This window comes from Notolepis coatsorum (assembly GCF_963971535.1).
Source record: "Notolepis coatsorum genome assembly, chromosome: 5".
NCBI lineage: Eukaryota > Metazoa > Chordata > Actinopteri > Aulopiformes > Paralepididae > Notolepis > Notolepis coatsorum.
The window spans coordinates 68,823,289-68,967,467 of record NC_140169.1 but is presented as its reverse complement, the minus strand read 5'-3'; the positions used below and the strand labels follow the sequence as shown (position 1 = coordinate 68,967,467).

The 144,179-nt window shown below is 44.0% G+C and overlaps 3 protein-coding genes across 4 annotated transcripts in view; 1 reads left to right on the top strand and 2 right to left on the bottom strand.

Annotated features, from left to right (window-relative positions):
• Positions 1–21,325, top strand: part of rmp64 (ribonuclease MRP subunit p64) — an 86,983-nt gene extending 65,658 nt beyond the window's left edge. Inside the window, exons 6-9 of the mRNA XM_084315291.1 lie at positions 10,868–11,238; positions 13,865–13,926; positions 19,137–19,441; positions 20,965–21,325. Of these exons, the coding sequence (XP_084171417.1) occupies positions 10,868–11,238; positions 13,865–13,926; positions 19,137–19,441; positions 20,965–21,271 (1,045 nt within the window). The 3' untranslated portion in view covers positions 21,272–21,325. The remainder of the gene's footprint in view (positions 1–10,867; positions 11,239–13,864; positions 13,927–19,136; positions 19,442–20,964) is intronic.
• A 3,159-nt stretch (positions 21,326–24,484) lies between these two features.
• Positions 24,485–41,221, bottom strand: slc10a2 (solute carrier family 10 member 2; the record flags this gene model as incomplete). Its single annotated transcript, XM_084314138.1, has 6 exons — positions 24,485–24,675; positions 27,636–27,793; positions 30,432–30,607; positions 35,231–35,319; positions 37,639–37,757; positions 40,836–41,221. The coding sequence occupies 6 exons, from the start codon at positions 41,219–41,221 to the stop codon at positions 24,485–24,487; spliced, it is 1,119 nt and encodes a 372-aa protein (XP_084170264.1).
• Positions 41,222–47,766: 6,545 nt separating this feature from the next.
• Positions 47,767–103,533, bottom strand: gtpbp8 (GTP binding protein 8). 2 transcript variants are annotated; one of them, XM_084313795.1, is made up of 8 exons: positions 103,450–103,533; positions 102,307–102,518; positions 101,429–101,570; positions 87,172–87,270; positions 75,928–76,058; positions 68,902–69,001; positions 51,275–51,390; positions 47,767–48,045 (listed from the first exon to the last, which is right to left on the bottom strand). In XM_084313795.1, the coding sequence occupies exons 2-8, from the start codon at positions 102,474–102,476 to the stop codon at positions 47,955–47,957; spliced, it is 849 nt and encodes a 282-aa protein (XP_084169921.1). In that variant the 5' UTR covers positions 102,477–102,518; positions 103,450–103,533; the 3' UTR covers positions 47,767–47,954. The 2 variants fall into 2 exon arrangements, with proteins under 2 accessions (XP_084169921.1, XP_084169922.1); XM_084313796.1 differs by lacking the exon at positions 103,450–103,533 and adding an exon at positions 103,281–103,401.
• Positions 103,534–144,179: the final 40,646 nt, after the last annotated feature.

Genomic DNA, 144,179 nt, shown 5'->3' with positions numbered 1-144,179 from the left:
CATCTAACCTCCTCTACTCCGTGTCTCTCATGGTCTTCATCATCTAACCTCCTCTACTCTGTGTCTCTCATGGTCTTCATCATCTAACCTCTACTCTGTCTCTCATGCTCTTCATCATCTAACCTCTACTCTGTGTCTCTCATGGTCTTCATCATCTAACCTCCTCTACTCTGTGTCTCTCATGGTCTTCATCATCTAACCTCCTCTACTCTGTGTCTCTCATGGTCTTCATCATCTAACCTCCTCTACTCTGTGTCTCTCATGGTCTTCATCATCTAACCTCTACTCTGTGTCTCTCATGGTCTTCATCATCTAACCTCTACTCTGTGTCTCTCATGGTCTTCATCATCTAACCTCCTCTACTCTGTCTCTCATGGTCTTCATCATCTAACATCCTCTACTCTGTGTCTCTCATGGTCTTCATCATCTAACCTCCTCTACTCTGTCTCTCATGGTCTTCATCATCTAACCTCCTCTACTCTGTGTCTCTCATGGTCTTCATCATCTAACCTCTACTCTGTCTCTCATGCTCTTCATCATCTAACCTCTACTCTGTGTCTCTCATGGTCTTCATCATCTAACCTCCTCTACTCTGTGTCTCTCATGGTCTTCATCATCTAACCTCCTCTACTCTGTGTCTCTCATGGTCTTCATCATCTAACCTCCTCTACTCTGTGTCTCATGGTCTTCATCATCTAACCTCCTCTACTCTGTGTCTCTCATGGTCTTCATCATCTAACCTCCTCTACTCTGTGTCTCTCATGGTCTTCATCATCTAACCTCTACTCTGTGTCTCTCATGGTCTTCATCATCTAACCTCCTCTACTCTGTGTCTCTCATGGTCTTCATCATCTAACCTCTACTCTGTGTCTCATGGTCTTCATCATCTAACCTCTACTCTGTCTCTCATGCTCTTCATCATCTAACCTCTACTCTGTCTCTCATGGTCTTCATCATCTAACCTCTATTCTGTGTCTCTCATGGTCTTCATCATCTAACCTCCTCTACTCTGTGTCTCTCATGGTCTTCATCATCTAACCTCCTCTACTCTGTGTCTCTCATGGTCTTCATCATCTAACCTCTACTCTGTGTCTCTCATGGTCTTCATCATCTAACATCCTCTACTCTGTGTCTCTCATGGTCTTCATCATCTAACCTCTACTCTGTGTCTCCCATGGTCTTCATCATCTAACCTCCTCTACTCCGTGTCTCTCATGGTCTTCATCATCTAACCTCCTCTACTCTGTGTCTCTCATGGTCTTCATCATCTAACCTCTACTCTGTCTCTCATGCTCTTCATCATCTAACCTCCTCTACTCTGTGTCTCTCATGCTCTTCATCATCTAACCTCCTCTACTCTGTGTCTCTCATGGTCTTCATCATCTAACCTCCTCTACTCTGTCTCATGGTCTTCATCATCTAACCTCCTCTACTCTGTGTCTCTCATGGTCTTCATCATCTAACCTCCTCTACTCTGTGTCTCTCATGGTCTTCATCATCTAACCTCTACTCTGTGTCTCTCATGGTCTTCATCATCTAACCTCCTCTACTCTGTGTCTCTCATGGTCTTCATCATCTAACCTCTACTCTGTGTCTCTCATGGTCTTCATCATCTAACCTCTACTCTGTCTCTCAGGGTCTTCATCATCTAACCTCTACTCTGTGTCTCTCATGGTCTTCATCATCTAACCTCTACTCTGTGTCTCTCATGGTCTTCATCATCTAACCTCTACTCTGTGTCTCTCATGGTCTTCATCATCTAACCTCTACTCTGTGTCTCTCATGGTCTTCATCATCTAACCTCTACTCTGTGTCTCCCATGGTCTTCATCATCTAACCTCTACTCTGTGTCTCTCATGGTCTTCATCATCTAACCTCTACTCTGTGTCTCCCATGGTCTTCATCATCTAACCTCTACTCTGTGTCTCTCATGGTCTTCATCATCTAACCTCCTCTACTCTGTGTCTCTCATGGTCTTCATCATCTAACCTCTACTCTGTGTCTCTCATGGTCTTCATCATCTAACCTCTACTCTGTGTCTCTCATGCTCTTCATCATCTAACCTCTACTCTGTGTCTCTCATGGTCTTCATCATCTAACCTCTATTCTGTGTCTCTCATGGTCTTCATCATCTAACCTCCTCTACTCTGTGTCTCTCATGGTCTTCATCATCTAACCTCCTCTACTCTGTGTCTCTCATGGTCTTCATCATCTAACCTCTACTCTGTGTCTCTCATGGTCTTCATCATCTAACATCCTCTACTCTGTGTCTCTCATGGTCTTCATCATCTAACCTCCTCTACTCCGTGTCTCTCATGGTCTTCATCATCTAACCTCCTCTACTCTGTGTCTCTCATGGTCTTCATCATCTAACCTCTACTCTGTCTCTCATGGTCTTCATCATCTAACCTCTATTCTGTGTCTCTCATGGTCTTCATCATCTAACCTCCTCTACTCTGTGTCTCTCATGGTCTTCATCATCTAACCTCCTCTACTCTGTGTCTCTCATGGTCTTCATCATCTAACCTCTACTCTGTGTCTCTCATGGTCTTCATCATCTAACATCCTCTACTCTGTGTCTCTCATGGTCTTCATCATCTAACCTCTACTCTGTGTCTCCCATGGTCTTCATCATCTAACCTCCTCTACTCCGTGTCTCTCATGGTCTTCATCATCTAACCTCCTCTACTCTGTGTCTCTCATGGTCTTCATCATCTAACCTCTACTCTGTCTCTCATGCTCTTCATCATCTAACCTCCTCTACTCTGTGTCTCTCATGCTCTTCATCATCTAACCTCCTCTACTCTGTGTCTCTCATGGTCTTCATCATCTAACCTCCTCTACTCTGTCTCATGGTCTTCATCATCTAACCTCCTCTACTCTGTGTCTCTCATGGTCTTCATCATCTAACCTCCTCTACTCTGTGTCTCTCATGGTCTTCATCATCTAACCTCTACTCTGTGTCTCTCATGGTCTTCATCATCTAACCTCCTCTACTCTGTGTCTCTCATGGTCTTCATCATCTAACCTCTACTCTGTGTCTCTCATGGTCTTCATCATCTAACCTCTACTCTGTCTCTCAGGGTCTTCATCATCTAACCTCTACTCTGTGTCTCTCATGGTCTTCATCATCTAACCTCTACTCTGTGTCTCTCATGGTCTTCATCATCTAACCTCTACTCTGTGTCTCTCATGGTCTTCATCATCTAACCTCTACTCTGTGTCTCTCATGGTCTTCATCATCTAACCTCTACTCTGTGTCTCCCATGGTCTTCATCATCTAACCTCTACTCTGTGTCTCTCATGGTCTTCATCATCTAACCTCTACTCTGTGTCTCCCATGGTCTTCATCATCTAACCTCTACTCTGTGTCTCTCATGGTCTTCATCATCTAACCTCCTCTACTCTGTGTCTCTCATGGTCTTCATCATCTAACCTCTACTCTGTGTCTCTCATGGTCTTCATCATCTAACCTCTACTCTGTGTCTCTCATGCTCTTCATCATCTAACCTCTACTCTGTGTCTCTCATGGTCTTCATCATCTAACCTCTATTCTGTGTCTCTCATGGTCTTCATCATCTAACCTCCTCTACTCTGTGTCTCTCATGGTCTTCATCATCTAACCTCCTCTACTCTGTGTCTCTCATGGTCTTCATCATCTAACCTCTACTCTGTGTCTCTCATGGTCTTCATCATCTAACATCCTCTACTCTGTGTCTCTCATGGTCTTCATCATCTAACCTCCTCTACTCCGTGTCTCTCATGGTCTTCATCATCTAACCTCCTCTACTCTGTGTCTCTCATGGTCTTCATCATCTAACCTCTACTCTGTCTCTCATGCTCTTCATCATCTAACCTCTACTCTGTGTCTCTCATGGTCTTCATCATCTAACCTCCTCTACTCTGTGTCTCTCATGGTCTTCATCATCTAACCTCCTCTACTCTGTGTCTCTCATGGTCTTCATCATCTAACCTCCTCTACTCTGTGTCTCTCATGGTCTTCATCATCTAACCTCTACTCTGTGTCTCTCATGGTCTTCATCATCTAACCTCTACTCTGTGTCTCTCATGGTCTTCATCATCTAACCTCCTCTACTCTGTGTCTCTCATGGTCTTCATCATCTAACCTCCTCTACTCTGTGTCTCTCATGGTCTTCATCATCTAACCTCTACTCTGTCTCCCATGGTCTTCATCATCTAACCTCTACTCTGTGTCTCTCATGGTCTTCATCATCTAACCTCCTCTACTCTGTGTCTCTCATGGTCTTCATCATCTAACCTCTACTCTGTGTCTCATGGTCTTCATCATCTAACCTCTACTCTGTCTCTCATGCTCTTCATCATCTAACCTCTACTCTGTCTCTCATGGTCTTCATCATCTAACCTCTATTCTGTGTCTCTCATGGTCTTCATCATCTAACCTCCTCTACTCTGTGTCTCTCATGGTCTTCATCATCTAACCTCTACTCTGTGTCTCTCATGGTCTTCATCATCTAACATCCTCTACTCTGTGTCTCTCATGGTCTTCATCATCTAACCTCCTCTACTCCGTGTCTCTCATGGTCTTCATCATCTAACCTCCTCTACTCTGTGTCTCTCATGGTCTTCATCATCTAACCTCTACTCTGTCTCTCATGCTCTTCATCATCTAACCTCCTCTACTCTGTGTCTCTCATGCTCTTCATCATCTAACCTCCTCTACTCTGTGTCTCTCATGGTCTTCATCATCTAACCTCCTCTACTCTGTCTCATGGTCTTCATCATCTAACCTCCTCTACTCTGTGTCTCTCATGGTCTTCATCATCTAACCTCCTCTACTCTGTGTCTCTCATGGTCTTCATCATCTAACCTCTACTCTGTGTCTCTCATGGTCTTCATCATCTAACCTCCTCTACTCTGTGTCTCTCAGGGTCTTCATCATCTAGCCTCTACTCTGTGTCTCTCATGGTCTTCATCATCTAACCTCTACTCTGTCTCTCAGGGTCTTCATCATCTAACCTCTACTCTGTGTCTCTCATGGTCTTCATCATCTAACCTCTACTCTGTGTCTCTCATGGTCTTCATCATCTAACCTCCTCTACTCTGTGTCTCTCATGGTCTTCATCATCTAACCTCTACTCTGTGTCTCTCATGGTCTTCATCATCTAACCTCCTCTACTCTGTGTCTCTCATGGTCTTCATCATCTAACCTCTACTCTGTGTCTCCCATGGTCTTCATCATCTAACCTCTACTCTGTCTCTCATGGTCTTCATCATCTAACCTCCTCTACTCTGTGTCTCTCATGGTCTTCATCATCTAACCTCTACTCTGTGTCTCTCATGGTCTTCATCATCTAACCTCTACTCTGTGTCTCTCATGCTCTTCATCATCTAACCTCTACTCTGTGTCTCTCATGGTCTTCATCATCTAACCTCTATTCTGTGTCTCTCATGGTCTTCATCATCTAACCTCCTCTACTCTGTGTCTCTCATGGTCTTCATCATCTAACCTCCTCTACTCTGTGTCTCTCATGGTCTTCATCATCTAACCTCTACTCTGTGTCTCTCATGGTCTTCATCATCTAACATCCTCTACTCTGTGTCTCTCATGGTCTTCATCATCTAACCTCCTCTACTCCGTGTCTCTCATGGTCTTCATCATCTAACCTCCTCTACTCTGTGTCTCTCATGGTCTTCATCATCTAACCTCTACTCTGTCTCTCATGCTCTTCATCATCTAACCTCTACTCTGTGTCTCTCATGGTCTTCATCATCTAACCTCCTCTACTCTGTGTCTCTCATGGTCTTCATCATCTAACCTCCTCTACTCTGTGTCTCTCATGGTCTTCATCATCTAACCTCCTCTACTCTGTGTCTCTCATGGTCTTCATCATCTAACCTCTACTCTGTGTCTCTCATGGTCTTCATCATCTAACCTCTACTCTGTGTCTCTCATGGTCTTCATCATCTAACCTCCTCTACTCTGTCTCTCATGGTCTTCATCATCTAACATCCTCTACTCTGTGTCTCTCATGGTCTTCATCATCTAACCTCCTCTACTCTGTCTCTCATGGTCTTCATCATCTAACCTCCTCTACTCTGTGTCTCTCATGGTCTTCATCATCTAACCTCTACTCTGTCTCTCATGCTCTTCATCATCTAACCTCTACTCTGTGTCTCTCATGGTCTTCATCATCTAACCTCCTCTACTCTGTGTCTCTCATGGTCTTCATCATCTAACCTCCTCTACTCTGTGTCTCTCATGGTCTTCATCATCTAACCTCCTCTACTCTGTGTCTCATGGTCTTCATCATCTAACCTCCTCTACTCTGTGTCTCTCATGGTCTTCATCATCTAACCTCCTCTACTCTGTGTCTCTCATGGTCTTCATCATCTAACCTCTACTCTGTGTCTCTCATGGTCTTCATCATCTAACCTCTACTCTGTCTCTCATGCTCTTCATCATCTAACCTCTACTCTGTGTCTCTCATGGTCTTCATCATCTAACCTCTACTCTGTCTCTCATGGTCTTCATCATCTAACCTCCTCTACTCTGTCTCTCATGGTCTTCATCATCTAACCTCTACTCTGTGTCTCTCATGGTCTTCATCATCTAACCTCCTCTACTCTGTGTCTCTCATGGTCTTCATCATCTAACCTCTACTCTGTGTCTCTCATGGTCTTCATCATCTAACCTCTACTCTGTGTCTCTCATGGTCTTCATCATCTAACCTCCTCTACTCTGTGTCTCTCATGGTCTTCATCATCTAACCTCTACTCTGTGTCTCTCATGGTCTTCATCATCTAACCTCCTCTACTCTGTGTCTCTCATGGTCTTCATCATCTAACCTCCTCTACTCTGTGTCTCTCATGGTCTTCATCATCTAACCTCTACTCTGTGTCTCTCATGCTCTTCATCATCTAACCTCTACTCTGTGTCTCTCATGGTCTTCATCATCTAACCTCTACTCTGTGTCTCTCATGGTCTTCATCATCTAACCTCCTCTACTCTGTGTCTCTCATGGTCTCCATCATCTAACCTCCTCTACTCTGTGTCTCTCATGGTCTTCATCATCTAACCTCCTCTACTCTGTCTCTCATGGTCTTCATCATCTAACCTCTACTCTGTGTCTCTCATGGTCTTCATCATCTAACCTCTACTCTGTCTCTCATGCTCTTCATCATCTAACCTCTACTCTGTGTCTCTCATGGTCTTCATCATCTAACCTCCTCTACTCTGTGTCTCTCATGGTCTTCATCATCTAACCTCCTCTACTCCGTGTCTCTCATGGTCTTCATCATCTAACCTCCTCTACTCTGTGTCTCTCATGGTCTTCATCATCTAACCTCCTCTACTCTGTGTCTCATGGTCTTCATCATCTAACCTCTACTCTGTGTCTCTCATGGTCTTCATCATCTAACCTCTACTCTGTGTCTCATGGTCTTCATCATCTAACCTCTACTCTGTGTCTCATGGTCTTCATCATCTAACCTCTACTCTGTGTCTCTCATGGTCTTCATCATCTAACCTCTACTCTGTGTCTCTCATGGTCTTCATCATCGAACCTCTACTCTGTGTCTCTCATGGTCTTCATCATCTAACCTCTACTCTGTGTCTCTCAGGGTCTTCATCATCTAACCTCCTCTACTCTGTGTCTCTCATGGTCTTCATCATCTAACCTCCTCTACTCTGTGTCTCTCATGGTCTTCATCATCTAACCTCCTCTACTCTGTGTCTCTCATGGTCTTCATCATCTAACCTCTACTCTGTCTCTCATGGTCTTCATCATTTAACCTCCTCTACTCTGTGTCTCTCATGGTCTTCATCATCTAACCTCCTCTACTCTGTGTCTCTCATGGTCTTCATCATCTAACCTCTACTCTGTGTCTCTCATGGTCTTCATCATCTAACCTCCTCTACTCTGTGTCTCTCATGGTCTTCATCATCTAACCTCTACTCTGTGTCTCTCATGGTCTTCATCATCTAACCTCTACTCTGTGTCTCTCATGGTCTTCATCATCTAACTTCTACTCTGTCTCATGGTCTTCATCATCTAACCTCCTCTACTCTGTGTCTCTCATGGTCTTCATCATCTAACCTCTACTCTGTGTCTCTCATGGTCTTCATCATCTAACCTCTACTCTATGTCTCTCATGGTCTTCATCATCTAACCTCCTCTACTCTGTGTCTCTCATGGTCTTCATCATCTAACCTCTACTCTGTGTCTCTCATGGTCTTCATCATCTAACCTCCTCTACTCTGTGTCTCTCATGGTCTTCATCATCTAACCTCCTCTACTCTGTGTCTCTCATGGTCTTCATCATCTAACCTCCTCTACTCTGTCTCTCATGGTCTTCATCATCTAACCTCCTCTACTCTGTGTCTCTCATGGTCTTCATCATCTAACCTCTACTCTGTGTCTCTCATGGTCTTCATCATCTAACCTCTACTCTGTCTCTCATGGTCTTCATCATCTAACCTCTACTCTGTGTCTCATGGTCTTCATCATCTAACCTCTACTCTGTGTCTCTCATGGTCTTCATCATCTAACCTCTACTCTGTGTCTCTCATGGTCTTCATCATCTAACCTCCTCTACTCTGTGTCTCTCATGGTCTTCATCATCTAACCTCCTCTACTCTGTCTCTCATGGTCTTCATCATCTAACCTCCTCTACTCTGTGTCTCTCATGGTCTTCATCATCTAACCTCTACTCTGTGTCTCTCATGGTCTTCATCATCTAACCTCTACTCTGTGTCTCTCATGGTCTTCATCATCTAACCTCTACTCTGTGTCTCTCATGGTCTTCATCATCTAACCTCCTCTACTCTGTGTCTCTCATGGTCTTCATCATCTAACCTCCTCTACTCTGTGTCTCTCATGGTCTTCATCATCTAACCTCCTCTACTCTGTGTCTCTCATGGTCTTCATCATCTAACCTCTACTCTGTGTCTCTCATGGTCTTCATCATCTAACCTCTACTCTGTGTCTCATGGTCTTCATCATCTAACCTCTACTCTGTCTCTCATGGTCTTCATCATCTAACCTCCTCTACTCTGTCTCTCATGGTCTTCATCATCTAACCTCTACTCTGTGTCTCTCATGCTCTTCATCATCTAACCTCCTCTACTCTGTCTCTCATGGTCTTCATCATCTAACCTCTACTCTGTCTCTCATGCTCTTCATCATCTAACCTCCTCTACTCTGTGTCTCTCATGCTCTTCATCATCTAACCTCTACTCTGTGTCTCTCATGGTCTTCATCATCTAACCTCTACTCTGTCTCTCATGGTCTTCATCATCTAACCTCTACTCTGTCTCTCAAGGTCTTCATCATCTAACCTCCTCTACTCTGTGTCTCTCATGGTCTTCATCATCTAACCTCCTCTACTCTGTCTCTCATGGTCTTCATCATCTAACCTCCTCTACTCTGTGTCTCTTATGGTCTTCATCATCTAACCTCTACTCTGTGTCTCTCATGGTCTTCATCATCTAACCTCTACTCTGTGTCTCTCATGGTCTTCATCATCTAACCTCTACTCTGTGTCTCTCATGGTCTTCATCATCTAACCTCCTCTACTCTGTGTCTCTCATGGTCTTCATCATCTAACCTCCTCTACTCTGTGTCTCTCATGGTCTTCATCATCTAACCTCCTCTACTCTGTGTCTCTCATGGTCTTCATCATCTAACCTCTACTCTGTGTCTCTCATGGTCTTCATCATCTAACCTCTACTCTGTGTCTCTCATGGTCTTCATCATCTAACCTCTACTCTGTCTCTCATGGTCTTCATCATCTAACCTCTACTCTGTGTCTCTCATGGTCTTCATCATCTAACCTCCTCTACTCTGTGTCTCTCATGGTCTTCATCATCTAACCTCCTCTACTCTGTCTCTCATGGTCTTCATCATCTAACCTCTACTCTGTGTCTCTCATGGTCTTCATCATCTAACCTCCTCTACTCTGTGTCTCTCATGCTCTTCATCATCTAACCTCTACTCTGTGTCTCTCATGGTCTTCATCATCTAACCTCTACTCTGTCTCTCATGGTCTTCATCATCTAACCTCTACTCTGTGTCTCTCAAGGTCTTCATCATCTAACCTCCTCTACTCTGTGTCTCTCATGGTCTTCATCATCTAACCTCCTCTACTCTGTCTCTCATGGTCTTCATCATCTAACCTCCTCTACTCTGTCTCTCATGGTCTTCATCATCTAACCTCTACTCTGTGTCTCTCATGGTCTTCATCATCTAACCTCTACTCTGTGTCTCTCATGGTCTTCATCATCTAACCTCTACTCTGTGTCTCTCATGGTCTTCATCATCTAACCTCTACTCTGTCTCTCATGGTCTTCATCATCTAACCTCCTCTACTCTGTGTCTCTCATGGTCTTCATCATCTAACCTCCTCTACTCTGTGTCTCTCATGGTCTTCATCATCTAACCTCCTCTACTCTGTGTCTCTCATGGTCTTCATCATCTAACCTCCTCTACTCTGTGTCTCTCATGGTCTTCATCATCTAACCTCTACTCTGTCTCTCATGCTCTTCATCATCTAACCTCTACTCTGTGTCTCTCATGGTCTTCATCATCTAACCTCCTCTACTCTGTCTCTCATGATCTTCATCATCTAACCTCTACTCTGTGTCTCTCATGGTCTTCATCATCTAACCTCCTCTACTCTGTGTCTCTCATGGTCTTCATCATCTAACCTCCTCTACTCTGTGTCTCTCATGGTCTTCATCATCTAACCTCTACTCTGTGTCTCTCATGGTCTTCATCATCTAACCTCCTCTACTCTGTGTCTCTCATGGTCTTCATCATCTAACCTCCTCTACTCTGTGTCTCTCATGGTCTTCATCATCTAACCTCCTCTACTCCGTGTCTCTCAGGGTGTTCTTCCGTGGCCTCCTGGTGCAGCTGGCTCCTCTGTACCAGGCCATGTTGACGCTCCTCAGGGAGGTGGCCCGGGTGCGGCCCATGCCCTACCTCACGCGCTTCTCCCTGCCAGCGGACGTGGCTCGCTTCCTGGGGCCCTCGGGCGCCTCTTTCCTCTCCGCCACGGAGCCGCCCAGAGCCCCGGGCGGCGCGAGAGCCGCGGAGGAAGAGAGGAGGGACACTACGAAGAGGAAACCTTCCAAGAAGAAATCGGTCACGGACAAAGCCGCGAAGAAAGCCATGAAAACTGTGACGAAGAGAGTTGGCCCCACGCAGGAGGAGAGGAGGCATCGGAGAGAGGAGTTGGGCCATGTTGTCAAAAGAGGTGTTTCTCTCTTTTCCTTTCTGTTCTCATAGGCCTATGACTCATGTCCTCTTGAGTCACATGTTTATATCACATGACCTGCATTATCACTGCTGGGGTGTTGAGCTCATGTAAAACCAGGGGTGTAAAAAGTACCCAGAAATTATACTTAAGTGAAAGTATGGGTACCATCTGAAAATCGTACTCAAGTAAAAGTCAGAGTATGTAGAGTGTGTGAAAGTACAAGTATACAAATCTAATAATACTCGCGTAAAGTACAAATCCCCCAAAACAGTACTTAAGTATTGTAACGAAGTACAATTACTCAAGTACTTTACACCCCTGTGTAAAACACACACTTAAATGTTGAGCTACGCCAGCGGTTTCCAAAACATTTTCAATCGGACCCCACTTGGTTAGTTGGAAATATTGTCGAGCCCCAGCTAACCTGGTCCCCATGCACCTAGTTGTAGGCTACAATACATTTTAGGCTACAAACGCATGCCATTTCATCTACTAATAACAAGACAAGATAAACATAACAAGACAAAGACACAATTATAGTTTTATTTGAAAATTAACCAAAGCTTGGAAAATGATCCTGTGCCACTGTGAAATAAGTAGGCCCAATTAAAAATGTTGTTGTAGGCTACTTCCATGAGTAGGAGATTTATTTTCATTCAAATAATAATAATTAGCCCTGAGTAGGCTAGTAGATTTCTTTACATTCAAATAATAATTGCTGTGATTGCATTACATTTAAATAATAGTAACTTAAATAATATATTAATCAAAATTAGGCCTACTATTAACTACTGCAGGTTGCAAATATATCACTTTTCATATTACCATTCTAGCCTACATTCAGTGACTTGTGTGTGCTTGCTTTCCCTTGCAAATCTTCTCAAAGCGCGGTAGTCGTTTTGGGATTGCCACTCTGTTTATTCTCAATGTTCAACTTCAATCTGTATTTTGATTTGACGGAGGCCGCTGCAGAAAAGCCGACCTCACACAGGTAGGATGTTGCAAAAAGCAGCTCTGTCCAATGATTTTGTTTTGATTTTGTAGCTGGAGTTTAGCTGTTACCAGAAACTTTTTTTTTTTTATTCCTCTCACAAATTGCTCTCATGCAGGCTAGCGTAACGTTATGTCTCACTCTCTCTCCGATTCCCATTCATTTACTCATTCGATTGGACAATAGCTAGCTAGCTTGCCCTGAAACACAAACTTTAACAATAACATGGACAATAGCACCTTCTGTGGCTAAACATATTTAGGCTTCTGAATGGGCTCTGTATAAACAATAACCCATGACACTCGGTTCATTTTAGTTGACATTGGCGTTGTATCAGTTTTGGTAGGCTAAATTAATATGTAGTAAGTAGTAGTAATAGTCGTTTTATTCAGTCGTCATCTCACACAATTTGATTTGACAGTGACTGAAAAGGTACAGACTGAAGCATAATGCTTATACATGCCTGTCCTATATTCTTAACACAATTAAGACTCAAACAGTATTCTAAAAGAAATGAACAAACAAATAAAGTATTATTCACATTTGTAGTTTTAAAAAATAGCTTTACAAACCATTTTCTTAAAAACCAAAAGCGAATGGCTCATTCTTAACTTTATATCAGCATTGTTCCACAACTTAACCCCAATAATAGAAATACACCTCCTTTTAATCCCCTTCTTAGCTTTTTGAACAGTAAATTTACAAATATCTTTCAAGTCATATTTTCTTTCGTGTATTGAAAACCTTTGCACCCCGTCCGGGAGTAACTTTGCTTTAGCTCTGTACATTATTTGCATAATTTTATAATAAACCAAATCATTAAATTTCATAACATTGATTGATTGATTGATTTTTATTTGTCTCGAACATAGAAACATAAAACAAGTTTAAAAAACAAAAAGGTAAATAGTCAAAGACTATTTCCATACAATAAGTGTTCGAGAAGGAACAGTAAAACAACTTATCAAGCCCTGCCCCTTCCTTACAATATTTGACATTATAATTTAATAAAAATAAAAATATAACAAATAATAAAAAATATAATAAAAGTACAGTTTTTTTTATATATCCAAATATCCAAATGAGAAAAAATAATGGGCAGTCACATTACTGCTCAAGCTCCTCTCTCTTATGTGTCCATAAATGCTTGTTTATAGCTACCTTTAAATTTATTGATATTTTTGCTTAATTTTATACTCGCATCCAGACCATTCCAGAGTGATACCCCACAAACTGCAATGCACATACTTTTAAGAGTTGTAGGTTGCTTTAAAGCTGATGTCCCTCTAAAATTATAAACATGAGACTTTATAAACAATAGATTTGTGTGGTCATAGTAACCAGCCTTAAAAAGGTTCAGAATGGCCCGCTTTTGCAGTAAGACTATCGGATTTACAGTCTTTTTAAATGTCAACCCCCATACTTCCACACAGTAAGATATGTAAGGAAGTATAAGTATTATATTAATATTATTCTTTTCTTTTTCGTGCCCCACCTGCAGTACCTTGCGCCCGACACTGAGTTACGCACATGCATAGTACAATATATCAATGTAGTCGTTTATTTTCAGCGGACTATACTATTATATATGTGGAATTAACTATATTGAATCGAATATGTTCTCCTTTGCAGCTAAAGCCTCTACCATCGTTGATATGAAGTCGTTGCTCAAGGTCTTCAGTGATTCCACAAAGGTATGTCAGCTGAATTACTGAGATATACTGTGTACATATATTTTTTTTATTTAATAAATAAAAAAAATCCCATCCCCCAATTTAGTCGTTGTGCCAATTCCCTCCTGGTTGTTGTGCTACCGTACTGTCGGTCTGGGAGGGTGTAGACTACCACATGCCTCCTCTGTCGGTCTGGGGAGGGTGTAGACTACCACATGCCTCCTCTGTCGGTCTGGGGAGGGTGTAGACTACCACATGCTGCCCTACTGTCAGTCTGGGGAGGGTGTAGACTACCACATGCCTCCACTGTCGGTCTGGGGAGTCAAGTCAAGTCAAGAGTTTTAATTGTCACGGCATACAGGTATACAATGAAATGCGGGTGGTCTTGCCCGCAACGATGTGCAATACAGTGGTACAACATATAATAGAATCAAAAATGAAAAAACAACATTGTGCAGTAAACAGGTAACATGGAGTGACATCTCGGTATCTGTACATAGTTATTTACAGAGCATATGGGACATGCTAGTTAGCTTTGGTAGTGCAATACACTGTTCCTGTTATTCTAATTTAAAGTGTCCTTTCCTTTGGCCATAAGTGTGCGTGTGTGCGACATGAGTGTGTGCCCGCTCATGTTAAAGTGTTAAGTGGCTGCTCGTGTGTGAGCGTGCACAGCGTGCGTGTCGTGTGTGTGTTCCTGTGTGTGGATAGTTCAATGTTCTGAGCACTCAATGTTCATTGTTCATGGCTCTGATGGCCTGGGGGAAGAAGCTGAGCCTCAGCCGTTCTGTCCTAGTAGCTGGGGTTCGCAGGCGTCTGCCTGACCTCAGCAGCTGAAACAGGCTGTTATTGGGGTGGTGAGGGTCTTTCATTATCCTGCAGGCTCTGGATTTGCACCTCTTGTTGTATAGAACCTGCAGGGGGGGTAGTGCAATACCCGTGGTACTCTCTGTAGGGCCTTCTTGTCCTGTGCCGTGCTGTTTCCATACCAGGCAGTGATGTTTCCGGTCAGGATGCTCTCTACAGCTCCTGAGTAGAAGGACTGGAGTATCTTCCCCGATACTCTGAACTTCCTTAACTGTCTCAGGTGGTAGAGGCGCTGTTTCGCCTTCTTTACTACTGTGTCTATGTGTGTTGACCATGTCAGGTCCTCTGAGATGTGGACCCCCAGGTACTTAAAGCTGCTCACCCTGTCCACGGTGGCCCCGTTAATCATCAGTGGTGTGTGCGTCTCCTGCTGTCCTCTCCTATAATCCACGATCAGCTCCTTGGTTTTACCAATGTTCAGGAGCAGGCTGTTGTCCTGGCACCAGCGTTCCAGTACCTCAACCTCCTCCCGGTAGGCCTTCTCGTCGTTGTCCGAGATCAGCCCCACCACCACCGTGTCGTCTGCGAACTTCACTATGGAGTTAGAGCTGAACTTGGCCACACAGTCGTGTGTGTAGAGTGAGTACAGCAGGGGGCTCAGAACACAGCCCTGGGGGTACCCGATGCTCAGGGTGATGGTGTTGGAGGTCTGACCCCCCACCCTGACCGCCTGGGGTCTTTCGCTCAGAAAGTCCAGTACCCAGGCGCTCAGGGCGGAGCTCAGACCTAGCTCGATCAGCTTGTCCACCAGTCTGGTGGGGACTATTGTGTTGAACGCTGAGCTGTAGTCAATGAACAACAGTCTCACATAGCCCCCCTTCTGACGGTCAAGGTGCGAGAGGGTGCTGTGCAGTACCTGGGAGACCGCGTCGTCGGTGGACCTGTTTGTCCTGTATGCAAATTGCATAGGGTCCATATCACTGGGGAGGGAGGCACAAATGTGGTCCTTGACCAGCCTCTCGAAACATTTCATGACCACAGAGGTGAGTGCCACCGGTCTGTAGTCATTTGGACATGTTGGGGAGGGTTTCTTCGGTACAGGGATGATGGTAGACATCTTGAAGCAGGCAGGGACCACTGACTCCGCCAGGGATTGATTAAATATGGCGGTCTGGGGAGGGTGTAGACTACCACATGCTGCCCTACTGTCGGTCTGGGGAGGGTGTAGACTACCACATGCTGCCCTACTGTCGGTCTGGGGAGGGTGTAGACTACCACATGCTGCCCTACTGTCGGTCTGGGGAGGGTGTAGACTACCACATGCCTCCTCTGTCGGTCTGGGGAGGGTGTAGACTACCACATGCTGCCCTACTGTTGGTCTGGGGAGGGTGTAGACTACCACATGCCTCCTCTGTCAGTATGGGGAGGGTGTAGACTACCACATGCTGCCCTACTGTCAGTCTGGGGAGGGTGTAGACTACCACATGCTGCCCTACTGTCGGTCTGGGGAGGGTATAGACTACCACATGCTGCCCTACTGTCAGTCCGGGGAGGGTGTAGACTACCACATGCTGCCATACTGTCAGTCTGGAGAGGGTGTAGACTACCACATGTAGAGTATGTGTGAAAGTACAAGTATACAAACCTAATAATACTCGCGTAAAGTACAAATCCCCCAAAACAGTACTTAAGTATTGTAACAAAGTACAATTACTCAAGTACTTTACACCCCTGTGTAAAACACACACTTAAATGTTGAGCTACGCCAGCGGTTTCCAAAACTTTTTCAATCAGGCCCCACTTGGTTAGTTGGAAATATTGTCGAGCCCCAGCTAACCTGGTCCCCACCTAGTTGTAGGCTAGAATACATTTTAGGCTACAAACACATGCCATTTCATCTACTAATAACAAGACAAGATTAACATAACAAGACAAAGACACAATTATAGTTTTATTTGAAAATTAACAAAAGCTTGGCAAATTATCCTGTGCCACTGTGAAATAAGTAGGCCCAATTAAAAATGTTGTTGTAGGCTACTTCCATGAGTAGGAGATTTATTTTCATTCAAATAATAATAATTAGCCATGAGTAGGCTAGTAGATTTCTTTACATTCAAATAATAATTGCAGTGATTGCATTACATTTAAATAATAGTAACTTAAATAATATATTAATAAAAATTAGGCCTACTATTAACTACTGCAGGTTGCAAATATATCACTTTTCATATTACCATTCTAGCCTATATTCAGTGACTTGTGTGTGCTTGCTTTCCTTTGCAAATCTTCTCAAAGCGGGGTAGTCGTTTTGGGATTGCCACTCTCAGTTTATTCTTAATGTTCCACTGTCGGTCTGGGGAGGCTGTAGACTACCACATGCCTCCTCTGTCGGTCTGGGGAGGGTGTAGACTACCACATGTCTCCTCTGTCAGTCTGGAGAGGGTGTAGACTACCACATTTCATACAGAGGACAAACGTTTTTCTCTGGTCTGCATCCCCGTAACAATAGACCTATCTCAAACCCTGCCCTCTTTTCTTGATCCTCCAATCACAACTGTCGCTTGCCGATAGGTCCATTGTGTGTATTGCGCCGTACTGTATTGTACCCATTCTGCAATCTGTTAAATAAAGTTTTCATTCATTCATTCATGAACAGCAGATCAGCTGTTGCAGATCACCGCGGCGGGTGATGAACAGATCAGAATGCATGAAAACACGACTCCATACCTTGTTTGTTGTTAAGTCCTCCAAAATCCCTGCTAATGTTTGAAACATGTCAAATATCCACTCGCCGCCCTCCAATTCCAGATTGGCGTTGAATGCAGCTACTTTATCTGCCAACTTGAACACAGTTGTCATCATTGCCTCGTCGTTGTTGTTGTTGTTGTTGTTGTTGTTGTCGCCACATATTATGCAGAGAGGACGTCGGCTCGGCACGCAAGAATCACAGACCTGTTGCGATAAACCCGTATTTTAAGTATGGCTCCTGTTTATTAAAAGAAGCGTTATATTTCCTCGTTGCAAAGAAGCTATCCAAAGATGTTTGTTTTGTTTTTCTTAACACATTTTGTTACTCGCTCGCATTTCGAACGCGGAAGTGAAAGTGCGTTAGGGAAATATACACGCGGCCCGGTGGACTATTCCATTGGTTCTCCCAGTCCACGTGACCATTTCTAGCATTTCAATTGGCTATAGTGACAGACATGCTTTTGATGACTACCGGTAGATAGATACAGCTTCACAATAAGATACCCTGGTGTCCCGAGTGAATATTTCCTGCGCGTAAAATAAATATCATTCTCAAAATAATCTGACGGGCCAGAAATGATTGCTGACGGGCCAATGTCGGCCCGCGGGCCGCCTATTGCCGACCCCTGGTGTAGACTATCACATGCCTCCTCAGTCGGTCTGGGGAGGGTGTAGACTACCACATGTCTCCTCTGTTGGTCTAGGGAGGGTGTAGACTACCACATGTCTCCTCTGTCGGTCTAGGGAGGGTGTAGACTACCACATGTCTCCTCTGTCGGTCTAGGGAGGGTGTAGACTACCACATGTCTCCTCTGTCGGTCTAGGGAGGGTGTAGACTACCACATGTCTCCTCTGTCGGTCTAGGGAGGGTGTAGACTACCACATGTCTCCTCTGTCGGTCTGGGGAGGGTGTAGACTACCACATGTCTCCTCTGTCGGTCTAGGGAGGGTGTAGACTACCACATGTCTCCTCTGTCGGTCTAGGGAGGGTGTAGACTACCACATGTCTCCTCTGTCGGTCTAGGGAGGGTGTAGACTACCACATGTCTCCTCTGTCGGTCTAGGGAGGGTGTAGACTACCACATGTCTCCTCTGTCGGTCTAGGGAGGGTGTAGACTACCACATGTCTCCTCTGTCGGTCTAGGGAGGGTGTAGACTACCACATGTCTCCTCTGTCGGTCTAGGGAGGGTGTAGACTACCACATGTCTCCTCTGTCGGTCTGGGGAGGGTGTAGACTACCACATGTCTCCTCTGTCGGTCTAGGGAGGGTGTAGACTACCACATGTCTCCTCTGTCGGTCTAGGGAGGGTGTAGACTACCACATGTCTCCTCTGTCGGTCTAGGGAGGGTGTAGACTACCACATGTCTCCTCTGTCGGTCTAGGGAGGGTGTAGACTACCACATGTCTCCTCTGTCGGTCTAGGGAGGGTGTAGACTACCACATGTCTCCTCTGTCGGTCTAGGGAGGGTGTTGACTACCACATGTCTCCTCTGTCAGTCTGGGGAGGGTGTAGACTACCACATGTCTCCTCTGTCAGCCTAGGGAGGGTGTTGACTACCACATGTCTCCTCTGTCGGTCTAGGGAGGGTGTTGACTACCACATGCCTCCTCTATTCTAACGCCCCTAGCAGCCACTGCCTTGACTGTCTTAACAGTTATATTGTCTTCATACAGGCATCCACTGAAGAGAGGTCTTCCTCACAGCGTCCCGCTGAAGAGAGGTCTTCCTCACAGCGTCCCGCTGAAGAGAGGTCTTCCTCACAGCGTCCCGCTGAAGAGAGGTCTTCCTCACAGCCTGACCAGAAGACGAGGTTCAGGAACAGCGTGAGAGCCGCCGCCTCCTTCTCTGACGTGTCCTCCCACCTCCAGGAGATGATCCCCTGGTGCGAGTCACACCACTTCCACCAGGAGAAGCGCTGCCTGGAGTTCCTGCGCCTCAAGTGCCAGAAGATGAAGGGCTTAGAATCAGCCGGTTACAAGTAAGATGACGAGTATCTACATAGTACTACACAGAATCTACCAAGTATTTGTACTCAACCTCTACTGTCTTTAACTATGAATGAACACAACACTCTAACTTAGCATCTTTAGATAATAAAGTACTCAACCTATACTGTCTTTCCGTGCCATGGGTCCGGTGCCCCGGAACCCCGTTGCGTGCCACCACCCACTTCAATGATGGAGCTCTCATATTTGCGAACGCATAAACTATATCTTAAATTATGGCTATGTGTATAATATTACTTACTTACTTACTTACTTACTTAGGCCTTTTTATTCCTTTCGGAACATAGGCCATTGATGAAAAGTTTCCACCCCCGTCTGTCTTGCGCCATCCTCTCCAGCTGTTTCCACGTCAGTCCCCTTGTCTTGAGTTCCTGCTCAGTGTCTCTTCTCCAGGTGTTTTTGGGTCTTCCTCTGCCTCGCTTGCCTTGTGGGTTCCAGGTTAATGCCTGTTTGGTTATTGCGGTTTTGTGTCTTCGAAGTGAAGTGTATAATATGGCCGTAGCTTATCAATGACTTGTTTGCAGTCAACATTGTCGAAACGGATTGTTTTTTAATCGGTTCTTTTCCGTTTTATACCATTTTGAAAAACGCTTGTTTTATGAAAGTTCCAGAACATTTCAGAAGATTCTGTGATAATCGCCCTTTTACTGGAATACACTGGAATACACAAAAAACATTGTCATTTTTCGGCCTATTTATGAATCGTTTTCAAATAAACGCTAGATTATCGATAGTATATGTGTACTTATGCACGCTATAGAAGCGGACTGAAAAATCTATTATCCATTTCCTGATCAGCACACACGCACATACACACATAGGGCCCACGTTGATATCTCTGTGAAAAAAGCTCTGATTATCCCAAGACTGGTAAAAATAGATTCCTTACCTCTCCAAAAAGATTATTCCAATTCCTGATCGCCATTCCAAATATCGATCGCGTTTATTGATCCAACGCTGGGTGGTCGAGACACCGATTCCACACTGTTCTGAGGCTCCACAATGAATCCGATCGGCTCGAGTTACATGCCTGAGAAGTAAAATGTGGAAGCAGGGTTTCCCCCCCCCCCCCCATGCGTTTCATTCAATCCAATCCAAAGGGGTGCAGTACCACAGGGAGAGACAGTAGGGGGCGGTATTTTCCCAATGGAGCTCAGAGTTTTCAGTGGTAACGGGAGGCTAGATTGATGAAATATGAATGGAAATCGCTAATAAAAAAATAAAAACGAGATATCTCGTCGGCTGGCACTCAACGGTTGGCATGAACTAACGAGAAATCTTGTCGCTGGCACTCAAAGTGTTAACTATGATGGAACACAACAGTCTAACTTACCATCTTTAGATAATAAAGTTTGAAAACATTGTTCCTCCACAAAAATGTAAACAGAATTACGTGGTTCTCCGTCTGTGGTACTCATTTATATATAAGTACAGAAGTGTTTCTGTGAAAGCTCAGATCTCTTCCTGCATTAATTATGACCATATCTGTCCCCAGTGTCCAGAGGAAGCTGAGCAGCTTGAAGCAGGAGGTGTGCTGGGCCTCGTCTCCCAGAGGACCCGCCCCCAGAACCTGCCTGTCCGTCACAGCGCTGTGGAGAAGCACTCGCCACAGAACCCGCCTCCAGTCGCTCAGGGCCCGGTGTAGGCAGACGTCACGGAGACCGATGAAGAGGACCGTATCGTCGTTGGCATGTGAAGAAGAAGAAGAAGAAGAGCAGGGGAGCACAGAGGTTACAGCTCCGACGGCGTCTGCCTGCCGGAGCGAAGACGAGATCGAGGACATCTTTGGGCTTCTGCTTTGAATCTGCTAGTTTGATGACTAAGACATCCTTATCCTTTTGACTTTATTTAACCCTTTCACCACCACACTACAGAAGGTGAACCCTTTACTATCACACTACAGACGGTTAGTAAAGGGTTCACCTTCTGTAGTGTGGTAGTGAAAGGGTTAACCCTTTGTCGTATGGCAGTGAAAGGGTTCTGTATTGAAAAGTTTAACCATTTGGTAGTGCAGTAGTGAAAGGGTTAACACTTTCACTGCCCAAGTGTAATTTCTTATTAGTCCCTTGAATGCCCACATCCACTCCAATGTTAATATCGCCTAATCTATGTTTTAAATTATGGCTATGTGTCTAATCTGCCCGTCGCTTATCAAAGACTCATTTTCCAGTCAACATTGTCATGGCAGATCGTTTTATCGCTTCATTTCCGTTTTCTAGCATTTTGAAAATCACTCGTTTTCGCGGAAAAAACAACACATTCTATGATAATCGCCTTTTACTGGAATATTCTAGAACGTTGTCATTTTTCGGCCTATTTATGAATCGTTTTCAAATAAACGCTAGATGATCGATAGTATATGTGTACGCATGCACGCTCGTGCCGCCAGTTGAAAATCGATTCTCCTATTTCCTGACCGCGAGCGGAGTCAAACAGCCTATGTATAAATAAAGATGGTTGCCTGCTATTTTGACAGAAATGCATTCCTGAAGGTACTGGGGAGGGAGGTGATGGTACTGGGAGGTGATGGTACTGTACTGGGAGGTGATGGTACTGTACTGGGAGGGAGGTGGAGACACTTAAGGACCAACATTCACCTTCTGCCTAACCTGGAATCCGTCTCCACCATGGCCTTGCTCATATTTAATCTGAGGTTTAAATGATGGAGGTGGTTCTCTGCTCTACTGCATGTTGAACACTGCATTGATCTGCTGAGCTTAGACCTTCATCACAGAACACAGACACAAAACACCACAGGTGAACCCTGTCACTTCAGGTTGTTCAATCAGGGGAATTTAATTGAAGACTTAACTTAATTATCCACTAAAGACTTTTGCTAAGCAGGGTAATTTAGGGAGATGAGACGGTAGTTATTTAAATCATCCACCTTTATGCAACGGGATCACATGGGTAGATAAATCTTCCCATTGAGATAGAAAGATAAAGAATATTATGTGTCAATTGCGCTGTAATTAAATGAGCAGCCAGTTTAAAATGTAAAACTAATCACTGTGGTTTGATTGTACACCTCAATGAGTTAATTTTAGTGCATAATAAAATCATCGGTTGCTGAAAGATTGATTTGGTCTATATCACGATGAGTATTGGATGCACTGTATATTGAGTCAAGAGTTGTCATTTGTAGGTTCTGATGTAGGTTTATTTATGAAGTAGAAAAAATAAATAATAAAGATTAGTCAATTAAAAAGGAAAGTGAATAGTTTATTTAGTTGGTTCACACAAGTTCTCATATTCACAGCAAAATATTAGTTTACAAAAAAAGGTACAAAAGGTTTAAGATCTTCAGTGATCTTTTTATCACCCACAATAAAACACATTTACTAATGTGAGTTAAAGAGCTTCTAAAATGTATAATTTCAGTTTTCTGGAATTATACATTTGTTATACACTTCAGTTTTCATTCATGGACAACCTCCATTTCTTACATCATTTGTATAAGGCTGCATATTTTGCATATAATCTACGGCCATTATAACAATGTCATCTGCATAACAGAATGCTTACCATTCCTTCCCCACACTGTAAACCACAATGCAGTGACTTAATTGAATGTGCCAAATAATTGACTGCAAATAAGGTGGGAGACAAAGCGTCTCCTTGTTTCACCCCCAAAGGTGTTTATTCTAAGACACTACAGGGGCACTATAGACATACTATAGATTTATAAAACCTCCCATTCACTCAGTATTCAAACCGTCTGTAGGAGGTCTCTATTATAAATAGCATAAATATGTAGCAAAAATAGATAAATGAATAGCAAATATTAATTAAATGAATAGATAAATGAATATTCATATATTCATCTTGTCCATTGAGACCACAAACATACCGTGTTCGAGCCAATCAGCAATACCAACTGAGTCACGTGACTAGGTTACCCCAGACCTGCGCGAGCTGCTGCGCCAAAAGAAGTACCATGGGGCTCTATGGAGAAACCATGGCACTCTCCTGACTAAAAGTTGTTTCAAACGAAAACGGCTGGATGTCATTTAGCCAAATCAGCATGGCTGTGAGTGTGAATCTTTCACCCTTTACATATCTAGCTTTGGCATTGATTGATTGTTTAGATCACTAGCATGGCTAACAAATGCAAATATATTGTAGTCTGCCCCATTGTTCTGACCAGGATTGCGTTGCTTTCTGCTTCGGGTCTGCGTGCACATATTTGTCATGATGTCTATACGCAGACAATAATGGCCTTGTTGCCTTACTGAAGAAGGGGGATATTATGAGAGAGGGTACATATATCTACTATATCTCTCATCTCTCCTGAACTGGTGTAAAGAAAGTTCCTGCAAGATGAATGTAAGTAAAACGAAGGAACTTGTCATATATAACAGCACCTCAGTGCAGCCTCTCATGATCAACGGACAAACGACGGAGAAAGTGGATCATCTTAAATATCTTGGCAGGTACATCGATAGCGATCTTAACTTCAATAAGAATAGCGGCCACATATTTAAATCATGCAATCAACGCCTCCACCTTTTACATAAACTCAACAACCTTAGACCCGGTCCTTGTTGATGTATATATATATATATATAGTATTCCTACATCTCTGCACTTTTCCATTACAGATGTATGTATAATGTATGTATGTCATTGTCATTGTTGTTTTATTTGTTTGTTCAATGGTGGTGAGACCAAAGACACATTTCCACACTGTGGTCAATAAAGTGAAACTAAACTATCTCAGATTGTGTTAAGTCGGCCCCTCTCCCTTCTCCAGATCTTTTCACCACTTAATTCACTACTGTAAAAAATATATATAAATATGACGTGCTGTTAGGGCACAGAACTCACAACCTACGGCAGGCTCCTACTTCTTCCCATTTCTTTCTGACAAAGGAGCAGCTTCAGGGAATCTGTACCGCGCACCTCCGGTCTGCAGAGTTCAGTGTGTGTGTATCTGTAGATTTGAGTTTTGAAGACGCAGCTCATCGGCGTAGACTGACTGCCCTCCATTGCCTCGTGGGTCAGTGGGTGGCTCTTCACAGCTGGGTTTGTGTTCTCTTAGCCTTCTCTTCCGTGTTCCCGTTCTCGTCGCGCTCGAAGCCGACATTGTCCAGGGCGAAGGCCGGCTTCTCTTTGACCACGTCGAGTTCCCCTTCCGCCGACGACGCCGACTCGCTGTCCCCCTCGGACGAGCCTCCACCGCTGCACTTTTTGTATAACTGGTAACCTGGAGTAGGGACGGAAAAGGGGCTTCGTTAATCCCGTTGATCTACACATATATACAGGGGTGTAAAGTACTTGAGTAATTGTACTTTGTTACAATACTTAAGTACTGTTTTGGGGGATTTGTACTTTACTCGAGTATTATTAGGTTTGTATACTTTGTACTTTTACTCCATTACATTTCAGAGAAAAAGGTGTGCATATTTTGTAATACAATATAAATATATATCGAATTGAAGGCTTATTTGTTGCGTGTTGATAGCCCTTTTAGGTGGCAAAATCCGTTCAGCGGTTCTCGAGTTACATGCCGGTATTTGAGGCTTGTGCAAAGTACACTGTATTGCGCAAAATACCACTCCCGACTCTTGGGGCTCTAGTTCCGTCAATCATTTGGCGATCTCGAAAATGATTGTGGAGGGTTGTAGCCAATGAGTGTGGCTTTCCAATGATACCCCACCTGGGGATGTATGAATCAGGCATCTAGGTCAGTGGTTCTCAAACTGTGGTACGCGTACGAAACACTGGTGATTTTAATTTTTTTTTTGCAGTCAGGCCACTGAACTTAGAAACAGGCCAGGCCAGTGTTTCTGGTTGCGGCAGCGCGATAGTTAGATAACCTAAGTGGGGAACAACCAGGAGATCACTGACAGAGAGTAATGCAGTCTAAACAGTCATACATCTTTAATTCAACTTCAGTCCTGATCGTAACCATTTTTTTCTTTTTTTTTTGTAATGTCATAAAAAATGAAATACTCCCACTTTTCTGAAAAGAGTTGGTTAAATCTGACATTACAAAAAATCCACCAAAATCTGTGTTGTTGCTAATCATTGACACATGCCTAGCCTGTAATAATCCCCCCCAGAAAAATGTACTTTAAAATATTGAAAATATTTTACTTTGTGTGTTTTTTTTAACAATAATTTGTGATGCCATCACACAAACTGGCATTTAAAGGGTAAAATTCAAAAATGTATTGAATGTGTTTTATTTTCTTTTTTACAATAATTTGTGATGCCCATCACAAACACTGGCATTTAAAGGGTAACATTTCAAAAATTCCTGCACCAGAATGCAGGAAATTTTGTTTTTGTAACAAAATAATTGTGTGTGTGTGTGTGTGTGTGTGTGTGTGTGTGTGTGTGTGTGTGTGTGTGTGTGTGTGTGTGTGTGTGTGTGTGTGTGTGTGTGTGTGTGTGTGTGAGAGAGAGAATGAAGGACAATTGCTTGCTGTGTGAGAGAGAGAGAGAGAGAGAGAGAGAGAATTAAGTACATTTGCTGAAATACAGTTGTTCTTAATTTTCTCACTTGCTATGTGAGAATGTTAGTTATTATGTTCGCAATGCCCCTTGCATTGTATGAGTTGTGTGGAAGAGTTTGCTAGTTCTAGTACTACCCCTTTGTACATTGTGGCTGTGTCTGACAAAAGTTAACAATAAATAATGGTATTAGGAATACATTTGCCTCCTGCGTGAACTGTGCATAGCTGAATAGACTATTTTAACGCCGGTCATATGGTGGTACTTGGAGAGCCAGCTACGTTCTCAGGTGGTACTTGGTGTAAAAAGTTTGAGAACCACTGATCTAGGTGAAACACTAACGAGCGAAAACAGGAAGAGAAAAACAGCCGAATGAATTGAAGTCTATGAGAAAACTGAGTTTTTCTTTTGTACACAGTTTACCAAAATCACTCCCAATCACTCATTTCTGAATGGATCTTTATGAAATTTGGACATGTACTACATAAGGCTCCAGGCTATGGGGAAATACTACGTCTGGACTACTAACTACTACAGAAAAACTTGACTAACACGTTTTTCTACAACTCAAGTTCAGACCTATGTTACTCTATTTCATTAGCACTAAAAGTGAATTTTCTTTCTGGAATCAGAAACCTCAGAATGTCATATTTCAAAAGAGACCAGGCTCATGCATGTGCTATAAGGATAAAGTATGTTGTTTTGGTTTGCAAGAAAAGTATGCAACCACTTTTGGGGGCGCAGTTTAAGAGGTTAACACCCCCCTTCCCCCATCCTGGACCCTCATTCTAGTCCTTTTGAACTACGCGGGAGACTCCGCCTTGAGCCATCTAGTGTTTATATATCTTTATTACATGGCGTTTTCACATTCGCCGAAATGCTTGCTTGTGATTGGTCAATAGCGCTCGTCAGAGGTCCGTTATTACTCGATAACAGACCTCTGCCGAACAATAATGGCCGCTGTGCGCAGCTGTTCGCAATCAAGGCCACTGACACACTGCATCAGTGCAGCCAATCAGACACACCTGCTGGCTGCACTGACAGCGGAGTGTGTGTGACGATGACAGCGGAGCCAGAACAGAACTGCGTCTGCATTTGATCTCGTCTTGTCGATGTAAAATAAATTAGGTATATTGTTAGTAAGTTAGCCATGTAATAAGCGGGATAATGTATAGCTATACTCGATCATTGTCGCAAAATAATTGACCTTCACTGACGCTTAGAACACCTCGGCGCGGCGCCTCGGTATTTTAAACTCCGTGTCGGTCAATTATTTTGCGACAATGACCTCGTAGCTATACATTATCCCTTACATATATCAATGCCCCTCACCACCTCCCTGTACTCCCCTACTTCCTGTACCACCTGGTCAATCCCTTCCCCCGCCCCGAGAATGTCAAGTCCTTCTACCAAACTCATAAACTAATTTGTATTCCATTGATTTACCATGTTTTTTAACAAATACATTTATTTGTACATCAACCAAGACGATTTGACCACACGCATTCCTTAACCCTTTCACCGCTGCACTACCAAAACGGTTAACCCTTTCACCGCGACGACACACAGAAGGTTAACCCTTTCACTGCCGCACGACAGCCGCTTAACCCTTTTCACTGCCACACGACAGAAGGTTAACCCTTTACTATCACACAACCGACGGTCGCCGTCGGTTAAACTCTCTCCGGTTTCCATGAGCGCGCTCACCTCCCACGGCGATGACAGCCGCCGCCAGCTGGAAGATGCTGTAGATGAGGGGGAAGGCGAACATGACCTCCAGCTCGGCGGCGGAGAAGGACAGCTGCACGATGGTGCTGCACAGCTGGGCGTTCTGGAAGCCCGTCTCCAGGGCGATGGTGCGACACCTGGACACACCAGACACAACAAACTATTAAAGCAGTGGGTCAGTGGGTTTATTTAGGGTGTGTGCTTAAAGATGATGTAAACACTTTTAGAGAAGACATTTTCTGGTATCCCGTTCCCCACTTTATCCAATCAGGAGAGAGAACTCTAGATATCTTTGACTTATTTCAAGACATCTTGCCAAGTCAAATTTGCTTACCGCACTGGCAGATTATTTTACACATTTGCCTAAAACACAGTTCTCTCTCCTGAATGGATGAAGTGGGAACAGGATACAAGAACATTTATTTTGTGTTTACTGCAGAGTGGAGGGACTGGGAGACTCATGTTACTGACCAAACACTTGTCGGAGTATAGAGCTATTATTTTAACATACAAACCACTTATTTTACAATAAGTGGTCTACATGTTATAAACTCCAGCTAGGATGTTGGTCAAAAATACTTGTTTTCTAATCAGCTAGGCTAGCTTGCAGCTGGGTAGCTTTCTACTGAACGCACAGAGAGGAAATTGGTATCTAATCTTCTTGTCTGACTCTGGAGATAATGTTGGCGTGTTCCTGTAAAATGGCTGCCATTGAATGTCAGCTAATAACATGATGGGGTTGCAGGATACTCTGAAGGTTCACGTGTAACAATGGAGGAACATTCCAGCGCTCTGAGTCTCCCCCGTCGACACAAAGAGCCAACGCTCCTTCCTTTCTCCTTCCACCTTGAAGTTCCACCACTGTATGGTTATTTGTATTCTAATTAGTGTATATACTTGACCACATCGTCCACAATCGTACAGCCCTTTATAATTATATTTTATTCTATTGTGCTTCTAATTTAATTTAGTTTATATTCCATTTGATTTGATTCTACTTTTTTTTTTTTTATTCTACCGCAATTGTCTGTTTGTTAATGTCGCACCAAAACCGACCAAATCGAATTCCTTGTATGTGTAAACCACTTGGCAAAGAAGATTCTGATGCTGATTCTCAAGCCACGCTGTCAGTACCGACGGAAATGACCACGATGTACACCTGCACTGACAAGTTATTTCAGCATTGGGAAACAATTTACAATACAATAAAAACTTTATTATCCACTTAAAATGGACATTTAGATTAGGATTACGATTGTTTTACTGTAAACTTACACAAGGCAATTAAAATCTCAAGACCTTTTGCATATCCCTCCTATAGTTACCTCCTCGTACATTGTAATAATTGTATTTATATTCTTTATGTTCATCTTTCATGCTTGCACAATGTGGGGAGGGTTGAAGAAGAAACATCGCACTGCCATTGCACTTGTATAATGTCAGAGTTCCTGCAGGTTAAAGTTTAATACTTCATAAGACCTTTGTAAGACCACTGTGAATATAATTTAATAACCATTTCAGAAGCCATACTGGCAAGAATATTAAGGAAAATAACTATGAAAGAAGTAATTTGAATTGGGGGGGGGGGGGGGACACACCCTTGAGACCTTATAGCGATTGCAAGCAGCCGTTTTAAAAACGGTCCCATTTTATGGTTGTTTTGTATGTTAACATATACATATTTGCATTTTGTTGCATTTTGTACTTTAGTTATTTTATCTGTATGGTCTTCATGATTCACACTGGGAGGGCAACCTGACAAGCCCCCCAAGTATTAAAAAAGAACTTATAAAAAATCTGATCCATTAACACATTCTGTGCCACGCAGTTTGCCCATCTTATACCACTCTCTGCCAGTGCTGTAAGCCTATGGAGTCGCTCACCTTCTTTGCAGGGCTATACGTTTTTAAATATTATAGCTATATCGACATTACTATGGCCCATTCAACATCGGGTATCTATCGTTCCGGATGTGGGAACGTTATATTTTTCCATTCATACATTGTCGTGTTAGTACCGTCGTGAATATAAGTATGTTTTTGGACTGTAGAGCAGTAATTCCTAGAACGCGAGTTATAGGCCCTGACGCATATTATACATTATCGATTGGCGTTTCGTTCTTATACACGCTATATTAAAAAATTCAAATGCATATGCTCTGTATACATTATGCTCCATCATGCGTGAAGGAAAGGGGGGGGGGGGGGGGCGTTTATGATTGTCAGTAACGGCTTTCTTTAGTACGACATCATACGTTGATCAGATGGATTGCAATGAAATAAATGGACAATCGAGCTGGAATTAACGTTAGATTCCTCTTACCTGTGGCGGATGAGTCTGGAGAAGAAAGATTCCAATTATTTGATTTCAATCTGCTAGATCCATTTTACGTTTGTATGACGCAATAAACGCCGAAAGCATATTGATTCTTGCGTCTCGAAAGCGATCCAATGCACTCAAGTGTTTGTCTGGATCACCATAACAAGATAGCTCGCCGGAACATTTTCCCCGATGCACAGAGCGCCACATCCGGTTTAGAGTGGAGTGCAACTTGCCCGAAATCCACCAGGCGGCAGTATTGAGGCGTTGAAATATGAGACAGGGTCCAGCTGGCTCCCGGAGCCTTTCTGGAGGAATTATGAATGCCAATAGTGAATAAAGGAAATAACGATCATAAAAACGAGTTAACTCGTTGTTGGCGCTCAGCGATTGGCGGCCAATAACGAGTTAACTTGTTAATGGCGCAGAATGTGTTAAATGTGGTTGTGGTCGTACCTGAACCAGGGCTGGCCGACGAAGCGGGCCAAGAGGAAGCCCAGGCCGAAGCCCACGAAGGGGTAGATGGCTCCGATGATCCAGAGCGAGGGAGCGATGGTCCAGGAGGACTGGTAGAGGACGCCACCGACCACGGCGATGATGATGATGAGGGCGAAGCCCACGATGGAGCCCACCTGAACAGAAACAACAGATTACACTGTAAACCCACGATGGAGCCCACCTGAACAGAAACAACAGATTACACTGTAAACCCACGATGGAGCGCACCTGAACAGAAACAACAGATTACACTGTAAACCCACGTTATAGCCCACCTGAACAGAAACAACAGATTACACTATAAACCCACGATGGAGCCCACCTGAATAGAAACAACAGATTACACTGTAAACCCACGTTATAGCCCACCTGAACAGAAACAACAGATTACACTGTAAACCCACGATGGAGCGCACCTGAACAGAGACAACAGATTACACTGTAAACCCACGATGGAGCGCACCTGAACAGAAACAACAGATTACACTGTAAACCCACGATGGAGCGCACCTAAACAGAAACAACAGATTAATGTGTACACACTGTTAATCTACACCCTCAGTCTCCCTGAGCACCCATCCCACCGCTGGCATCTACTGGACAAGAGTAGAACCATTTACTATTTGATCTTACTTCATTTTATATTTTATTTTATTTCATCTTACTACTACTACTTATTGTTATTGAACACACACACACACACACACACACACACACACACACACACACACACCTGCACTGCACCTTAATTCATTCTGCGCCAGACCCGATGATAGTCGGGTTAACGCGCCGAACGTTCAGCGCCAGACCAGAGTATAGTCGGGTTTTGGCAGTTTTTTTTCTTTTATTCGATATTTCCATTCATTATCCATCCAGGGAGCCTGGTGTCATCATAGGGAATGAGTCTGAGATCCCAAAAGTGCAATACCGGCCGCATCCTACCAGGCGGCGGTATCGAGCACCCTTTGAAACTCTGTGTCTTGGGCTGTGCGTCGATTATATTGATCCGGATGGACTTTTCCATGTCGGGCAAGAGGAGCGGTTGTCCCGGTCGGCCTGAGGAGCGTCAAATGCTCCAGATGAATGATGTATGGCGGATTATGTTGGCGACATGATCGACACCAATACTGGGACTCGCGATCAGATAATTGGAATATTCTTTTTGGGGCACATCCTAGTCAAGGTAAGGGCTATATGATATCAATCTTGCATTGATCAAAGCATGCCTTAATTGCGATCCGAGTGTATGTGTGTAACGCTAGTCTATAACGTATTCCGTTGGTGACGATCAAAGTATCAAAAAACGACCCCCCCCCCCACCCTTTCATGCATTCATGATGGAACATAATACCTATCATATGCATTTGATTTTTTAATTGTAGCGTGTGTAGGGACGGAACGCCAATGCATTTAGTATAATACACGTTGGGGGCTATTACCAGCCTCCCATGAATTACCCTAGACCACTCTAAAACCATACTTATATTCACCACGGTATAAAATGGAAGTGTATGGATGAACGTTTTCTTTCTTTTTCACATATTGAACAATAGATACTCGATGTCAAATGGGCAATAGTATTGTATCCATAGCTATAATATAGAATATAGTTATAGCCCTGCAAACACCGCCACGTATTCCTATACTTTAGAACGCTGGCCTTTTAACCACACATTACACAGCGCCCTCTGGCGCTGATTGAGTTAACATGCACATACACTACACACAAGACACTTTCTGTAAATAATTGACTGAATTAATTATTTCATCTTATCTCATTTAATATTTTATCTTACTGCTACTACTTATTGTAATTTGTTACCATTCTTGTATTCATTGTTTCTTAATTGTGCACTGTTGAGTCTGAGCTCGAAACACAAACATTTCATTACCTGCAATGCCCCTGTATTGTTGTGTATTTGACTAAATAAAGAACTTGAACTTGCTTGCTTTAGTTGCCACTGGGAATACAATTATGAAAACGTTCTGCCATCACGCGGACACTCAAATGAAAAACGAAATAGAATAAATACAAATAAGAGATACAGATAAAACAAACAAACAAAAAATAATAATAAATACGATTAAAAAAAATCTAAACTACTAAACAGATGACAAAACAAAGAGTTCAGCAGGGGAGAGAGAGAGAGAGATGGAGAGAGATAGAGAGAGGGAGAGAGAGAGGGAGAGAGAGAGATAGAGAGAGGGAGAGAGAGAGGGAGAGAGATAGATAGAGAGAGGGAGAGAGAGATAGAGAGAGGGAGAGGATCCCTCTACTGTGCACAAGTTACTCCTTCCCCTGTTCCAGGTCTCAATGGATATAGTTGGATATTCGGTACTGGATTATGGTGACGTGTTGTATTATGAATGCCTGTTCTACCTCGTTGCTTATGCTGGATGCCACTTATCATGGTGCGCTAAGATTCATTACTGGCTGTAGATCTCACTCATCTCTGCATCTCGTACAAGAAGGTAGGTTGGCTGTCCCTGTCTGATCGTAGGCTTCACCATTGGTACATCTTCCTCTATAAGCATTACTTGGACTGTTAACTCATTCCCGGCCAACCACGTATATATACGTGATTACGTGTTTGCTCGCCAACCGTTCAGCGCCATAAACGTATATACACTGTGTACGTTTTTTGGATCGTTATTTCTTTTATTCGTTTTTTTTTTATTCATTTCAGGCACACAGACCTCTGGGTTACCATAGGGAATCATTCTGAGATCGCTAGAGTGCAATACCGGCTGCATCCTGCTAGGTGGCAGTATCGCCCACCCTTTGAAACCTTTTTTTCACACCCGGTGTTACATTTAATTCCCTCCGGGCGCAGTATTTTGGTTTCAGGCAAGTCTAGTGGTTCACCCGATCACATTGAAACGCGTCCAATGCCCCCGATGCGTGTGTTGTGCCGGATTATGTTGGGGACACGATGGACACCAATACTGGAAATCGCGATCAGACATTTGGAATATTCTTTTTGGAATAACCCCGATCAAAGGTAAGGACTATATGACATCAATTTCACCTTGATCCTACAATGTTTTCATATCAATCCAGCTGATCAGCCTGTGTGGTGTTCAAAACAAATGCTGTTACTGGCTATCAAAGCATCAAAAAACACCCCCCCCCCCCTTTCATGCATTCATGATGAAACATAATACCTATTATATACATTTGATTTGGAAATAGTAGCGTGTCCAGGCGAGAAACGCCAACGCGTATAGCAGAATTCACGTAGCGCCCTATAACTCAGCTTTTCAGGAATTAGCCCAGATCACTCCTAAACTATACAATATTCACCACGGGATAACAGGCGAACATATACAAGGACAAATGTATAGTTTTTCACATGTTGAACGATGGATAGTTGATGAGCCATAGTATTGTCTCCATAGCTATAATATAGAATATAGATATAGCCCTGCAAACACCGCCACGCATCACTATCTCTTAGAGCGATGGTGCAGTAGGAACAAAGATGGCTAGACCCGCCGGCGCTGAAAGAGTTAAGCTAGTTTGGGAAGAGGGCTTTTGTGTACTCTGCTCCGTTTACCTGGAATGGACTTCAAAAATCTCTTAAACTCCGGCTTTTATTACTTTGCACAGTTTTAAAACACTAATTACTGACCTTTTAATGACCGATATGGGAGTGTGCAGGTTAAGCATTTGCTCTCCAGGGCTCCTACTTGCTCCTTTTACCTTTATCTTTTTGTCCTTTGTCTATGTTAATTTACTGTCCTGCATGGTGGTTTGTTGTTGTTTTATGTCAGGTGTTGCTCGAAAAAGAGCTCTTTGAGCTCAAGCTTCTTACCTGGTGAAATAAAGGTTAAATAAAAATAATAATAATAATATTGCAAATATGTGGTTATCAAATAGCCATTTAACGATGTCGCTGTCTTGGGGTACTTGGGGACATGCCTACACGTTTTGATACTTTATCAAAGAGTACAGTGAAGTAAGAAGTGGGTTTCATTCTCTATTCCAACAGTAACGACGGAGCCTTTGATATTCCTCAGTTCCAGTGTACCGCCCTGTTTCAATATGTAAATGACAATATCCCGGAACAGAACTGCACACAGAGAGATCGCTGGCTCCTGGATAGATCATATTAGGCTAAGGATTTGTATAGTCGACTTTGATTGGCCAAAATTTGCCGGCCCCAATTCTTTTTTTGTATCATTCCATTTGGGCTGTGGGGGTGCTTAATGTCTGAAGGAGTCGACGGAAGGCTTCTTGTCCTCTGATGGATACATCTTGATATTTGTCTAGTGTGTTCATTAGATGGGTGAAATCCTCTTTCAGTGCCTCTGTGCCTGTTTTCTTAGGCAGTTAGCCTCTGGTATGCGCGTCATTAGCGTTAGCCACGCTTCTAGGCCTCTTTGCTTTTGGAAATAATGCAATTTTTTTTAAATTTTAAATTAAAAAAATATTATAATTATTATTATTTTTTTTTTTTTGAGGTTGGCAGTCGACTACGGCTCCTTTCGATTGATTAGTCGACTATTCCCTAGATCATATACAACACATTTTTCACATTCATACACCATTATTGTGTGGGTGTGTGGGTGGGCGTGTGTGCATGTGTGTGTGAGTGAGTGTGTGTGTGTGTGTGTGTGTGTGTGTGTGTGTGTGTGTGTGTGTGTGTGTGTGTGTGTGTGTGTGTGTGTGTGTGTGTGTGTGTGTGTGTGTGTGTGTGTGTGTGTGTGTGTGTGTGTGTGTGTGTGTGTTATGTGTGAGAGGAGCGGGTTCTGACCTTGAGGATCTTCTGGGCGACCTGGGGCCACTTGTGTTTCACGTACATGCCCAGAGCCACGGGGACGAGCAGGGCCACCAGAGTGACGCCTGGAGGGGCAGAGGGCAGGGGGCAGAGGGCAGAGGGCAGGTTCTAGTTAGGCTGGTAAAGCCATAGATATATATAGAACACTAGATAGCTTGCCCGCGCTGCCGGCCAATGGAGAGCGACGTCACTGAACCGCCGCCATCTTGTGAGGGTCAGCCTTGAGTGAGAGTGAGTGAGCTGCACAGACAAAAATACTCATAACTCGCTGAAATATTGACGGATTTACAAACGGTTTGGTTTATTACAAGCATTATTAACGTGGCTATGATTCAAGCGGTTCGTAAAAAAAAACATCTTTAAAATTTTATTTTAAGTATGCAGTATCATAACTACATCTTTGATGTTTATAGCAAACCAACCCGTTTGTAAATCCGTCAATATTTCAGCGAGTTATGAGTATTTTTGTCTGTGCAGCTCACTCACTCTCACTCAAGGCTGACCCTCCCAAGATGGCGGCGGTTCAGTGACGCTGGTGACTCCGCCTTAAGCTATCTAGTGTTCTATATATATCTATGGGTAAATACGCCTCCTAAAGTGTGTAACCGGAAGTACAGGAAGCACCGGCTACAGGCTTTCCGGTTTCGACAAAACAATTATAGAAACGTGTGAAGTGCACAATATTGTTCATTGTTTATTGTTATTTGCACTTACAAACATACATTCTGGAATAAATTAAGTAAAAAAAATAACAGTTAAAATGTGCAGGAAAGGTCAAAAAGCCCAAGGGCTTATAAGCGACCTCCCCTCTTAAACCTATATAGGATAACTACACAGAAACCCCCACATTATGCACAAACACACATGCACATATCCCTCTCTCATACACACAGATACATACAATACAGCATTATACAACAATTATAATGGTGGGGGAAAAAAGACTGCTCACAAATACACATGGATACTACATCCATAAGTGCACAATGTTTCCTCGTTTAAGCCACTGCAACGGCTTTGCCTGAAGAATTCACTACATGACCGGGACGTTCTAGCTCGTTTGCCGACAGGATTCGGGGAAAGGTTTGGTCCGTTCGGAGGCAGCTTCCAGGGGAAGTACATACACCGGAAATTCTACCCCATAGACACTTTCGGCCGTAGTTCTTTACCAGGCTTTATCTCACGGAGGAGATAAAACTGGGAACGAGGTTAGGTTCTAATCTAGTCAGACAAATATATTGTGTTTTATATAAATGTTTTTAATAGAAATGCATAATTGAATGAAGAAGAAAAAAAGTGATATTATAAAAATGTATATCTACATTTACATTTACATTTTTTCAGTTAGATTACAATTGACATTTTTGGTTTCTAGCAGATGCTTCTATCTAGTGTACAACAGTAGCATAATATCTAGCATACTATCTAGTGTACAACAGTAGCATACTATCTAGTGTACAACAGTAGCATTCTGTGTACAACAGTAGAATACGTTTCAATTCCTGTGTCGCCAACATTGTAACTAAGGAATGCAAGAAATTAATACAAATAATAATAGATATTTTAAAAAGGTGAGGTCCAGGCAAGAACAATATGAGGTCAGTATCCACTTTGTAGGGTCTGAAAGATTACCTATCATCAACTGTATCGTCTTTAAAGACATGTTTAGGGAACTCAAAGACCTACATCAATTTGTTGAAAAGGGCTAAAAGATGTCCCCTTTAAAGTCACCAATGTTTTTCAAACGGAGACCTCCGCTGACATTAGGACGTGTTTGTGTCCTCTCTTACCGATGCTCTGATAGGGGATCTGGAGTCTCTTACCGATGCTCTGATAGGGGATCTGGACTCTCTTACCGATGCTCTGATAGGGGATCTGGAGTCTCTTACCGATGCTCTGATAGGGGATCTGGAGTCTCTTACCGATGCTCTGATAGGGGATCTGGACTCTCTTACCGATGCTCTGATAGGGGATCTGGAGTCTCTTACCGATGCTCTGATAGGGGATCTGGACTCTCTTACCGATGCTCTGATAGGGGATCTGGACTCTCTTACCGATGCTCTGATAGGGGATCTGGAGTCTCTTACCGATGCTCTGATAGGGGATCTGGACTCTCTTACCGATGCTCTGATAGGGGATCTGGAGTCTCTTACCGATGCTCTGATAGGGGATCTGGACTCTCTTACCGATGCTCTGATAGGGGATCTGGACTCTCTTACCGATGCTCTGATAGGGGATCTGGACTCTCTTACCGATGCTCTGATAGGGGATCTGGAGTCTCTTACCGATGCTCTGATAGGGGATCTGGACTCTCTTACCGATGCTCTGATAGGGGATCTGGACTCTCTTACCGATGCGCTGATAGGGGATCTGGAGTCTCTTACCGATGCTCTGATAGGGGATCTGGATGGTGTCGACGGAGGTCCAGACGGAGGTGTAGATGAGGAGACAGAGGGGCATCATGCCCATGGCCAGGATGGAGGAGCAGGCTGTCATGCTGATACTGAGAGGAGCAATGAGTTTATAATTATTATTTTACTATAATAATCTCTGGTAAAACATCAAAACACTGCACATTCAATATTGGTACAGTATTGACACTTTGTCACTGCAGTGCTCTCTACCTTTTGTTTTGCAGACTGTATTTCTGTATCAATAATAATTCATAATTAATTATAATATAATAATAATAATTCATTGCATTTTTATAGCGCTTTTCTAGACACTCAAAACGCTTTACAGTGTAGGGTGGAAATTGCCTCCTTCAGACTGTTCCATAGACATGTATTACATTCATACAATGAAAATGGAGAATATCAGATATCAGTCATAACTCAAAATACCTAAAAGGTCATCCTTACATTTTGATGCTGAATAGAGCAAGGATTTCCCTTCCCAGTCACCATAACAACCAGACAGCCAGCTAGCCAGTCACCTTAACAACCAGACAGCCAGCTAGCCAGTCACCTTAACAACCAGACAGTCAGCTAGCCAGTCACCTTAAAGGGGAACTATCTTATAAATGGCCTTTTTGAGTGTTTAGCATTGTTTCCTAGCTATGTGAACTTATATTAATATGATCTATGTCTCAAAATTCTCATATTGGCGCATTCTTCCAATTCTCCTCTCACAATATTCACCCTCACTGAACTGAGTCGTTTGAAAATGTGCCTATATGTGATGTCATATAGTCACCGCTGCATGTTAATGTTCAGGCGGGGCCGACGGTGCACAGTGGTTTAGGAGCCCAGGCTCAAAACAGCTCGAGATCTTGAGGTAGAAAAATGCTGTTTTTGAGGACTTGATTAGAAATACAAAACAATGAATAAAAAAAATATATATATTACAGAGGTGTTCCATAGACTCACAGGAATTGTGTAAAAGTGCCCAAATAGTGAAAGAAATAGTAAAATAGTTCCCCTTTAACAACCAGACAGTCAGCTAACCAGCCACATTAACAACCAGACAGTCAGCTAACCAGCCACTCAAATAACCAGTCAGCCAGGGACAGTCATAGCCAGTCGCCCATTTTGGTTAAACCCTTTTTGATTTTTGGAACCCTAGCCTAACCTCACCACTGCCGTTGTGGATCAGTGGAGTAAAGTAACTTTGAGCCAGGGTCGTAACAGTCCTGTCTGGATAAACTGAAGCCAAGTTATAAAAACCCACACAAAGTAGATTTCAGTTTCACTGTCATAAAAGTCACAAGACTTGTTTCCATTGTGGTCCTTGGTCTCAAGGCACAAATGTGACATTCAGTATCACAAAGAACAGACACAGGTACACAAATAAAATAAATATAGCTACCCGAGATAAAAATGCAATATGCTACACTGCAACAAGAGCCAGATTTTTTTTTTCTTTTTTTTTTTTTTAGCTTTTTCTTAAAAAGATAGCGACTGCTGATGCTCTTAATGGTCAAGGGAAGTTTGTTCCAGTTTAAAGCTCCACTGTACTTAAAGGAGCATTTACCCCGGGGCGCCCGAGTGGCGCACCGCATACAGCACTGCGGTCTATCTCCCATTCCTCCTCTCTCTCTCTCGCTCTCTCTCTCTCTCCCGGACTGCCCCGTAGCAAAAATCAATAAGGACAAGTAACATTTAAAGGAGCATTTACCCAGGTTGGTTGAAAACCGGGGGCAGTTACAAGTCCTCAATACTGGCTCTCGTGTTGAGGGCCTGTACGTCCCTATTCATCCTAAACACCCTCCAGAGAGACTCAGGGGCCCCTGGCTCTCGTGTTGAGGGCCTGTACGTCCCTATTCATCCTAAACACCCTCCAGAGAGACTCAGGGCCCCTGGCTCTCGTGTTGAGGGCCTGTACGTCCCTATTCATCCTAAACACCCTCCAGAGAGACTCAGGGCCCCTGGCTCTCGTGTTGAGGGCCTGTACGTCCCTATTCATCCTAAACACCCTCCAGAGAGACTCAGGGGCCCTGGCTCTCGTGTTGAGGGCCTGTACGTCCCTATTCATCCTAAACACCCTCCAGAGAGACTCAGGGGCCCTGGCTCTCGTGTTGAGGGCCTGTACGTCCCTATTCATCCTAAACACCCTCCAGAGAGACTCAGGGGCCCTGGCTCTCGTGTTGAGGGCCTGTACGTCCCTATTCATCCTAAACACCCTCCAGAGAGACTCAGGGGCCCTGGCTCTCGTGTTGAGGGCCTGTACGTCCCTATTCATCCTAAACACCCTCCAGAGAGACTCAGGGGCCCTGGCTCTCGTGTTGAGGGCCTGTACGTCCCTATTCATCCTAAACACCCTCCAGAGAGACTCAGGGCCCCTGGCTCTCGTGTTGAGGGCCTGTACGTCCCTATTCATCCTAAACACCCTCCAGAGAGACTCAGGGGCCCTGGCTCTCGTGTTGAGGGCCTGTACGTCCCTATTCATCCTAAACACCCTCCAGAGAGACTCAGGGGTCCTGGCTCTCGTGTTGAGGGCCTGTACGTCCCTATTCATCCTAAACACCCTCCAGAGAGACTCAGGGGCCCTGGCTCTCGTGTTGAGGGCCTGTACGTCCCTATTCATCCTAAACACCCTCCAGAGAGACTCATGGGCCCTGGCTCTCGTGTTGAGGGCCTGTACGTCCCTATTCATCCTAAACACCCTCCAGAGAGACTCAGGGCCCTGGCTCTCGTGTTGAGGGCCTGTACGTCCCTATTCATCCTAAACACCCTCCAGAGAGACTCAGGGGCCCAGCTGCTGGAGGTGTACTCTGCCCACATGTGCTCTAGAGCAGCGGTTCTAAAACTACGGGCCGCGACCCAAAGTGGGGTCGTGGGTAGGTGGCATTGGCAAGTAATTCTTTTTTATGTTCTGGCAACATATTTAGGCTAAATATGCCTCGTTTTATAAATGTGTATTGATAACATAGTGCTGTAATAAAATGTTCTAATAAATATGCATGATAAATATTTTATTTTGATATCGCTTAATTCCACATTGAAACGACGCGATACATGTGAAGTGTGGGGTCGCAAAAAAAAGATATCCTAAATAAAATGGGGTGGTGGTATAAAAAAAAAGCCCTGATGCGAGTGTGAAGTCAAACAGCAGCGTTAACGCCGGCCGGCCCCCTCCTCACCTGAGGTCCATGTCTCCGTCCAGCCAGTAGCAGATGATGTTGGAGCTGGACCCCCCCGGACAGCAGCCCATGATGATGATGACCACGGCCTGCACGGGCAGCACGTCGAAGGCCAGCGCCAGGGCGAAGGCGGTGAAGGGCATGATGCCGAACTGGCAGAGGAAGCCGATGACGATGCCCCAGGGCCTCCTCACGTGGCCCCACAGCTTGGGCGCGTCCACGGTGCAGCCCATGGCGAACATCACCATGGCCAGCATGACGGTGAGCACCACGCTCAGCACCGTGCTCAGGATGGCGTTGAAGTCGCTGGGCGGCACCAGGCAGTCGGCGTCCGGGCCCGAGCAGACGGTGGCGTTGGGGTGACAGGACGGCGTCGGCGTGGCCATCGTGGAAGAGTCGAGGAGGAAGGGGGAGGGCGGTGGAATCCGGGCCAAAGCAGAAGTTCCTTGAGGTGTTTGTTGGAGAGCAGCGAGCGTGTTCACTCGCTCCGGTTTCTCTCCCTTCTCTACTCCTGCTGCCGTGTCGTCGGCGGGGAGAGTGGCAATGTGAAGCCTGTCACGCCGGCCTTTTAATGTCCACCCAAAAGATCGTAAAACATTGGGGAGGGGTAAGGCAAATCGGGGGAGAAAAAATAAAAAATTAACCCGTTTCTCTTCTTTTTTTTTTTTTTTTTTTTTTTAATGAGGTCAGTGTCCAAAAAGGTGACACACACACACACACACATAAAGACGAATGTGGTCGTTTCATCTTTGAGGATAATAAATGTGATTGCACCACCATCCCTCCTGTTATTGCTCTTTTGGGCTTTTAAAACTTTTATTGTTCAACTTCCAGCGGTGGCTTATAGCTACAGTACACGCAGCATCATCATATTACTGTACTAGAGTCTGATATCACCTGGATGGAACGAGATCCGGTACTGTGGGCCTTATTGGTCTAGCGGCCCGCGGGCCAGATACCCTTTCTCATTTTGTCTACAGCCCGCAAGAGGCTGCCTGCAAATCTGGCCTGTTTTTAGCCTGTGTGCTGTGATTGGCTGTTTGCACTTCTGTATCAAGCCTTGTAACCGTTACCTTATTGTCGTGTACGGCCTGACTGCCACAGTATACAGCACATAATGGATCCGCTTTGTCACGCCGCTCTGAGATTTATCTCCAATTCACCTTATAGGACGCATCACTGTACACTCTATTCACTAATTGGTTGGACTTCACTGGTTACACGCAGGTTGCAGCACTGGTATGTTTTTTTATTAAGGGTGTCAAAGTTAACGCACAATTCTTTTAAATATATATATATTTAAACCTTTTAAATATTTTTTTTACTAGACTTCACTCAGGTGTATTATTGATACTATGTTTGTTTCTGACTCAAAGTGTGAGAGTGTGTGTGTGTGAGAGTGTGTGTGTGTGTGAGTGTGCGAGTGTGTGAGTGACTGCGTGAGTGAGTGAGTGAGTGAGTGAGAGAGAGAGAGAGAGATGAGGAAGGGCGCACGATAATTTGACTTTTCATTTAAAATATCGGTTGTATGGTAGTCTACTGTATACGTGTATTGTTATGTATGTTTTGTCCTAATTTGTGCTTGCCTTCTTGGCCAGATCACCCTTGAAAAAGAGCCGAATAGCTTTCTACTGCACGCACAGAGAGGAAATCTATCCATCTTCTGACTCTGTAGAAGACGGTAAGGCACTATGCTAGATTAATCCTATGATCTTCAAAAGGATTTAATTCATCAGAGGGCTCCATAATAATCACTCCTCCCCCCATCCAATGAAACACTGTTAGAAAAGCTCTTAACTGTATAAATCTTACCCTTAATTATTTCATCGGGCAGCCATATCCCTCAGTTAACTTAGTATGCGATTGATTGATTGAAAACTTTATTAACAGATTGCAGAATGGGTACAATACAGTACGGCTCAATACACACAATTGTTAACACATTGACTGCCAGCTATTATCCTCATCCTGTAGTAGCTACCGCCACCGCTGTAAACGGTGGGAGTCGCTCACCTTGTTTGCAGGGCTATAACTATTTAAAGGAACACTCCAACATTTTGGGAAATTCGCTTATTTGCCATCTACCCTGGAGTTAGACAAGAAGATACATACCTTTTTCTTCTCTGTGCATGCAGTAGGAGTAGGAAGACGCGCACCGTTAGCCTAGCTTAGCGTCAGTCACTGGAAGTAGGTTCCTCCAAATTAGCCTAGTTCCCAACGTCTTCCTACTCCTACTGCATGCATAGAGAAGAAAAAGGTATGTATCTTCTTGTCTAACTCCAGGGTAGATGGCAAATAAGCGAATTTCCCCAAATGTTAGAGTGTTCCTTTAACTATTATAGCTATATATGCAATAATATGGCCCATTTGACATCGAGTATCATTCAAGATGTGAAAAAGGAATATTTTTTCCATCCATACATTCTCGTTTTATACCGTGGTGAATATAAGTATGGTTTGAGAGTGATCTGGGGTAATTCCTGGGAGGCTAGTAATAGCCCTCAACGCATATTATACTTAATCCATTGGCATTTCGTCCCTATACACGCTACAATAAAAAATTCAAATGCATATGATCGGTATATTATGTTCCATCATGCATGCATGAAAGGGGGGGGGGGGTCGTTTCTGATTAATTGATCGTCAATAACAGTATATAGTTGTTAGTACAACAGCATATGTTGATCAGGGCGATGGCTATGAAAACAATGGACAATCAAGCTGAAATTGATGTTAAATTGCTCTTACCTGTGGCCGATGATATTCCAAAAAGAATATTCCAATTATTTTATTGCCATCTGCTAGATCAGGGGTCAGCAACCTTTTTGACATGGAGTGCCTGTTTGAAATATAGTTGTAACTAGTGTGCCTCAACAATATTCCATGATGCATCGTAATTTTTTTCTCATAATCAGGTATTTTTAATGATACTTTTTACATTATTACATCATTATTGTTATTGTTATTATTAACAATATTATTATGATGGTTGTATCAACCCTAAATCTGAGTTGGGGGGGGGGGGGGGCAATGCAATGCAGACAAACAGCTGCATACAGTGTGACCATTTCACTCACATTTGCCCATTCATTTTTGGACACATCACACACCATCGTGTGCTGGCATAGCTCCACCTACAGGCCTAATGGAGAACACCAGGATGTGAATGGAGGGTGAATGTGAGGTATATCGTGTAAATAAGTTTTGATTGATCGCAAGACTAAACTGTAAAAAAAATTATAATAATAAGTTACCAGAACTTAAAAATATTGAATTTTCAGTTTTCAATCCAAAATAAGTACACAACCACATTATTTCAACCTAATAAAACTATGCTTATTGTCATTGTTTTAAGAACACAAGTTGACTTTGTAATACTCACATTTTGAGTAAAGTTTTAACATGTGCAATGTTCAATGAAATAGAAAAATAAATAATAAAATGTGTTGATTAATCCCACTGGTCACAATGGTGACCGTAATAATGTTTTTGTTATAAGGCTCTGCAAATGTTACTGAATGATGTAGCAATGTATTTCCAGCTAAATTGAAATAATAAACCAATAAAGGGTCTCAATTAAATATGTGGTAGTAAAAAGAACCTGTGGGAGGATTTCAACAAGATAAATGCGACAACAGTGCAAAATATTTCACTATAATATTTATTAAAAAAAAATATATATATATATATAATATTTTTATTTTATTTTTTTACTGCTGCCCCCTGTGCCTATGAAAATGCCCCACGCGCCTATGCAGGCACGCGTGCCTAGGGTTGCCTACCCCTGTGCTAGATCGTATGTCCATTTGGCCGACGCCATAACCCCCCACAGCATAATGAATCCGGCGTCCCGAAAGCGAAAACTCTGCCCGGATGACTTTCAATGACGCACAGCCACATACACAGAGTCAGAAAGGAAGTGCGACATCGGCCACATACCACCAGGCGGCGGCATTTGGACCATTGCGATCTCAGACACATTGCCACACAGTACCACAGCCTTCCAGGATGATTTATGAATGGAAATAGCTAATAAAAGAAGCAACGATCCTAATAACGAGTATACTCGTTGTTGCCGTCCAACGATTGGCTCGCTATAACGAGTATACTCGTCGATGGCGGGGAATGAGTTAAGGGGATGCAGACCAGAGAAAGACCTTCGTCTTGTTTACATCAGGGTCCCCCATTTTTTATTCATCATGACATTTATGACATACACTACATAGATATACAGTTTAAGAGACAGAGTTTCTAAAAGAGTATACGTTCGAGGGGGAAGAAACTGTACATTGGAGGGGGTTGGGTGGGTGGAGGTTTGGACATTTACCGGGGGCCAGTTTCGAATTGCAGCCTCCCGTAGGTGCTCTTTGAGAGCGGTTTTGAAGGTGGGTAGGGATTCACATTATTTTACGCCTGTGGGTAGGGCGTTCCACATTGTTGTGGCATAATTGCGAAACGTGTTTAGTCCCTTTAGCCGAATCTGGGTTGAACATGATTTGTGGAACTCCCTCTGGCGTTGTGGTTGTGGTCGTGGTATTCACTGACCTTTGTGTCCTGATCTTCCTAGCCCACTCGGGTCCTGTAATTCATTGAAAACTGAAGAATGAAATGTTTAACACTGTAAGTTACAGTATAGAACAACCAGCCGACGCCAAGAACTGCCGTTTTCACACATTTTTATTACAAAATCAAAACAAGGCTTTGACGATCTCTGGAACAGCTCAGGAAACACAACATGTATATAATAAACTCAAGAGGAGTCTTCTTACATTTACATTTAGTCCTTTAGCTGACGCTTTTATCCAAAGCGACTTACAAGTTCTGTACAACAAGACAGCAGGACGGGTACAACTCTGTCAGCTGAGCAACAATGTTCCTCATCAATGGCTTCTAGGACAGTGGCTCACTGTGAGATGCATCATTCATGGATTTAGATATGGATTGGATATAGATTGGATATGGATTGTTCCAATGTATTTTTCTACTCTTAATAGAAACTCTACGCTTAATACAATTGAAATTTGTATTTATTTATTTCATGTTGTACATATATATATTTTTTGGTCGATTTTTTATTGTTTGTACTACCGGGCAGTCCGGTTGAGAGAGAGAGAGGAAGAACGGGAGACAGAGCGGGGGGAAGACATTCGGCAAAGGACGCCGGGTCCGGGAATCGAACCCGGGTCGGCCACTTCGCGACGCAGCGCGTTACATGGTTCGCCACTTGGGCGCCCGTACGCGTCATTACTTTTACCAACCGATTTCCAGTTCCGCGTTCTGCGATCTGATTGGCCACTGACGTTTCTGGTCATGTGACATCTGCGCCAATCGTGTTTCTATCACCGGTTAAGCTTAGGCACTCTTTCGAAGTTGGTTAAGGTTAGAGTTTGTCTTAGAGCAGGGCGATAGAACACCAGCCCTGATTCCAAACTCTAACCTTAACCAACTTCAAAAGAGTCGCCTAAGCTTAACCAGTGATAAACTAGGCGTTAGGTAGTTTGCAGGCTGTTCGAGGCGGAAATAGGCGCAGAAACAGGAGTCACGCGATTGGCGCACATGTCACATGACCAGAAACATCAGTGGCTAATCAGATCGCAGAACGCAAACGCAGAACTGGAAATCGGTATAGACGCCGCCCGTACATATATATATTTTAATGTTTTGCATATATATATATATATATATATATATATATATATATATATATATATTTGTTTTGTAAGGTTCTAAATGAGTACACTCATTTTGAGTAGTGGAAAAGGGGTAGGATTAAATAAGTGTATACTTCTTCCTACTCCTTTTCGAACATGTAAATTGAGTTATGTTGTCTTTTTTATTTTTTTTATAAAGATAAATCTATTTCCTTGCTAGAGATCAATGATTTGTTTTTGTTTTATCTTGTTTGTATTTACATGTTCGAAATAAAGATTTCAAATATAAATCAAATCAATACAAGTACCTATAGGTCAGTTCCGTGCGTGCTGGTTATTTCTGTAACAATGCTGTACAACAAAGTGTAACCGCACACACAGAGAGAACGTCTTGATCTCACTTCAGTCCTCCACGCACCGGGCTGTGTGTGTTCCCAGGCAGCGTGAGCAGAGGTCATGTCCCGGGGGCGTGAATACTTTCGGCAGCCCACTTGTCCTTCCGCATTGCTCTGATTGGCCGAGCGCGCGCATGAGCCGCGACGCGCTCCTCAGCCAGGCAGGAATACTACGCTCAGCTTAACCCAATTTATACAAATGGAAGTATTGATTACGCCGTAACGAATCATTAAAAAAATGTACCGTTAACTGGAATATGTTGTTTCTTTACACATATGTTGGATTATGTAATTGGTTTGTCATGACAGACAAACCAATAAAAAAATCGCATCGCCGGCTTCGCGGCTGCAGCGCGGGTCCACGACCCTCCGTGCTCCGATCGCCAGCGGGGAGAATATGCTGCCGTGAGCGGCATCGCTGAGCTCTGGTGTCAGAAGCCAGAGACGGTCTTATTATGGGGCTTACGCCGAGAAGCAGTAACACAACAGTGAACACATAGTTAAGTACGACTGACAGATGCATTGCACTATGTGTTCACTGTTGTGTTACTGCTTCTCGGCGTAAGCCCCATAATAAGACCGTCTCTGGCTTCTGACACCAGAGCTCAGCGATGCCGCTCACGGCAGCATATTCTCCCCGCTGGCGATCGGAGCACGGAGGGTCGTGGACCCGCGCCGCAGCCACGAAGCCGGCGATGCGATTTTTTATTGGTTTGTCATGACAAACCAATTACATAATCCAACATATGTGTAAAGAAACAACATATTCCAGTTAACGGTATATTTCTTTAATGATTCGTTACGGCGTAATCAATACTTCCATTTGTATAAATTGGGTTAAGCTGAGCGTAGTATTCCTGCCTGGCTGAGGAGCGCGTCACGGCTCATGCGCATGCGCGCGCTCGGCCAATCAGAGCAATGCGGAAGGACAAGTGGGCTGCCGAAAGTATTCACGCGTCCCGGGGTCAGCTTGGAGAGGTGTGTTCCCAGGCAGGGTGAGCAGAGGTCGCTTCCCGGGGTCAGCTTGGAGAGGTGTGTTCCCAGGCAGGGTGAGCAGAGGTCGCTTCCCGGGGTCAGCTTGGAGAGGTGTCCTCTAACTCAATATTTCCTGTCACATGGGCGATGAAGCATCTCAGTAGGTAGATTCCCGAAAAGTGGAGGGAGCTGTTTTTAAAAGACACACACAGACACATAGAAACCAATGACATGAGTGTATTTGCCTTTTAAACTTCACATATACATGGACTGCATCCATATCCAAAGCGCTTTACAACCTATGCCTCACATTCACTCACACTTTCACTCACAGACGGCGGAGGCGACCATGCAAGGTGCCAACCTGCTCATCGGGAGCAGTTAGGGGTTAAGTGTCTTGCTCAAGGACACTTCGACACACTGTCGGAAGGAGCCGGAATCTAACAGGGAAAACCTTCCGATTACCAGGCAACCACTCTACCTCCTGAGCCACTGTCGGCCCCCTGAATAACATCATCATCATAGGCCTTAATCAATTCTGCTAGTCAAAAGGAAAGCAAGGTTTTACGATGTAACACTGACAAATAAGTACAGTATATGGCAGAAGTTAATAAGTTATATGTCAGTAAATTCATCTAATGAGCCTCACGACCAACCGCACCGCGATGGACGGCTCTTATCAAGTCACATACATCTGCGAGGGTGTGTGCTGGGTGCGTAGCGTTTTAAAGGAGTCCTTCCCCGTTGCAAGTCAGTGCTGTGGCATGTGCAGAGAGAGAGGCGAGGTGGCTTTAGTAGCTGTTAAACGGTGTCTTATCAGGTTCTTATCTGTGGGGCGGGGGGGGGGGGGGGCATGCTTCCGACGCTTGTCCTTGGGGTAAAACAGTGACTACGTCAAACGGCTTCCAGCGTTTCCTTGTGCCTCAGCCAGCCCCTTATCTGATCTGATCTGATCTCAGATAGACATCTGATCTTAGTGGTGTGATTATTACACAATGTTCTTTAGCCTTCACCAAATAAACATCTGATCTTAGTGGTGTGATTATTACACGATGTTCTTTAGCCTTCACCAAATAAACATCTGATCTTAGTGGTGTGATTATTACACGATGTTCTTTAGCCTACACCAAATAGACATCTGATCTTAGTGGTGTGATTATTACACGATGTTCTTTAGCCTTCACCAAATAAACATCTGATCTTAGTGGTGTGATTATTACACAATGTTCTTTAACCTTCACCAAATAGACATCTGATCTTAGTGGTGTGATTATTACACGATGTTCTTTAGCCTTCACCAAATAAACATCTGATCTTAGTGGTGTGATTATTACACAATGTTCTTTAGCCTTCACCAAATAGACATCTGATCTTAGTGGTGTGATTATTACACAATGTTCTTTAGCCTTCACCAAATAAACATCTGATCTTAGTGGTGTGATTATTACACAATGTTCTTTAGCCTTCACCAAATAGACATCTGATCTTAGTGGTGTGATTATTACACAATGTTCTTTAGCCCTCACCAAATACACATCTGATCTTAGTGGTGTGATTATTACACAATGTTCTTTAGCCCTCACCAAATAAAGACATTTTTCATTTCAACCTCTATTTAAAATCGTAAGCTGCCCGCTCTTCAACTCACTTTAACTTAACTCTGCCTGGATCACCTATAGATTTATGGGGATCCTCTTTTACTAGTTGGAAAACATTAAGGATTAATTACGTTAAGGCTTTCATAATGACATCATAATGGATGCATTGCATGGTCCTGTAGGTTGATAGTCAACACCAAGGTGATACTCCTCCAAGCAACTTCCATATATAGTAGTACCAATCTGGTAGGCTTATATAGTACCAATCTGGTCATCTAGTACCATCTAGTTATTCTAGTACCATGTGGTCATCTGCTGCCAGTGGTGACCTCAGGAAGCTCCAGGTGGTCCAGAACAGGGCAGCACGGTTGGTACTGGGCTGCTCACTAAGGTCTAATGTGAGCCGTATGCATGCCCGCCTCTCTTGGCTTAACGTTGAAAATAGATTGTCTTTTAATATACTTGTGCTGTTCAAGTTGGTCATGAGCAGTAAGACTCCTGTTTTTATACATAATCAGATTGTTTTTAGTAATACTGTGCACGAGCATTACACTAGAGCAGTGGTGCCCAACCAGTCGATCGCGATCGACAGGTAGATCGCGGGCTGATTTAAAGTAGATCTCGATTAATAAGATTTTATTATATAAAAATACTTTTTTTTTTTTTTTTTGCTAAATCAACTCTGCCTCTCTTTGTTAATTACAACAAGCAATGCTGTTTGTTATTTAAGATGAGGTCGGACTCGGCACTGACAGATTTGTGTTCATTATGCTGCTTTTATAAAGCCTCAAATGACGGCTTACAATATACAATTTTGGCTGGTAGCTCTCGGCTAGGTGGTAAATTAAAAAGTAGATCTTGGTTCAAAAAAGGTTGGCCACCCCTGCACTAGAGGTTCCAGTAGTGGGCAGCTTGAATAGCCAGGTCCTAGAACCAGCGCTTTGGGGAGATCTTTTATTTTTAGAGCATTAACTCTTTGGAATGGCCTGCCTCGGAACCTCTGCTGCATTTACATTTTTAAAATAATCTTAAATTGTTTTTAAATTGCTTTTAACACTGTAAAGTAATTTTTTGTTTTTGTTTTACACTAATGTAATTTTAGCTATCTTAATCGTTACAGTAGTTTCATTATGCATTGTGTGTACTGACTTTTAATAATTTTGTTTTTGCAATAGTGATTGTTTTTGTATGTTTTTTTGTGTGGGGACCCCAGGAAGACTAGCTGGTTGCTATCGCACCAGCTAATGGGGATCCCTAATAAAATAAAATCAAATAAAAAAATCTGGTATTCCCTTATACAGTACCAATCTGGTATTCCCTTACCCCTCCATCCCGGCCTGCATATGGTACCAATCTGGTATTAAAGGTCCCCTATTGTTCACTATTTGGGCAATTTTACACAATTCCTGTGAGTCTATGGAACACATCTGTAAGGTTTCTTTCAATAAAATTCATCGTTTCGTATATGTAATCAAGTACTTGGGTGCACCACTTTCTCCCCCTCCAAAGTACAAGCTGTTTTTGGCTGGGCTCCGCCCATACTCGCAATGCGCTTTGATTTGACAGTCACCCACCTGCACTGGCAGATACGCTAGGATGGAGAGAGAGAGAGAGAGAGAGAGAGAGAGAGAGAGAGAGAGAGAGAGAGAGAGAGAGAGAGAGAGACAGAGACAGAGACAGAGACAGAGACAGAGACAGAGACAGAGAGAGAGAGAGAGAGAGAGAGAGAGACACAGACAGACAGACAGACAGACAGACAGACAGACAGACAGAGAGAGAGAGAGAGAGAGAGAGAGAGAGAGAGAGAGAGAGACTCTCACCTGATGAGGAAGGGCTGAGGGAAGCAGCCAGTCTGTGTCTTCATGGCCTCCTGGAGTTTCAGCAGGTTGCTCAACAGCGCCCCCTGGTGACTCCTGTCGATCTTCGTCACCACCATCTGCACATTGAAACGCCAACATTGATTACACTCACAGCAACACATGTGGTTACTGTACACATGCAGGTTTATCAAACCTGCTTAGTAAATCATTAGAAAAGGTGGAACATAGTTATATATCCAGGGGAGGAGTCTGAGATGTAGCCGACAGGTGGGGTCTGGTAGGTTTCATTAAAAGACCAGACCAGTCTTTTTTTTTTTTTTTTTACATGTGTCATTCTTGCCATGATACAATCTTTTAGATATTGTGGCAAATATCACCCCCCCCCCCCCCCCCCTCTCATGGATATGTGAAGGACGGGAGATATTACTGCCACAGAATCCCACACGCACACACTACAAATAAACTAGGATTTTACAGTATAATAACTATAATAAATAAATATAATATAATAAATATAATAACTAGGTTGGAGTTATTGTAGTGAGAGAGAGATTGTTGTGTACAGAGTTTTGTGAGGTGAGAGGTAGTGAGAGGAGAGGTGAAGGTGAGAAGGTGTTCATTGTGTACTGGACCCTAGACTGGCTGAGAAACCCCCCTTGTGTACTGACCCTGGACCGGATGACTACTCTGGGTATTGAACAATCCCTTTTTTTGTACGAGAGCCTGTTTTTGTGTTTTGACCATCGGACTGTATTACGACCATTCTATTTGCCCATCGAACTATATTCTGCCTGTAATCAATAAATATTCGTATTGATTGATATTGCACTTGTGTGGACATTTGAACCGTGACGAGTCTGAACACAATCGCAATATATATATATATATTTTTATAATCTGTTGCCATTTTTGGTAAATGGTTTTGTGCCACTTCATCACTGCCATTGGCTTCCAGTGCGACTGAAGATGTGTCTTGAACACCACGTGAACTGAAGATGTGTCTTGAATGCCACGTGAACTGAAGATGTGTCTTGAACGCCACGTGAACTGAAGATGTGTCTTGAACGCCACGTGAACTGAAGATGTGTCTTGAACGCCACATGAACTGAAGATGTGTCTTGAACGCCACGTGAACTGAAGATGTGTCTAGAACACCACATGAACTGAAGATGTGTCTTGAACGCCACGTGAACTGAAGATGTGTCTTGAACGCCACATGAACTGAAGATGTGTCTTGAACGCCACGTGAACTGAAGATGTGTCTAGAACACCACATGAACTGAAGATGTGTCTTGAACGCCACGTGAACTGAAGATGTGTCTTGAACGCCACGTGAACTGAAGATGTGTCTTGAACGCCACGTGAACGTAAGGTTATCCTATAACCCTAGTTATATTAATACTGGCTGAGCGTCTCGCTCTGCCTACTGATATATTACATTATCTCCAGTACCTACTGTACTCTGGGAAACAAAATCAAATGCACCCACTTGCACGTGACCACGCCACTCCCATGCGTGACTCTATATTACGCCGGAAGTGGTCACGCCTCACCCTTCCAAGTTCGAATTCAATACGCGGAAAACATTCAGGGCGCTGAACAGCCAGTATTCATATAACTAGGGTTATAGGATAACCTTACGTTATATACCATACTGGCCAATCACGTCTCGCTCTGCCTACTGAGATAAAGGGCAGAGCGGACGCGTGGCCACATGAAATGCACCCAGAGGGCCTGTAAGCCCCTGCCAGGGAGGAGGGGAGTCCCGTCCACCCACCCGTCCTAACGAAGGGGGGGGGGGGGGGGCAGTAAACTACAACCAAAGTGCGAAAAAGGGGGACCCAGGCACCCCCGAACGCACAGCGCAAGCGGGACCACGTGTGACACAGCACCCCGCGGTCCACACCCACACACTCCCGCTAGCCCACCTGATGGCGGGATGCAGGAGAGGTCCCAGACCTCAGGACTGCCTGGGAGCACAGATGTCCTCCACCGAGGCCCCCCCTAACAGGGCAGCAGAGGCCGCCACACCACGAGTGGAATGTACCCTGACGCCCCCGGGGGGAACCTGTCCATCCAACGTGTAGCAAAGGGCAATACCCTCGCACAACCAACGTGAGAGGCACAGCTTGGAAAGCAGCTTGGAAAGCGCCTTACCCGCGCGAGGGCCACCGTAACAAACAAACAGTTGATCGGAAGCCCTGAGACCCTGCGTGCGACTAAGGTAAACCCCCAGTGCACGGACAGGACTAGCGTGAGGAGGAGGATGAAAAGCCTGAACCACAATATCCCTGGAGCGAAAAGAGCTCCGGATATTCTTTGGCACGAAGACCGGATTAGGCCTTAGAGTCGCACCGCTATCGGCCCGAATAGACAGGCACTCAGGCCGCACCGAGAGAGCACACAACTCACCCACGCGCTTAGCGGAGGTGATAGCCTAAAGGAACGCGGTCTTAAAAGACAGCCGATCCAATGGCGCCTGCTCAAGAGGCTCAAACGGGGCCTCCGACAACCGACCCAGGACCAGTTGGAGGTCCCAACTCGGAGACAGAGAACGTTCCACAGGCTTGAGACGCAGTGCCAAGCAGGAAACGTTTCACGAGAGGGTGGCTGAACAGCGTACCGCCCTCAAAGCCCACGTGACAAGAGGATATAGCCACGGCGTATACCCTCACCGTAGAGGCCGACAACCTATCCAGGATAGACTGGAGGAAGGAAAGAACCGAGTCCAGGGGGCAAGACACGGTATCCAGGCCCCCAACCTCACACCACTCCTAAAACATACGCCACTTCCTAGCGTAAACCGTGGTAGTGGACGGAGCGCACACGTTCCGGATGGTGTCAACCACAGTAGGGTTAAGACACATCCCCTCCAGATTCACCCTTTCAGCAGCCAAGCCATTAGAGGCTGCCCCAGAACAGGAGGCAGAAACAGAGTTCCGAGTGCCTGAGAGAGGGCCCGTGGTGACCACGGAACAGGCCACGGCGGGGCCACCAAGAGCTGAATCAGGGTCGGGAACCACACAGCCGTGCCCCGGTCCGGCGCGATCAGGATCAAAGTCCTGCGCTCCCGATGTACCCGCTCCAACAGCTGAGCTATAAGGTGTATGGGGGGGAACTCGTACAGAATCCCGGGCGGCCACGGATACATCGAGAAGGCATCCACTCCCAGAGAGGGGTTGTCCCTCCGACTGACCGAGAACCACAAGGGGCACTGGTGGGACTGTCTGCTCGCAAACAGGTCCACCGTGGCCTCCCCGAATCGGTCCCAGACCTGTCTGGACGTAGTCCCCACTCGTCGGGGTGAGGACCGCCCCGCGACATCACATCTGCACCCACATTCTCCCTACCAGGGATGTGGAGAGCCCTCAGGCTGCGCAGATTGAGAGACGCCCATAGCCAGAGCTCGACCGCCGCCCGGTGCAGACGGGGGGAGCGTACTCCTCCCTGTCTGTTGATATACGACGCTGACGTCGTGTTGTCCGTCCTGATCAAAACATGCTCGCCCACCACAAGGTGGCCGAGCCGCTTGAGGACCAGAAGGACTGCCTTCAATTCCAACACATTGATATGTAGTGCAGACCGGGCAGCATGGTCCGGCCAGCTGCCCCCTACTGTGTCGGTCTGACACGTCCCCCCCCCATCCCATGAGGGAGGCGTCGGTGAAGACTGTGACGTGTGACAGCCTGCTGCCCATGGGGACCCCGCTGGTGAGGGCCCCAGGCCCCCCCCAGTGGCTGAGATCCCCCAGTACTGACACGGGAACCTTCAGCTCCTTCCAATTGTCTCTCACCGGGTCTATTTTCATACTGGAAAACCACCTCTGTATCCTCCTCATGAAGAGGAGGCCAAGAGGGACCACAGAGTGAGCAGATGCCATCATACCGAGCAGGCGCATCACGGACAGCGCCGTAACCGTCCTGCCAGGACGGAACCTCCTGAGCGCGCCGAGGATATCCTCCCGCCGCCGCTCTGAGAGGGTTGCCCTCATGGGCCTTGAGCTTAGAACCAAGCCTGACCTGTTGACTGGGAAGAGGAGTACTCTTCTTCCAGTTCACAGCAAAACCCAGACTGGTGAGGAATTCCACCACCAGCCTGGTATGAGACCTGGCGATCGCCTCTGACTGGTTGAGGACCAGAATGTCAGAGGTAGAATAAAATTTGTATCCCCTGACGACGCAGAGGGCCCAGCACGGTCTCCACACACTTGGTGAATGTGAGAGGAGCCAGAGAGTAGCCGAACGGCAGCCTCTGGTACTCGTACGCTATGCCCTGAAACAGGAAGCGTAGGAATTTCCTGTGAGGAGGGAAGAGGTGAACCAGTCTCCCACTCTGACAGCGCTTAACAGGTGTTTGACGGTCAACATTCTGAACCTTCTCGCCACAATCAGCCGATTGAACGCAGACAGGTCCAGTATAGGTCTGACACCTCCCGATTTCTTGGGCACCAGAAAATAGCGGGAGTAAACGCCACGCGTTGCGTCCTCCCTTGGAACCACGACGATGGCCTGCTTCTCCAACAGAGATTGGATCTCGTCGGCCAGAGCTGTCACTGCTGCGGACCCTGACAAAAGGGTCTGTACCAAACCCAAAAACGGAGGGTGGGGTTGTGCAAACTGTAACACAAGCCCCGCCCTCAGCGTTCTCTCCATCCATCTCGACATATGGCACTCCTGTAACCATACGTGATGATAATCCCAAAGCGCACCCGCAGCCAACTGGCGCTGGTCCGCCAGGAACCGTAGATAGGTGGCCCGGTCCCTCCCGCTGTGTGTTGCCAACCCTGGACTCGCCAACCGCGTGAGCAGGGTGTCTCGCGGAGCCGGGATATCGCACCCTGACTCTACCAACGAGGCAATCGCACCCAAGGGGGGACCCCGACAGAAAGGGCCGGCCTGATACGGGGAGAGCGGCCATCACCCCTGGTGACATAGGCTCCCCCACTGAGCATCTTCCCAGCATAGACTGCTGAGGACAGCCTGCTCTGCAGCTGGACATGCAAGGTGTGTGGTCCCCACGCTGACCGATAGGGTGGGTTCCTACACACCGTAGCCCTGTAGTGATATTACTACCACCCAAATCACGCGTGCCTGACTGACCACCGCCGGTCTTCCGGTCGGGGGAGGCACTAACGTGATACCCGGCCTCCTGGGCCTAGAGTCCCCCCTCTGACCATTTTTTTTAGAAACAGGGAACCCTGCTCCGTCGACAGACACAACACCAGGCTCACCAAACACAGATGCAGGATGTGTGGTGTGGGAGCCGCTTGACAGCACAGCCTTCTCATAGACAGACCCAGGCCTAGCTAGCAACTGGGTGTCAGCCCCTGTCTCCATGAGAAGCAAAATGTGGGGCCGCTTGCGCTTCACTGGAAGAAAGCGGCCTGCAGCCAAAGGGGACAAATCAGAGCCCTGAGTCCCGTAGTGTAGCGGTGGGGGGGGGGAGTAACCGGAGAGCGTGCTAGACACAGCTAGATGGCAACGTTTTTTAGGGTGTGCTCATCTAATGTAGCCGATCCCTCGGCCGCCGAGGCTGTCGGCCTTGTGATCACCTGTTTTCTTTGTGCCCAGGGTATCTCAGGCGGGGGAAACATGGCCGCTGGCCGGGGGCCTCGCCGCAGCCGCTGGCGAGGCCGTGCTCTTACCTCTGGCTGCGTGGTGTGGGGCGGTGTGGAGCCCAGGTCAAATACCGCCCACGCCCCTGCGGACAGACCAAAAAGTCCATCTGCGGAGAGGGGAGCCCTGAGGAGGGGAAGTCTCCTCTCCTCCTCAAGGGGAGACTGCTCCAACCAAAGATGCCTGTGAACAACCGTTGACAGCATCCTAGCCCTCCCTGCGGTTATAGCTTGTGGCTGGGTCAAAAGCTGTATAACCTCAAAAATCTGTGCGATATTTTTGACGTCGGCTGGCCCTAAGGCCCCACAACCCAACACCATTTTGGACAGAAAAGCAGCCAATTGAGCAATGTTATTGGTTGCTGCTAAATTTCGTCCCGCGGCGGTATAAGCTTCATCAGCCCACTCAGCCACCTGCCGGGCCGACTCGCCCTCCAGCGTCGGCTTCCGGGTGGGATACCGTTCAACCATGCCAGGGCAAAGGACCGATGCTACCCGCTCCTCTAAGCACGGCACACCTGTCCTGGGCCCTGTCGTCAGCCCATCTACCCGTATAAAGGGTAAAAAAAAACTCAACATTAGACACCGATTGACCTTCAGCAATGAAACGGTTAAGAGGAGGGAAGAGTGGTGACAGCCCCGGCGGGGCACATGGGAACGGCGCCCCAAGCATCTTAGCATTAGCATTAGCTGCACGCTCTAGGATACTTGGAAAAACATCCAAAAGTGAGTCATGATGACCACGTTTATCCAAATATCCCGCCCCCCCCGCGCCAATACATCACCCGGCTGTCTCGCGAGACAACGAGCAGTATTACATATACCAATGCCTGCTAGTGCAGGTCCTACCTGGGCGCGACGCGGCTCGACTGCCAGCCGTCACGCGAAGTCCCTCGGTCTGCTGTCATGCAAAGAGGAAAAATCAGGATAGGACCGTCGTGCTGTCAGGACGTGGCGAGAAGGTTCCGGGGGCTGGCGAACTTCTGGCGAAAGCCCAACACTGTGAAATTTCTCCCTATGCTTCATAACAAATGTCCTGTCCGAAAGTGCATTCGAGCTGCTTCCGCGTGTGGAAACGAATGAGGAAGGGTGAGGCGTGACCACTTCCGGCGTAATATAGTCAAGTCAAGAGTCAAGAGTTTTATTTGTCACGGCATACAAGTATACAATGAAATGCGGGAGTATTATATAGAGTCACGCATTGGGAGTGGCGTGGTCACGTGCAAGTGGGTGCATTTGATTTTGTTTCCCAGAGTACAGTAGGTACTGGAGATAATGTAATATCTCAGTAGGCAGAGCGAGACGCGATTGGCCAGTATGGTATATAACTGAAGATGTGTCTTGAACGTCATGTGAACTGAAGATGTGTCTTGAACGTCATGTGAACTGAAGATGTGTCTTGAACGCCATGTGAACTGAAGATGTGTCTTGAACGTCATGTGAACTGAAGATGTGTCTTGAACGCCATGTGAACTGAAGATGTGTCTTGAACGCCACGTGAACTGAAGGAAGTCGCCACATTTCACTAAAATGCTGCTAACATCTTATGCTTGTTTTCTGGTTTTGCCACTGTGATGTAATCCAGTATCTGAGGAAGAACTCCTCTTCGTCCTTTTCTGACGCCGTATTAACACATTAACAAGTGCCGTTCAGCAGGGGGCACTGTGGGCCATCAGTGCCAGCACTCTGTTCAATTGGGGATAATGCCGTCACGTTTGCAGTGCTAAAAACTATATTAAATATTATAGCTATGGATCTAATAACGTGTTCGATTGTCAGTGAGTTTCTTCCAGTCAACATGCAAAAAACAGATAATTTTTTCATCCGTACATTTTCGTTTTATACCGTGGTGAATATTGAGTATAGTAGGCCTGCCGCGATAAGCAATAAATCGATGAATTGCTGCGATAATTAAAATGAATGCAATGATTTTGACGGGCGCGATTAATTGCTATTTGCGCGTTTGTTTTAATGAGGCGGAACCAGTGCCCCTTGTCAGTCACTGTCCGTGTTGGGAGGCGGGCCGCTGACGTTACTAGAGTACAGCACGGGAGCTCCGTGGGGCAACGCCACATAGCTTAACTACATTTCTCAATAGTGTTGCTCCTTTTAACCAAGTAGCATTATTTGTAGTGTAACGTTAGCTATTTTTAGACCCAAGTAGTTACTCGCTACTGCCCGGAGAAACTGGACTGCTAAATAAAGATGAAAGATAGAGCTTTGATTCTCATTCCATGCTAACAACATTAGCTAAATAGCTAACAAACGAAATACAACGTATAGCATAGCTACAAGTACAACACAGAATAACGTTAATACAATTACATGCATCATTGTTTACAATGAACGGGTGGGGCTAGTCAAAGGACTGGACACGGGGACAAGTTAAACATGAATTAATTTATTATAACACTCCGGTAGTTTCGAGTCGTGCTGCAGTGCTTACGCACCACAGCTATTCTATTATATACTGCTTTGACGCTTCCTCCTCATCGTTGATTGCCTGTAGTAGCTGCATCTAACGTTAGTAGCTAACGTTAAAACTAACCTAAAGTTAGTTGTTCACCAACAATTTGTTTTATCATTAGCTCAAAAACAGAACCGGACGGGGGGGGGGGGGCAGGTGGCGCACGGAGATTACGTTCGTCACCAACACCGGGAGACACTAGGATTCGCCTGTTCGAATCCAGCTCCCGGCGTTGCTATCAGCTTGGCTGGCCTCTCACACTGATACAATTGGCTGTATCAGGGGGTGGGAAAGCTGAAGGGTGGGTCCTGGGCGTTGTGGACAGCGACCCCTACAGTTCGGTCGGGGCGCCTGCTCAGCGAGGGTTGGAACTGAGGAGAGATAGTGTGGCCTCCCACACGCTACACTCTCCCCGGTGAGAACCTGCGCGGCCAGGTTGGCCTGCCCCAGGCTGCACATGCGTCGGAGGAAAGCATGTGACAGTCTCCGGTCTCCCGGACCAACAGTAGGGGAAAGTACGCAACAACCAGGAAGGGTGGGATGGGAGAAAAATCGGGAAAAAAGGAGGGGAAGAAAGATTATAAAAAAAAAAAAAAAAAAAAAAAAAACAGAACCGGACGAGACAAGTTGTCGGCTCATAGGTTCTGCTTAGGATAATCACAACAATACTTCCGGTCCGGTCGGTGGGCTTCAAAATAAAAGTCTAAAACACCGGAAAAGACGGAGCGGTGGGCTTCAAAATAAAAGTTTTGGGAAATAAATTTCGCGAATCGCGATATTTTCGGGGGCAATTAATCGCCCAGCAAAATGTGTTATCGTGGCAGGCCTAGAGTATAGTTTGAGTGATTCTGAGTAATCCCAGGAAAAGACGCGAAAACAGCGTTTCATTTGAATTCACTAAACACGTTGCCATTCCTCGCTTGGATCAACAATCAATGTGAAATCAACGCTAGATTATCGGTATTATCTTTCATCATGCACGCATGAAAGGGGGCTTGGAGCAGGGTGCCCATCCGTGCTGTGATGTGACCAACGGGATACAACACACACACATACTACACAGACACAAGCGATCGCGGGGAAGAAAATATCTGATCAACGCAAGATTGGTAATATATAGTCCTTACCTGGTCTCTGATGTACTGCAAAAAGAATAATCCAATTATCTGATCGCCATTCCAGATATCCACAGCGATCCTGTCTCTGACGTTATCCAGCATTGCACATGAACGGGCGGGCGGGGTCAGTTGTCCAAGCCATTTTGCCGGAGTGTTTAGAACCGGTAGAGAAAAGAAACCACATCGTTTCAAATGGAGTGCAATAGCGGCCGCAAGGCGTTGGGCAGCGGTATTGACCGTCTGCGATCTCATACACATTCAGTACAGCATGCACAAGGTGCCTCGATGGATTATGAATGGCAATAGCGAATAAAAGAAATAACGATCATAACGAGTTTACTCGTTGTTGCCGTTATTCGATTGGCGGGCTATAACGAGTTAACTCGTCATTGGCGGGGAATGTGTTAACATGGCGTCTTAGTCAGATGAAGTTTCATGGGTTCATGTGGCGTTTAAGACAACCGAAGCCTATGGCAGTGGTAAACAGGTGGTAAATCGGTGGTAAATCTGTGGTAAATCAGTGGTAAATCGGTGGTAAATCAGTGGTAAATCAGTGGTAAATCAGCAGAGAATAACCAAAAACGGTTGCAAAAAGAAGGGTGTCTTGATCTTTGTATCAAAAATGACTTAAATTAAGACTGGCATGGACTTAACCAACTGATATCCTGAAGGAACCTTTTTTTTTTTATTCAAGCACCCATTTTCTGATGAGACCAATCATGTTGAAGTTCTCAGCCAGTTGCTCAGGAAGTTGACAGTTTGGGCGAGGCTGTGGATATAGAGTGTATATCCACTCCAGACCCTCATCAACCCATCTCTATTCTCTTCTGGATAGTATCATATTTCTCTACTAATATGACTTGTTAGTTGTTACCGCTGGCCAGTATAGTTACTTCCATAGTGTATTTACACCTGTATCAATGCACATAATAATACTGTACATAGATCAGATTAGCATTATTTACTCAGAAGCTTTGTTATTAATTTAATCACTCATTAGACTGTATATTGTTAATGCACTTTACTGTTACCTTGCACTCTGGTTAGATGCCAATTTATAGTAACAATACATTTGAATAGAATCTAGTTTGCAGTTAATATTATTAGGGAGCAAAAGAAAAGTAGCCTTATACTGACATCTACTGGTCAGTTAAGTGTACTGCAGGACATTAAACCTGCTGGCTACAGGCTATTCCTGTGACAATCACAAGAGCGATGATCTCTCTCAGTAAGCTATCACATGTGCAAATTATCCTGCATGGCAGAATTTCGATTACTATGGTGAAATGTTGCTGTTATTTAAATACATGGATCAAATGTCCATGTTTTTTTTTCTCAGCCCTTTTAGGATTAAGTTCATAATAAAAATAATTTAAACAGTGCTGTCACAATCTTAGCTATGGTCAAAGTGTTTAATAACCTATGAGTGTGAATAATTGACCCCAGAAGGCATTAAAGAGTGGGGCTACTTAATTCTACTGCAGTTTTTAAATAGCCTGAGAAGTTGGAGCGTTTAACATTCATCTGGTCTGGACAGCATGATGGAGAACACACTACAGGAAGGCCTATAGTGAAACATATAGTATTCATAATACTATCAATACTGTATTGATGTATAGCATTCCTGTGTTTTCTTCATACACACTATAGAGATGTACCACATAAATACTGTATTGATTCATAGTATTTCTGTATTTTTTTCATACACACTATAAATCTACCACAGAAATACTGTATTGATTTACAGTATTCCTGTTTCTTTCATACACACTATATAATCTAGACTTACCACATAAATACCGTAGTGATTTTTATTCCCGTGTTTCTTGATAAACACTAATACTGTAGTGATTCATCATAGTATTCTTATAGTGGAATATTTAAGAAATTTAAGGTGAATCACTAGTATTCTGGTGGTTTTACGATAGAAATACTACGGTACTAATATACCTAGTATTAAACCTAATCAGGAATACTATAGTTTCACAATAGCCTTGTTAATTTTAGTATCATGGGGGAGTCAACTGAAAATAATGAAAAGACCGGATTACGTGAGATCCACCAGTGCCACATTTCGCATTTCACATTTTTTTTTAGGACGTCAACGTTTCATGCAGCTCAGACTTTGCATTTTCATTTCATAAAATGTCCATTTGTTCCGTTCATGGCAATGCACAGCTTCATAAAAGTGCAACAGCATAATTTCATAATTAAAAAGCACCTCCCGCACCTCCCATTCCATGAGCGACAAGGAGCAGGGAGAAGAAAGTCGTATCTAGCCTGCCCCCCCCCCCCCCCCCTCAATAAATAAACAACACAAAGTGGTATCTAGCCTGCCCCCTTTACTCAATAAATAAACACCACAAAGTGGTATCTAGCCTGCCCCCTTTACTCAATAAATAAACACCACAAAGTGGTATCTAGCCTGCCCCCTTTACTCAATAAATAAACACCACAAAGTGGTATCTAGCCTGCCCCCTTTACTCAATAAATAAACAACACAAAGTGGTATCTAGCCTGCCCCCTTTACTCAATAAATAAACAACACAAAGTGGTATCTAGCCTGCCCCCTTTACTCAATAAATAAACAACACAAAGTGGTATCTAGCCTGCCCCCTTTACTCAATAAATAAACACCACAAAGTGGTATCTAGCCTGCCCCCTTTACTCAATAAATAAACAACACAAAGTGGTATCTAGCCTGCCCCCTTTACTCAATAAATAAACAACACAAAGTGGTATCTAGCCCGCCCCCTTTACTCAATAAATAAACAACAGAAATAGATGGTCTGTCAGTTACGCATATTTAACAAGCAATATTTACAATAACATAAGAAAGAAAAATAGAAAAAAAATTATAATAAAATTCAAACAGTCATAGGGAAAGCTATTACCCTTCAACTTCATGAAGCCAAATTGCCAAAAAGTATTGACTCGGTCGCGGAATTCTGTTTGTCTGTCTCTTACCACATAGGGGACAAAGAGGACTCTGTTTGTCTGTCTCTTACCACATAGGGGACAAAGAGGACTGTTTGTCTGTCTCTTACCACATAGGGGACAAAGAGGACTGTTTGTCTGTCTCTTACCACATAGGGGACAAAGAGGACTCTGTTTGTCTGTCTCTTACCACATAGGGGACAAAGAGGACTGTTTGTCTGTCTCTTACCACATAGGGGACAAAGAGGACTGTTTGTCTGTCTCTTACCACATAGGGGACAAAGAGGACTCTGTTTGTCTGTCTCCTACCACATAGGGGACAAAGAGGACTGTTTGTCTGTCTCTTACCACATAGGGGACAAAGAGGACTGTTTGTCTGTCTCTTATCACATAGGGGACAAAGAGGACTGTTTGTCTGTCTCTTACCACATAGGGGACAAAGAGGACTCTGTTTGTCTGTCTCTTACCACATAGGGGACAAAGAGGACTCTGTTTGTCTGTCTCTTACTACATAGGGGTCAAAGAGGACTCTGTGTGTCTGTCTCTTACTACATAGGGGACAAAGAGGACTCTGTTTGTCTGTCTCTTACCACATAGGGGACAAAGATGACTGTTTGTCTGTCTCTTACCACATAGGGGACAAAGAGGACTCTGTTTGTCTGTCTCTTACTACATAGGGGACAAAGAGGACTCTGTTTGTCTGTCTCTTACCACATAGGGGACAAAGAGGACTGTTTGTCTGTCTCTTACCACATAGGGGACAAAGAGGACTGTTTGTCTGTCTCTTACCACATAGGGGACAAAGAGGACTCTGTTTGTCTGTCTCTTACCACATAGGGGACAAAGAGGACTCCGTTTGTCTGTCTCTTACTACATAGGGGTCAAAGAGGACTCTGTGTGTCTGTCTCTTACTACATAGGGGACAAAGAGGACTCTGTTTGTCTGTCTCTTACCACATAGGGGACAAAGAGGACTGTTTGTCTGTCTCTTACCACATAGGGGACAAAGAGGACTCTGTTTGTCTGTCTCTTACTACATAGGGGACAAAGAGGACTGTTTGTCTGTCTCTTACCACATAGGGGACAAAGAGGACTGTTTGTCTGTCTCTTACCACATAGGGGTCAAAGAGGACTCTGTTTGTCTGTCTCTTACCACATAGGGGACAAAGAGGACTGTTTATCTGTCTCTTACCACATAGGGGACAAAGAGGACTCTGTTTGTCTGTCTCTTACTACATAGGGGACAAAGAGGACTGTTTGTCTGTCTCTTACCACATAGGGGACAAAGAGGACTGTTTGTCTGTCTCTTACTACATAGGGGACAAAGAGGACGCTGTGTGTCTGTCTCTTACCACATAGGGGTCAAAGAGGACTCTGTTTGTCTGTCTCTTACTGCATAGGGGACAAAGAGGACTGTTTGTCTGTCTCTTACCACATCGGGGACAAAGAGGACTGTTTGTCTGTCTCTTACCACATCGGGGACAAAGAGGACTCTGTTTGTCTGTCTCTTACCACATAGGGGACAAAGAGGACGCTGTGTGTCTGTCTCTTACCACATAGGGGACAAATAGGACACTGTTTGTCTGTCTCTTACCACATAGGGGACAAAGAGGACTCTGTTTGTCTGTCTCTTACCACATAGGGGACAAAGAGGACTGTTTGTCTGTCTCTTACCACATAGGGGACAAAGAGGACTGTTTGTCTGTCTCTTACTACATAGGGGTCAAAGAGGACTCCGTTTGTCTGTCTCTTACTACATAGGGGTCAAAGAGGACTCTGTTTGTCTGTCTCTTACCACATAGGGGTCAAAGAGGACTCTGTTTGTCTGTCTCTTACTACATAGGGGACAAAGAGGACTGTTTGTCTGTCTCTTACCACATAGGGGACAAAGAGGACTCCGTTTGTCTGTCTCTTACCACATAGGGGACAAAGAGGACTCTGTTTGTCTGTCTCTTACCACATAGGGGACAACGAGGACTGTTTGTCTGTCTCTTACCACATAGGGGACAAATAGGACACTGTTTGTCTGTCTCTTACCACATAGGGCAGTGGTTCCCAAAGTCGGGGTCGCGACCCAAAGGTGGGGCGCGAGCAGCCACGGGTGGGCCGCGAGATGATTAAAAAAATAATAATTTTTTTTTTTTTTTTTTTTTTTTGTCAGGCCACTGAACTTAGAAGCAGGCCAGGACAGTGTTTCTAGTTGTATTCTAAAATTCTATTCTATTGTATTCTAAAATGTGACTATATGGTTTTATATTAACTTAATAAATAAACAAAAACGAAAATCTACTTATTTCAACGAACATTTCAAACTAAATAACAGATTATGCACATAAAACGCTGAAAACAACCGAAGCAACAATAGTATTTTAATGAGGCTATTATTATTATCATTATTATTTTGCAACAAGTTAGCCCTCTCATAAATAGCACATATAAATGAATAACTAACTTGAACTAACTTAATAGGATTGAAGTGATATTTGGCTTAAAAAATCGGTCGCCTGGCAAAAAAAAAAAAAAAAAAAAAGCCAGACGATGTGCATTGGGCCGCGGCTCTCTGACGCCTTATTTTCTGGGCCCTGGCCTGAAAAGTTTGGGAACCCCTGACATAGGGGACAAAGAGGACTCTGTTTGTCTGTCTCTTACCACATAGGGGACAAAGAGGACTGTTTGTCTGTCTCTTACCACATAGGGGACAAAGAGGACTGTTTGTCTGTCTCTTACCACATAGGGGACAAAGAGGACTGTTTGTCTGTCTCTTACCACATAGGGGACAAAGAGGACTCTGTTTGTCTGTCTCTTACCACATAGGGGACAAAGAGGACTGTTTGTCTGTCTCTTACCACATAGGGGACAAAGAGGACTGTTTGTCTGTCTCTTACCACATAGGGGACAAAGAGGACTGTTTGTCTGTCTCTTACCACATAGGGGACAAAGAGGACGCTGTTTGTCTGTCTCTTACCACATAGGAGACAAAGAGGACTGTTTGTCTGTCTCTTACCACATAGGGGACAAAGAGGACTCTGTTTGTCTGTCTCTTACCACATAGGGGACAAAGAGGACTGTTTGTCTGTCTCTTACCACATAGGGGACAAAGAGGACTCTATTTGTCTGTCTCTTACCACATAGGGGACAAAGAGGACTCTGTTTGTCTGTCTCTTACCACATAGTGGACAAAGAGGACTGTTTGTCTGTCTCTTACCACATAGGGGACAAAGAGGACTCTATTTGTCTGTCTCTTACCACATAGGGGACAAAGAGGACTCTGTTTGTCTGTCTCTTACCACATAGTGGACAAAGAGGACTGTTTGTCTGTCTCTTACCACATAGGGGACAAAGAGAACTCTATTTGTCTGTCTCTTACCACATAGGGGACAAAGAGGACTCTGTTTGTCTGTCTCTTACCACATAGGGGACAAAGAGGACTCTGTTTGTCTGTCTCTTATCACATAGTGGACAAAGAGGACTGTTTGTCTGTCTCTTACCACATAGGGGACAAAGAGGACTCTATTTGTCTGTCTCTTACCACATAGGGGACAAAGAGGACTCTGTTTGTCTGTCTCTTACTACATAGGGGTCAAAGAGGACTCTGTGTGTCTGTCTCTTACTACATAGGGGACAAAGAGGACTGTTTGTCTGTCTCTTACCACATAGGGGACAAAGAGGACTCTGTTTGTCTGTCTCTTACCACATAGGGGACAAAGAGGACTCTGTTTGTCTGTCTCTTACCACATAGGGGACAACGAGGACTGTTTGTCTGTCTCTTACCACATAGGGGACAAATAGGACACTGTTTGTCTGTCTCTTACCACATAGGGGACAAAGAGGACTCTGTTTGTCTGTCTCTTACCACATAGGGGACAAAGAGGACTGTTTGTCTGTCTCTTACCACATAGGGGACAAAGAGGACTGTTTGTCTGTCTCTTACCACATAGGGGACAAAGAGGACTCTGTTTGTCTGTCTCTTACCACATAGGGGACAAAGAGGACTGTTTGTCTGTCTCTTCCCACATAGGGGACAAAGAGGACTGTTTGTCTGTCTCTTACCACATAGGGGACAAATAGGACTGTTTGTCTGTCTCTTACCACATAGGGGACAAAGAGGGCTCTGTTTGTCTGTCTCTTACCACATAGGGGACAAAGAGGACTCCGTTTGTCTGTCTCTTACCACATAGGGGACAAAGAGGACTCTGTTTGTCTGTCTCTTACCACATAGGGGACAAAGAGGACTCTGTTTGTCTGTCTCTTACCACATAGGGGACAAAGAGGACTGTTTGTCTGTCTCTTACCACATAGGGGACAAAGAGGACTGTTTGTCTGTCTCTTACCACATAGGGGACAAAGAGGACTGTTTGTCTGTCTCTTACCACATAGGGGACAAAGAGGACTCTGTTTGTCTGTCTCTTACCACATAGGGGACAAAGAGGACTCTGTTTGTCTGTCTCTTACCACATAGGGGACAAAGAGGACTCTGTTTGTCTGTCTCTTATCACATAGTGGACAAAGAGGACTGTTTGTCTGTCTCTTACCACATAGGGGACAAAGAGGACTCTATTTGTCTGTCTCTTACCACATAGGGGACAAAGAGGACTCTGTTTGTCTGTCTCTTACTACATAGGGGTCAAAGAGGACTCTGTGTGTCTGTCTCTTACTACATAGGGGACAAAGAGGACTGTTTGTCTGTCTCTTACCACATAGGGGACAAAGAGGACTCTGTTTGTCTGTCTCTTACCACATAGGGGACAAAGAGGACTCTGTTTGTCTGTCTCTTACCACATAGGGGACAACGAGGACTGTTTGTCTGTCTCTTACCACATAGGGGACAAATAGGACACTGTTTGTCTGTCTCTTACCACATAGGGGACAAAGAGGACTCTGTTTGTCTGTCTCTTACCACATAGGGGACAAAGAGGACTGTTTGTCTGTCTCTTACCACATAGGGGACAAAGAGGACTGTTTGTCTGTCTCTTACCACATAGGGGACAAAGAGGACTCTGTTTGTCTGTCTCTTACCACATAGGGGACAAAGAGGACTGTTTGTCTGTCTCTTCCCACATAGGGGACAAAGAGGACTGTTTGTCTGTCTCTTACCACATAGGGGACAAATAGGACTGTTTGTCTGTCTCTTACCACATAGGGGACAAAGAGGGCTCTGTTTGTCTGTCTCTTACCACATAGGGGACAAAGAGGACTCCGTTTGTCTGTCTCTTACCACATAGGGGACAAAGAGGACTCTGTTTGTCTGTCTCTTACCACATAGGGGACAAAGAGGACTCTGTTTGTCTGTCTCTTACCACATAGGGGACAAAGAGGACTGTTTGTCTGTCTCTTACCACATAGGGGACAAAGAGGACTGTTTGTCTGTCTCTTACCACATAGGGGACAAAGAGGACTGTTTGTCTGTCTCTTACCACATAGGGGACAAAGAGGACTGTTTGTCTGTCTCTTACCACATAGGGGACAAAGAGGACTGTTTGTCTGTCTCTTACCACATAGGGTCGTCTGAACTCCTCACACATCTCCAGGGCGATGAGGTCGGCTTTCTGGAGACCAATACTGCCGTCCACCAGTAGGAATATCCTCACTAGACTAGAAACAACCAATAGGAGAGAGGCATCAGCCAAATAGTATCTGTGCAAGATATTAAGTAGGGGGGGGTGTGTGTACTGGCAGGCGCTTGTTCTGATCTTCTGATTTTGGAAGAGTCATGTTCCTCATGGCTTGACATGAGTCAGATAGGGCTGGGTATCGAAATTCAATACTTTGATCGAATTACTTCCAATACTAAATCGAGTATCAAAAAATGCTGTAGTATTGAATGAATGATGCTGTGTCATTCAATACCGAATTTTGATACTTAAAGTAGTTAATCTCATCAGTGTCAGTGAGCCAATAAGCATGTTTGTTCCAAGATATAATATTTCTTCTGTTCAACCACAATCCAAAATCATCCAAAATGTAGCAAAGTCTCGATTGGCTTAACACAGCACACACAATGCTGGTATCAGTATTGGCACCGCTATCGAAAATGTTCTAACAATTTCCAGCCCTAGAGTCTTCTTCTCGTGTGTATACCGCCACCTAGAGTCAGACTATCTTCTTCTCGTGTGTATACCGCCACCTAGAGTCAGACTATCTTCTTCTCGTGTGTATACCGCTGTAGTGGAAAATGTGTACTATCATCATTAAATTACTATTAATTACTATTACTTACTTGACATGGAATCGCGGGTTAAAAGAGTTGAAGGGGTTAAGAGGGCCGGGAAGTAAGTTGAGATAAACATGTTCGTTTAGACAGAAGGTATTTGTTTGGCACAGGCAAGTCCAAGGCCGGTTTGTGAAGACAACATGATAAGGGAGAGAACAAACTTTAGTATGGGATCGGGGTCAGTTAGACCTCCAGCGGTATGGGGTGATTTAGGAGAAATGGCGCTTTCCGGCTTGTCATTTTGGTCATCTGATCAGCTGGTCTTGGAATGATATACCTGTTTTGATTCGGAGGGAAGGGGGGCAGAGAGACTTTCACCTTTTCTGAGCACCGGCCGGGAACCATAACTTTCCTTCCTTCAAATCTGTAACTACTTATTCCTTATTAAAGTACCCGTATATCAATTAAGTCCAGCCTCCTCTGGTTCCTAAAGAAGCTCCATTCTCCTTCAGCGCCACCTACAGGCTCTGATGAGATCCCCATCACTCTCTCCACGGCATGGCAGTGATGCAGAAGATTCAGTGTTCCAAACACCACCGCATCTCAGTTAAGGAAGAAGGAGTGTTGTATTCTGGGTAGTGTAGGATTTGGGTAGTGTTTTCTTAGAAGATAAAACCATTAAGACAATGCTCTAGGTCTAAGTTCCCTTGGACCTTAACCCTTTCACTACCACACTACAGAAGGTTAACCTTTCACTACCACACATCCCTATCATGTGTTCTATGTGCTTTTGTTTGTGTTTTTATTCTAATGTTATTTATCTTGATTTTATTCTGTTTGTATTGCTAACCCTTTTTCACACAGGATTTTAGCCTGTACCTTCTGGCAGGGGGACTGCCAATGGAAATTAGCCCTTTGGCAAAAATTGGGTGCATTTACGTTTTTAAAATGTTTTATTAATGTACGCTGTGTGCCCCTTGAACAAATAAAGTAAACCTAACCAAACCTAACCTAACACTACAGACGGTTAACCTTTCACTACCACACTACAGAAGGTTAACCGTCTGTAGTGTGGTAGTGAAAGGGACCTTCTGTAGTGTGGTTGTGAAAGGGTTAACCCATTGTTGTGTGGCAGTGAAAGGGTTAACCGTCTGTATTATCGCAGTGAAAGGTTAACCTTCTGTAGTGTGGTAGTGAAAGGGTTAAGACGAGAGAGTGTTGATATGAAAATAACTATTTTTATTTCTGACCTGATGTTACGTCAGGTGTCAACATTTCAGTTAGCTAGACTAGGTATAGACTAGGTATAGACTAGGTATAGACTAGGTATAGACTAGGTGTAACGGCCAAAATGGATTAATGTGCAGTGGATTTATGTGACCAGAAGGTGGCGCTTCTTTTATTTAAGCGTCAGGTAAACCTGTAGGAGTTTTAACCCGGAAAAGGCAATGGTTTTTGACCGCACGTACGACGCACGTACGACGCAGGTCTCAGGTCGAAATGTTTGTATCCAATTAGGTATCATATTCATTATCATTTAATCAGTTTAAGGAACAAAAAACAAGGATATTCTGTTTGCACGGTGAAGCAAATAAATATCATTTTCCAAGAAAGCTGCCTGCATTGTGTCATTGGGACAAGGACTGTTTGGTATGAGACCAGGAATATAACGGCGCGTCAGCCAGTCTAACTAGGGATCAAGATTTCTCAGTAGCTCCGTATAAGACGGGAGCTCCTTTAATACTAGGTATAGACTAGGAATGGCATCTCTCGCAGTGAGGAACTAATCTAGGAGGGCCGAGGTTGTGTTGAACTTTAGGTGCCAGAAAGGGAGATAACCAAAGGAGCGAGTGATAACAAAAGGTCATATTATGCCAGAGAGAGAGAATCTTGGTCTCTTTGGTATTTCACCTTGGAGGAGAGAGGGCTTCTTTGGTAATCAGGGGTGTACTTCGTTACAATACAAAAGTACTATTTTGCGGGTTTTGTACTTTACTTAAGTATTATTAGGTCTGTATACTTGTACTTTTACCAATTACATTTCAGAGAAGGAAAAAAAACATACTTTTTACTGCTTGCATTTAAAATGCAGACCTACAAAGTAAAAAGTGCATATCTCGCAGGTCCAACTATTTTATTTACTATATTTGTTTCTCTGGCCGAACTGACGTTAACGTTATTAATCCTGCGGCCGCACTTTATTTAAAAACAGCCAATCAAATCCCCATCAATGGAAAATGAACACGCCCATACCCATGCTGATTGGTCCTTGTGCAAGACTAGAAAGCGGGGATCTTTGATTAAACACCTGCTATCAGAAGAATAGACAGTCAGAAAAAAAAGTTTTTACTTTAAATTTTTAGTACTTAAGTACATTTAAAAGTAGAAACCTTTGGACTTTTACTCAAGTGTGTTTTTAGCCAGATACTCTGACTTTTACTCGAGTACGATTTTGAGACGGTACCCATACTTTCACTTAAGTATAATTTCTGGGTACTTTTTACACCCCTGTTGGTAAGGGTAGTCCTCTTTGGTATTTCAGATGGAGGAGAGAGTATGTTCTTCTTCGGTATTCAGACCCGCGGGTGCTTCATGGTTTCCGTGACAACGTGACTCAGTCTGCTCCCCGCCTGCCTGTGTGAACAGCTCTCTCCCTGCCCTGAATTCCCACCGGGCCTTAAGAAGTCTGGCAGCACATCACCCCCCCCCCCACCCTCATTCAGCTCCACTGGCTTCCTGTAAAGTCTTGTGTCACCTTCATAATCCTCCTGCTGACATATAAATCCCTACACACCACCGCCCCTCAATACCTATCCGACCTTCTCCACACCCTCCCGGAATATCCGCTCCTCTGACACAGGCTTGCTCACCATCCCACAAGCCAGGTTCTGGACTTTGTATTTTGTTTCTTAGTCTCTAGGTCACCGGTATCCTCTCCCCTCCTCCTTCTTCTATTGTAAAGAGCCTTGGGTATGTGAAAGGCGCTATATAAACTCAACCCATTATTATTATTTAAAAAGGTCTTTAACACTTTGGGTGCCGGGAAACGCCTAAACACGTCATTCCCGGCCATGCTCAAGTTGCCGAAGACGCCTTACAGCGTCTTTAATATCAATATTTCAAAAATCTGGGATCGGATTCATATGTCCCCTCCGCTGGCCTGAGATCCACCAGGAGGACCCACTGAGCTCTCTGGCGGTTCAGGAGCGCCATCTGGTGGCCGATCGGCGCAATCGCTTAACAGGAAGTGCCGTAGAGGTTGTGCTGGACGGCCGTATTACTTCCGGGCACTCGGTACATGTCCCGGGACTCTGGCTCGTCACACTACATAGCGATCGATTGCCAATAACTCGATAAACAACATGATTTGGACGTATATACCATTATACAAGCTGGAGATGGACCGGGTAAATCTACATCCCATAATGATAAAATGTCTACTCTACGATGATCGCCCAACGGCGCGCGGAGACTGGGGTGAGTTTTAGCGTGTAAAGTTACCGTCTTCGATACTAACTGCTATTATCAACATTTGACCCACATTAGATGATTGGTATAACGCTGCCCACGGAATTATAAACGCCCCCTAGCCCATCCGGTCAACATCAGATGACGTGTAGTAACTTCTAGAAGTACGTCTAGTTGGAATTTTTTATATCGTGCTGATTGCCATAAAACTGTATTGCATCATCAATATAATGTATTTGGGGCTATAGATCACGTTCTGGAGAAAGCTGCAGAAAGAGATGAAAACATACTTATACATTAGACCAGGGGTGGGCAACTTTGTATATGGTGAGGGCCACAAAATGTCCACAATCAATCTGGGGGGCCGCATTGTTTATCGGCAGTCCCGCCAGTAGTACCCCATCACTCAAATAGCCAATAATAGTCACAGATGTGATAAATAAGGTATATAAACAATTATAATTTGTTGTAACTTTGTTTTTATTCCATTTCAAATGCATTTAGTAATGCAATTTCAACTTTATGAATTTATAAACAGCTGAATTTAAAAGTATTGCTGTAACCCCAAATATATACAAAAATGATCAATTATAATTAAGGCTTCTAATAAAATAAATGTATGAACTTAAAGCCCACTGCTCAACAAACACAAAGCAGCATTCCTGCTGCATTTCACTACAACAGTAAATCAAAAGTGCAATAATAAATGATTTTGTTAAATGTATAAACTTTTATCCTGCTACTAAACAAAACATTATAACACTGAAATGCATGTTATGGATATGAAGCACTCAGGAATGTTTTGTTTAGTAGCAGGATACAAGTTTATACATTTAACAAAATCATTTATTATTGCACTTTTGATTTACTGTTGTAGTGAAATGCAGCAGGAATGCTGCTTTGTGTTTGTGTTATTAGTGTTATCTGAACACTACAAAAGTAAACAAGTAAAGTGCAAGTAAAGTAAAGTGCAATACTACATGCCTCCCATTGACCCTTTATCAAACTGGCATGACATTCACCCTCGCCCCACAGTGGGTCAATAATGGTTATAATAATAATAATAATAATGGTCCCCTCTCTACACCTCTCCATCATCTCTCCCCCCCCTCTCTACACCTCTTCATCATCTCCTTCCCCCCCTCTACACCTCTTCATCATCTCCTCCCCCCCCTGTCTTTAATGAGACACTTGTGGTCTCTCCATTTGGCGCACAATAGCAGGAATGTCAACTTCAATGTTTGTGCATGCAATCTGTATCAGATGAAATAATGTTTCATCCGACAGCCTGTTTCTCTCCTTTGACTTGATGTGCTTCATGTTTGAGAAATTGCTCTCACGTATGTATGTGCTCCCAAACATACTGGCCATAGAGAGGGCAAAGTCCCTGAGGAGTGGGAAGCGGGGCTCAGGTAGCAGTTTCCAAAACGAAATTCCCCTCTCATTTCTCTTTGCTTGAAAAAAAGGATCTGACTGTAGCTCGCACAGTTCAAGCTGCAACGGTGGGGGCTGCTCTGACACCGTAGCGGTGAGGGGGCCGGCAAACAGCGCTATCCGTGACTGCATGCCGTTGAAATCTTCAAACCGATCATTGAATTGCATTTGCAGTGTTTCAATGTCGCTCCTGTACTTTCCGACGGCTCAGCCATCGGATTTCTGTGTGTAGCTGCAAGTCGCCATAATCAGTGTCCATCTCTTCCAAAAAGGAGACAAACTTTCTATGGTTTAGTGACCTGTTGCCTCCACGAATTAGATTGGTAACCTTGGTAACCAAATCCATAACATGGCTGTATTCAAGCTTCTTGGCACAGAGAGCCTCCTATATCAGATAAAAAAAAAGAAAAACGATTTAACGACTCTCGCATATAATTTGACTACACTCGACTCGCATTGGTCATTATAGTGACGCACAATAGATGGAAATTATGTTAGCGAACTTACCTGATGTATAATGCAGTGCAGCATTGGACACTCAACGCCACTCTGCCTTAGAAGCCCGGCGAATCCATCGGTAACAACAGCCGACAGTTTATCAAAACCCCCATATTGCTGCACGGCACTTTCAACAGCGTTGAATATGTGCACACTAGGGCTGACCCCTATTAGTCAAATAGTCGACTAATCGATCGAAAGAAGTCATAGTTGACTGCCAACTCTTCTTAGTCGAATACAATACAAAAAAATAAAAAAATAAAAAAATAAAAAAATTTAAAAAATAAAAAAATGTTATAATTATTATTTTTTTTAATATTGGCCTGGGGCCGCATGGAACGTCGGTGAGGGCCGCATGCGGCCCGCGGGCCGCCAGTTGCCCCTCCCTGCATTAGACCATACTTTACTATGAATATGTGAATGAAAAAGTTTAACGTTGCTACACAATGAACAATACATATAGGACTTTGAATGGGCCCTAATAATGGCAATGTAGCAATAGAATTTAAAAAGTTATAGCCCTGCAAAGAAGGGGACTTTCTCTATAGACAAATAGAGCCGGCAACCTACGGTTGATAATGAATTTAACCCATGGCAGCCAAAGTGTTAAAAGTCTTGAAAGGCCTCAAAAAGTACTTCAAGTCGGGGCACCAGGGTGGCGCACCCTGTATCTCTCTCCCATCCTTCCTCTCTGCCAGACTTGTATCCGAAATAAAGCAATACATAAACAAATAATTTCAAGTCTTAAAAAAATATTTTAAAGTCTTTAAAAGTCTCAAAACGTCTTCAAACGGACGTGCCTCCCTCGATAAGGCAAATTCACCAGAGAGATATCCTCCCTGCTCTAGTTGAGAGTGAATGGACACTGCAGAGTCATCTTCAACCACCTGGAAGGAAGCCTCTTTCAAGTGACCCCATGATCTGGCCAACGACTCACTGTGTCCTGGTGTCCAGGTATGGTACTCACTTTGTCCTGGTGCCCAGGTACGGCTCCACCATGTCCACGAAGTCTCTGGGTGCCCTGTATCCGTATCCTGGCATGTCGACCAGGGTGAAGGCGCGCCCCACTTTGAAGAAGTTCATTTTCTTCGTGTGGCCCTGATGACGAGGGAACAGGGAAGGACATGGTGTGTAAGAGGATACAGAGATTTAAATAATAATAATAATAATAATAATAATAATAATAATAATAATAATAATAATAAATAAAAAACTGACAAGTGAAAAAGACAGATGGAAAGGCCTACAACAAATTCTAATTAAAATAAATAGACTCAAATGTATTGTCATCATACAGCACAAGTACAATACAGAACATCTAACCAGAGTGCAAAGGTCACAGTAAAGTGCATTAACAATATACAGAGTGATGAAATGTAAACAAGTGATTACATTTACATTTAGTCATTTAGCTGACGCTTTTATCCAAAGCGACTTACAAGTTCTGTACAACAAGACAGCAAGAAGGGTACAACTCTATCAGCTGAGTAACAATATTCATCAAAGTGTTGAGTGTTACAGTGTAGGTTAGTTTATTAGGACAAGTGCATGACAGTAAGGTTAGTTAGGGTTAGATTTTATTAAATTGTTTTTTAAATTATTTCAGATAATGGTTGAAGAAGTGCGTCTTTAGTCGACGGCGAAAGATTGGACGTGTTTCGGCTGTCCTAACTGGGGTGGGTACTGTAGTTCATTCCACCATTGTGGGGCAAGGACTGAGAATAGGCGACTTCTCTTTGATGACCCTCCGGGAGCTTGGATAGGAGTAGGTCTGAGGCGGCCAGAAGATGCAGAGCGTAGGGGTCTTGAGGGTGTGTAGTTAGAGACCATTGACCGGAGGTAGGCGGGAGCAGTTCCCTTTTCCGCACGGTATGCCAGGTCGAGGGCCTTGAAGCGGATTCGTGCAGCAATGGGGAGCCAGTGCAGGTCCCTAAGAAGTGGGGTGACATGGGCCGACTTCGGTAGGATTGAGATCAGGCGGGCCGCTGCGTGATTAAATGGAATATATATAATGAAGCTACTGAGTAATATGCTAATCTGATGTATGCACAGTATTATTATGTACAGTATTAGTATGTACAGTGATATTAACGGTAGGAAACGCCCTGGCCCTGAGGAAAAGAACAGGCCGCAGCACACTGACGAACAGGAAAACATTGTACCAACAACGCTGATAATAGGTGATTCTGCTGTAGGCCATATCAACAAAAAGATAAATACAAAGATATACTGCTACCCTGATGGAACTGTTTGTGAAATAACAAAGCACATTCCAAAGATTCTATCGGAAAACACAACAGCCAGGAAATTAATCATCCACGTAGGAGCAAATTACATCTCAAATCGACAGTCTGAAAATCTGAAATGTGATTTTATTAAATTGCTGAAATTGCTGGATTCCACAAACATTGAATCGCACATCAGTGGCCCCTTGCCAACAGTCTCTAAATTGACTGAAATATTCAGCTGACTTCTCCAGCTAAACAAATGGCTCTCAACTGCTTGTTTGCTACACAATGTCAATTACATTGCAAACTTCGACATGTTCTGGAGACGTGAACAGTTGTTCCAAAGGATGGATGGATTTTCTCTTAACAGATATGGAGGAAACATTTTCACTTCCCACATTTTCTACTCCATCGACAACGGCCTTGCAACAAGCTCTAAGACGGACAGTACAATACCACAACCTAACTCTGATGACGTCAAGACGATAGAATCGCTATCGGAGGACATACAGAGCAAGCTGATTGCTGAGGGGTCGGAACGACTGGAGCGGATCGCAGAGGACATCCACAGGATTACAGCAGAACTAACAGCAGAACTAACAGCGCTCCCCCCCAGCTCCCCCCGTATCGACGTCAAGGCAGTATATCGGCCTTCACTCTCCTCGCCCCTCCCTATTGCCATGTCGACACCAAATTACCAGGCACCCTTTCCCCCCCTCTCCCTCATCACTGTTCTCCCCTCCCCCCTCATCTCCCCCACCTGCCTTTCACGCCAAAAATGGTCGAACTGGTAAATGCTGGTCGGATTTACAGCCAGGCATCTCCAAGACATCACAAAAGAACTATTCCACCATCTTTCCTCGACAGTCCACCACGCCCCCCACCTCGCACCCAAACTACTGCTATCAATTTGTTCCAATAACAAACCATGCTGTTCCTGTTCTCACTATTATCAGACTCAAGAAGAAATGCCTGACTCATACTGTAACACTTAGCAACCTCAGACCCATCATTGCTCAGCCAAGGCCGGCCACACCCCCCATCACAAAATCACTGACAATGGCCCTTCTGAATGTTAGATCGTTGAGCAACAAATCTTTCTTAAAGGGGAACTATCTTATAAATGACCTTTTCCAGTGTTTAGGGTTATTTTCTAGCTATGTGGACTTATAGTAATAGGATCTATGTCTCTAATTCTCGATTTGGCGCATTCTTCCAATTCTCCCCTCACAATAATGTCCCTCCCTCAAGTGAGTCATCTGAAAATTAGCCTATATGGGACGTCATATGGTGCGTAAGCGTATTTGCATAATAACACCCGCCCCCTCTAGCTGCCCGCCGAGCGAGAGAACTGTAAACGCTCTGCGTGTCTCCCTCTCCCTCTCGAGGAAGTCCACCACCGTGCTGCGCTACAGCTCATGCTCCCGAACCGAGAGAGAACTGTAAACGCTCTGCGTGTCTCCCTCTCCCTCTCGAGGAAGTCCACCACCGTGCTGCGCTACAGCTCATGCTCCCGAACCGAGAGAGAACTGTAAACGCTCTGCGTGTCTCCCTCTCGAGGAAGTCCACCACCGTGCTGCGCTACAGCCCATGCTCCCGAACCGAGAGAGGGAGAACTGTAACACTCTGCGTGTCCTCCCGGCTCCCTCTCCCGGGAGGACACGCAGAGTGCTTACACTTTTTTTTTTTTCTCTCTCTCTCTCTCTCTCTCTCTCTCTCTCTCTCTCTCGACTGACTGTCACTCTCTCTCTCTCTCTCGACTGACTGTCACTCTCTCTCTCTCTCTCGACTGACTGTCACTCAAAGTGCTTATGGGCGGAGCCAGGCCATAACAGCCTGATTTCTTGTGGCTGAAAAATGATGGGTTTGAGTACTTGATTAGAAATATAAACCAATGCATTTTTCTTTTTTTTTAAACGTACAGATATCTTCAATAGACTGACAGGAATTGTTTAAAGTTGCCCAAATAGTGCTAGGAATAGTAAAATAGTTCCCCTTTAATCAATGAGCTGATAACTGAAAAGAATTTGCAATGCATGTTCCTAGTCGAGACCTGGCTAAATTACATTACTGGTGCGATAACGCTGATAGAAGTCTGCCCTCCAAATTATAAGTATTATCAATCGGTCAGACAAAATAGAAAAGGGGGATGGCTTGCCGCTATTTTATCTACATCGTTTGTATGTAATGACATTGACATGGGTGAATTTACATCATTTGAATATCTTGCTATTGAGCTCAAAGCTGAACTGTCTTTGCTCATCATCACATTGTACCAGCCACCAAAATACTCATCAATATTTCTGCAGGAATACTCAGATTCAGATTCCTTTATTAAGCCATTTGTGTAAAACACATTGGTAATTGTTGCGGCATTACAGTGTATGCATTTTTCATACAAAAAAATTTCCACAGTAACAACACCACCAACACAGGACAAAAAACAGTGCTGTGGAGGATTAATTATTTAAATACATATATATATACAGGTGCAGATCAATAAATTAGAATATCATGGAAAAGTCTATATATTTAGCTGTATTAATGCAGTAATTTATGCAAAAGGAGCCCCAACCAAGTACTGAGTGAACATACATGAACGTACTTTTCAGAAGGCCGACATTTCTATATACAAAAGAAAAATACATCTATTTTGAATTTTTTATTGGTGATACAGAATTTTGGGCTTTCATGAGCTGTAAGACATAATCATCAAAATTATAACAAATAAAGGCTTGAAATATTTCACTTTGTGTGTAATGAATGTATAATCTACGCTTTTTGAATTGAATTACTGAAATAAAATAACTTTTCCACGATATTATAATTTATGGAGCTGCACCTGTATAACGTGTAAAGTGCAGAGTTCCAGTAAGGACCAGTGCAGTGTCATTGTCATTGTGCCAGTGTCACTTGGGGGCAGAGGGGGGGACCTGAGGCATTGATCAGCCTGGCGGCTGAGGGGAAGAAGCTCAGTCTGTGACGAGCTTTCACAGCCTTTGGGATCCTCAGCCTTCTCCCAGAGGGGAGCAGGGTGAAGAGGCTGTGACCGGGGTGGGATGGGTCGGCCATGATCTTCCTCGCCCTCTTCAGCGCCCCCTGGAGTCGTGCAGGGACCTGAGGGAGGGCAGGGGACAGCCGATCACCCTCTCCGCGGAGCGAATCACCCGCTGGAGCTTGGCGAGATCTTTTGCCGCTGCAGCGGGGAACCAGGAGATGATGGAGTGGGTGAGGATGGACTCAATGATGGCCGTGTAGAATTGGGTCCATGGTCACGTTTCTGTCGCCCGACGCTTGAGTGCCGGAAACGTAGAACTACGTTTTTCTCACAGTATTTCTTTTAATCACTATTGCCATTCATAATTCAGCGGGGCACCTTGTGCATACTGTTCTGAATGTATCTGAGCTGGCAGACGGTCTTATACCGCCCTCTAACGCCTTCGGCCGCTATTGCACTCCATTAGAAACGGTGTAGTTTCTTTTCTCTACCGAGCTGCGGGGGCCGGGTCCTAAACACTCCGGCAAAACACGCGCTTGTAGGGATGGCTTGGACAACTGACCCCGCCCACCCGTTTATGTGCAATGCCCAATAATGTCGGAGACAGGATCGCTGTGGATAACTGGAATGGCGATCAGATAATTGGATTATTTTTTTTGCATTACATCAGAGACCAGGTAAGGACTCTATATATCCAATCTTGCGTTGATCTGATATTTTTTTCTACCGCGATTGAAGCCATCTGTGTTTTATGTGTGTGGCTGTTTACCGTTGGGTGCAGGAGGGGAGGGGGGAGCGCCACGCTCCAGGGCCCATTTCATGTACAGTATGCACGAGGAAGGATAATAATGATAATCTAGCGTAGATTTCAGGAAGATTCGATAATCAGGCGAAAAATGTCAACGTGTTTATTGAATTACACAAAAACGCTGTTTGTGACTTTTTCCTGGAATTACTCAGAAGCACCCAAACTATATTCATATTCAAAACGGTATAAAATGGAAATGTACGGATGAAAAAATGATCTTGTTTTTTGCACGTTGACTGGAAGCAACTCACTGACAATCGGCGGCGTTATTAGACCCATAGCTATAATATAAAATATAGGTTAAGCTCTACAAACAAGGTGAGCGATTACATGGGGTTAATGGACGGCAAGGCCAGATGCACTTCCCGGAAGGGGCGTGGCACTCAATGTGTTAAAGGCAAAAAAAAGTCAAGTGACAAAATCTCCCCATGGTTAAATAATAGCAGTGTTGATCAGACAAAGAGAATCTGTAGAGCTGCTGAACGAAAATGGAGGAAAACCAAGCTCACAGTCCACTGCGATATATATAAGGAAGCCATGACTGCCTATAACAAAGAAATACGAGTGGCAAGAAAGGACTATTTTTCTAAGATTATCACAGAGAATGTTGGAAACTCTAGAATATTATTCTCAGCCATCGACCAGCTACTCAACACTGCCCCCACCCCTCCACAGTCATCTGCATCAAAATGTGAAGAACTAGCATTATTCTTCAATAACAAAATAACTTCAATTAGAGCCAGCATTAGTCCTGATACAAACATGGACACCATCAACAAACCCTGCGAAAAATTAACCATAGGAAAATGTGCTTGCATTACATCAACTGAGCTTTACAAAACTGTCATCGAATGTAACTATTGACCCTATACCTACAGCATTTTTTAAGAGAATATTCGAGAGTATTGCAAGTCATGTCCTAAATATTATAAATACATTGCTTCTGACAGACGCATTCAAAACAGCTGTCGTAAGACCCTTACTAAAGAAACCCAAACTAGACAGTAATGTACTAACCAACTATAGGCCAATATCCAACCTCCCATTCATCAGCAAGATACTTGAAAAAAAATTCTCAATACAAATAAACTCCTTTCTCAAAGAAAACAACATCATGGAGGAATTTCAATCAGGCTTCAGAACGCACCATAGCACTGAACCTGCTCTTACAAAAAATTATTAGTGACCTCAGAATAAACTCTGATGTAAACAAAGTCTCAATTCTTGTCCTATTAGATCTAAGCGCAGCATTTGACACGATCGACCATGATATCCTAATAAATCGTCTAGAAAAGTTAGTTGGTCTTTCTGACTATGTATTAAACTGGTTCAGAACATATATCAAAAGGGAGAAAATATTACGTCAGGCTTGGAGATCATTCTTCTGAGAAACATGACACCTACTTCGGAGTTCCACAGGGGAGCTGCCTTGGTCCATTATTATTCTCACTATACATACTGCCACTCGGAGACATCATTAGAAAGCACAATGTATGTTTCCATAGTTACGCAGATGACACACAATTGTACATCTCCACTGAACCAAATGATCACACAGCTATAAACTCCATTTCCGCCTGTCTCTTAGCAATAAACAAATGGATGACGAACAACTTCCTAAAATTAAATGAGGGCAAAACTGAAATCCTACTAGTCGGTCCTATAACAAAAAGAGAAATGTTACAGAGCAATATGGGGCAACTTACTCCTTGGATCAAACCCGAAGTTACAAGTCTTGGTGTTATAATAGACTCAGACCTAAGCTTTAAATCACACATCAACAAGGTGACAAAAACATCATTTTCCCACCTTAGAAACATAGCTAAGGTATGGCCGTTTATAAATAAAAAAGACGCTGAAAAACTGATCCATGCCTTTATCTCAAGCCGACTTGACTACTGTAATGCACTCCTCACTGGCCTCCATAAAAAACACAGAACGACTCCAACTCATTCAAAACTCGGCAGCTAGGCTACTAACTAGAACCAAGAGGAGAATGAATGAATGACAACTTTATTTAACAGATTGCAGAATGGGTACAATACAGTACGGCTCAATACACACAATTTTTAAGGGGATGCAGACCAGAGAAAGACGTTTGTCTTGTTTACATCAGGGTCCCCCATCAGGAGAGATCACATCAGTCCTGTATTAGCTAACCTACACTGGCTTCCAGTAACATTTAGAATTGATTTCAAGGTCCTCCTCCTTATATACAAAGCACTAAATGGAACAGGACCAAGCTACATTGCAAATTCTCTAGTCAACTATGTGCCTGCTAGAACATTGCGATCATCTACTACTGGTCTATTGAAGGTTCCAAGCCACAGTCTAAGGAAAAGCGGGGATGCAGCCTTTGCAAACTATGCACCAAAGTTATGGAACACACTACCTGTGGATGGACATTAGGGAAGCTAGATCTCTTAATATTTTCAAAAATAAGCTAAAAACATACCTCTTCACCATAGCCTTCTAATACACCCCACTGTTGATTGTACTGTAGCACTATTTTACTCTGTCCATTCTATTGCATAATTTTACTATTTACTAATCTATTCTATTCTACTATTGCACTGTATTATTTTACTCTGTCTATTGCTTTTTATTACAGGTTCAAAACTGTCAGGTATTAAACTGTGTGGGTATCAAACAAGAGACTGTCAGGCTTTAAAACGGTGTAGGACCCAGGCCTAGAACTGCACCCTGAGAGAGGGAACTGCACCCTGAGAGGGAGGTTTGCCCTGAGTGGGAGGTTCAAAGGGTCAAAGTGGGTATCAAACAGGAGGGAAGACTGTCAAGTTTTAAACTGTGGATACCAAACAGAGAAGGTAAAGACGACTTTGAACTGTTGAACTGTAATCCAGAACCATTTTATTGCACTGTAAAATATATATATTTTATAATCTATTCTATTCTACAATTTTATTGCACTGCACTTTGCACTATTTTACTCTGTCTATATTTTTTTTATCCACTTTTTCTCCCATTTTCTATTTTTCTCCCATCCCAATTTTCATATCATCCAATTCAACCCTCCCCTGTCTTTGAACGTTGTTTCTAGCCTCCCACAAGCCGGCTGCAATGTGGACTAAGTCATACATAGCACGAGTCCCCTCCGATACTCGAGGTAACAGCCGTCGCATCTTTTCACCTGCGCAGCTCGATCTTTCAGCGTCGAGGGTCTGGGCTTTGGAGGGGCCCCGCCCCCGTCGCTTCTTGATTCTACTGCGCAGGCGCACCAAGCGACCTGTAGGAGTCGCTGTCCACAACGCCCAATCCCCACCCTTCAGTTTCCCTCCCCGTAATACGGCCAATGTGTATTACTGTGGACGACCAGCTAAACTGAAAGCAATGTGGAGAGCGGGGCTCGATTTACTCTGTCTATTTTATCTTACTCTTTTTATTATTGTCTATTTAAAACTGAATCAAACCATAAACAAGGTGGCCTGTTGGGATCCTAATGTAAACAAAACTGTGATTTTATATGTCTGCACTTTATGTGCTCATTTTATGCCCGTCTTCTTTCTGTTGTGAAGCACTTTGAGCTGCAGTTTCTGTATGAAAGGTGCTATACAAATAAAGTTTATTATTATTATTATTATTATTATTATTATTATTATTATTAGTACATTATTATTATGTACAGTGATATTATGTACAGTATTAGTATGTACAGTATAGTTATGTACAGTATTAGTATGTACAGTGATATTATGTACAGTATTATGTACAGTAGTATCATGTACAGTATAATTATGTACAGTGATATTATGTACAGTATTAGTGTAACTGAGGGGTACAATTCCCTGACTGTATTAATAAGTATGGTATCATTAAACCACTACTGTCTTATGTACATTACTACTGGCCATACAGTACACAGGTATATGATGAGAACACCTCCACAATGACACGGTTCCACACAAATCTGGGTTATAATAATATTTATTAGCAGCAATGATAGTATATATAACAATACTTTACGTAGGGTGCGCTTATAAGGCAAAAGAATGTGCGTAAGCAAATCAATAACGTATGTCCATTCTCATATTACGCAGGAGATAATGAATACCACCTGTATCTTAGGAATTATATCTATGGTACACTAGTAGGGCAGCGGGAGATACTAGTAGGGTCCCTCCGGTTGTAGGCCAGCAGGGGGAGGAAATGTTCGAATGCAAACTCTGGATCAACGGGGAATCAATAAGCTCCAGCTACGGGAGTCGGTACATTACTCCCTTGATCGGCAGACGAAAGCAGCAGCTGTAATCCAAGTATGCGTGCAGCATAGGTGAAAGCCGGCCAGCCTCTCCCAGAGACGGGCTCGAGTGATGTTCCTCACGGGTAAATCCCACACAGTAGTAGGGTGTAGACGATTCTCCTCCGCTCCAACATCCACAGGACCAAAGCAATAATCCAGCTGGAAAGGGCTCTGCATTCACCGGTGTAGATTCTCCGGTGCGCGGTACTTCACATTAACTAGGTCGAACTTGACGTTATTCCACTAAGCTCTGACACCTTTACTGTCCTATTCGCACGCGGTTATAAGTGCTCTATTTAGACGCACGGTTGCTCACTTCACTTGGTCGTTGACTCGTGATGAAGGCTTTACGTTTGAGGGTAACACGTTTCTAGGTTAACTAACTTTGGGTAACTAACTGCTGTATTCACCTGCGCCGTATTTATACGTTGGGTGAACAATCTAGTACCAGCCTTATTCCTGTCTCGTATTCTTGCGCAGAACCGGGCATGTTGAGACAAGCCCCGGCGGTGACTTTGAACCAGACCCTGGGGGTATGGCAGTGGCGCCCAGTGGATCGCTATCCAATAAGAGAACGAAATATTATGGTCTGTACTAGGTAAAAGGGATATTCCGTGTATATGTACAAAGAATACACAAGGGATATCAGACGATATACAAATATTATGCAATATATATCAAGTAGTAAATATATATATTCGGTTTAATCTGATCATTCGTAACAATTAGTATGTACATTATAATTATGTAGAGTATAATTATGTACATTATTATTATGTACACTAATATGAGTAGGTATGGGATATATACAGATATACAGTATACAGTGTAATATTCAGAAGAAAGCTATCCGGCTGCAAACTAGCCTAGTTTAAAACTCCGGGAGATGTGCTTTTGGCCAACAGCTAGTTTGGTTTCAATCAATAAAGCAATAATGCAAAACAATTGAAAACAGAGGGAATCCTTGTCTATGAGAAGCAGTGACTTTCTTCCTGTCAGGCAATTTGGATTATCAATCAGATTATCTAACATTACTTGATAATAATAATAATAATAATAATAATAATAATAATAATAATAATAATAATAATAATAATAATAATAATAATAATAATAATACATCTATTTTATATAGCGCTTTTCCAGGTGCTCAAAGACGCTTTACATGGGTAGAAGAGACAAAAACTATGGCAAAACAAAAAACAGAACAAAAACAGAACAAAAATAATACATGACAAAATAAAATAAAACCGACAGAATTAGAGGTCAAAGCAAGATTGAAAAGGTGGGTTTTGAGGGCTGATTTAAAAGATGTCAGGGTGTTTGCATCATGATGATGATGATGATGATGATTTAATGTTCACCTAAGCAGACATTGTGATGTATATTGTTACCGATAAAAAGTCCTTTTGAATTTCTTTATATATTTTTGGGGGTTTCATATGGCCCCGCCCTAGGATTAGGTGGTTATTTTACAGGGTTTCCCACAGACATTACAAAATGAAATTCAAGAACTTTCAAATACTTTTCCAAGCACTATTTTTCATTATAAGAAGGGCATTTAAAAGGACACATGTCACTTTTAAATGCAGTTTTTTATAGAAAAAAAATCGGATCCAATATGTATGGCTTAAAACCAATATCAGACAATTAGTTACACTTTAAATAAATAAATTCAATTTCTTGATTCAGAAAATGTTTATCATGGATGAACAAAACTGACTGAATTTCAAGGACTTTTTAAGCACCTTGTTAAAAAATTGGCTGTTTTCAAAGAATTCCAGGTCTTGACTTTTTTTGTAAAAAAAATAAAAATCAAAGCACTTTAAGCACTTCAAGGACCTTGTGCGAACCCTGATTGTATTCTCTTTAGACGATGTGTATAATAGTTCCATAGTGAAGGTCAGACGACTCACTGGTGTTTTGGAGATCCGGACCTCCACCTCGGGGCTCAGGGAGAAGAGAGCCTTGATGAGAGACGACTTGCCAACGTTACTCCTGCCAATGAAACATACCTGGGAAATAAGAGAGAAAATAAATATACATTAACACTTTAACTGCCGAAGGTTAAATTCATGATATACCATCCCTTGCCAGCTCTATTTGTCTATGGAGAAGTTCCCCTTCTTTGCAGGGCTATAACTTTTTAAATTCTATTGCTAGATTGCCATTATTAGGGCCCATTCAAGGTCCTATATGTATTGTTCATGGTGTAGCAACGTTAAACTTTTTCATTCACATATTCATACTAAAATATGGTCTAAGGTATAAGTATGTTTTCATCTCTTTCTGCAGCTTTCTCCAGAACGTGATTTATAGCCCCAAATGCATTATATTGATGATGAAATAGTTTGATAGCAATCGGCACGATATAAAAAATTCCAACTGGACGTACTTCTGGAAGTTACTACACGTCATCTGATGTTGACCGGATGGGCGAGGGGGCGTTTATAATTCCGTGGGCAGCGTTATACCATTCATCTAATGTGGGTCATATGTTCATCAGATCAGTTAGTATCGAACACGGTAATATTACACGCTAAAACTCACCCCAGTCTCCTCGGGCCGTTGGCCGATCAGCGTGGGGTAGACAGTTTTCCATTATGGGATGTCGAAATACCCGGTCCATTTCCAGGTTGTATAATAGTATATACGTCCAAATCATGTTGTTTATCGAGTTATTGGCAACGGATCGCTATGTATTGTGTCGAGCTCGAGTCCCGGGACCTATAGCGAGTGCCCGGAAGTAATATGGGTGATCACCACTTCATCCACATGACTTCCTGTTTGGCGCTTCTGCCGATCGGCCACCAGATGGCGCTCTTGAACTGCTAGAGGATTGAGAGGAGCTCAGAACTGTGTGTGAAGGCTGCAGAGGGGAAATATGATTTCGATCACAGATTTTTGAAATATTGATATTAAAGACGAGTTAGGGCGTCCTCGGCAACTTTAGCATGGCTAGGAAAGACGCCTAAACACGTTTTCGGCACTTAAAGTGTTAAAGAACCAATCGTAGATTTACTTTTTTTTTTTACCATGTCATTGTGGGGTATATTCAATATACATTCTTGAATACTTTGATGGAAAATAAGCTCTTTGAATCTTTCTAAACTAGGGATGTTCGATATTGGCTTTTTTACCGATATACCGATATTGTCCAACTCTTAATTTCCGATACCGATATCAACCGATACCGATATATGCAGGGTTCCCCCCCCAATTTTTTTTATAATTTCAGGTAATTAACATTACATATCTCTTGTTGTGGAATTAACACAACATTATGCATACTTTTGACAATAAATCAAATCAGAATTTGTTCTTACTTGCTTGCCTGGGTAAATAAAGGTTATAGAAATGTAATTTTTTGTTTTTTATTAAAAAATAAAAAAAAATAAACCGATACCGAAATATTTTAGACAGAAAATGGAGCAAATAACATGAGAGTAATTTTGTAATACCTGTCGTCTAATGTAGTTCTTGTCTAATGTAGTTCTTGTATAATGTAGTTCTTGTATAATGTAGTTCTTGTATAATGTAGTTCTTGTCTAATGTAGTTCTTGTATAATGTAGTTATTGTCTAATGTAGTTATTGTATAATGATCTGTTGTCTAATGTAGTTCTTGTCTAATGTAGTGATTGTATAAGTAGCTGTTGTCTAATGTAGTTATTGTATAATGAGCTGTTGTCTAATGTAGTTCTTATATAATGAGCTGTTGTCTAATGTAGTTCTTGTATAATGAGCTGTTGTCTAATGCAGTTATTGTCTAATGTAGTTATTGTCTAATGTAGTTCTTGTCTAATGTAGTTCTTGTCTAATGTAGTTCTTGTCTAATGAGCTGTTGTCTAATGTAGTTCTTGTATAATGAGCTGTTGTCTAATGTAGTTATTGTATAATTAGCTGTTGTCTAGTGTAGTTCTTGTATAAGTAGCTGTTGTCTAATGTAGTTGTTGTATAATGAGCTGTTGTCTAGTGTAGTTCTGTATCGTTAGTGGCTTAGCTTGGCATCGCTACTGCACTATCTCGCGTACGTGCACGCGTACTGAATAAACCACAAATGTACCTCTAATACCAGTATTAGTCTGACCACACCCCTCATCAGCTTACCTTCATAAGCAGGTGTGTGGTCACCTGCTCTCCTCCTTCTCGCTTTCACCACAAGGAAGAGGTGCCTCGGTAGATCCCCACACTTGACACCATGATGGAAGAAATTGGATTAGGAACAGCTTGGGAAACAAGGATACGTTGACATCATATCTTTATTTTCTCTCTCACTATTTTCGAGAAAATACGGCGATATTGTCTTCGTACTGGAGTGTCTAGAAGATGATGATCATTCTACAAACCCTCCACCGGTTTTCGTATTGGGAGCACGCCGCTGCATGCTTCTCAACTGCAGTTCCTTGCTGTGTTTGTTGGGGTGAAACCTGTCAGGCCACAGCTGAACTGTCGGACATGCCGCTGTTGTGAGGAGCGGTGCGTTCCAGGTTGGGTGAGTAGTGTTTGCTGGCGGGCTCCACTTGTCTGTTAGTGCTATGGGGGCTACTTGACAAAGTTTATGGAAACCGGCCCCAGGCTAGGGTCCTTTGTTTAGCCGTCTAGGCGACAGAAGGCCTTGGTCTGGCGACCATTATAGTTTTAACTAGTGGGCCGCGACCATTGACACTGGTGATCCCTGTGTGTTCTGGACGAGTGGATTCTCTCTGTCACCGTGTTAAGACCCCATCTTTCATATCCAAATGAGAGTATTCCTTCACGAGGGGATATGTGCATGTAATGTGCGATAGCGGCAGATTCATGTTCAAAGTCAGCTATACAGGCCAGTTGGTACTGTGCTGATTCCGCCGGACGTGGTAATGTCACCGTTGTGAAGCGGTGTTGACGTCTTGTTTTCTCTTTTCTCTTAAAAAGTGAGGAGGGTTCAGAACGGCGGCCTGTCTGGGTGAGTGTTATGTCATTGTTTACATGTTCATAGCTTACGGTTAGCCGGTCGGTGGCCTGGCGCGGGGTAGCTTGGCTTCTCGCGCGCCGCCGGGAGCTCGCTCCTGATCGCGTGCGTCGTAGATCGGCGTCTCGCGAGCGGAAGCAATAGCACCCGAACGGTTGGAGCAGCCGTTAGCTTGATGCTATTCTGTTGAACGTGCTTTGATTCTAACATGTTTTACACTCTTGACCACGACGTCATCCTTGACAGGGGATGTTCGTCGACCCTGCCTGAGCCTAGACGGGGATTGCGTCAACAAAGAGGACTGTAGCGACTGGTGGAGCGGCGACGCTGCCCGGATCGAACAACACAGGACGGCTGTGTTCTACGGTGTCTTGTGACTGCACTTCGCTGATCTGCGTTCCGGGTAGGTACGGGGTTGGCCAGACCTCATAACACGTCTTCTGGTTTTACCTTGCTAAATGTATTGTGAATAACGGTGTTTTTTCCCAAAACGTGTGTTGTTGCAATGCATTTGGGGTACGTTGCGGGTTGTGTGTGAGCTGTTTTTGTCACTGGCAGTTAGCTTCTCCGTGCAGATCGTGATGTATTGATCTGGTTGTTGTGTGAGAAACATCATGGTGTTTATGTGTACCGTGTACTCACTACTAAGGCAACTAACCTATGAAGCTATGCTTGGTGACGAGTGAGTAAAAGAATGTTCTTTCTCAGACTGTAATGACAATGAACAGTGAGTTCACACATTAACAGGTTTTCCTGTTTTAACTGGCCGTATTGAGGGTAAAATAGGAGGATTGTGTTTCCCCCCCCGGTTCCCTGGGGACTTTATCACCTCCTATCAGACATGTTGTGCATTAATTGTGTCTTTTGTGTGGTAGGGATACGATGTGACTCTCAGCTTGATTGCTGAGGTTGTGCTAAATCTGCTGGAGAAACTTATTTCCTAAAGGGAAATTGGTTTGGTTGCTGTCATGTGTGCTTAGCAAGGCCTGTGGTCGATACTAATCAAGAATGATGTATTCTCTCATTGTGAAAAAAAACGGCGTTCCTCTGTTGAGTGTTTTTGCCATTTTTTGTAGGTGATGATGGGTTGTGTGTGTCATGTGACCTACAACTGGGTTGTACTGGCCACAGAAGCACATGTGTATGTTGGACCGGGGTTCTTAGAGCCCTCTCTATTCTGTGTTTTTCCTTAGTAAAAATCAGATAGCAGGTTAGCTCGTGCGCTGTGTGGAGCTGTGAAACGCTTCATAGAGCTGACTATGACTGTGTCATATTCTCTTTTTGTCGTTACGTCGTATCATGGGTGTGGGGTCGTAAAGGGGTGAACTGGTAACCTTTCCTCTCCCCATTGTTCTGTCGGTCAGGGGTACACCCCCTGTCCTTCAAGGTTCCCGTCACGTGGCGGTTCGGCACGTTACGGGGGGGGGGGGGGGGGGGGGGGGGGGGAGGGAGTTCCTGGTCCCACGGCCTGGTATATTGGGCGTGTGCACCGCAGGAATTCCCCCGCCATAGAGTACGTCACCGTGCGCGTCTCTGTTGGTAGGACTTCCGTGTGCTGTTCAGGTCCATGTGATGGATCTGTTTTCAGGGGGGGTGGTCAGGGCTCCTCCTCACCAAGCGCCTACTCAGGCCTTCTGTGAGTTCGGACTCCTTCTTCCATGTGAGGAAGCCTCCATCAGAGTACAGAGCCTTCCTCCTCAGATTGTCAAAGTGAGTGGACCCTCTAGAAGGGTCCTTTTCTATTGTATGTATATTCGATTCAATTAGTTTATTGAGTGTGTATGGGTTCGGTGCCTCTTCCCCGGAGGCCCTAAAACCAGTTTTTTACATGGCTCAAGGTGCAATATATTCTTTTCAATCTGTACAGCTCGCGTGGGAAGTCTCTCTGGGGATCCCCGTCTCTTTCCTATGGGAGGGTGGTGGGATGTAAAAATGTGAATTTTTTTTACCCCGGCTGTGTAGACTGGGATACATACTGTTGATGCTTCCTTCTTTCTATTCCAGAAGTGTTGGAGTTAGGGAGTGTCACACCCCTCTTGTCGTTCCCCTGGGCGCCTTGGGGATTCAATGACAGGTCTAAATAGCCTGTTCATTGATGGGGGTGTGTCCCGACGCACGTATAGTGCTAGCTCGCTGTAAACAGGCGATTGACTGGCACGCCTTAGTTGCTTGTGGTTGAAACAGCGTTTTTATAAAGCAACTGAGATGGGGGTTTTTCCTCTTCCGGCGACCACATCCCATGACCTGGGTGGGTTGTCGACGGATTCTCGTTCATGTCTGGGGGATGATGACGGGATGGATCTGAACATATGTAGTGGGGTCTCACGCCCTTGGGGTGGGCCACCAGGCGCGGTTCGTCCGAACGTCTGGGTGGCGCCTTCTTTTCATGTTAAGATCAACACGCATATCTGCCCTTCTCCTGGAGTAGGCATGTCGGCGTGGTTAGGGCACGGGACTGGTTCTGGTCACGCTGGTCCAGATCAGTTGAACCCGTTGTCCGCCGGGGATGCAGATCTGCTGTTCTGGTACCCTGAGGGACTTGGGCTTTTTTCAGGGGGAAAAATGCCAGGTCGGTCTGGGTGTCACAGGGTTAAGCGCTATGGAGACCCTGGTTGGGTATGTTTTTACTCAGCACTGTCGTCATGGCTTACAGCCATGCCATTCTGTACGCGCTCGATCTCGTCGGATCTCGGCCGCTACACAGGTTGGTCCTGGTTAGTACTTGGTTGGGAGACCGCCGGGGAATACCAGGTACGGTGTGCTTAGGGGCTGGTTCTCCATTATTTTTCGCTCCTCTCTCACGCATGGCGAAGAGGGGCCTGTGGGGGTGGTTTTTTGACCTCCTCTGGTGACCCTGTGCTTCCCGTACCGCCAGGCCCGGTCCGAAGTGATGTTTGCGACCCGTAGGCCTGGGTTAACCCTTTTTGGAAACTGAAACACTTGTACTGCGGTATAGCCGGTGTATACCCGCAGGTGTGTTTTGGAGTTTTTTCTTGAGGGGTTATAGGAACAACCACCGCATTGGGTAACACCGAGGTGGTTGATTCCCTGGTGTGTTGGAGCAGTGTCAACTCCCGGGTTCACCGTTTGAGGGTGCCCCTGCACGTTCATGACGTCTGCCAATCGTGTCAGCCTTCTCTGCCTCGACCCCTCTGGGTGGGGGTTGTTAAATGGAGGCTTGGTCATGCAACACCGCCAGCTTACGCTCCTTCCGCCGGGGCGGCTGTGTTCAGCTGTCCCCTCTGGCGCCTGTCTCGTCCGCAGTCTCCAGGCTAGGGTTAACAGCCTGTTGCCTGGTTTTTCCCCGGTGCGCTGCCTGCTTCCGTTGGTTAACCTTTTTGTGTGCTTACGGCCATGCTGACTGCCTATTCTGCAGGGTCAGTGTGCCAGGCGGTGTGCTATTGGGGGGACGGGGCCCGCTCGGCTTACGGCCATACCGACCTGAACACGCCCGATCTCGTCCGATCTCGGAGGCTGGGCAGGTTCTGGCCTGGTTGGTTCCGCCTGGGAATACCAGGTGCAGTAACTGAGGGGCCTTTGTCCGAATACGCTGGCGATGTGGGGGGCGGGGCACTACGTGCCCACCTGGTGGGGTCTTGATGCTGGCATCATGGACTTCTCCGGGCCCCCATTCTAGGGAGTCCAGTCCTTTTGGTGGGTCTGGGTCTTCCTTCGTGCTCCGCTGCTACGGCCTTGCCACGGGGTTGGGTTTGCCCTTGACCCCGTGATTCTGGGGGCAGTAACGAGGTTGTTCCTCCGTTCGTTCCCGGGTGGCATGCGGGTTGTGCGTGTGTGTAGTCGTGGGGTCGAGCCACGGTCTGCTCACCCTGTGCGTTGAGTTGCTTGAGTGCCTCTTCGCACGGTCGGGTCCGTCGCCCTCCCGTGACGTCCCTAATAGGGGGGCTACCCTCCATTAGGGGGGGTCGGGGGGGCTCGGCCCTCCCTGTTCTGATGGTTTTGGGGGGCTGTCAGCGGGGTGTATTTGTCAGCCAAGTGGCTCCGCTTGGCCTCCCTTGTGCAGTAGCGATGCCAAGCTAAGCCACTAACGATACAGAACGTTAGGTTATGACTATAACCAAGTTCTGTTAGTTAGGGGCGATGCTTGGCATCGGACGGCCGCTGCAGCCCTTGTCCTCACCTTGTGGTGAAAGCTTGGGAAGGAGGAGAGCAGGTGACCACACACCTGCTTATGAAGGTAAGCTGATGAGGGGTGTGGTCAGACTAATACTGGTATTAGAGGTACATTTGTGGTTTATTCAGTACGCGTGCACGTACGCGAGATAGTGCAGTAGCGATGCCAAGCATCGCCCCTAACTAACAGAACTTGGTTATAGTCATAACCTAACGTTATTGTATAATAGGCTGTTGTCTAGTGTAGTTCTTGTATAATGAGCTGTTGTCTAGTGTAGTTCTTGTATAATGACTTTTCATCCACAACGTTCCACCCCATGCCGGGAGGCGTGGTGTCCGCCTGGGTAGGGCAATGGAAGCAGTAAATGGACTGCATTTATATAGCACTTTTACAACTTATGCCCCACATTAACCCATTCCTCGACACTGCTCATCGGGAGCAGTTAGGGGGTTATGAGTCTTGCTCAGGGAAACGGAAACGTACAGATGAAAAAACAATCCGTTTCGTACATGTTGACTGCAAGCAAGTCATTGATAAGCGACGCTGCGACGGGCGTATTAGACACATAGCATCAGTCTCAAAAGGCTGTCATTCAAGCGATAAATCGTGCGCCCCCTGCTGGCACTCAAAGCGACTCAGTGCATGTTTGTGTGTGTTCCTGTGGGTCGCCCATCTCGCGCGCGTGTGTGTTAAAAACTGCATGACAAATAAAGACTTCTAGTCTAACAATTATTAAAGTGTTAAGGGTGCAGACCAGAGAAAGACTTTCGTCTTTTTTACATCAGGGTCCCCCATTTTCAATTCATAATGACATTTATGACATACATGACATACAGTATTGTTACATTTGTGATAGGGCTGTACCCTACCAAATGCTTCGAAGCTTCGATCATAATGTTGACATTCGAATTCTAAATCAACATTCGAAATAATTTTTTTTTTTTTTTTAATAATTTAAATATTTTTTGTATCTATTCAATCTGATTAAACCAATGGGGTTTTTCTTCACAGTTGCAGATAACGTTTAGGCTACACTAATATTATAATATTATACTATACGTCACCATCACTTTCGTACCAACCGTGCCCTTATTGGATTATTTATATTTGACGAAACTGATAAGTTATATTCATTAAAGAAAGTTGATTTAATTTTAAAAAAATGACAAATTTAATCAGATTAATCACTTTATTCAAAATGAGGATTTAGTTTAAAAAAAAATCTTTTATGAAATCACTTTTTTTTTACAGACATTCGAAGCTTCGTTCGAATACTTCAATAGAAGCTTCGAATGTAAAAAAATTACATTCGGTACAAGATATGCAAATATACAGTACTGTTAACACGTTGGGTGCCGTTAACGTAGAACTACGTTTCTGTCGCCCAACCGTTGAGTGCCGGAAACGTAGATCTACGTTTTTTTATTTAATTTTTTTTAATAAATTTTTTGGCATTTTATCGCTTTCTTTCTACTGGGCAGTCCAGTAGGGAGAGACAGAGGAGGAATGGGGGGAAGACATTGGGCAAATAACGACGAGTTCGGGAGTCGAACCCGTGTCGGCCGTGTCGTGGCTGAGCGCGCTATGTGGTTCGCCACTGGGGCGCCCAGATCTACGTTTTTCTCACGGTATTTCTTTTAATCATAATTCAGCGGGGCACCTTGTGCATACTGTTCGGAGTGTGTCTGAGCAGGCAGACAGTCTTATACCGCCCTCTAACGCCTTCGGCCATTATTGCACCCCATTAGAAACGGGTTAGGGTCCTAAACACTCCGGCAAAACACACGTTTGTAGGGATGGTTTGGACAACTGACCCCGCCCGCCCGTTGATGTGAAATGCCCAACAATGTCGGAGACAGGATCGCTGTGGATAACTGGAATGGCGATCAGATAATTGGATAATTTTTTTTGCAGATCAGATACAAGGTAAGAACACTATATATAAATTTGATCGTTGATCTGATATTTATTTCTACCGCTGTCTATCTGTGTTTTATGTGTGTGGCTGTTTTCTGTTGGGTGCAGGAGGGGGGGGGGGGGGGGGGTAGGGCGCCGGTCTAAACCACATTGCATGCTTGCACGAGGAAGGATAATGATGATGATCTAGCGTTGATTTCAGGAAGATTCGATAATCGGGCGAAAACTTACGTGTTTATTGAATTACACAAAACGCTATTTTCGCGTCTTTTCCCTGGAATTACTCAGAAGCACCCAAACTATATTCATATTCAAAACGGTAAAAAATTCTGGGGAATCTGGCAGACGTGTAAACTCAACCATGTGCAATTATATGTGAAAAAAGCTTGTAATTGAGAGTGGCTGGGTCCTCATTCCATTAGGCCGCTGATAAGGACCTTGTAGACTCGGAACTTCCGGTTTGGCGAGGAGCGGGTGAGCAGCTGCAGAACAGAGCTCCCGGTCCAAAATTCAAGAAAGGTAATAAAGTTATAAAACACGATAAAAAGTAACAACTCGAAGATAAAAGAACGATGACAAGACCCAGTGCACAAAACTCGAGGAGAAGTGAGAGAAGAATGACCCCCGACAAAGAAAATACAACGAAGGGAAAGGTACAACACGAGGGGGTGACGCAGCAGGTAAAACAAGCCAACACAACGTTAGACCACAGCGAGGTCTGGCTGGAGACGGAGCTACAAGCTAACATGGAAGCTAACACGATGAATATGCAAGCAAGCATTCGGATCAGGCTAGAAGCAATGCAGAACGCTAACGATGCTAACATGCAAACCAACACGCAGACTGGACTCGATGCAATACAGAATATTCAGAGGAACATGGAGGCTAATTCAAAAGAAATAAAACAAATGACCCCCAAAAGAAGGACAAAGAGACGCTGGATACAACGGGACCAACCAGGACTCGGGCACCGAGGTCAACCGGACCATCCGAGATGCAAGCACGGAGATCGCCCAGACCGGCGAAGATGCGAGCACTGAGGCCACACATACCAACAGGGATTCGAGCACCAAGATCAACCGGACCAGCCAGGATTCAAATAACGAGATCTCACACACCAAACAGGACTCGAGCACTGAGGTCACACACACCAACCAAGATTCAATACCACATACAGTATGCATATTATTTGATAGTGACTGGATGTTATGATTCGAGACACACTGCAGATAACACACAGACCACTGGGAATACAGACAAGGTAAACACATTATTAGTTGGGGAAATTGGGTCTTGATTCGGGACATATAATATAAATAACACGTACTAGACTGAACTGTAGACACTAACACACATGACGCACAACTAAGACGACGGGGAACATGGGGAAACACATTCGGAGACCTGACCGGGAGCTCTGGAACTGTACTAACATATGAAAGATAAAAATTCAAATTAAATGTTGGACAATAATAGGGGCATTGGAGAATCCCCATTGGGGATATCTCCGTCGTTATAGGAGGGGCCTCTCCAGGAGAGCCTTATCCCTCCAGCCCGCCAACGGGGGTAAAAGCCTGGGAAGTGCCAATTGTCTTTAGTCTTTTTTCTGAGTTATGTTAGAACAGCAGTTGCTTTAAATGTGCACATGGACAATTGTGAAGGACAAGAATTCAAAATGTTGGACATGAAGAGAGGCTTGGAGAATCTCCTTAGGGGGGTATCTCCGTCACTAGGGGGGGGGGGGGGGCTTCTCCAATAGGAGAGCTGATTCCCCTCCAAACCGCCAACGGGGGAAAGAGTGCTAATCATATGATTATATTTTCATAAAAATGTTTCTTATTGTGTTGTCAGTTTTATTTATTTTATAAGTCATGGTAGCATAAATGTACATAGTGATATCGGTGGCATGGGAGGTACAGAAGTGGGTGGGCTGAGTTTAGTGGGGGGGGGGAGGCCATAGTATCGGCGGATCGACCCGGGAGAGGGGGGCCTTGCGTGTTGCGGGGTCGGTGGTGGGATCGTGTGTGTTGTGGGGTCGATGTGCAGGGGGGGGGGTTATCTGTGACATGGGAGGTAACGGGCTTGGCTGGGTGGGGGGGAGCCCCCTGCACTCTCCTCTATTGGGCCTGGCCCAATCAATTCAAGGGACCCGTGTTGCAGGTGCCCGGCTCCGTGTATAGCGGTCCTGGGATATGGGGGAGTCCTACTAGTGGGCCTGGGATATGGGGGTGTTCTGATTCTTGGGGAGGCCTATTGGGGGGGTCAGAGCGGATGAGCTTTGCCCAGGGGGGCCTTGTGTGTTGTGGGATCGGTGTGCGTGGGGGGGGGGTTCTTGGGGACATGGGAGGTAACAGGCTTGGCTCTGCTCTACTGGGCCAGGCCCAATCAATTCAAGGAACCTGTGTCGCTGGGGCCCGGCTCCGTGTCTAGAGGTCCTGGGATATGGGGGAGCCCTATCTCTCGGGGTGGATGGCGGGAGGGGGGGGGTCACTCTTATGGGGGTCTGAGCTACTGAACTAGCCTAAGAATTCAAGGCACCCATGTCACTGTATTGTTGTATGTTTGATGTTGTTTAAGGTACTGTGTAAATGTTGTAAGTGGATAATTGTAATAAAAATGTAAGTTAAAAAAACGAAGAAAAAAAAAACGTTTTTTGCACGTTGACTGGAAGCAACTCACTGACACTCGACGGCGTTATTAGACCCATAGCCAGGGCCGCCTCAGGGGGTGTGCGAGCAGTGCGGTCGCACAGGGCCTCGCGGGAAGGGGGGCCTCGCATTTTTTGCGAGGCCCCCCTTCCCGCGAGGCCCTTTTTCATCACAGACATAAAATCTAGTTTTGCTTATATGCTTATATATTTCACATTAGACACGTTTGTAGAATGTGTCTGACTTGTTCCTGGCTCTGCGGCTCTGCAGATACACTATTGGCTCTGCAGATACACTATTGGAGGCAGCTCTGAGGCTCTGCAGCAGAATTGGTTTCAATGAGGGGAGGGGTTACAGGTAAGGTAGAGTCTGACTATTTCGTGCGTGCAGCATTGGAGGTTATGCCAGCCAAGATGAAGAGGACATCGTTCGGCAGATGGACTGAAGATGAAAGTTGTTGCATGTTAGACAGTTCAGTCAGGCTAGCCATCCCGGCTAAAGACAGGGACAGCTAGTTAGCTTTAGCTACGTTATAATATTGAGTGCTAACGTGTGGTTCAGTCGGGATATAGCCATGATGATGTCGGCTAGTAGCTAGCTTAGCTAAAGGCTAACTAGCGTTAGCTAACCTAGAGACAGCGCGTGCAGCATTGTTATGCCAAGATGAAGAGGACGGTCGTTTGGCAGATGAACTTCGTCAACTCCACGCGGTTGTCTCCATCCTCTTGGACGTTTGGTGAGTTTTTAATGCACTCTATTCTATTCCCGCCGTGGATATCTCTCTCTCTCTCTCTCTCGGGAGCCAAATGGGCCGACTAGCTGTTGTAGTACTAGTAGCTAAAGGTGTGTGGTGTCAGCACCTGGTGCGAGGGAGGTGAGCTTGGTGTTTCATTATGAGAATATCTCCATGCTCAAGTCGGCTATAGTCCGCGAGGGACTTGTTGCCGGCACCGCTATGGTAAACACCACTCTGTAGTGGGACGTGTATTGCCTTCTTTTTCCCTTCTCTCTTCGTATGAGAAGAGGAAAACACAGCGGCTGTCTGAAGTGTTGGCCTGTATTGCTTTTAGTGATAGCCGGGTTGAGCTAACTGTTAGCCAGTTAGCTGTTTAGCTACGACGTTAGCTGCTCGTTTTCGCTCGCCTGGGAACGTTAGCTTGATGCTATCAGTTAGCCTAGAGTTAGCTGTTAGCTTGTGCTACGACCATTGACATTAGCCGTGAGAATAGCGGGCCCTGGCACTCTCTGACTACGACATCATCTTTGACAGAAGATGTAGTCGGGCCTGCACCATGACAAGGCTCCGGCCATAGCTTCTTTTTGTCCCGCCAGCGAGAGGCCTTTCGTCAATGTGGAGACCTGTGTTGCGGCCTTTCGCCCTGCGTTCCTTGGTGCAGGAAGATGTCATGACATTACCCCACTCTTCCTTCCTTCCCCTCCCGAATGTTTTGTTAATAACGATGTTTTTTTCCAGGCAAAACATATGTTACTTCACAACATTTGGAGATACGACATGTGCTGTGTGTGAATTGTCTTGGTCGTTTGTGTAGCTTGGGTAGCGTTGGCCAAAGCTGTGTGTGGCCTGGTGTCAGTACCTGGCTAGCCTATTTAGCTGATTGCCATTGGCTCCTTGCTGCTTTGTTTTCTCTGGTATAGACCCTCTTCTCTTTGGATTTAAGTGTTGATCTTTGTCCTTTTGGATCTATGTATATTCATGTTGCCTTTGTGAAGTTATCTTTTCCTTCTGTTTTGTTCTTCCATTAAAAGTTGAATATCCTTTAGGGGCTCATCTTTGCTTATCTCTCTCATACATGCTCTCTCTCTAACACACACACACACGACACACAGACATGCTCTCTCTCTCTAACACACAAACACACATGCTCTCTCTCTCTCTCTCTTTCTAACACACACAGTCTGCCTATGGCGGCATTTCTCGATGGCTAGGCTGTGCTCGCTGAGTCTGTACCTAGTCAAGGATCTTCAGTCACAGTGCTCAGGTATTCTGCCACTGTGTACTCTCTGTTTAGGGCCAAATAGCATTTTAGCGTTTAAATCTCGCACAGGGCCTCGCATTTCTCCGAGGCGGCCCTGCCCATAGCTATACTATAAAATATAGGTTTAGCTCTACAAACTACAACTACGTTTACATCGGGTTAATTGAACGGCAAGGCCAGGTCACTTAATAATAAAGCATGGGGAGAACTCCACACAGAAAGGCCCGGGAGATACCCCACCTGGGTACCTGGCAATGTGGCAACCTGGTCCCCAAGCGGGAATCGAACCCTGGACCGTCTTGCTGTGAGGCGACAGTGTTAACCACTACACCACCGTGCCGCCTTCCGGAAGGGGCGTGGCACTCAATGTTAAACAGAGATCCTAACAGAAAATATATACATACGAGGGGGAGGAAACTGTACATTAGGAGGGGGTGGGGGTTTGTTTTTATTAAGGATCCCCATTAGCTGGTGCCATGGCTCCCAGCTAGTCTTCCTGGGTAATAGGCTGTATCCAGGTAGACACTGACCTCTGGTGGTTTGAGTGTGGGAGCGTGGTCCATCCTCTCCGCAGAGCTGTGGTATTGGATGTTATGGAGGAACAGCCTCTCTGCTCGGGTCATGTCCTTCACGCTGGGGTGGAACAGCTGGAATGGCCTCCTGTCCACAGATCTGCAACGTTACATCAGATTAAATTCAATCCAGAGTTTAAAAAAACATGCATTTCGTCAACATGAGATGAAAACAGACAGTAATGCGTAGTCACACCGCGGCAGGCCTTCATTAGGTTTATGAATGATTGTGAATGGAATTGATTGACAGCTTCAATGAACACGGCAACTTTATGGTAAACGCACCTACCATCTTCTCCAGAGGCAGACAAGAAGTTAGACACCAGTTTCCTCTCTGTGCGTTCAGTAGAAATCCATCTGGCTGCAAGCTAGCCTAGCTTAGCACAAATTAATGGAAGCAGATACGGACCACTAGCCTAGCTTAGCTTAAAACTCCGGGAGAGGTGTTTTTGGCCAACAGTTAGGCTAGCTGGTCCGTATCCGCTTCCATTAATTTGTGCTAAAGGAAAGCTTTCTACTGGACGCACAGAGAGGACATTTGTATCCATCTACTTGTCTGGCTCTGGAGAAGAGAGTAAGCACATTTCCCATAACGTTGGCATGTTCCTTTAACAAAAGCCTTTAATGTTGTAAAAGTTCCATGTGTCAATGCAATTTCTCCAATAACCATGCAATATACCTACAATCTATATATGGCCAAATAAATTCACAATTGGTACTTTAATGCCTGTGGAATTATAGATATAAGGGCTGATAACATGTCATGACAGCACAAGACTAAACTACAGTAAAAAACAGTAAAAGTCAAATACAACAGTAGACACCACACAAAGTACTTGTCCAGATAGGTGTCCAGCTCGCTGAAGGGGTACAGGAGGCCTTGGAGCTTCTTCTGTGTGAAGCCGGAGGTCTGCTGCAGTGAAGCCAGCTTGTGGGCACTTTGCCGGGGCAAGAAGCACAGGCGAGTCCCCGGCTGCAGCCACAGACGCAGCTTCTGGCACCACATCTGATCCTCTCAACCTCCTGACTGAGTTTAGACCGGCATGAACTACATTTTAAGAGAGGGGGTTGGAGAAAAACAAGTATTGTTTTCAGGTTGTATAGACCGGCTATTGTACGCAATAGCTCGTCAGTATTCCAATGTACAGTGTACAGTGTCCCCCCCCACCCCACCCCACCTACCCAATGTACAGTTTCTACGTCAAATGTACACTCTTTTTCTGGACTCTTTTTGTATCACAAACAGTACTGTATTTGCAAATCTGGTATGTCATAAATGTATAGATGTAGCAGTACTGTCTATCTGTATGTTGTGTGTGTCGTATATGTTATGATGAATTGAAAATGGGGGACCCTGATGTAAATAAGACGAATGTCTTTCTCTGGTCTCCATCCCCTTAACAATTGTATGTATTGAGCTGTACTGTATTGTACCCATTCTGCAATCTGGTAATAAACTTTTCAATCAATCAATCAATCAATCAATCAAGTTGCTGTCATCGTATGCAAACCTTCTTCACGTTCCAAATGTGATTCTTGGAAATTAAGCCCTAGAATGGCTGATATGCCATGCATTGCATGTATCCCATAATACAGCAACAGAAGGGGGGATTCTCCCCTGCAGGCAGCATTCTAAATCTGTTGATTGATTGAAAACTGTATTAACAGATTGCAGAAGGGGTACAATACAGTACAGCTCAATACACAATATTGTTAAGGGGATGCAGACCAGAGAAAGACTTTCGTCTTGTTTACATCAGGGTCCCCCATTTTCAATTCATCATTGAAAATGTGTATAATAATCAGTCACCCAATGAATTGCTCGTCGAATAGAATCAAATTCCTTTGAAATATCTGGGGCAGAAAACGTATATTTAGTTAAAAAAAAAGATCTCCACGTTTACACGAGATTGACACAGAGCACATTCCGTGTGTCCACGATTGATACCTTCTAAATGTGTGTACATGTTGTTACTTACAGTAGTGGCAACAACACTTGCTTGTATCAGGTTCGAAGATCAAGTCGTTAGAAGTTACGCATGCGCGCTGTCAGGGTGTTTGGTGCAGCTCTCAGATCAGTCCCACTGGAACCACGATCTCGCCATTAGTTCCGCCGGGTTGAATGAATGAAAACTTTATTTAACAGATTACAGAATGGGTACAATACGGTACGGCTCGATACACACAATTGGATGCAGACCAGAGAAAGACGTGTGTCTTGTTTACTTGATTGATTGATTGATTGATTGATTGATTGATTCATTGATTCATTGATTCATTGATTCATTGATTCATTGATTGATTGAAAACTGTATTAACAGATTTCAGAATGGGTACAATACAGTACAGCTCAATGCACACAATTGTTAAGGGGATGCAGACCAGAGAAAGACTTTCGTCTTGTTTACATCAGGGTCCCCCATTTTCAATTAATCAGGACATAATGACATACATGGCATACAGATAGACAGTACTGCTACATCTATAAATTTTTGACATACCAGATTTGCAAATACAGTACTGTTTGTGATACAAAAAGAGTCCAGAAAAAAGTATATACATTTGACGTAAAAACTGTACATTGGGGGAGGTTGGGTAGGTGGGGGGGGGGGCTGTACATTGGAGGTGGTTCGGTGGGTGGGGTGGGGGGGTTGGGCAGAAGCAAAACTGTACATTGGAATATTGACAACCATACTTGGTAATTTACTGTACATTGGAGGGGGTTGGGTTAGGACATTTACATGGGCCAGTTTCGAATTGCAGTCTCCCGTAGGTGTTCTTTGAGAGTGTTTTTGAAAGTGGGTAGTGATTCACATTCCTTTACAGCTTTGGGTAGGGCGTTCCACATTGATGTGGCATAATTGCGAAATGTGTTTAGTCCCTTGTTTGAGCCGAATCTGGGTTTAACATGATTTGTGGAACTCCCTCTGGTGTTGTGATCGTGGTATTCACTGACCTTTGGGAAGTATTTTGACATGTACATGGGTACCTTGGTTGTGTAGTGTATCTTGTGCAGGCCCATTGCAAGTTGCTGTACTCTGTCGTCTACTCTAAGCCATCCTAGGTTGTCAAAGTGGGCAGGGGTGAGGTGGGTTCTAGGAGTAAGGTCAAGCAGTAGTCTGACCAGTTTGTTTTGAGATGTTTGTAATTTTGTTTTTAGCGCCTTTGAGGTGCTTTGGTACCATGAGGTGCAAGCATAGTCGTAGTACCCTTGTATGAGTGCTCCTGCCAGAGTCTTCAGGGTGTTCTTGTTTACCAGAGAGGAGATCCGGTACAAGAATCGAGTTCGTTGGTTGACTTTTTTTATTACATTGGATGCCATTTTGTCACAGGAAAGATTAGCCTCTAGGATGGAGCCCAGGTAGGTAATTTCATCTTTCCTTGTGACAATATTGTCACCCACTGTAACTGAGAAGCCGTCGGTCTTGCTGAGTTTGTTATTTGAACCGAAGAGAATGGACTCTGTTTTGCCCATGTGTAATGAGAGTTTGTTATCAGCGAGCCATATGCAGATTTTGCCTAGTTCGGAGCTGAGGGTTTTTTCAACCTGTAACTTGTTCTTGTCAGAGACCAGCAGGGCTGAGTCATCTGCGAACAAGAACAAGTTGCAGTCACAAGCTGACGACATGTCATTTGCATAAATTAGGAACAGTAGCGGTCCTAGTATGCTTCCTTGTGGAACACCACAGCTCACTGTGAGGGGGGGGGGGGGGGGGGGGATAGGGTACCGTTTACCTCCACCATCTGTTCTCTCCCCTCCAGGTAGGATTGCATCCATCTCACTGATAGACTATCAAAACCCATTGCTTTTAGCTTGTCAATCAGAATGGAGTGATTGACAGTGTCGAAGGCTTTTTGTAGGTCCAGCATGACCATGCCGCAGTATTTACCCGCGTCCAACTCTTGTTTGATGTGGTCGTTCAAATAGAGAAGGCATGTGTCAGTGGAGTGGGATGTTCTGAAGCCAGATTGGAATTCGTAGATTGCCTGACAACCTCTAGGTCTAAAACAATCTCTAGGTCTAAAATCAAACGGATACTTTTGAATATACTTTTCGGTATACCGTACCAGTGTACAACATGTATGTATGTACTGGTGATAATTTATGCCTTTTGCATACATTGATAAAACTCACCTGAACAGCGCGATCTCTCGGCGAGGAGTAACGCGTGGGAGGCTCACGCTGCCCCCGATACTTCCTGATTCTGCTGTACAGGCGCACCAACCGACCTGTAGGAGTCGCTGTCCAGGAGTCGATCCCCACCCACCGCCTTTCCCACCCCCTAATACTGCCAATTGTATTAGTATGAACGACCAGCCAAGCCGGAAGCAACGCAGAGAGCTGGGCTCGAACCAGCATCTCCTGCGTTAGTGGCGAGCACCTTGCCCACTGCGCCACTTAGCCGCCAGAATTTTTAAATATCTTATGATTTTACTTCTTTCCTGCAATTCTTTTATAGTGAGTAGCATATTTATAATATATATATATTTATAGATCATCAAAATAATAAGTTGACAGACCCAGCCAAGACTAAGGTATCCATATAAAACAAGCATATCCATCCCTACTATAAACATCTGTCTGCATGCATTGTTCTCCTCAGAATTTTTATCTCTGACCATACCTACACTGCCTTCTGTATTGTTGTTGAATGATGTTTCTCAGTTATCAACCTCTGTACATGTAAAGAGACAAATTTTGTCCGGTCTTACGGCTGCCAAAAAGTTGATAGCGTCACGCTGGATTCAATCGGATAAAATGTTCCGGAAGGTATGGGTTATTACCTATCTCGATGTGATTTATCTAGAGATATCTACTGCACGAATTTGAGGTGTTAATGAAGCCAGCATAGCAATCTGGTTAGCTGTGGTGGAGAAGATAAAGGGAAGCATATGAACTTGTAATTTCTGATGTTAAATGGAATAGTGGATGTATAGTCCAAGTGGGGGTCCTGAGGGGGGGGGGGGGGGGGGGTGGAGGGGGACGGAAGGGGAAGGAAAGAGCGAGGAAGAGCGAACAAGAGCACATGTATTGTATTGTATTTATAATTTGTATGTCTTTTAATCTACATTTATTTTGATTTAATTACTGGACTGTCATTATTGTTATTATTATTTCTGTCATTGTCCTGTGATTTATCATTGATTTTTACTGTTACTGTATTGTTTGTCTAGTTTTATGTTGAAAAAGGGGAAATAAAAAACATTTGTTAAAAAAAAAAGAAATGTAAAAAAAATATATATATATATTTTTTTGAAAACCGATACCGATATTTTCCGATATCACATTTTAATGCCGATATCGGCCGATAATATCGGTAGGCCGATAATATCTGACATCCCTAATTCTTATTATATATTACTATTGTATTATGCACAATCGTTGCGGGCAAGACCCCCCGCATTTCATTGTATACTTGTTAGGCTGTGACAAATAAAACTCTTGACTTGACTTGACTTGATCCTACACAGTACATTTCGCAGAGTAAATTTTACTCAAACCGAGTACATTTTACTCAAACTGAGTCAGTTTGAGTAAAATGTACTCAGTTTGAGTAAAATGTACTCAGTTTGAGTAAAATTTACTCTGCGAAATTTACTGTGTATGTACATACCTACTGTATACAATGTGCAGTTTTTTCTTCTATGTCCCTATGCTATACTTGCTGTCACTAACTATACTGTGCAACAATCACAACAAGTTATTTTCTTAACCCTTTCACTGCCACACTACAGAAGGTTAACCCTTTACTATCACACTACCGACGGGTAACCTTCTGTAGTGTGGCAGTGAAAGGGTTAACCTGTTGTCATGCGGCAGTGAAAGGGTTAACCTGTTGTCATGCGGCAGTGAAAGGTGACCCTTTCCTTGTGTGTTTAAAGTGACCCGTGGTGTGTTTGTGTGTGTGCGAGTGCAGAACGTTGTGTTGTGTGTGTGTGTGTGTGTGCTTGTGTGTGGAGAGATCAGTGTAAAGTGATCAGACAAATAATCAGTGAGGTTAACCTGACCGTGACCCATTTACTTTTATAATCATAGTAAATGCCACAATACAGATTTAATGAATTAGTGAATGAAACACGAGGACATTATATTGAACTTTTACTTTTGATTGTCAAGCAATCAATACTTGGAATTCATTTAAATGTTGAATGGAGTGTTTTTTGTTGATTGCAGGATCGCAATATTAATATAATGCAAAAATGGCAACTGAACGACTGAACTGGAATATATACATGGACGAAAAAAAAACAGCACTCCAATTGTGTACATCAATCAATGTTTATTTCAATTTGATTTTGCATCAACATATTTTTCATTTTGTATTTTCCTTTCTCCAGTAATCTCTATTACACTAGTATAATATCAATAAGAACAAAAGGTGTTAGAATCCATTTAAACAAGACAAACGTTGCTGCTGTCGTTGAGAAAAACCAGAGAGAGAGAGAGAGAGAGAGAGAGAGAGAGAGAGAGAGAGAGAGAGAGAGAGAGAGAGAGAGAGAGAGTACTACAATGTAGAGAACTACAGAGTTCCAGCCAGCAGCATAGTCAAGGGTATACACACAGGTATACAGGAATATACACCCCACGGAGTAAACCCACCTATCACCTTAGTTACCACAGAACCATATAGGAAGGTGGGAGGTCACAGCGAACCCTCTTGTCTTGAGCAATATACGCCACTGACCTCAACTACGACTACATCACCAGTCCAGTGATATTAGACAGAGCCAGAATACCAGGCACAGTACCAGCAGTGATGGGTACAACACATACAGAGAAAAATATCCTAATATTTATTTTGTATTCCTTTTTATTTATTTATTTTCTTTACTCCCAGGGCTGACCTGTACAGTTGATATAAAAACCAAAAACATACAAACAAAACACCCTGTCAAATAGAAGTCGGATCATCATTTTTTATAAATTACTTTGGTCTCCGCCACTGAAAGTTTAAACGGCACTGAACACACATCTCACCGACAGCATCTTTTTTCTTCTTCTTTTTTTCATTTTTTACGACCAACACACATGGTTCAGTTCATGGTACCGGTCTTAAAATGCAGGTCAACATGTATCAATCGGTGTCTTGTGGTGTGCTGTGTTTAAGTTTATTAAAAAAAATTACCCAGGGACAGTGCACATTAATCAACATATTCAGTTTCCACATCAATGTAAATGTGCCAGAATTAGCTAAATGAGCTAGTTTTCATCTGTAGTCCCTGCCTAACATCATGCATGACTTTATGGTGTGGGAGGAAACCAGAGTACCTGGAGGAAACACATGTGAACACAGGGAGAACATGCAAACTCCACACAGAAAGGCCCCCTGCTGGGGTTCAAACCCAGGACCTTCTAGCTGTGAGGCAGCGGTGCTAACCACTGTGCCACCGTGCTGCCACTTTCATGTGAGGGAAGAGCGACGGGCATGATCCATGATTATGGTACAACGCAGTGTCTGTGTGTAAATATTAGGGATGTTCGATATTGGCTTTTTTTTTTTTACCTATATCCGATATATCGATATTGTCCAACTCTTAATATTAGGATACCGATATCAAACCGATACCGATTAGGGATGTTCGATATTGGCTTTTTTACCGATACCGATATTGTCCAACTCTAAATTTCCGATACCGATATCAACCGATACCAATAATTTCAGGTAATTAACATTACATATCTCTTGTCGTGGAATTAACACAACATTATGTATACTTTTGACAATAAATAAAATAAGAATTTGTTCTTACTTGCTTGCCTGGGTAAATAAAGGTTAAATAAATGTAAAAAAAAAAACTATTTTTAAACCGATAATTTCCGATATTACATTTTAATGCCAATATCGGCCGATAATATCGGTAGGCCAATAATATCGGACATCCCTAATAAATATGCCTTGTGAGATAGGGAACCCTAATTTTGCCTCTCGAATCAGTTCCAAATAGTGACAAATACAGACGTCACATTCAGTTCCTCTGTTATTGGGGTTTGCCTGTGTTACCCCCCGTTGACACGTACAACACGACGACTTGATCCACAGCGACGTCTCGGGGGGAACTAAAAAAATAAAAGATTCTGTACATACTGAGCCGTCAGAGACAGGCCGTCACCAGGGGTACCCAGAAATTATACTTAAGTGAAAGTATGGGTACCGTCTCAAAATCTTACTCAAGTAAAAGTCAGAGTATCTGGATAGAAACCACACTTGAGTAAAAGTAAAAAAGTTTCTACTTTTAAATGTACTAAAAAGTAAAAACCTTTTTTCTGACTTTCTATTCTTCTGATAGCAGGTGTTTAATCAAAGATCCTCGCTTTCTAGTCTTGCACAAGGACCAATCAGCATGGCTATGGGCGGGTTCATTATCCATGGATGGGGATTTGATTGGCTGTTTTTAAATAAAGCGCGGCCGCAGGATTAATAATGTTAACGTTAGTTCGGCCAGAGAAACAAATATACTAATACAAATTGTTGGACCTGCGAGATTTGTACTTTGTAGGTCTGCGTTTTTAAATGTAAGGAGTAAAAAGTATGTTTTTTTTCTCTGAAATGTAATTGAGTAAAAGTACAAGTATACAAACCTAATAATACTTGAGTAAAGTACAAATCCCCAAAAACTGTACTTAAGTATTGTAACGAAGTACAATTACTCAAGTACTTTACACCCCGGGCCATCACCATGTCAGGGCAAGTGCAGAGGGGTGTTATATTCACCCATGAGCAGTGTGCAAATAAACTGAAAATGTTCACCGTTAGTTGAAATCTAAGTGGATTTCTCACATATTGTACACAGATTACCCCATTGAGAATGACTCACTCACACCTACACCTCACTGTAGCAACGGCCACTTACAAGATATTAATCCCCTATGTTACATTTATTTCTTGCCTGAATACACCCAGCATTTCATATGGGGAATTGGTAGTCTTTATCTTTAAATTTTTTTTTTTATTATTATGATTTTTTAAATTATATTTGATGCCACCTCCTCTACCAATATAAGATATCTAGAATCGTGTGAGATTGTATTCCAGAGAACCAATTCTGATTACCAAAATGTAAACACACAAACCACCATGGCTTTTAAGAACATACTTATTTTAAGGGGGTTTCATTCATGTTAAAGATTGCTTTGGCAGAGAGAGAGAGGTTTGTCTTTACATCGGTTTGGGTGACCCAATCTATCACATGTGTGCACGTACACACACGCACGCACGCACACACACACACACACACACACACACACACACACACACACACACACACACACACACACAAACACACACGCGCACACACGCGCACACACACACACACACACACACACACACACACACACACACACACACACACACACACACACACACACACACACACACACACACACACACACACACACACACACACACACACACACACACACACACACATCCACTTCCATGGTTCACCAAACTAATTCTGACAAAGGCAGCAGGATATTTGAATGAACAACAACAGAAAATATTAAATTTTTTCTCTTTTTTTTTCTCTTTTTTTTTACCTCACAATTCTTCAAATAAAATCAAGTCAGCTGTTAGCTTATGTAAGGGATAATGTATAGCTACGAGGTCATTGTCGCAAAATAATTGACCGACACGGAGTTTAAAATACCGAGCCGCTTCGGCGAGGTGTTTTAAACGTCAGTGAAGGTCAATTATTTTGCGACAATGACCGAGTATAGCTATACATTATCCCGCTTATTACATGGCTAACTTACTAACAATATACCTAATTCATTTTACATCGACTCGCAACACTGGTTCTGGCTGCGTTCTGGCTCCGCTCGTCGCTCCGCCCCCTGTCATCGCCGGCAGCAGAACGCACACCGGCAGTGTCTAATTGCACTGAAACAGTGTGTGTCAGTGGGCTTGATTGCGAACAGCTGCGCACAGCGGTCATTATTGAAAAAACAGCGGTCATTATTGAAAAATAATGACCGCTGTCGGGGGGCTATTGACCAATCACAAGCAAGCATTTCGGCGAATGTGAAAACGCCATGTAATAAGAAATGTTATTACATAATGTTAGTTTATTATTGTATGGCACATGAATTATTATTACATGATGTTTATGATTATAAACACACTCCGTTTCAGACCTTGCGGAATATCATTAACTTGTTCAGCCACCAACATTTTTATTTCATACACTTTCATACATCTAAAATCAACCTGTTTCTAGTGTGGGGGATGGGGGATATTCCTTGTTGTATAATATTTTAGTAAGTAGCAGCAGCCAAAGTAAAGTAATTAGTGTATTCAGAGTGTTCTGAGTGAGGTGTTACTATACTGATTTGTATAGCATTTTTGTAGCTATAGGGAGATTTTTAGGTTATTGGTAAGGACATAGTTGTAGCAGATTTTGTGGTTCTATGTGCAGAGATAGTACTATCTATATATATTAGAGGTGGGCATAGATTAATTTTTTTTAATCTAGATTAATCTATCTGCAATCCTGGATTTAATCTAGATTAATCTAGATTAAAATGGCTAAAAAAAAAAAAAAAAAAAAACCTGCCGAAGGCATTCAAAATATGTGTGTTCTACCCAAATAATGACCAGAAGTAAGTCCTTACTTTTTCTTTCCTCCTTATGTTTCTCAGGCCAGGTGGCCCATTACACCATGAGCCCATCTCCCGTTTCCAAAATGCATTACAGACTGTTTGAAAAAGCTGTTTTGCTATGATAATTGGTAATGAAATATCAAAATAATGTTCAATAAGATGTACTTGTGTTTAATAAGTTGTTTTATTCAGAAGTTAACACAAATAAATAATATTACCAGTACAGTACAGTATCTAGCACTCTCAGGAGCAAAACAGAAAGAATCATTTCAAACTTGAACTATGTGACATGGCTTGAATCAACTGCTCCAGTGGAGTTGCTCAGTGGCCAATGGTGTCAACTGTGGTTGTACTGGGCAGCTCCCAGGTGTGAATGGAACTGTGTGAATGTGAAGCAGGGCGTTCCTGAAAAAGAGCATCTGTGCTCAGCGAACCTACCCTGGGTAAATAAAGGTAAAAAAAAAAAAATGTAAAAAAAAAAAATGTAATTTTTTTTTTTTTTGTTTTGATTAATGCGGTAATTATATTATCGCGCGATACTAGTATAGCGTTAACGCAGCACGTTAACGCCGTTAACGGCCCAGCTCTAATATATATATAAATACTATATGCATATAATACTATATGCAGTGATATTGTGTCAAGTAATAAGTGATGATACTGAAATTATATATATTTTGAAAACTAAATAAAAGTAATAAAATAATAAGAAGAGGCAAAATAATACTAAAATAATTTGGCTTAATAGCAATGCAGGTATACATTTCCTTTTTATATATATAGTTTTTTATCAATATTTCAAAAAATATAAAGCTTTTTCATAGTTTCTGTCATTGGCTTATATCATTAAATAAAAGTTTTTTGTATTTTTTCAAAATTTCATTTAGTATTTTGTTAAAGTAGCATGCTGCTTTTTGAATATGGCAGTTTTATATATTTCTTTAGTAGTCATCCATTTTTTGTTTTCATGCAAACTTGTCGGTTTCTTAACTTTTAACAAGTATCTACACAGCAATGTCCGGGGGGGGATAACCCACTCGCACGTTACTGATTGTTACTGTTGTTTCCAGGGCAACCCTCAGTGTTACCGGGGCGCTCTTTGTCATCGGTCCGTGCCCAGTCGCGCACACTACAGTCTCTCTAGACGATCCACTACCGCGGCGTCCGACCACGTGACAGGGTTGCCCACTGCCTTCCGCCCACGTGACAGGGTTGCCCACGCAGCCACCCCAGAGGCCTAGAGACCACACTCCCACGCGTCTCTCCGTGTCAGGCTCGATGGCCCCTCGTCCGAGCCCCGCGCGGGGTCCCGCCTCTAGAACTGGTACCATTTCTTATCCTTGCATTTCAGCATCAGCTGTGAATGAGAGACACACAAAGACACCGGCGGTTAGAGAGCTGTGTTCTGTAGCATCATGGCCCACGCCTCTGCTCCTTTATTAAGTATTGTGGCAGATATCACCCCCCGTCCCATGGATATGTGAAGGATGGGAGATACTACTGCCACGGGAGGAGAGGAGAAGCAATTAGGGAGCTGATTAGGACTGATAGAACACACCTGTGCACCACGAGATCACCCACAGCCCACACGCGCACACACCAGACACACATAACATAAAACACTAGGGCAGACAGAGTTTAGTTGAGAGGAGGTGAGGTAGGAGCCGAGTACAGAGAGAGAGAGATGGGCCTCATGCATGAAGCGATATAAGAACAGACTTCGTTCTTAACTAGCATTTCCTCTTACTTTGTTCTTACCTGGGATTCAGCAAAGTTTTCTTATTGTTGCTTTTTTCTCAGGCAAGAACAAATTATAAGAGTGGTCGAGAGCACTCTTACCGAAATAAGAAACTCTTACCCAGATGAGAAACATTTAAAAAAGCCTACCATTCATAATAATAATAATACGATCTATATAGCGCTTTTCCTAATTCTCAAAGACACTTTACAAAACAAACAATATAATACAATACAGTTTTAGTAGATCAAATAAAAAAATATATATAAAATGGTGAGAGAGGAAGCAGTTCATGGGTTGAAAGCAAACCATTGGTCAATTGCCCCCAAATACAGTACCCCCAAATACGACTTTATAAACCCATGCAGAACTTTTCAATAATTATTATTATAACTTATTGCGTGTGTTCTGCTTCTGAAATGGATTATATATTGCTGTTAGAACAGTTAGATGCTGGCTGCCCAGGCCGTACGCATATAACGCATATTTACAACCTCTCCTCTCCTCTCTTCTCTTCTCTGTATAGATGAAGATGTAGCAGTACTGTCTATCTGTATGTCATGTATGTCATATATGTTATGATGAATTGAAAATGGGGGACCCTGATGTAAACAAGACGAAAGTCTTTCTCTGGTGTGCATCCCCTTAACAATTGTGTGTATTGAGCTGTACTGTATTGTACCAATTCTGCAATCTGTTAATAAAATGAGTCGCAAGTCGTGAGACGTGTGTGTGTGTGTCCAGTGGCGGTTGGAATGCCCCACAGGCCCTGAGGCGAGATTGACAGCTCGCCCCCCCCCCCCCCCCCACACACACCGATATTTATTGTATTATTAAATTTCTTTTTATCAAACATTTTTTTTCTTTTTTTTTCAACATGAAACAAAACATATCACAATACAATAATAATACGTCAAATGTATATACTCTCTTTTCTGGACTCTTTTCGTATCACAAACAGTACTGTATTTGCAAATCTGGTATGTCATGTATAGATGTAGGCACTACTGTCTATCTGTATGTCATTATGTTATGATGAATTGAAAATGGGGGACCCTGATGTAAACAAGACGAAAGTCTTTCTCTGGTCTGCATCCCCTTAACAATTGTATGTATTGAGCTGTACTGTATTGTACCCATTCTGCAATCTGTTAAATAAAGTTTTCATTCATTCATTAATTTGCTGTGTCGTTATAACACAAACAGCTCACCTGAACCATGACATTACGTTAGTTAGCATCCAAGCTAGCGTGATAACGTTAGTAGTTAGAAACGGCTAGGCTGCCTGCTTACCTGCAATAATGTTGTCATCATCCTGGACAGATAGACTTGTTAAATCATAATATCCACACTTTGTGCTGGTCCTCAGTAAATGTCCCGCCGGCAGCTGGTTTTGGATTAGCTTAGCCTTTAGCTGCTCGGCGTCGTCGGATTTTAATACACCATCGTAGCAGTGGTGATGTTTCAGGTGACTTATTATGTTGGATGTGTTATAGCTTGTTGCCCCTTTCCCTCCTCGTGGAACTTCTGCATTGCATTTATTACAAATAGCAAGCGATCTTTTTCCTCTGAGTACCTTCCTAGTACCGACGCCATCTTTGTTGTTTACGTCCGCGCTGCTTGTGCCGCGTTCACGTTACGTGGGAAGAAGCGGAAGAACCAGAGGACATCTCGTTGCTACAACTAGGAAGCCTTCACGCATTGACTCGATGAAACGCCCACATCCATACTTCCGCAATTCGTGACGCGAAGTGGGAGATATCGGGGTCTATAAAAAAATCCCATATGTCCTAGTAGGAATTACCACTAGGAGGCTGACGTGAATGGTTTTTCCCAGTCGGAAGCTGGTTCTTCCGCTTCTTCCCACGTAACGTGAACGCGGCACAAGAAACTTACGTGGCTACGTCACAGCCAAGAAAGGGAGCGCTGGATTTGTGTAAAACGCCCTGTTCCTAAACCACACGCTATCAGTCGTACCACAGTACTGGCAAAACGGGAGGAGCCTACAGTCAAAACAAACGCACAGTCAGTCTGTCGATCCAGTCCCACGAACGGGAACTCCATCCCATCCATACCCAAATCTCCTGGGTACGCACAGATTTCAACGTTAAGAATGGCTTGATGAATGTGGCGTGGCTTTTCTTATTGTTCTCTTAACAGACAGGTAAGCAAGAATATAAGAAAAATAATAAGAGAGAAAAATAATAAGAGAGTATTGTTGAATGAGGCCCATTGTTATTACGGAGTTTTTTGAGGTGAGAAGTAGTGAGAGGAGAGGTGAAGGTGAGAAGGTGTTCAGAGTGTACTGACCCTGGACTGGCTGAGAAACCCCCCTGTGTTCTGACCCTGGACCGGAAGACAACTCTGAGTATTGAACAATCCCTGTTTTGTACGAGAGCCTGTTTTGTGTTTTTGACCTTGGACTGTATTACGACCATTCTAATTGCCCATCGGACTATATTCTGCCCAATTCAATAAATATTCTTTATTGATTGAAATTGCACTTGTGTGGACAGTTGAATTAGTTTGTTTTTGAACCGTGACGAGTCTGAACACCACCAGGCTCATCACAGTGTGTGAAGTAACATGCTGGTAAACCTGTCCATTAGCCCTCTATTGGCCAGGGCGAGAGAGAGAGAGAGAGAGAGGGCGAGAGGGCGAGAGAGAGAGAGAGAGAGAGAGAGAGAGAGAGAGAGAGAGAGAGAGAGAGAGAGAGAGAGAGAGAGAGAGAGAGGGGAAGAGAGAGAGGGGAGAGGGAGAGAGATAAAGGGTGAGAGAGAGAGGGAAGAGGGGAAGAGAGAGAGGGGAGAGAGAGAGAGAGGGGTTTCCTTACGCAGAAAATACACTATTATTCTGTTTACTTTTCAAATACTACATAACTCATAAATGTTCAGACAAGCTTGATTTTTGGTGATTAGATATACTCTGTATTAGGGCTGTCACTAACGATTATTTTGTTATCGATTAATCAGATGATTATTTTATCGATTAGTTGATTAATCTAAACCATTAATTTACCAGAACAACAATTGATTATATTTGCAATTTAATATGAAATAATGTTTAATGAATATCCTCATCTTTTTAGCTTTAGATAAAAAAAACGACCAGCCAGAGATATTTTTACCGGCCATAAATAGCTTTTTAGTATATTTCCATGAATTATTATTATGTATTGTGTGTTTATCTCTCCACTCCATGCTATGGTAGTGATTGTGCCAGCACAGAGATATGATTAAAATGTATTTATAGGCTATATACATATTTAAATCAATATATTTAAATAATTCTTTTATAGTGTCACGCTGCTTCATTGGATGTACAGAGAGAGAGGGAGAGAGACAGGCTCCCTCCCCCCTCACCCCCACCCCCTTTCCTCACTATTGGTGGGGGCAGCGGGCTCAGCCCCTCACTTCCAGCTGGAGTTTACTTGAAACACGGAAGTATCAAATGCAAGCGGTTTAAGAGAAGTAATTTAGGGGCGGTCAGGTGGCGTAGCGGAGATTGCGCTCGTCCACCAATGCAAGAGGCTGAGGTCTCGACTCCCGGAGAGTCTTGGGCTGATCGCTATACTAACCCGTTTGCTGAGTTAGGGGGAGGGAAGCCGTGGGTGGGAAACTGGCGTTGTGGACAGCGACGCCTACAGGTCAGGTCTGGGCGCTTGCTCAGCGGAGGCAAGACTTGAGGAAGCAGCGTGACCCCCCACGCGTTACACTTCACCAATGAGAGCCCTCGCTGCCAGCCGCGAGGGGAGAAGAGAGCCACTGGCTGTCGCTGCACGTGTCGGAGGAAGCGTGCGGATACTTCAGGGTTCCCTTGTACCGAGCAGTAGGAGAACATGCGCACAACAACCAGGTAGGGGAAGGGGGGGGGGGAATTGGCACAACGACTAATTGGGATGGGGAGAAAGAGAAAGAGAGATACTGTAAAAAAAAAAAGTAATTCATATTTCGAACGTGATTTATTGGGCACTAGTTCGATTACACGTTGCGCATGTTATGACTTTGAATGTCTGCCATCTTCCACCGCAAAAGGCACACAAGGAACAACAACACGACGCGTGGATCATGAATATGCAAATGGGTGAGATGTACTCGACACGGTGTACAACCAGTCCTGACCTCGTGGGCGTGTCTGGAGAAGGTCTCGGCGCTGTTCATCATGAGGGCGGTGCGTTCCTCCAGCTCGCCCAGCCGCTCGCCTCTCTCGTCCAGGGCGATGCGTGCCCTCGCCAGGTCACCCACCACACCGCTCGCAGCCGCCTTCATGCCCTCCATGCCCGCCTGGCCCGGGATGTGCTGAGCCAGGCTCTCGACGCCTTGCCCGCCGCAGCCTCCCCAACTGGGGGGAGGGGGGGTTAAAGAGAGAGAGAGAGGGAGGGAGAGAGAGAGAGAGAGAGAGAGAGAGAGAGAGAGAGAGGGAGAGAGAGAGAGAGTGGGGGGGGGGAGAGAGAGAGGGAGAGCGAGAGAGACAGAGAGAGAGAGGGAGAGAGAGAGAGAGAGAGAGGGGGGGAGAGAGAGAGGGAGAGCGAGAGAGAGAGAGAGAGAGAGAGAGAGAGGGAGAGAGAGAGAGATACGAGAGAGAGAGAGAGAGAGAGAGAGAGAGAGAGAGAGAGGGAGATAAGAGAGAGAGAGAGAGAGAGAGAGAGAGAGAGAGAGAGAGAGAGAGAGAGAGAGGGAGAGGGAGAGGGAGAGGGAGAGGGAGAGGGAGAGGGAGAGAAAGAGATTTAGATCTTTAAACACAACTTTATTTTCTCACTCAGCAATCAACAATACATCAGAATGTATAATGCAAAACACAGAACAGCAAATCAAATCAAGAAAAATAAAAGACAAAAAAGCAAAAACCACTCACACCACTCCTCCACAACTGTACACAACACCCACTTGTAACACCATATCATCTCAAACTCTGCTACATTGCTGGTCAACTTGTAAAAATGAAAATCTGTTCGCAACCTTGCCTTTACCATACCTCTAAACAAGATAGTGGTATCTACCAGCACCGAATCCTTAATCTTTTTCCTCCTACTTATATAAATGGCCATTTTTGTCTGACCCAGCAGGAAGTTGAAGAGCTGACACTTTAACCTCCTCTTCCTGCTGTACCTGTACCCCAAAATAAACATCTCTGGAGTAAGATGTTCATCAAACATCACAAACATATGCGGGTCAGGAACTGAAAAAAAACCAAGAGCCTGTCACACTTTAAAAAACAGTGAAAAACTGTTTCCCTCTCTGTGCAGAAAGGACAGGTGTCTTCAACATCAGAATTAATCACAGAGACAAAAGCATTCACAGCAACTGCACCATGTAAATCCCCAACTCTTTTAGTTAACGGTGGTTTGTATAGTGCTCTCCACTCAGGCCTCTGAGCCTCCTGTAGGCCCATAATGAGCTCTCCATGGAGTGTCAACCCTATCCTTCAGCCTGTTTTGGTTCAACACTTTAACACACAGGTAATACATAGCTTTGCCCACCATGGTGCTCAGCCTGCAATCCTTAGTCTGGAGACTACTACAAGCACTGTTACGACCCTGGCTCAAAGGCCCGCAACCTATGTGCAAACCAACAAGTCCCGCATTTCATTGTATACCTGTATGCCGTGACAATTAAAACTCTTGACTTGAACACCAAAACCCTGTGCTCAAACTCAAAATGCTACTCTATTAAGGAATTACTGGTGTAAACTAAAGTACAAGGACAGAAGACCGTGATAGCTATCTGTTACCCAACACTTCTCTAACCACAGACACTGCATGTGTGTTACTAGGGCTGGTTTTAAAGCTCCCAGCAGGTAGCCAATCAGCAGCAATTAGCTAATTGGCAGCCCTCACTGGGTGCTCCACCTCTAATGCATCCTCTTGCAGGAGGACGGCTCCAGCACCGAGGTCACTAGCATCCACTGCCAACTTGAATGGCAGTTGAAAATCGGGAGCTGACAGAACGGGAGCGCTAATCAGAATACCCTTGATGCTCTCAAAAGACTGTTGACAAGTCTCAGTCCACACGAAAGGTACCTTAGGACTGAGCAGATTGGTCAAAGGGGCAACAACAGAAGCAAAGTTCCTACAGAAACTCCTATAGTACCCTGCCATACCTAGGAACCGCTTTAACTCCCGCCTGGTGATGGGAGCAGGGAAGCCCACTATAGCCTCCACCTTAGCTGCAATGGGGCACACATGCCCACGTCCAACCACCTTACCCAGGTAGGTAACCGTGGCCTGTCCAAATTCACATTTTGCAAGGTTAACTGTCAAGTTAGCATCACCCAACCGCTTGAACACTTCCGCCAGATGCTCCACATGTTGTGACCAAGAGGAACTGTGGATAACCAGGTCATCCAGATATGCCTCACAGAACGCTACCCCGGCCAGGACCTTGTTCACTAGCCGCTGAAACGTCGCTGGGGCATTTCGCATGCCAAAGGCCATCACTGTATACTGGCAGAAACTCTCTGGTGTGACAAAAGCGGATATCTCACATGCTCGCGGAGTAAGCGGAACCTGCCAGTATCCTTTTAGCAAATCCAATTTACTTACAAAGGCTGCTGAACCCACCCGATCGATACAGTCGTCCATCCGAGGAAGAGGGTACGAGTCCGGCTTGGTTACTGCATTAACTTTACGGAAGTCAGTACAGAACCGATGAGTGCAGTCTGGCTTATCAACAAGCAGGCAGGGGGAGCTCCACGCACTAGAACTGGGCTCCGCAATGCCATGTCTCACCATATAGTCTACTTCCTTACTCAAGATCCGTCGTTTTTCCGGATTCACCCTGTAGGCATGTTGCTTAATTGGCCCTGCACTACCAACATCAATGTCATGCTCGAGTACATTAGTACGACTAGGGACATCAGAAAACAAACGTATATGCTGTCTAAGTAGGCGCACCACATCCGTACGCTCAGGAAGTGGCAAGTACGACAGGTGTGAGTCCAAGTCACCTAGTATCTGGGTGTTTGGCAACCTGCCCTGAGAAATCTCCTTCGACACAGAACAGTCGGCTACAATAGGAGATGCAGAAACTGTTAGAACAGCCACAGGCTTGACCCCTGACTGGTCAATCTGAGCCCTATCATTGTACGCCTTCAACATATTGACGTGACATAATCTACTCTTGCGCCTGCGGTCGGGAGTCTTAATCAAGTAGTCGACCTCACCAACTTTGCGCTCAATGGAGTATGGCCCACTGTATTCAGCCTGTAATGCAGACCCAAGAATAGGCGAGAGAACCAACACCTTGTCTCCCGGTGAGAACACCCTATGTCGGGCCCGCCTATCATACCACACCTTCATTTTTCCTTGGGCTACCTTTAGGTTCTCTTTCGCTAGTTCACATGCTCTACTAAGCTTAAGCCTGAAGTCACACACATAGTCCAACAAATTAGTAGAGGAAGGAGTCTGGTCAGCCAACCACTTTTCCTTCAGCAGTTTCAAAGGACCCCTCACTGTGTGGCCGAACACCAGCTTAGCCGGGCTGAATCCAAGAGACTCCTGGGTTACCTCCCTAGCAGCAAACAGAAGCAAAGGGATTCCATCATCCCAGTCTTTTTCGAACTCCGTACAATATGCCCGCAGCATTGTTTTGATAGTCTGGTGAAATCTCTCCAGCGCCCCCTGAGACTCTGGATGATAGGCAGAGGAAGGGCAATGCTGGATAGACAACTGCTGGAGGACCTGAGCAAAGAGACGGGACATGAAGTTAGACCCTTGATCTGATTGAATAACCATTGGTAAGCCAAACGTCGAAAAAAACCTAACCAGAGCTTTGGATATAGCTGGGGCTGTGATCTTGCGTAAAGGAATGGCTTCAGGGAAACGGGTCGCTGCACACATAATAGTCAAAAGGTACTGGTTCCCTGTCTTAGTTCGAGGGAGGGGACCAACACAGTCAATGAGGATCCGCTCAAAAGGTTCCCCAATGGCAGGAATAGGCTGCAGAGGAGCCTGAGGGATCTTCTGGTTCGGTTTACCAACAACCTGACACACATGGCACGAGCGGCAATATTGTGCCACATCTGACTTCAAACCAGGCCAACAAAAATGTCTCAGCACACGGTCATAAGTCTTCCTGACTCCCATGTGACCAGCAAGATCATGATCATGTGCTAGATGCAGTATATCAGGACGATACACGGCTGGAACAACAATCTGAAACACACTGCCCCGTCATCCATACTGGACAGGTTAGGTGGTGTCCACTTTCTCATGAGCACGTCATTGCTAACAAAGTATCCTTGAGACGTATCTATCATTGCATCCTCTAAAACCGCCTCTTCAAAGAGGGACGACAAGGAGACATCCTTGTTTTGCTCTAGTACCAACTGCTCATGAGACGGTATCACCTTACCAAAACCCTCATCAGGGCCACTTTTCAACTCAACAAAGAACGTGTCACTAAGTGTCATATTACAATCTGAGTTAACAACATCATGGGTGTCACATTTGACCTTTGACATTGCGCGTGTTACTGCACACACAGGAAACACTCCTGGATGCTTCTGTGCGAGCTCATCAGGAACCTCAGAAACTACAGGGACGGGAATTACAACTGGAGTAGCCAGCACTTTGCCACCGGCCAAATCGTTCCCTAGAATGAAGGACACCCCCTTTATGGGGATGTGAGAACACACTCCTACAACAACATTGCCTGATACTAAGGGAGAGTTTAGCGAGACCTCATGCAAAGGAGTATTCACAAAGCCTCCTCCAAAGCCCTGAACAATGGCACCGGAATGCAATGAAGAATCTTCCGAAAATGGCAAAATCCCATCCAGAATGAGAGACTGGAAAGCTCCTGTATCTCTCCATATTGTAATAGCCTGCTTTGATCCTAATGCACCAACCAGTGAAACAAATCGATCCATCATAAACATTGAGGAGCCCTCTAGCTCCCTGTCTGCACCTTTGATACTTCGCACCCCACCCTCTAATGTCGGCATAGGTGTCCTGTCCAAGATTTCTACCAGAGCCACAGTTTAAATTTTTTTTTGCTTAAGCACAGGGCACCCAGCAACGATATGACCAGGCTCCTTACAGTAAAAACAGATAACCCCCTCTGGGAATGCACTAGCAGAGCCACCTTGCCTAGGAGTCGAAGTAAACCGACCAGCAGACACGGGTGCCGGGAACCGGCTCCCCTGAAAAGGACGCCTACTACTCCTGGACTCCACACGGCCCTCCTCTACAAAGACAGATTTGTGTGTCAACACAAACTCATCAGCCAAGACAGCAGCGTCGCCTATCTTCGATACCTTAATCCTTATGCTCATTTAGATGTGTGGAAACGTTATCAGGAACACACCTTTTAAATTCCTCTAGGAGAACCAAGTGTCTAAGCTGCTCCCTTGACTCTGCTTTTTGCGAGGTGCACCACCGGTCAAACAGGTTCTCCTTCTCTTTTCCGAATTCAACATACGACTGTCCCTCCGACCTGGATAGCCTCTAAAATACTGACGATAGGCCTCGGGGACCAACTCATAAGCCCTCAATATGGAAGCTTTAACAAGCTCATAATCAGCGCTTTGTTCAAGGGACAGAGCAGTATAGGCTTCTTGTGCCCTACCAACTAAAACACATTGCAGCAGCAGTGTCCAGGTGGTATCAGGCCACTTCAATGTGGTTGCCACCCGTTCAAAAAGGGGAAAATATCTTTCCACGTCTTTCTCAAAAAATGGAGGCACCATCCTAATATTCCTGCCTACATCAAAACCGGAACGTGACTCTGAATGCAGAGCACCCGCCTGCAAGGCAGCATGCTTAAATTCAAGCTCCTTCTGCGCACGCTCGTGCTCCAGCAGCATTTGTTTCTCCTTAAGCACCCGCTCCTGCTCACGCTCCTCTCTCCTCTCTTTAAGCTCCCGCTCCTGCTCACGCTCCTCTCTCCTCTCTTTAAGCTCCTCTCTCCGCTCTCTCTCCTTAAGCTCACGCTCCTCTCTCCTCTCCTCACGCTCTCGCTCTAGCTGCCTTTCTTTAAACTCCAACTCCCTAATCCTCCACTCACCCTCTGCACCAGGTAATAGCGGAGACGCGTCAGACAAAGGAGGCTCCTCCACCCTCTCCTCAATCACCTGCTCTCTAATGAGTAACACCCTTAAAGCACTCAAGGCAGTTGGCTTCAAACGTTTCTCACTTGCAGTAAGCTCTACCCTGTAGTGTACAGCAAGTTCTAGAAGTTGTTCCTTGGAAAACTTCTCCAACATGTCATGAGACGGGCGATCAACAAAGTCCTTGATGGAAGCCATCGTTACTGTACCAGTCACCACAAGCTACTCACTTTACTTTACAGTCACAAAGAACCACTAACGAACCACGAAGAATCACTAAAGAACCACTGAAAACCCACTAACGAACCACTGAAGAACCACGAAGAACCACTGAAGAACCATGAAGAACCACCGAAGAACCACTGAAGAACCACTGAAGAATGCTAATGCCAATAATAACAACCAGAAGGGAACGCAGTGGAAATGTGAGCTCTACGGAGCGCCCCTTTCTAATTTGCAAAAAATAAAAAATAAAAAACAACCACCCTGAAATAAATAGAGGGTGTCATACACGCAGGGTGTCAGGTGCTAACAGGTATGCTAACCAAACACTCAAAACAAACAAAACAAATACAACAAACAAATTCAAACAGGTGGCCCTTCTAACCTGATATGACTACTTATGCTTCTACATCTAAACTGCAGTCACAACCGGCCCACCACATGTCTACCCTAAGAAACACTAAATCAGGCCCTACCACACTACCTGTGTTTTCTGGCCCCCTAATCTACCTACCCTTAAGCTAATGCCCTGTAGACCTAACCATCTTCAACCACACCTGCTACCAGCCAAAGATCATATTTGACCATCCACCCGTCCAGTACATGGTATGGTACCAGACAAGTAGATGGTGCTAATCCCTTCCCTGACTGCCCCAGGAGTATGTGGTGCACAGGAAGCTAACCAACAACCAGAAAATAATGTCCCTATCTACATGTGGTGCCCACTAAACTATATATTTTAACAGCATAAGTAGTCACATCAAATTACAAACAAATAAGGCATACTCACCTGTTTGATGAAACGGCTCAAGCCCCCACGTTACATAATATGTAACGAACACCACCCAAACCATAACACCATGACACCCCGTGTAACACAAAAAAAAACCACCAAACAAATTGCTAGGGGTAAATATCCCGGACGAGCGCCCAACTGTTACGACCCTGGCTCAAAGGCCCGCAACCTATGTGCAAACCAACACCAAAACCCCGTGCTCAAACTCAAAATGCTACTCTATTAAGGAATTACTGGTGTAAACTAAAGTACAAGGACAGAAGACCGTGATAGCTATCTGTTACCCAACACTTCTCTAACCACAGACACTGCTTGTGTGTTACTAGGGCTGGTTTTAAAGCTCCCAGCAGGTAGCCAATCAGCAGCAATTAGCTAATTGGCAGCCCTCACCTGCATGCCCTGTGACACAGGAGTGATCAGGCCTGCATGCACAGTGACACAGGAGTGATCAGGCTCCTAGTACATAACAAGCACTAAGAGTATTTTTTAACTCATCCAAAAACAATAACCTTTCCAACCCCACCGTTGGAGCGTATACATTTACAAAACACATCTTTACATTTTCAAATACAGCACATAGTTTAAGCAACCTGCCTGGAATGATCTCATCAACAACACATGAAGCAGGTAGAGAATCCCTAGAAAAAAGAATGCCAACTCCCCCACTACTACTACTCTTATGACTGAAGAAAGCTCCCCCACCCCACTTCCTCTTCCAGTCAGATTCATTTTCAACCGTGCTGTGAGTTTCCTGAAGAAAAGTAACATTTAGCTTCTTGCCCCTGATCAGGCTGTACAGGGAAGCTCTTTTACCATCTTCTCTAGCACCATTAACGTTTAAAGACCCTAGTTTAAAGTCACACATGTTTAGTATACAGCACAGCAGCAACCAAACAATAGCAAAAAAAACACATTAGGCCTACAGATACAGCCTTAAAAAGTCATGGAACAACTGTTTGCCGGCCGTTTTGACGCCGTTTGCATGGTTAATGGTAACAATGACCAGCGGGGGCGCTCTCACACAGCTGGTGACATCTCCCCGACGCGCCGGCTTTTTGTTAATGCATTTAAACCACCATTAAGTTAAACCATGTATTATTTTGGCCATATAGTGGCGCTGTTGTGAGTTTGTGGATGCTGCAATGCTGTATCCACATTTAGGAGAAGAAGAAGAAGAAGAAGAAGAAGAAGAAGAAGAAGAAGAAGAAGAAGAAGAAGAAGAAGAAGAAGAAGAAGAAGAAAATAAGACTTTTGTTTTGCAACTGGAGTCGCGTTTATTTTTCAAATGTAAACTAGTCAATACTATCTTAAACAATGTCACAACAGCAGTCAGTGTATATTTTCAACAATACGTTTGTTTACCAATAGGTTAAACTGTTTTTGGATCTGTGTTGGCACTCTTTCAACATTTGGATTATAGCTCAGTCACAGCGTTACAGACCAGCGTTAAACGTTCCAGAGACGGTAAGTTAATTTAACTTATTCTAGTCTAAAGAAACCTATATATTACTATTTGTTAATCAGAGCGTTATTTGGTTATAACACCGTGTGTGCGTCGTGTGTGTGCGTGCGTGCGCGTGCGTGCGCGCTATATATTACTATTGATTAATGCGTTTGTTAATATAACACTGTGTGTGCGCGCTTGATAAAACAAAGCATACTGTATTACTGTGTGTTTATATTGTGAGCAAGTCAAGCAAGTGTAATTGAACACAATACATGCTGACATCATGACATGCATCTTGCTGTTTGTCATTCTATTGCTAATGCCAGGTAATGTGAATTAATGTCACAAAACGAATCCCTTGGATAGGATAAAACAAAGCATCTACTGTATTACTGTGTGTTTATATTGTGAGCAAGTCAAGCAAGTGTAATTGAACACAATACATGCTGTACAGTCTGCTAGGGGTAGGTACAAATAGAAAACTTCTATAACTGAACTGTCTAATAACTGAACTGTCTCATTGTATCTGTCTTTAGGATGCCTTAACTCGCTACTCGAGTGCCTATGTGGACTTTATGGAGTTGGTCCACTATATCCGGGCATTCGAGTCGGCCAAAGAGAGCGCCCGGGCAGGAGGGCCTGGCCCTTGTTGGCTTCGGCCAGTACAAGAGTGAGACCCTGCAGGACCTGTACCAGTCAAAGGACCCCAATACTGTCCGGTATGTTTGAACGTATACAAATTAAATTCAATCAATTAATATAATGTTGTGTGGTTAGTTGTGTGTTATTGGAATGCCAAGCACTCAAAGCATGCATCTTCACATTTGCTTAGCTATGTCGCCTACGTACGAAAGACGCTGGCGAAGAAAAAAATTATGGAGGACGTTGTCCGCTACGTTCATCTCCGTGACCGCAAGGAGGCAGCTGCCGCCACCACAGCTGCAGCGGGGCGGCGTTCTCCATCTGAGCTGTAGCTGTCATAACCACACTGTGTATTAGTGCTTGTTTGTCTTCACTGTAGTGTCTGCTGTCTTCATAACCACTTCCCTACTCCCGCTGCTTGCAAGAGCTCATAACCAGCATAACCAAAATCTTATGTCTTTCCATGGTTTGTTTCCATTTTTGCCTTTTCCCCCTTTTTTTTTTAAATTTAATTTCCCCATGTAGCCTTGGTACAGGCCCGCGCCCTGCTCCACCAGGCCCGCGCCCTGCTCCATCCACCTCCACCTCCAGCCCCTGTGATGGCCCCAGGGTATAGTAAGTTCACCTGTGCTTTTTACCTTATATACAAACGAGTGCAGAAGCATCTTTCCTAACAACCGCTTCATAACATTTTCTGATGACACTGCATTTTTCTACCTCAAGATCTTGGGCTCCAACCACAATGGTAACTGTGCTTAGTGTGTGAGTCTCAACATGCAGCTGAGTCTCTGACATCACAAATCAGCACATTTTCAGATGACTCAGTTCAGTGAGGGTGAATATTGTGAGAGGAGAATTGGAAGAATGCGCCAATATGAGAATTAGAGACATAGATCATATTAAAGGGGAACTATTTTACTATTTCTTTCACTATTTGGGCACTTTTACACAATTCCTGTGAGTCTATGGAACACCTCTGTAATATATATATTTTTTTTATTCATTGTTTTGTATTTCTAATCAAGTCCTCAAAAACAGCATTTTTCTACCTCAAGATCTTAAAGGTCAACCTCCACGTTGTATTTTTGTTCAATAAACAATGTGGACTAGGCCAACAGTGGCTTTCATGAAGAAGGGAAAAAATAAGTATTGAAATTGACCCAGTTTTAGCGTTTTTATCAAAACATTTTGTCTGCCCAACACAATCAACATGCACATGCATATTTTAATCAATGGTTTATAACGTGCACGTGTAATGTCGTCACAACAGGTATTGGTCACCAGGGGGCTCACCAGGGGGCGCTGAGAGTCACACAGCTAGTGGCAGGCAGAGAGCCTTGCTACCATAGATATATGCTTGCTACTACTAGCCGAATGGAAATGTATCTGTTTCACCTCACTATTGCTCCGTGATTATAGCCATCCATCCATCTCTAAAGCTAACCACTATTTGTAAAAGCCACAACCACGTTACCATATTTGTAATAATGTAAATCATTGTGTCGTTGTACACATAGTGTTTATAACGTTAGTAGATAACATAGCTTAGCTTGGTAGCTATTGTGCTAACAACATATCCCGACATCCGGCTTGCTGGCCGGCATGAACGGCCGACCCAAAATGGTTCTCTCCTCTCTGTACACCCCGACCCGTCCCCACGGGTGCCCTGCCGGGGGGCCCATGGACGCGACGGCGGCGGCAGCCGCAGGGCGCCCGAGCCCGCAAAGGCTAGTGTTACACGATAGCTATGAGCTAACTAGCGCTGCGGGCTCGCTGTTGTCGAGTCCACAAGCTTCACTCGGTGCATCAGTCACGAAAGGGGCTATGATGAGCTTGGCAAGCCAGAGTAAAACACAGTTTTCATTCAATCAATCAATAACAACATTAACCAGACTCTCGTTGTGTCTATTATGCTAACGCTAACGTTACCTCATTGTGTCTATTCTACACAGATAGCCTCTCGTGTCTATCTGCTAACGTTAGCATTAGGCTAACTAACGTTACGTCCCTAACCCCCAACAACAAGCGTAACTAATCAGCGATCTTTTTGTCAGACTAAACTCTCCGCTCGGTGGCAAATTGTGTTGATGTCTGTTTTGTTTCATCAATAAATGAGGCAGAATACACAGTGACTGTATCCTTTTTTATTGCACTTGTTTCTTGCTGCAAACATACAAAAGACATCCTACGCGAGACATCAAAGATGGCGGCGTTCTGTTTTCGTTCAGACTCCCCAAACAGTGACGTCACCGTGTCTCTCTTCTGACCAATCAGTAGTCTGCAGTTTTTCACGTGTCATTTCTGGAGCTCTCATGCTGATCATCAGCAGCCCTGCCTCCCCACACGGAGACAAACTGAGTACTTTATTTTAGTGGAAAAGCAACATTAGATTCGGCTCATTAATATGCAAGCCACACCTGTTGTGACGTCGGCGTTTGATAAGCTTTTTTGATTCGCGCGTGCATGTTATTCGTGCGTGGACCTTTTTAACTCTTTCAGAGTGGCATTTCCGGTGTCAAATGGAAAAAAATAAATAATGAAATTATATACCAATGATGTAAACTACCCATAATTGATCAGTAGGGTTTAACCTAGAGGTTGGGCTTTAAGCCGTTTTGAGCCTGGGCTCCAACCACAATGGTAATGGTTCTGGTTCGCCTGAACATTATCATGCAGCGGTGTCTTTCTGACATCACAAATCGCGCACATTTTCAAATGACTCAGTTCAGTGAGGGTGAATATTGTGAGAGGAGAATTGGAAGAATGCGCCAATATGAGAATTTTGAGACATAGATCATATTAATATAAGTTCACATAGCTAGGAAACAATGCTAAACACTCAAAAAGGCCATTTATAAGATAGTTCCCCTTTAATATAAGTCCACATAGCTAGGAAACAATGCTAAACACTGAAAAAGGCCATTTATAAGATAGTTCCCCTTTAAATAATATTAATAATCACTATTATGGGCCCATAAAACATTTATTCAGCACTTTTGAATGCATACATTAATTCCAGACTGACTGCTGAAAGATTGCACTGCTTACTAACTAACGTTGATAAACCCATGTTTTTATAAACTCATGTTAATTCTGTGCTCAATAGTTAAATTTTATTACACCCTGACCTTCTTAGAGAAGAGAGAGGAGTAGGAGGGGAGGAGAGAGGGGTGATGGATAAGGGGAGAGGGATGAGGGGGAGAGAAAGAAATGAGACAAATTATTTCTAATCTATTTCTATTTCTAGGCATACCAACACCACAGCACATCCAGAGCTTTGATCTTGAGGAAGCAAGACAACTACAACTGCAAATGACGGGACAGGCTGCATGTCCACTGTGGCACAAGGAGCGAGAGGGCAGGCTGACTGCATCAGAATTTGGCAAGATACTAAAGAGAGAGAATTTCAGATGCCTTCATACAGTCCACATATTACCCCAAGCCCTTCACTGCTACAGGCTCAGCTGAAGGAGAAGGAGGAGGAGAACAGACAGGCAGCCCGAGACCCAGTCTTGCAGGAGCAATTGGGGGTTAAGCGTCTTGCTCAAGGACACTTACATTGGAATGCGATGGCTGCAACCCCCACACCATTGAAATGCTAATTGTCCACCACCTAGTATTTATCGTTGCCATTTGAGAGTTCACACTCTACCATAGCAGTCATCAAAAAGGATCATGGATCATCTTTAGACAAATAAATTGATACTAATAATAGATTACTTTGAACCTTGCACCTTATTAAGCCTTGTCTAAAGATTAGATTAGATTAAAATGTATTGTCATTATACAGCACAAGTAGGTCCATGCAGGAGCAGCAGCAGGCCACCACCCAACTCTTCCTGCAGATGATGTGGACTTTTGCAAGAGCCATATTGCCTCAATCTCAGACCCCGCCGGCACCACAGTGGATGCCCACAGCTCAAATGATGCCCCCACGTGCCTGGCCCATGTCTGACCCCCACAACCCACAGGCACCCATGGCTCCCCCCCACAACCAACAGGCAACCATCAACTACCCCCACAACCAACAGGCAACCATCAACTACCCCCACAACCCACAGGCACCCATGGCTCCCCCCCACAACCCACAGGCACCCATCAACTACCCCCACAACCCACCAGCACCCATGGCTCCGCAACGCACAACTTCTTCGGTCGTCCGTGAAATAAATGAATTAGATTAGGTACAGTAATTGCACACATGTACACTACCTATAGTGAAGTGTACAAAACTTACCTGTTGCTACCTCTTCTGTAAAACTGTTTACAGACCTTACAGTATATATATTTTTTTATATATAATTTGGCATAGTTTTTTACTGAATATGTAATTGCACACATATACACTACCTCGGGTTAATTGCACACATGTACACAATACCTATAGTGAAGTGTACAAAACGTATTGATTGATTGATTGAAAAGTTTATTAACAGATTGCAGAATGGGTACAGTACAGTACAGCTCAATACATACAATTGTTAAGGGGATGCAGACCAGAGAAAGACTTTCGTCTTGTTTACATCAGGGTCCCCCATTTTTAGCTTGTCAATCAGAATGGTGTGATTGACAGTGTCGAAGGCCTTTTGTAGGTCCAGCATGACCATGCTGCAGTATTTGAATAGGTAATAGCACACATATACACTACCTCGGGTGAAGTGTTTTTTTTTCTTTCTCAAATACAAACCTACAGCAAATGTATATTTTACTAATCACAATTTATAAAATTGTTGCACTGTTTCTCGATGCCAGCATTTACAACCGTTTTTTCTTATTACTGTAAATCATTTTACATCTATTGCTGACTGTTGTTACATTTGTTACAATAAAGATGCAAATAATTGTTATCTCTTGTTAAATCAGAATATTTTTTTTTATTACAAAACATTGAGATATCAAACAGAAAAACCGGAAGTGGTACATATAGTAACAAAACAACCCACAACAGTGTAAATAGCAGAACATACATGAGAATGAATGGCTTCAGTTTCCCTCATGAATATTTGTCATGGAACTGATCAGTTCAACTGACAGTATGGTATGGGGGGGGGGGGGGCAATACTTTTCCACACCTTTCTAAAAACTCTGTGGATCTGTTATTATTATTATAGTTTTTTTTAATGATTAGTCTAGATAAAGATTTGTATCTATAGCACCTTTAAAAATAGAGACTATTGATACGACTTCTTGACGTGAGGGTTGACCTCTCCTACCTATTAACATGTACTGGAGAGAATGAGAGCTCTATCAATAGCAAATAAACATTTTCTTTAATACAGAATACTTTTATATTAAATGCTTTTTGCCCTGAAACAACGTGCCATTCTGGCCTCGATGATACAGCGAGGAGTTGGCCAAAACTCTGGCATCATGGACTTTACCTGGCCAGCCAACATTGATGTCCCAGAATTTTAATTTGTGGTCCACTACACCCTGCAGCAGGACCGAGTAGAAACCTTTCCTGTTGTAGTAATCTGCAGGGTCATCAGCTGGTGCCAGGATGCCAATGTGGGATCCGTCTATTGCCCCTGCAACCTGGGGGAACCCCCATTTATGTCTGTAGCCCTGGGCGATCACCCTTAGCTCCTCCTCAGATGGTGTCTTGATGTATTGCCGTCGCATTACCTGGTTTATGGCTGTCACAACCTCTTGGGTAATGAGACAGGCAGTGGACATGCCTACACCAAACAGGTGAGAGATGGATCTATACTCCAGATTGGTTGCCAACCGCCACAGACATATAGCCACCCGTAGCTCAACAGGGACAGGGCGTCGGTAGTTGGTATTCTCGCGTGTCAAACTGGGTCGCAGGATGTCACACAGGTGCAGGAAGGACACTCTTTTCATTCTGAAGTTGAGTTGCCAGTCTCTGTTGCTCCAGTTGTCACTCACATGTTGCCACCAACTACAGGGTCGTGGAATGGTCCACATGCTCCTGTAAAGATAAATAGTATCATTGAACTGTTTGTTTATTAATTGATTATTCAATGTGTAAATGTTTATAGTAGACATATTTTAATTAAACGTATATTATATACTCTATATTTTCTAAATTGCACTGAATGTTTGTGTAGTTCTCTTTCTTCCAGCATGACTGTTACAGCTCAATACACACAATTGTTAAGGGGATGCAGACCAGAGAAAGACTTTCGTCTTGTTTACATCAGGGTCCCCGGTCCCCCCATTTTCAATTCATAATAGTTGCTAGACTAACTATAGGCAGCCATACTGAAATAAGTATAATGACACAAACATTCCGTGCAATCTGTTAAATAAAGTTATTTCATTCATTCATTCATTATTTCCACCGTTGTCCCTGGAGTAAACGTTACGTTACCTCGTTCGTCGTCTATAACAAAGCCATCGTAGTTTCAGTTGCATTCCAGATCCACCCTGTTGTTGACATGTCCATAATTCTTTGAAAACATAACGTTACTGAAATGATTAAGGAATGCAATGTTCGCGTCGCGGCAAAGCGCCCATGAAAACTAAAAGCTTCATCTGTATATATCATCAGGGGCAACAGCCTCCTCATTGATTTTTGCTCTGACTTTTGATAATATTTTCTTCAAGCGGAATCCCTCTTGGTGAGAGAAAAAAGGTTGCCCTGCGTCCTCCCCACTCCTCATGTGTATTGTGACAGAATCGTGAAACTTCCTTAAATCAGGGAAAAATTCCTCTAATTTAATAGATTTACCTTTTGTATTTTTCAAAAATGTTTTTATCTGTTCGAAAGAGAACTCAGGCTGTGATAAATCACTCAAGAGGTCATCCTCCTCTTCCTCACTGCTGCTACTACTGTTCTGTGACTGTGCGGCCTGTCCTTTATTTCCTGGGCTTTGCCTCGTTTGAGAGGGGGCGGGGCTCTGCTCCTTCCTAGCTGCCTTCGCGTCCTGCCCACCAGTAACCCTCGAAGTAGCCCTGCTTTTCCTCTTTCGTACAACTTTTGAAAACTCCATCTCTGTCTCATCTTCCTCAACCAGTACAAACTCCGCTATCCTGGTTGCTGTACTCTCCAAATCGTCTCTCACTTCGACCTGAATATCACTGTTCAAATCAATTAGCATATTCCCCTGAATAGTGCTGATGCTTTGCGCCTGCACAACATTTCCCCCGCTTTCTCCACTGTGTACCTGTGCTTTTGCAATAATTGCAACTGGCCTCTCACTCACAATTGTTTCCGCTGCTGTGCGTGTAACAGTAGGTTTACTTGCTGCAGTGCGGGTAGCTGCCGAAGGCTTATTCACTGCTGTCTGACTGCTATCTGCGGTCTTTGTAGCCTCAGCGCCAGCAGTCGGCTGTTCACCCATTTTCGCTGGGCACGCACGAATTAAATGACCCTCTTCCCCGCATCCAAAGCACTTCATTCTGCCTGAGCTCACATGAATGTCGTAGTCAAAATCGTCCAGCCTGAATTTGAAAACTAAACTCAGTTCCTCGTCTTTCTTCTTCAGAATCATATGCACTTGTCTCCTAAAAGACACGACATGTTTAACGTGTCGAGAGGTACCCCCGAGAGAGAACATTGTAATCGGTGAAACTAACTGCCCATGTCTTGACAGCTCTTTCTCCAAAAGTCAATTTTTCAAAAACGGAGGGACATTCGAAATTATAACACGTTTGGCTGGGTTCGGGGGGGTGACGAGTGGAAACACGGTAGTAAGCGTCTCCCGAATCACCACTCCACTTTCTACCATCTGATTCACTTTAACGGTAGAATAAAAAAAAATTACAACTGCTCTATTCATCCTAGAAGCTGCCTTAACACTTGCATATCCCACGACTGCGCCGATAGCCAAACAACACTCTTCAACTGACACACCGTGGTCTGGAGAGAGTCGCAAACCGTGTTTGCGTGTACGTTTCTCCAATCCGGAGGGTGCTCCTCCGTGCTCCGCCATGCCAGTATAAAGGCACGACGCAGCACTCACCAAACAATTGTCACTCTATACTATGGCTAAACTCAACCGAAACAACTAAAGCCAACACTCTCGTAAAAGCACACAATAAATAAGCAATAGTCTAATTCATAACATTAAACACAACAAGTTAGAGAAAAAGTTAGAGTTTCACTCACACCGCAAACGCTCCTCCACGCTCCACCACCACCATACACACGCATGCGCACAGAGAGAGAGAGAGAGAGAGAGAGAGAGAGAGAGAGAGAGAGAGAGAGAGAGAGAGAGAGAGAGAGAGAGAGAGAGAGAGAGAGAGAGAGAGAGAGAGAGAGAGAGAGAGAGAGAGAGAGAGAGAGAGAGAGAGAGAGAGGGGGATAAGAGAGATAGAAAGCGCGAGAGAGAGAGAGAGAGAGAGAGAGAGAGAGCGAGGGGAGAAAGATAGAGAGAGAGATAGACAATCAAAACCCATTAGACTCCCCAATTATTGAGCAGGAACTGCTTAAGAAACTACAAACTCTTAAATCTAAAAAGGTTTGTGGATGTGTAGGATATTTTCCTGACATCTGGAATCACGGACTCATAACCCCAATCTATAAAAGCGGAGACAAATTTGACCCTAATAACTACAGAGGCATCTGTGTGAACAGTAATCTGGGGAAGGTTTTCTGTAGTATTATGAATACCAGACTTTTAAACTTCCTTACCAAGCACAATGTCTTGAGTAAAAGCCAAATTGGATTTATACCAAAACACAGCACAACCGATCATATTTACACCCTACATACCCTAATTGATAAACATATATAAACCAAAATAAAACCAAAATATATGCCTGTTTTATTGACTTCCAAAAGGCTTTTGATTCTATTTGGCATACAGGACTGTTCTATAAAGTTATAGAGAGTGGTGTAGGGGTTAAACATATGATATTATTAAATCAATGTACTCTGGTAATATGTGCAGCGTAAAAATTGGCAAAAAAAAAACAGAATTCTTTACCCAAGGGCGAGGCGTTCGTCAGGGCTGCAACCTCAGCCCGGCTCTCTTCAATATCTATATTAATTAATTTGTCTAATATACTAGAAAAGTCCTCTGCCCCCGGTGTCTCCACAGTCGGGAAGTGAAATGCCTGCTCTTTGCAGATGACCTGGTTGTGTTGTCCCCCACAGCAGACGGCCTACAGCAGAGCCTGGACCTGCTAGAACATTACTGTCAGACCTGGGCCCTGGCAGTAAACCCCAAAAAGACCAAAATAATGATATTCCAAAAAAGATCCAGATCTCAGGACGTCCTACCAAAGTTCTCAATTGGTACAAAACATGTAGAGTACTGCACACATTACACCTATTTAGGCTTAAAACTAAGTTCAACTGGACATTTTAAGGAAGCAGTCAATGAGTTGAGAGGGAAAGCATGCCGGGCTTTCTATGCCATAAAAAGAAATATACAAACAGAAATACCAATTTGAATCTGGTTAAAATAAATGTAATGTGTTATTGAACCAATTGCACTCTATGGCAGTGAGGTGTGGGGTCCACTTACAAAACAAGACTTTACTCAATGGGGGGAAAAAAACAATGAGACCCTGCATGCAGAGTTCTGTAAGATTCTCCTACATGCCCAGAGGAAAACTACAAACAATGCATGCAGGGCAGAATTAGGCCGTTACCCACTAATACTAAAAATACAAAATAGAGCAATTAACTTTTGGACACACCTAAAACGAAGTGACCCCCTCTCGTACCATTATCAAGCCCTGCAGTGCCAAGAGCTGAGGAGCATCAGGAACCCCCTTACCCAGCTGGTCCTGAGTCCACAAACCTGCTCTCTTAACACACCTCAGGAACAGAACACATCACCAATCAGAATAAATCAAATTACTACACAGCTAAAACAAAACTACATCACCTATTGGAAAACACAAACAAAAGCACAGAGCAAAATGCAGTGCTATCTGGCTCTAAATCGACAGTACACCATAGCAGATTATTTGAGCATGGTGACTGATCAACAACTAAAAAGAACCTTGACAAAATACAGAGCACAGCCTCGCTGTTGAAAAGGGGAGGCACAGGAAAACCTGGCTTCCTGCAGAGCAAAGGCTGTGTTGTCATTGCACCCTCAGTGAGTCTGAAACTGAGTTGCACTTCCTCACCAAATGTGAAAAATATAAATATATTAGAGAAATGCATTTAAAAAAATTTGAATTAATAACAAAAGGCTTTCTCGCACTACCAGATACAGAAAAACTACCAGTCCTACTAGGGGAGGACTCAACAAGCTGTGAGCTAGCAGCAGCATATGTTGCTGCCTGCCACAAACTGAGGGACAGTGAGTGACAGTCACCTGACATGTTTACGCCGTAATACTTGATGTTTTATTTTACGATGATATTTTGTATGTACTTATATCTGTTTGTAATCCATGTTTATGTTTAATATTGCTTTGGCAACATGTAGAAGTATACGTCATGCCAATAAAGCCATTTGAATTTAATTGGATTGAATTGATAGAGAGAGAGAGGGAGATAGAGGGAGATAGAGAGATAAGAGAGAGATAATAGCGAGAGAGAGAGAGAGAGAGAAAGAGAGAGGGGGGAGGGCGATAGAGAGATAGAGAGAGAGAGAGAGAGAGGGAGATAGAGAGATAAGAGAGAGATAAGAGAGAGAGATGGAGAGAGAGGAAGAGAGAGAGAAGGAGAGAGAGAATGAGAGAGGGAGAGAAAGAGAGAGAGATAGAGAAAATGAGAGGGAGAAATAGAGAGAGAGATAGAGAGAGAGAGAGAGAATGAGAGGGAGAAATAGAGAGAGAGAGCGGGGAGAGAGAGGGAGAGAGAGGGGAGAGAGAGCGAGAGAGAGAGGGAGAGAGAGGGAGGGAGAGAGAGAGTGAGAGAGAGAGAGGGCGAGAGAGAGAGAGAGAGAGAGAGGGAGAGAGAGAGGGAGGGAGAGAGAGAGGGAGGGAGAGAATGAGGGAGAGAGAGTGAGAGAGAGAGAGGGAGAGAGAGATTGTCACTGCAATGCGTCGACACAGTCAATCAGCCACGTGGGAGACAAACAGGGGTGTAAAGTACTTGAGTAATTGTACTTCGTTACAATACTTAAGTACTGTTTTTGTGGATTTGTACTTTACTCAAGTATTATTAGGTTTGTATACTTGTACTTTTAAAAAAATACATACTTTTGCAGACGTACAAAGTACAAATCTCGCAGGTCTAACTATTTTAATTAGTATATTTGTTTCTCTGGCCGAACTAACGTTAACGTTATTAATCCTGCGGCCTCACTTTATTTAAAAACAGCCAATCAAATCCCCATCCATGGAAAATGTACCCATCCATAACCATGCTGATTGGTCCTTGTGCAAGACTAGAAAGCGGGGATCTTTGATTAAACACCTGCTATCAGAATAATAGACAGTCAGAAAAAAAGTTTTTACTTTTACTTTTTAGTACTTTTAAAAGTAGAAACCTTTTGACTTTTACTCAAGTGTGTTTTTAGCCAGATACTCTGACTTTTACTTGAGTAAGATTTTGAGACGTTCACTTAAGTATAATTTCTGGGTACTTGTTACACCCCTGAGGATAACAGCAGTCAATCAGCCATGTGGAAGATAACAACACATTGTCCCTGAATCAGCGTAAAGAGATGGAGATGGATGAGCCAGAAAGCAAATCAGGAGATCTACAAACCTACTGATTTCCCATCAACACAAATGGATTCTAAGAAACTAGGTGATTCCCTGCAGCTAACATTAGTTGAGGTTCTTACCATGATGTGGGCGTACAGGGACGGTGAGGATGCAGAGCACAAACCCCTCCCACCAACTACACACTGACTTGGCCGATGAATTTCCCTCGGGATCAATACAGTACTTCTATTCTGTTCTATTATATCTATGTTAGACGCATTGGACCCATTGGCATCGGATATAAGTCCTTCTTCAACGACCGTGTCTGCTTCCACACTACTGATTGGCGGATATAAGTTCAGAATATAAGAGTTTTCACTGCAGAGCCAAGGCTAAGAGAATAGTCAAAGACTCTAGCCACCCAAACAACTGCCTCTTTGCACTGCTGCGGTCAGGCAAGTGCTACCGGAGTCTCATGGCCAGTACAGAGAGACTCAAAAGGAGCTTCTATCCCCAGGCCATCAGGATGCTCAATGACTCTATGCAACACTAATCCATCCATCTACATTCATTGCACACACATCCACATGCACACACTCACTTTAGACACTTTAAACATTCACTTTAGACACTTTAAACACTTTTAACACTACACCATATTTGTATTATTTATTACAAAAAGATTTGCACTACATCCATTACCTCATTTTTGCATTTTGCATACAAAAAAGAGTTAGCATTTTTGTACCTCAGTGTCTGCATTTTTACTTCATTGTACTTTAGTTTGTACTTTAGTTGTATATTTGTATAGTTTTTGGACTTTTTTATTGTATGAAGTACATTCTCAGGGGCTCATACAGAACCAAGCATTTCACTGTAATGTACAATACGTGACAAAAGAATAATTGGTTAAAACAGCAACAGCTTTGAGCTTTTGATGTCATTGTGGGTCTTCATTTTACTCGACCTCTACAAAGTACAAATGCACTTAAGAGAGCCGTAATGTATAAAGCTGCTGCATACTGGAATTGTATACCTGTGAAGATGATCACTAACAAATTAACCTCTAAGAAAAAGTTGAAGGATGCTGTAATGATTAATGAAATACAGTTGAGTTACTGATTTATTTAGTTAGTAGTTAGTTTAGTTAGTTAGTTTAGTTTGTATTGTATTTGTGGTTGGAGCCTTTGTGTGTTTATTAAAAAAGATTATGAGATTTTGAAGATGTTGAGAATGTGCTTAGGCTAAGGTGTTTCTTATGGTTTTATTGTTGTTTTGTTACTGTAATGTAATGTACTGTAATGTTGTAGGTTGTGTGTTAGGACCCCAGGAAGAATAGTATTTCACCCATGGGTGTAGACTAATGGGGATCCATAAATAAACAAACAAATAAACAAATTGATTGACATAATACAGACAAATCACTGTCGACTTCAGAAGCATGGTGCAATGTTTTTCTATTGGTTAAAACCGGGATAGTGACTGTTAATTTGCCTACATCTGCATTCTTACGTGGGTTATTACTCGTGAGGACATTTTCCCTACAGCAACCAATTGCACTACAGGCGCAATCGTTTCAGTTTGCCGTTAGCAACAAGAGCCCATAATCTAGTGCAGCCACGTGCTAACAAGAGCTTTCAGTTTGCCGTTAGCAACAAGATCCCATAATCTAGTGCAGCCACGTGCTAACAAGAGCTTTCAGTTTGCCGTTAGCAACAAGATCCCATAATCTAGTGCAGCCACGTGCTAACAAGAGCTTTCAGTTTGCCGTTACCAACAAGAGCCCATAATCTAGTGCAGCCACGTGCTAACAAGAGCTTTCAGTTTGCCGTTAGCAACAAGATCCCATAATCTAGTGCAGCCACGTGCTAACAAGAGCTTTCAGTTTGCCGTTACCAACAAGAGCCCATAATCTAGTGCAGCCACGTGCTAACAAGAGCTTTCAGTTTGCCGTTAGCAACAAGATCCCATAATCTAGTGCAGCCACGTGCTAACAAGAGCTTTCAGTTTGCCGTTAGCAATAAGAGCCTATAATCCAAGCACTGTACTGGGGCACAGGGGGGCACCCAGGGATATGAAGCTGCTGCGCGAAGCGCGCACGCAAAACTTTTTTTTGCCGATTTTGTCCGGTTTTTGGGCGAAAATGGGAAGATTTTGTAACTATTTTATTTTTAACTTTATTTCGGTTTTAGGGTTAGGGTTAGGTTAGATGCATCCATCTGTATGGAGAATGGGAGGGGTTTGTCTGATGTTAAGGCCTTGAGAATATCACCCACTGCCTTTGGAGCAAGGACCAGAGCCTCTGCCTTTGTTCTTCCTAAAGTCATTTTCTTCACTATTTTGGAATCATGTAGAATCTTTTGATTGAGCTTGTTTTTTTTAAAGAGAAAATGTATCATTTAGATGCCTTTATTTCATATTCGACGCAGACGGTATATAGATAGAATTAAAGCCCTATTTATTGCCTGTCGATTGCCCTTTCAGGTGACAAAATCCGTTCAGCGGTTCTCGAGTTACATGCCGATATGTGAGGCGTGCCCCAAAGTACGCAAAAGTACACATTACCACCCCCGACTCCCGGGGGTCTAGCTCCGTCAATCATTTGGCGATCTCGAAAATCTTTGCACAGGGTTGTAGCCAATGAGTGTGGCTTTCCATTGATACCCCATGATATGATAATTGGGGATCTAATATGGTCTCTATTGATCGATTTATGATAAAGAAAAGCAGGGTCCCCCTATAGGGGGACCTTAAGGCTTAACAGGTTCCTGTTCAAGTTACAGCTATTTAAGAGAACGTATTTTGAAGTATAATTAGTTATCTTGTCATACTGTACATTCATCAGTTATTTTGCTGAGATCCTTATGAAGGTAGTTTTTTTTAAAGTACAGCAGTACCATGGTAAAATTGGTTTTGACATTAAAAGTAACATTTTCGCTCTAATGGATGGTGGCCATCTTGGATTTCTGGTGCTCTGGATAAAAAGTAAATTTTTCAAGATGGCGTCAGCAGGTATTTTGGATTTGGCCATTTGACAAAAAATTCCAGGATTTTTGGGAGGGACACAGGGGCTAAATATTTTATAAAAGGTCCATAGAAGTCAAATCAATCATCAAAACATCTTAGCCAGAGAATGGTCACGGAATTTCGGTTCTTGACCCAACTAGAGAGAGAGAGAGATAGAGGTTATGTACAGTATGGGGACAGAGAGAGAGCGAGAGAGAGAGAGAGAGACAGAGAGCGAGTGAGAGAGAGAGAGAGAGAGAGAGAGAGAGAGAGAGAGAGAGAGAGAGAGAGAGAGAGAGAGAGAGAGAGAGAGAGAGAGAGAGAGAGAGAGAGAGAGAGAGAGAGAGAGAGAGAGAGAGAGGTTACATACACAGCTCCTCTCTGTCGAAGTTCTGAGTGTTTCCTCCGAAGAAACCCTTGAGGAAGCCTCGGTTCTGAGCCTCTGGCGTCTCCATGGGTGTGAAGAGCTCTCCCAGCATCTCCTGTGAGCACCAAGCAGAACAACAACACAGTAGGTTTAGTGGGCACACCGGGAGCCTATAGAGGCTTTTAAAACGTTTGCTGTTAGGACTTTTTATCTAATTTCTTGTCTCTTTTATATTGCACCTTGTTCTTGTTTTCTTAATTGTACGATACCTTTTTCTGTATTTCTTTGGGGGTATTTTTACTTATTACTGCAGTGTATGTGTTTTTATCATGTACCTGTGAAGCACTTTGGTTTGGCTCTAGTCATTTGTAAAATAAAGATGACTTGACTTGACTTCATGTGCCAACCAATGGCCATTAAAACCAGGGTGTCCAAACAATGGCCGAAAAGTGGTTACAATTTAAAGGTGCGATAGATAACTTTCAGCCACTAGATGTCGGTCTAGAGCACCAGCATGTCGTTTATGCAATCAGGTGCATTCCACAAGGGGAAATGGGGAGTAGGGAGGGCAAATATGTAAACAACAACATTTATTTTGGACCCGCCAACATTTTTGAAAATGATCAATTAATTGATCAAAGATTTATTTGGGGAAAAGCAATACTTTTATTCCACACCTTTCTAAAAGCTCTGTGGGTGTATTCTTTTTTAAAGAAAACATCAACATTTGATCTATAGCGCCTTTAACATCAGCCTTTGGACAAATGTTATTTCAAGGTTGTTTAAAATGGTTTAGTGAGATAAGACAACTGCAGGCTCAGGAAGTAGAGTGGTGGGTCTGGTCAGAAGGTTCCCAGTTCGATTCCGGCTCACTCACTCACTCACTCACTCACTCACTCACTCACTCACTCACTCACTCACTCACTCACTCACGCACGCACGCACACACACACACACACACACACACACACACACACACACACACACACACACACACACACACACACACACACACACACACACACACACACACACACACACACACGTCAAAGTGTCCTTGAGCAAAACACTTAAGCCTTTCACTGCCACATGACAGAAGGTTAACCCTTTACTATCACACAACCGACGGTCTAACCGGCTGTCGTGTGGCAGTGAAAGGGGTTAACCCTCTGCGTATTGTCGCAGTGAAAGGGTTAACCGTTTTGGTAGTGTGGCAGTGAAAGGGTTAACCCCCAACTGCTCCCGATGAGCAGGCTGGCTCCTTGGTTGGCACCTCCACCTCTACAGACAAACAGACAGATCTCTAGATATCTAATAGATAACTAGTATCTAACAGATAACTCTAGTATCTAATAGATCACTTTAGTATCTAACAGATAACTCTAGTATCTAATAGATCACTTTAGTATCTAACAGATAACTCTAGTATCTAATAGATCACTTTAGTATCTAACAGATAACTCTAGTATCTAATAGACAATGGCTCAGGGGGTAGAGCAGTTGTCTGGTAATCTTGAGCTTCCTGGTTAGATTCCTGCTCCTCCCGGGCAGCATGTTGAAGGGTCCTTGAGCAAGACACTTAACCCCTAACTGCTCCAGATGAGCAGTTCGGCACCCTGCATGGTTTGCCCCCGCCGTCGGTGTGTGAACGTGTGAGTGAGTGGGTGAAATGTGAGGAACAAATTGTAAAGTGCTTTGGATAAGAGCGCTCCTTAGATCTCGTATTCTCCCGTAACTCCAGCATCATTAACACCACAGACTCAGGGTGCGAACCACGGGGGAGCTAGGGGAGCCCTGAAAACATGATTTGTGAATTTGTGGGGGGTCTCTAAAATACTGACAATAAATGCTATTTTTTCCATGCATTTCTCATTTTTCTGTAATCTTCTGTATCGTCATCATCGTGTATAATGCGTTAAATTAGGCTATTTTGATGTATGATTCATGATTTGCGCACTAATTCACCGTAGTAGATGGCAACATGCATGCTATTCTTGCGATTACCATTCGGAGCGTGGCGGCGCTGCAGCCTGCAGGCACAAATCAAACATCACCCGCCGTTTTAAAAGAAAAAAAATACAGGTATTCAGGATAATGTCGAAAGTTAAACGAAATATCAAAGAAGTAAGCCTTCTAACCAAATTGGAAATTGGTTTTACAAAGAAGGCGAAGCAGCCAATCGAGGAGCCGGTAGGAGCATCTTGTGGTAAATATTGACGTTGAATTTCATAAATAATATGTGTGAATAATTAGAGAGTCATAATGTAGGAGAGACAGACATTCCACACCAACCCCCTCTCATGAGAAGGCTGCTTACCC

Coding starts and splice junctions, on each gene's coding strand:
- gtpbp8 (XM_084313795.1), bottom strand. CDS start 102,476: ATGTGGTGCCAGAAGCTGCGTCTGTGGCTGCAGCCGGGGACTCGCCTG. Junction 69,002..75,927: donor TACCTGGGCACCAGGACAAA/GTGAGTACCATA, acceptor GGTTGTTTCTAG/TCTAGTGAGGATATTCCTAC. Junction 48,046..51,274: donor CCTCAGCCCTTCCTCATCAG/GTGAGAGTCTCT, acceptor TTTTAAAAACAG/CTCCCTCCACTTTTCGGGAA.